The 144,179-nt window shown below is 37.8% G+C and overlaps 4 protein-coding genes across 14 annotated transcripts; 2 read left to right on the top strand and 2 right to left on the bottom strand.

Annotated features, from left to right (window-relative positions):
- The first annotated feature begins 47,432 nt into the window (after window positions 1-47,432).
- aldh1l1 (aldehyde dehydrogenase 1 family, member L1) lies at window positions 47,433-61,330 on the top strand. The gene is made up of 23 exons (XM_083528109.1): window positions 47,433-47,667; window positions 49,685-49,830; window positions 51,029-51,263; window positions 51,396-51,561; window positions 51,924-52,025; window positions 52,495-52,584; window positions 52,792-52,929; window positions 54,333-54,455; window positions 54,842-54,933; window positions 55,061-55,208; window positions 55,332-55,451; window positions 55,868-55,995; window positions 56,149-56,299; window positions 56,822-56,892; window positions 57,012-57,117; window positions 57,234-57,321; window positions 58,195-58,288; window positions 58,435-58,534; window positions 58,658-58,756; window positions 58,917-59,082; window positions 60,313-60,418; window positions 60,519-60,718; window positions 60,830-61,330. Exons 2-23 carry the CDS (start codon window positions 49,704-49,706, stop codon window positions 60,883-60,885), a joined length of 2,706 nt encoding a protein of 901 aa, XP_083384235.1. The 5' UTR covers window positions 47,433-47,667; window positions 49,685-49,703; the 3' UTR covers window positions 60,886-61,330.
- Window positions 61,331-62,923: 1,593 nt separating this feature from the next.
- LOC310736479 (solute carrier family 41 member 1-like) lies at window positions 62,924-75,474 on the top strand. 11 transcript variants are annotated; one of them, XM_083560003.1, is made up of 10 exons: window positions 62,924-63,110; window positions 66,619-66,726; window positions 67,189-67,260; window positions 67,372-67,516; window positions 67,638-67,784; window positions 69,022-69,166; window positions 69,906-69,985; window positions 72,293-72,427; window positions 72,530-72,678; window positions 74,221-75,474. In XM_083560003.1, the coding sequence occupies exons 1-10, from the start codon at window positions 63,006-63,008 to the stop codon at window positions 74,368-74,370; spliced, it is 1,236 nt and encodes a 411-aa protein (XP_083416129.1). In that variant the 5' UTR covers window positions 62,924-63,005; the 3' UTR covers window positions 74,371-75,474. The 11 variants fall into 11 exon arrangements, with proteins under 11 accessions (XP_083416129.1, XP_083416126.1, XP_083416124.1 ...); XM_083560000.1 differs by lacking the exon at window positions 62,924-63,110 and adding an exon at window positions 65,313-66,457 and having other exon boundaries at window positions 69,055-69,166; XM_083559998.1 differs by lacking the exon at window positions 62,924-63,110 and adding an exon at window positions 65,313-66,457 and having other exon boundaries at window positions 72,533-72,678.
- A 515-nt stretch (window positions 75,475-75,989) lies between these two features.
- Window positions 75,990-90,807, bottom strand: LOC310736092 (carbohydrate sulfotransferase 11-like). Its single transcript, XM_083559498.1, has 3 exons — window positions 90,419-90,807; window positions 80,985-81,061; window positions 75,990-77,496 (listed from the first exon to the last, which is right to left on the bottom strand). Exons 1-3 carry the CDS (start codon window positions 90,510-90,512, stop codon window positions 76,654-76,656), a joined length of 1,014 nt encoding a protein of 337 aa, XP_083415624.1. The 5' UTR covers window positions 90,513-90,807; the 3' UTR covers window positions 75,990-76,653.
- Window positions 90,808-106,691: 15,884 nt separating this feature from the next.
- txnrd3 (thioredoxin reductase 3) lies at window positions 106,692-121,286 on the bottom strand. Its single transcript, XM_083528127.1, has 16 exons — window positions 120,865-121,286; window positions 119,236-119,296; window positions 115,273-115,382; window positions 113,779-113,886; window positions 113,574-113,646; window positions 113,372-113,491; window positions 112,719-112,861; window positions 112,408-112,523; window positions 111,094-111,319; window positions 110,793-110,885; window positions 110,636-110,712; window positions 109,204-109,360; window positions 108,772-108,879; window positions 108,585-108,680; window positions 108,230-108,364; window positions 106,692-108,142 (listed from the first exon to the last, which is right to left on the bottom strand). Exons 1-16 carry the CDS (start codon window positions 120,967-120,969, stop codon window positions 108,080-108,082), a joined length of 1,791 nt encoding a protein of 596 aa, XP_083384253.1. The 5' UTR covers window positions 120,970-121,286; the 3' UTR covers window positions 106,692-108,079.
- Between the last annotated feature and the right edge of the window lie 22,893 nt (window positions 121,287-144,179).

Below are 144,179 nucleotides of genomic sequence, written 5' to 3'. Positions count from 1 at the left end.
TTCTTATTATGCACTGAAGAACTAACACATTGCAAAACATTAAATCCTAAAATATCTCCATATGTGAATAAATATGTATTCTGGGCTCAGTAGGTTGCCTGTAAGAGGTTTTTAAACATAAAGAGCAACGAAAGCCATGCAGGGGGTAAGGAGCTATGGCTTTAAAGAAACCTATACATCTCAGCTGTAAAGATAATGTGCAGATATCTGTAGACTAATGACAGACCTTTGGAGCTTTGTGGCAACAAAAACATCATGGAGCATCAGGTTTATAAACAAGTTGCTTTAAATGATTTCCATTAAGCATATATTATTAAAATGTTACTAAATGCTGAGTATTATTTTTTTATGTCCTCCTTCTGTTTTCTTTTGAAATTCTGGAAGATACTAAAATGTACATACATGGTGCAATCTTTGTATCTTTGCCAATGAAAAAAGTTATGCCTTTTTTCAATGAACCACATGCTACTGACCCAGTCCTTATCACTGACAACCAAGTGTCTGTAAATGTTTGTGGTTAAAAGCAGCAGCCAGAACTGTCCATGAACTCCATGTTCTGTCTGTTTGTAAAGGCACTAACATGCACAAGGTGACAAGGAAGCAGCAAAGCAATTACACTAGCAAAAAGCACTTTAAATGTTCCCACTATGATTCCAGAAAAATATGCTGAATGTGAACTTGCTCTGAACTGTTTCGATGTTCAAGTGCTCGTTACTGCAAACCATAGCCCTTAGGACATAACTAAACGATCTCATAATTCATCCTCTTTCAATGACCTTTTCTGGCAGCTTCTTTTAATCTAAAATACTGATTGACACCTTGAGTACTGTTTGTAAATTGATGAGAAGAAAGAATCACACAAGCTTTATGTTCGCTTTGTTAAGACTTTAACAGGAAGTAGAGCAGAATTTTCATTCATTTAAAAAAATGTAAAATGTATTCATTACTTTAACTCTAGCCATTGTCTGTACTGCTGGAAATGCTGGGTAAAGAGACAAACCTTTAAAACTTCATTATTAAATGCTGTAATTTATGACGAATATAATGTTTGAATTTTTGTGCCCTTTGGTTTTTGGAAATAATGCTCATACACTGAGCATATCCTGTATGCGTTTTTTTTCCATATAAACTGAGGTCTTGTTTGGCTTTAAAAAATACCTGTCTGGGAGCATTGCCCGTGTGGCGTCAGAGCGGACATCATCTGTAAAAACAGACTTTGGTCAGAAAGGCAACAGGTTGTTTATTAGCCAGTTACTATTAGCTTCTGTATACTTATCTAAAGATTATATGTGTACACCATGCGAACTAAAACATGTTGCTAATGTTTAACAGTTTTAACAAAAACAAGAGTAGCATAAACATAAAACACGTACATTTTTAGTATTTTGCATTCAGTATTCCAGAGTAAACATGCTAAAAGCAACAAAGGCAAAATAAAAAAAAGACTGCAATTTGGGAATTTTAATATAAACATGCTAAAGCAAATCATGTGTAAAAGTTGGAGAAGTAGGAGGAACAGAAGAGGATGGAAAGGAAAGATTCAAAAGAAAGCTATTTTACCAGCATCAGTGGGAATGAATTTTAAAAATGGCGTATATAGTGATAGTGATGACAGCAACTGTGTCAGGTCTAGAGTTGACAGGCCTGTCTCTCAACTGACAACATTAGAAAATATGAGCAACAGCACCTGCATCCTATTTTTACAGTTACCATAACAGAATTATTAGCTTTTTTCTAAATTTATGTGAGGAGCTAAATCCAATGTCTCATTAGCTCATTTTCTTACAGCCAAAATATAGGCACCAAGTCCTAACTTTTTTATATTTCTGTAGATACAGGTTTTTGTTGCCTTGTATAGTCATAGATTATTGTAGGTACTGATAAAGGAGGTGTACCTTCTGATATCTGTAAGAGTATAGTGAGAAGAAAAGTATCCAGAGGTACTGGAAAGCAAATTGATTCACTCTTTTAAAGTTCATGTGCCATCTTTTATATATCATGTGTTGTTTCTATGCTTCTAAAATAGAGGAAATGATCCACAAGAAAGTATAAATATGATCCTCTAGGCTACCTGCATATGTGGGAACATGTGGTATGTGTTTGTATGTAATCTTACATGCCTGTTACTCTTTCCATCATAACGGTTGATGAGGTTTAAGGGCATTTTTTTGTTCAGATTTTGCATGGCTCAAAACACATATGCTGCATAGTGGTGGAAAATACTTGAGTGGAAAATAAACCACCAACAACTTTGTGGATCAGTTTCACATGAGTGAATGTAACTCTCCATATACCACATGCAACCATATGTCTTGCTTTTAAAGCCATTAATGCATTTATTTAAATATCAACATTTCAGTTAAAATGAATATGTAGATTTAATGAAATCAAATTACAGTTTTTTGGTTGGCCATGCCATTTACAGCAGCAATATTCTTGCCAATTTTGAGACCTCAGAAACTGGAAGATTGTCCAAGCCCCAGCAGTAGTGGCTTACAGAAATTTAGTCTTTTTGCATACATTCCTGCATTTTATGTGCATTTATCTGACATTTTTATTACTTAAAATGCTTTCAAAAGAAGGTTCTATTGGCATTGCATCAAATTAAAATAATTAATCGATTACAATTTTCTCAAGTGACACTGCATCATAAAACAGGGAAAATACAGTAGAATAAATAAATATTGGGGAGGGAGTAAAGGGAATATTTAAGAATTATCAAGAAGCCTGGACACTGGGATCTAAATATGCGACAAAATTATTGTGAAGTGTGAGAACAAATGTTTTTGTTCAACACAGCCCTTATAATATAAAACATACAGGACTGAGAAGAGAATATGGCACCAGGCACACCAAATAACCTTTTCCAGAGCACAATTATCTATTTTCCTGCTTACCTTATTAATGCTTGTTGGCAAATAGGCAGACAGTAGAGAGAGAGAGAAAGAGAAAGAGAGAGAGAGAGAGAGAGAGAGAGAGAGAGAGAGAGAGATAGATAGATAGATAGATAGATAGATAGATAGATAGATAGATAGATAGATAGATAGATAGATAGAGAGATAGAGAGATAGACGGTCTACAAGCTTGTGAACATTATATACACTATAGTGAACCCAGGGTCAAGGCCGCAGTTATTATCATATTTCCAGGAACACTGGATGCAAAGTGAAAATGCTCCCAGGATATTAATCAAGATATTAATTGCAAAATATAATATATATAGTAATTTTATGAATAAATAAATAATAAATAATAGTATTTTTCAATTTTACGATTTCCAAGAAACCTTCCTGTCATTAACAAAACAATTATATATATTAAATTTATTTATATAATATCTTACATTGAATTTAATTTAATAAATTTAATAGTTTCTCTGAAAAACATGATCTGTGCAAAGGTCTGTTAAGGAAAATGGTTACCACTAGAGACATCTTTCATTCCATTTCAAAGAAAGTACAGAGCTTTCTCTGGCACATACACATCTCCTGCCCACTACAAAATAGAAGCAGGCACACATCTGGGACAATTTTTACTGGCCAACAGAGGCAAGGTTTAAAACACAATTTGCTTTTAAATGGCAGGACCACAGGATAATCCAAAAGGTTCTAAACTTATTCAAGTCTTGCAGGGATAAGCAGAGCACAGAACATATATTAAACTCAAGAATTGGCAAAAGTTTGAAAAGTGTTCCTGAAACTCCTGTGCTAATATACAGTGTTGCACCTAAGCTTGTGTTTCAGCATGTATAGTAAAGATTTGTCTTTGCTTTCAAAAATATTATTATTTTTATTTATTATTAATGTTTTCATCACACTCTATTTCATTCACTCTGCAATTCTATAAGACACTGGCCTTCACCCGTTGTCAGGCAGTTGGCTAAAAATCGACGTGGCACTATATTTTACTATAATAAATCAAACTCACTTAAACAAATGTTATTTTACTTTACTAACAATGGAGCAGTCATTGTTTTACATTAATACTATGACGTCCAAACTATGAAAGAAAATTCTATAGTAAACAAAAAAGGGTTAAACAATCCAGAATATGTTTTAGATTGTCGAAAATAGCTAGATTTAGCTTCGATGATAGCTTGGCACAATCATGGAGTTCTCTAATCAGGTTCACAAGGAAATCACCTGGAATGGTTTTCAGTTCACAGGTGTGCCTTTTCAAGAGTTAATTTCTTAAGGTGCTTTAGACCATCAGTTGTCTTGTGTAGAGGAAAGGGGGAGTACAGAGTCAATAGCTATATTAGTGCTACTACAACTACTGTACAAAATCCATGTTATAGCAAAAAAACACTCAGTAAGAAAAGAGAAAGACAGTTCATAATTACTTTAAGAAATAAAAGTCAGTCGATCTGAAAAACCACAAGAACTAAATGTATCCCCAAGGTCAATCTCTATAACAATCAACCGCTATGATGAAACTAGGGATGAAACAATTCCTTGAGTAACTTTAGTAATTAGATAAAAAAAAAAACATCGGGGCAAATTAGCGGGGCTCCCGATAAGGTCTGGAGCACTCTGGATAGGTAAACACAGAATACGCAGCAGAAAAATTCTAAATGGATGAACAGGGAGAAAACAGCTAGGGACGAGAAGATTCATATGAAAGCCACATAAAAAAAATGTTTGCCAATTGCAACTTATTGTTCTCGTAATTTTTTATCATTTTTGGGGTTTTTTTTGCAATTCTAAATTTATTTGTCTCGCAATACTGACTTTATTTTTTTATGACTTTATTTTGCCTATCGGGCAGCGTCACCCTCTCTGTAGTGCCAGTAAGCTTTACACATTGAAAATAAAAAAAAAAAACCTACCATCAATAGAATCGCACGGTATCAAACTAAGCCTCTGATCCCTGGAAAGAACGTCTCTAGGTTACGTATGTAACCCTAGTTCCCTGAGGGAATGAAATGCTGCGTCGAAATGCTTTGGGAATGCGCCTGAGTGTTCACGCTCTAAAATAATGTTTGTAATCAGTCAAAAATTGGATGCTGGCCGTTACTGGCGGGGTGACGTCCAACCAGAAAGTATAAAACGCATATCGAGTGAAGGCAACGGCAGCTTCTGTAAGGGAGAAGGAATCGCTGCATGGACGCCGGAGGTGTGGCATAGAGACGCAGCATCTTGTTCCCTCAGGGAACTAGGGTTACATACGTAACCTATAGATGTTCCCTTTCAGGAGCTGGAACTGCATTGAAACGCTTTGGGAACAAGTGTCCAATCACGCCCGACTGACCAGTCCCTGCCAAGTGTGTGTCTGTCGAACACAGCTAGGAGGAGGACTGAGGGGCCAGGAGTGGCACCGTGGTCTAGGTTATAGAACTGCACGAAGGTCAGCGGGGTGGATTAATGCGCAACGTTACATCTGTCTTGAAGGGGTACTCCAGAGGACCAAGATTTTGAGACAGTCACACTCTGGCTGGAGTGAGCTCTGACCATGAAGGGAGCGGGGAGACCAGAGGACTCATAAGAAGATGTGATAGCATCAACAATCCACCTGCTCAGAGTCTGCTTATTAGCAGGGATGCCTCTCTTGGGAGGGCCGTAGCAGACGAGCAACTGATCGATCTTTCTCCAAGGACTCGTGCGTGCACTGGACGGAGCCGATTCAGAATCTCCTGGTCTGGGTCCTGGAATGGAGGCGGATAGAATGCCTGTAATCTTACGGTGTCCCTGGAGGAAATCCAGCACTAAACCAACTGGGCAGTGGACTGGATCCAGCTGGTGGTGCTTACACCACGAGCAGAATAGACGCGACCCGGCAGCATAAGGAAAAGGAGACAGACTCCATCCCGGCAAACTCTCTGCAGAACTTCTGGAAGCAGAGTGATGGGGAAAAGGTGTACAGATGCAGCCTTGGCCCCGCCTGAGCCATGGCATCCAGCCCCAGCGAGGACAGTGCAACGTCTCTCGAGATGCGAACAGATCCACCTGGGCTCTTCCGAATTTCTTCCAAACCTGCTCCACCACATCGGGCTGGAGCCACCATTCCACTGGTCTCAAACTCTGCCTTGACAGGGTGTCTGCTGCCTCGTTCAACCAGCCACGGTGTGAAGTGCTCTCAAAGAGAGAAATTTCCCCTGGGCCCAAAGGAGGATCTGGTGTGCCAGCCTGCACAGGGGGTGCAAACGCAGACCTCGTTGATGGTTGATGTAGGAGACCACCGCAGTATTGTCCGAATGGACCAACACATGGTGACCTTTGAGGTGTGAGAGAAAATGCTTCAGTGCTAGAAGCAAGGCCAGCGTCTCTAGGCAGTTAATGTGCCAGCATAGATGGGGCCCTTCCCACAGAACTCGAGCAGAGCGACAACTCATGATCGCTCTCAACCCCGTGTGGGACACATCTGTTGTTAGCGTTAAGCGACTCCCGGGGACTCCCAGCACGGGGCCTAGAGATAGGACCTGGGGATCTCTCCATTTAAGGCACATAGGCATTGCCCCATGAGCTTGATGGTGCAGTGGGGGGTTGCCCCTCCGTGAGAACCCACGGGTCCTGAGCCACCACTGAAGGGGCCTTATGTACAGCAAACCAAGTGGAATCACACTGGATGCAGCTGCCATAAGACCTAGCAGTTTCTGGAACTGCTTGACAGTAAGAGACTGCCCTTCTCTGACCTTACTGACGGCCGTAAGGATAGCCACAGTGTGGGCAGCGGAAAGCCGCACGTGCAAAGTAGTTGAATAACGAATCTCGATGCCGGACCGCCAACTGCTCTGATTGAGCTAGGATCAACCAATCCTTGATGTAGTTAAGGATGCGGATACGAATCCACACATTTTGTGAAGGTAAGGGGTAAAATGGCAAAGCCAAATGGAAGAACCCGTATTGGTAAGCTTTGGCCACAAAAGCGAACCTCAGGAACTTCCTGTGAAAAGGTAGGATGGATACATTTGAAGCATGGGTGAGCATCTTGGACCTGAGTCTCATAAGAGAGCAGTTCAGCTGATGTAAATCTAAGATAGGATGCAACCCTCCGTCCTTTTTGGGAATTATGAAGTACCGGCTGTAGAACCCAGACTCTCGTTCTGATGAAGGGGCCACCTCAAAGGCCTCCTTCCTCAGGAGAGTGTCTACTTCCTGTTACATGACCAGAGCCTGCTGGCTTCCCAGGGCGGAAAGAATCCCGTGAAGACGGGGTGGAGGAGACCCGAAATGAATCAAGTAGCCTCGCTTTACAGTGTGCAGAACCCACTGAGATACACCTGGAAGAGCTTTCCAAGCTGCCAGAAAGTGCCTTAGGGGTATTAGTCTCTCAAGATTAACCTGCGGTGTGCCTAGAGCCAGGGCAGTGCCCTAAGACGGCTCTAGGAGTGGCGAGATCTCCTGGACTACAATGATGCTGAGTGGAGACCAAGGAGAGAGCTCGCTGGAGTTAGACGTGCTCTGAAGCACCGAGGGTGGCAGGGTTAATAGACCAAGTCCCTGAGGGGGCTGGGGTAGGGCGGGCACCGGATACTGCGGTGCAATGCACCCCTTTACAGCCGGATCCCCAGAGTGTCCTATGTCAGGACCTTTTTCGCCATAGCCCTCTTATTGAAGATGACAGTCCTCAGATCTGTTTCTGGTCAGAATCTCATCTGGATCTGATCTGATCTGGATCTGACGCTCTGTTTCTGTACCTCCCAATGGAAGATGGTGGGTTGGGGTTGGGGCTGCGCCCGCCAAGCAGCCCTATGTGAGAGGTGTGGTAGGTACTGCTGGAACACCGCCGCCTGTTCCTTACTCCTAAAGGATTGAGTGGGGCGTCCAGCAGCACGGCCGTATCCCTTTTGGAAATTTCCTAGAGAGTGAGCCAGACGTGCCTCTTTGTCAAGACGAGGGCGGCCATGGACCCACCTAGCAGTCTATTTAGTGGCTCTGAGGGCCAGGTGTGCCGTCTGTCAGAGCTAGGGAACTGGCTGCTCGGGGCATCTCCCACATCCAGTTAATGCAACAGTTTAGCCTGAAACGCCTCATAGAACCAGTGAGCGCTCGTCCAGCTTACTGGACGGAGGGACTTTTTGCTCATGAGCCGGGCAAGTTATGTAGCTACGGTTGTGGCTACGGTGCAGGTCACAACCCCGTAAAAGCTTACTGCTTATTATCTTCACAATTATTATTATTATTATTATTATTATTATTATTATTATTAATAATAATTTTTTACTATGAGGAGTGAGAGCACTCTCTCGAGGAGTGCTCTCCGGGAGTGGAACGATTGCATAGAAATGGGAGTAGAATGTGCGCGGCACAATGAGCGCGGCGCAATATGCGCAGATCATGCACAGAAAGTGCAGAGAATCTGCGCCGAAAGCGTGCAGAACTGCAGAATGCATGCAGTTAGATCCGTCTGAAACACAACCAAGCTCCGCCCCCAACTCCATATGCCGCAAAGGGCACCCCCTCCCCTTCTCAGAGGAAGAGAGGCAGAGCTAATGCTCTCGTGGCAGGGGAAAGAAACCGCCGAATGGCGTGCTTCCGAGCTTGTGAGCAAGTGCTGGACCAAGCAGGTGAGGATGGAAAAAGAGACAAGCCCATCTCAAACCCTCTGCAAGGTCCATTTGTGAGCCCTAGAACTGCCACGCTGCTCCGCCTCAGCGAGAGTGGGGGCAGAACCGTGAGGAGCGCAAGCTTTCTCCTCGAAGAGTGCTGCTCGGGAGCGGAGCAATGGCATTGAAATGCAGCCGGCTCTATCTCAAAGCGAATAGCATGCTCCGCTGCCAGGAATATATCATCTTTTTTTTTTTTTCCCTAACAAACAATTGACAGACAATTCAACACATACACACAGAGTGCTTCGTGAACAAACAGAAGCTGCCGCTGCGTTCAGTCGATATGCGTTTTACACTTTCTGGTCGTTACGTGATGGCCAGCGTCCAATTTTTGACTGAAATTTTTGTGTGTGTGTGTGTGTGTGTGTCGGAAACGAGCTTCCATAGGATTCAGGCCCAAGAAAATGAGTTTGGGAAAAAAGTTTTAAAAGTTTGGGATAATTTTTATACTAAAACATAAAGAAAACAACTTACAGTGTGTTTCCACTTTTTTTTTATAGTAATCTGTAAATTAATACTTTTATTTATTATTTTTATTTATATTTGTATTTGCATTTTGATGTAATATGGCAATTAAATGCACTAAATAGGTTTCTTTTTTAAGAGCTATTTTTCTATACATTTTAGCAATACAATGTAAATTTTTCTAAACAGAAAAAAAAAATTTCTTATTTGCTTACGTTCGCTCTTATTTTCTCTTGTATATTTACTATTGCTCTTTAATAAAGAAAAAGCCCTTATCCGATTACTCGATTAATTGTTGGAACAATTAGTAGAATACTCGATTACTTGAATGATCGCTAGCGAAAGCTCTAGATGAAACAGACTCTCATAAGGATAGTCCCAGGAAAGGATGACCAAGTTCTACCTCCAAGAGCTACAAAGGATACATTTATTAGAATTACCAGCTTTAGAAACCGCTGATTTACTTAAATGCATCTTGAAGTGTAAATGGCAAACAGATTTTAGCATCCACTGTTCCATGAATCTGTGCTAAGCAGAAAAAACGCTCTCAAAAGAGCACACCTACAAAATATTTCCTTTTCAACACTATTTCTTTGTGCATTATTTCCAAATTGTTTAAGAAGGTAATTTCCCCTAGCTACAATATTTCCCAAAAGTGAGTACACCGCTCACATTTCAGCCTTGCCTACTATAGAAATGCCTTGCCTTGCCTACTATAGAAATGAAAATTTAATATATTTTAGAGTAGTCAGAGTGTAGCTTGTATAGCGGTATAGATTTACTGTCCTATCTATCTACCACAAAAATAACTGAGAAGAGCATTTGTGAAAACAAAGCGCGACTCATTGCAGGGTCACTTTCAGTACTAACGCTCACAAAAAATGTTTGCAAATACAAACAAATGTCTGACACAGGCTACTGCCCTCTACTGGTAAGGTCAGTTATAAAGCTGATGCAGAATGCACAACATGTGCATCTTCAGCATAGGTGTACTCTTTACAATCCCAACTGTTCACAGAAGACATTAAAGGGCTTTCAGTCAGCTTTGATTGTAGTAGACCTTTTACATCAGTATGGTGTGTCACAGCCCTACATTGTTGTGGTATTCATATGGCAACTTCCTGCTTTCATATGTGCACTGAGAAACACAAAACCACAATACTTCCCACTAAAATAGTAGTCCCATATTATGGATTTAAAGCTCAATTTACAAATCCCTCTAAAATAAGTGGTGTAAGATTTTAACTCACAACCCTCTGATCTGAACTCCAAACTCTTAACTACTGAGCTCACAGATGAATAAAGAATCAATAATGCCACTGACTTCAGAGAAAAGAGAGATTAGTGGTGTAGTGTGGCATTCTGTGGTGCTCATTCATTTCTGGATCAGAGCAATATGAGTAGGTGAGGTGTTGTGGTAAAATGTGAAAAAAATGAAAAAGAAAGTAGACACTGAGTGAAAGATAAAATTGTGGTCTGGAAACCATCCTAGTTTACTCTTTACAACAAGACAGAAGAGAATAATGGCAAATAAAAGACTTTAAATAAAGAGATTATGCCTGACGACACAACAAGTGTTTTCAGGCAGATTAGTGTCAAACCAAGGCTTTCCTTCAAACACAAATACATACATCCTATTACCTCATCCATTTGAATGTTTGCCAGAGAAAACACTCTCGCTCAATTAAGTGATGACTTATAGGTGTAGCCGAAGTGTCCTGTCCCCAGAATACTGATAAGAGTTCCATGTGGATGAATGCCCTTGCATATGCAGAATAAACTATGACCTGGTGGTGTTCCTGTTCCTCTGTCCTTATCTGTATCTGTTTCTAAATATCAGATTAATTTTGGTATACATGACAGCTGTTTCCTGTTACATTATCTACTTACAGGGCTGTTTTAAGGTGTGATTACTTACTTCCTTGTAAGATGTAAAATGACTTTAAACTCTCAAGATGTAGGGTCCAAACTTATATAATTCTGTATTTCATAACTACATACCTCCATCAATAATTTTGCTGTAGTTCCTCACTTATTCATAACATTTATTCATTCAGCACATTCTTTATCCTATTCTGAGTTAGCATGCATCCAGGGTTTTCTCAGGAACAATGGGTGAAAGACATTAATATACCTAAACAGCACACACATAACAGGGCAAAACTCACAGGTACTCTCATATCATTATTAATTACTTGGTTACATTCAGATCAGCAAGTCCATTCACCAGTATGTTCTGTTGAACTTCTGTGCCAATGAGTCACTTCAAGATATTAAATTACAAACTTCCACTTGAGTGCTTTGGACTGCAATTGATATAAGCAGTTTTGACACAATGGATTAGGAATGTAATTGCCATAAACACTGTTACATTAAAATCTCTATATGTGAACAGTTGATATTTTTCACAAAATAGAATTTATGTTTATACTAACATACCTGTCCCTGAATGCCGATGTAATTCTGTAAGTGATCCAGGAGAAAGTCATGATCTATAATGTCGAATGTAGCGCTAAGATCTAGCAAAACTAACAGAGAGATGTAGCCTTGGTCTGAAGGTAAAAACAAACAATTTGTGATTTTATGCATGATTGTGATGCAATTTCTGTGCTATGATGGGCCTGAAAGCTGACTGAAACTCTTTAAAGATATTGTTCGAATGTAAGAAGGAACATAACTGGGCATACACAATCTGTTCTAAAATCTTAGACATAAACAGAAGATTTTAAATGGGTCTGTAATTTGACAGTTCATTTGGGTCCAAATTGTCTTAATGAAGGGCTTAATAACTGCCAACTTGAGGGGTTTAGGGACATGCCCTTAAGATTGAGAGGAGTTATTAATATTCAGAAGAGGCTCACCAGCTGTATGTAACATTTTTTTCAGTAGTTTAGTTGGAATGGGATCTAACAGACATGTTGATTTGGCTTTAGTAATAAAATCATACAGTTCTTCCTGTCCTATACATGTAAACCGATGTGGTTGTGGAGTTTGTGGAGGTTGTGTTTCTAATATTTTTATTTTTTCAGTGAAGAAGTCCTCACTACTAAACTGTGATGGAACACATTTTTCAGATACCTGATTTGTTGTAATTTAGCCACTGTACTGAAAAGGAACCTGAGATTGTTTTTGTTGTTTTCTATGAGCTTGCTCAGGTGCTCAACTCTAGCAACATTTAGCACCGGTCTATAGCTGAGCATACTATTTTTATACGCAATTCTATAACCTCCAATTGAGTTTTTCTTCATTTTCTTTTTAGATTACGGGCTGCTTTTTTGAAGGCATGAGTATGACTATATGACCATAGTGCAGGTGTTTTTTCTCTAACCTTTTTTAATCGGATGGAGCAACTGTGTCTAATGTGCTAGTGGGTTCCCTTTTGAGTTTGTTCCTATCAAGCATTTTTCCACATATAATCTCAGGAAGTTTTTCTCTGCTATTGTTGCCTCCAGATTTGTTCATTAGGGTGTAAATATTGATGTACATGTGTATGTAATTTATTGGCATAGGGATCAAAATGCATATCCTAAATCAAATTATTTTTTTAAAACTGCCTTGTGACAATGTCCATGTGCTATACAAATGCAATGCATATCAATTGAAAGATTCAAGTTTAATAAATCAATAGAAACATTAAAAAAAATTTAACCTAGAAATTCAATGGTAGCAAGAGATGGATCGAGTTTTACTGTGTATATTGTAAAAATTCTTCTGTTCTTAGATGCCTCACAGCAACAGTTAAATATGATTAATGTACACTGCTAGAACAAATAATTGGTGACATCCAGCTTTAAAAAAAAATAGATACAGCAGTTACTTTCACTTACTTTTCAGTAAAAGTGCAGTCAGCATAATTCAGCAATTTTATAAATGGATCTAGGCTTTAAATAATATTGCACACTGGTGTGGTGTCCATTAGTTTAACCTTTTAACTAGTTCTAATTTTAGAAGCTTTGCACATAGGGCGAAAAGACATCAGACAGGCAACCTCCTGGCAATGAGAAACAGAACAATAGACAGAGAAGAACCCTGCAGATTTTACCAGCTTGGTTGTGCGACAGTAGGTATAAGATCATGACAGTAGATGAAGGAGGCATGAAAAGCAAAGCAGGAGACAAAAGTGGGATGGGGTGGATGAGAAGGCTTAAGTGATGAGTGACAGGGATACATTTGTGGTGGCATGATTGAGCTGCTGCTCATCTCACATGGCAGGATGGAAGTGAGGCGTTAGACCTCTCTGTGACTTAACTCGTTCTGGAAATTTTCTGACTTTACCTGAAGATAATGATACTGTGCTAAGCTTTCCTTTTAGCTGATTTTTCAGATGTTTGGTGCATTTTCCCAGAACCCTTTCAAACTGACCAAGTTAATCAAGAATATTACTGGATCTAGTCTGGTTCTAGCTTATTGCTTGGAAAACATTTTTGTTATTTTAAGTCCAAATCAGGTTCAGTAAAACATTTATTAAAATTTTTTCATAGGTTTTACAGGGGCAATGTACTAAGCTACAGTGAAAATCCTTAGTAAATCATTAAAGTCTTCTCAAGTTAAGTTCCTACTTTGGACTTTAGTGTGGGCTGTTTATCCCTGCAGGGTCATCTGGCCAACAAACTGGTCCCTGGTTACGTAGCACATGACCCTTTACAAAAAAAGAATGCTTTGAAGCTTCAATGAGAGAGGACTATACACCGTGCTCTGCCCCCTCCCCTTTTAGGACCTAGGTTCACTTTATATCTAGGCATATCCTGGCTTGAAGTTTTAAAATATATGTTAACACACTGTCTTGTAAACACAATTTCATTAAAGTCTCTCTATCTCTATTGTTGTGTTTATGAAAAAGTTATTCATCTGTTGCCAATTAAGCTTTTGTCCTGGGTCACCCTGCTTTAACCTGACAGACACCTTTACTTTGTAGTGCATTTTATGTTATTTATCCTTTACTTTATATTGAATCTTAAATAGATATTGAATTTATTATTTACATTTGTACTACTTTTGCCAGAAAAGCCGAAATACAATTTTACATGTATTGTATTAGTTTTTCAAAACTAATGTCTAGTGTATCAGCTAACAAGGTTAATGCTCCTGCTCAGAGGTGACATTGCAACAGTGTGCCTCATGCTCACACCACACTCACAGGTCAACGCACTCATGCTGTCTACTAATACTAACGTTTCCAGTGAGATCATGTGTCTCTCATGTTGCAGTTTATTCTTGGTGCTTTAAGACTATTCAAGTGAAAGACCTTGTTCTCAGCTCATAAAATCTTAAACAGATGCACAATATTTTGAGCAAGTCAGAGTGTAAAATACTCCTTGTAGAAGTAAATTCTTATGAGGTCTTTTCTTTCCTTTACTGTCCTTTTCTTTAATTTGTTCACACAGCACTTCCCAGTGTGGCACAGTGTTGTCCGTTTGTGTGCCCACATAAAAACATCATATGATCTGAAGCTGGTCTGGAATTCTGAGGCCTCATGTGGACTGGAAGTTCACTGAGTGAATTATATGGGACATCGTGGCACCAAGGACAACAAGGTTTCCACTTCTATGTAGAGATATTTTGCACGTGTTTTTCTGTATGTATGGGTGTCAGTGTCAGTGTTTACGTAGGCATGCTTTGATATCTTGGTGGGGACCTTAAAAATGAATATTGTACAGTATGTATCTAGTAGGGAAAAATGTTTTCTTATAAACACTGCTACTTTTACTAAAAAAAAATAAAAGAGGTGTGTGTGTGTGTGTGTGTGCGTGCGTGCGTGCGTGCGTGCGTGCGTGCGTGCGTGCGTGCGTATGTCAGCAGGTGACGACCACATTTTCTGTGTTTAATGATCAGGTAACTTGTATTGACTGCTCTGTAAAATCTTTGGAGGAGCCCTAAAGGCAGCCACACTAAAACATGACCATCACAACTTTCAGGAGAGTGTCAGGAGAAAAAAACAGCGCTATTTGTTTGGGGCAAGCCCCCACCACTTCCACTCCCACACATGAAAGGAGTGTGGTAATTATAGTGGTTGCATAATCCCACACTACTTCCTTGTGGAAGGAAAATAAAATGGGGCTCCTTTACTAGAGAAAGTGTAAAGGAATGCTGCTAAAGAAAAACTAACAACACAAACCTGTGCATAAAACTTCTTCACTGTTGGGTTATCAACACTGCAGAAAATAGTTACCATTGTCATTGTTACGCCTCCTGCCAAGTTATAAATAACAATTAAATAGTATGTAGCTTATGCGTGCACATGGATCACACGAGGATCTACTTTGAGGACATGACATTTAAATAGTACACAGCTGATCTGTGATTTTCTGAATAATGCCAGCCAGAGTTAAGTTAAGTTAAGTTAAGTTAAGTTAAGTTAAGTTAAGTTAAGTTAAGTGAAGTGAAGTGAAGTAAAGGCAGTATGGATGCATTTTGACTGCTTCATGCTGACTAAAAGCAAAATAAAATCATTTGGCAAATCGCTTTCTGAAACATTAAACACTGAAACATTGGTAATAAAGTATTGATCAATCTCTTACCACCAAAACCTCTCTTTCTCTCTCTCTCTCTCACTCTCTCAATCTGTTTGCCTAATATATGTCAATATATTTCCAATATGCACATTTTGTTTTTCATTATAAGCTTCTCTGGGAGGCAGCCAAATGTATTCACACACGCAGAATTATTTAAGGGTTTGGACCATGTGGGTTGATTTGTCTGGTTCCCAAGAGGAGAGCTGAGTGTTATAAGCCATTACAATAAAAAAATCTGTGCTGTTAGACCAAGCATGGTGCAAATTATGAAAAGAGTATTTAAATAAGGAGGAATTGGTCATTCACTAGGCCCTGGAGAAAAGAACTGAGCATAAACAATTATTTAAAATGAGTTTGTGTGTAGCTATATGAATGTTACAAAAGGAATTTAAAGATATTCATAGTTTTGTCTACTATGGTAAGCTGGAGAAACACCTTCTAAAATTCACTAGTAAAACAGAACACAGGGAGACATCTGCAGCACCATGTACTTTAACCATATTTAATAGAATGCTAACCAAATAATTTGGTAAGCATGGTAATTTGAAAAACCCTATAAGCTCTTTTTGAAAGTGTAATCTCTATAAGGGCTTTTGTTCCCCATTGCCCGCAAAACAAAATATCACAGAATCGTGAAATTTTTATGTTGATCCATGGGAGAAACCTAAGTGGCCACTGAGACACTGAGAGAATTGTTTTGTCAGAAAGCAATTCAGAGATTTCCCAAGGAACTGCAATGAGAAATCTCATTATTGCAGCACATAAATATGGTTAGTGTGTGTGTTTGTGCATGTGTTGCAAACATGACATATGGATTGTGCTTTTAAACAGCTCTAGAGAGAAAGCAAGAAAAAGGAGAAAATATTTTTGTGTGTGGAATGGGAACCAGCTGTTTTTCTGGAGCTACATACCAGTGTGTGCTTATAAACTTTATGTGGAACCTTTTCTCTTCGGCACAAAACAGAATTATTATGCCACTACTAAATATTGATAAAAGACCATAGGTTTTAAAAAAGATATCTACACAAACTTACATTAAACAATTGTAAAAGGGCTGTATAAAAAGTTAAGTCTGAGAGATTAAGAACAAGATTTAGATTGTTTTATTTGTGTGTGTACAAATATCTAACAGGTTTGACCTTGTGGCTCTGTGACATTTGCCTGTTCTTCATGTGGAAAACTCACTTTATTTAAAACCATTAGAAGAGCCAAAAAGCAAATCAGTGTGTGTAAATGTAAGGAAGTTAAGATGGAAAATGCATATAACTGCACCTCCCCTGATTCTCTGTAGACTGTGGTATGATAGAAACAGAGCCATGTGCATGTGCTGATGCCATGGTCAGCTGATAAAAAGGCCAGTTACAACCCAGTTAGTCATCCCTTTTTCCTCTTTTCCCCATCCTCTAAATTCTACCTCGCTTCTTTCTCTAAAAGACAGAGCAAAATTGCTGACATGTGTACAGTTTGCAAATTGATTCAGGATATTTCACAGCTTAAATAAGCAGATTGTGTTGCTTTGGCTTGAGGCAGCATTTCCCTCTCTGGCTTATGCTCAAATCTTTAAATGATTATAAAGACAGAGAATTGCATTGTCCTGACTCTAGGTTCTCATGAGTGACTCACTCACATACAGTAGTGCAACACATTTCTTGTATGAAGTGCACATTGACATAAGTAATAGCATTCAGTTTACTCAGAATGTGTGTTTTGATGTCCTTTCAGTAGATGTGTGTTCTCTTCCAGTTTGTATGCACTGTGCATGTTTTATTAAGCCAGCATATGATATTTTACTTGAAGAGTAGAGAGAAGAAATAGGATACTACTTTTGCTCGCCAAAAGCAACAAAAGCTTGTAATGCATTTCTTTTGTGCTGTTTTCATGGAAAGCTGACTTTGCATATGTGTGTGTGTGTGTGTGTGTGTGTGTGTGTGTGTGTGTGTGTGTGTGTGTGTGTGTGTGTGTGTGTGTGTGTGCGTGTGTGTGTGTGTGTGTGTGTGTGTGTGTGTGGTCAGAGTGCAACCAGGCTGAACACAACACCACACTGTACACTTTTGTATTGTGTTCATTTCTTCGGGCATTGATCTAAGCTCTGTCTTGGCTGGAAGGAAATGTTTTTATGTAACACAGGACTGAATGGCAAATCTCCGAATGAACAACAAGGGAAATATAATATATTTGTAACACATGCAGCTGTTTCTTATTTGTATGGACATATATTTGTAAAGAGGAATGCAAATTGGTTTCATATTACTTTTATTTGTGCTCTGTTCACAATATCGAGTAAAAATTAAAAAATGTATCCACTTGTCACCCATCTTCAATGCTATCCATTTTTAAAAAAAGCAACCACCAAAGAAGACACTGATACTGTAATGTGCATGGTGTTAGTACATGTGCATTGTTGCTGGTGTTTGAAAGCCATTTACATATTAGCCAGTGGATTAAACATCATAAATGGCACCTTATCGGTGTAAACTTGAATAATGGAGCGATATGGTTTTCAAATGTTTCTCAGCCATTATAAACATTACTCAGCATATTCAAAAGTTATAACAAGGCTACTGCACTGGATTAATTTGTGACACCTATATACCTATTTCCATGCCACTACTATGAATACCCAAATAACATCAGGGGTGGTGCAATAGCCTTCTATTAATTGCCAGGGTACTGGGCATCTGGAAATTCATGTATCGCAACAGGACCACAGCTCATATTTATATGCCTCAACATGGTGAGTGTACCTGAAACATTGGCCACTTAGTGTGTATGATAAATAAAACAAATATTTCAGTTCCTGTATTGACAGTGTGTCAGTCACTGAGCCACAATAAAGTGTCAAGACAAACCTTAAAGTGTCAAAGACAAATCTAAAACTACCTTATCCCAGCTATGCAGCGATGATATTTTAAGCAAGACATACCTTTCAACGCAAGCCTGAAAGCTGCTGAAAGGAATAGCTTGATGTGTTTGGGAGAGCAAAATTTAACTTAATTTCATTCAATTTTACTCCAATGAATTTTTTTCCAGTTATATAGAACAATAGGCAGAGACAGAGCAGCTTTGTGGAAAATCCCAGTCTAGTGACAGCATTAAGGAACCATAAAGAGCCTTAAAAGTGCCAGACTTCAAATAAAAGAGAACCTGTCTTCTTCTGGGTGATACATAGTGGTATGAGCTGGAAACTTTATGATTGAGGTAAATGATTTCATGCTCTCTTTAGGTTCATAATCAAAAATGTGGATTTAAGAAATCACATTATTTGCTTAAAAAAATTATACTCCTAATATAGGTAAGGATTGTAAATAGGGTTAAAAAAAAAAAAAAAACAACTATATACAATATATAACTATAGCTAATAGTAATATATTTTTTTTTTTGTGTGAGCCAGGGAAATAGTTAAAACATTACTAGCTGCTCTCAGCTGTTCAGCATGATCACGTCTGTTAGGTCTCCTGTTCTTGTTTATTTTCCTTCAGCTAATGTGTGGAAAAAGTATAGCTGAGTGTCCAAAACTGCTCTGAGCTCAAAAAGCAAACTACATCATCACCCACCTCCAAAAACCCCTTAAAAAAAGCATTTATAAAATTGTTGCCTGTTTGTCTTTGTACTGTCACTACTTTATTTGAGTTGCACTTTATCACCAGTCTTGTATATGTCTGCTTTTATTTAAATTGGAGACTGCATTTATTTAAATAGCCTCTGTCAACACAGGCTGGTTTTGTGTGTTGGGCACAAACTGAAGCACACATACGAAATTCAAACCTTCAATGCAACACACATTTATTCACAACTTCCTTTCTTTACTCAGATACAGTGAGGAAAATAAGTATTTGAACACCCTGCTATTTTGCAAGTTCTCCCACTTAGAAATCATGGAGGGGTCTGAAATTGTCATCGTAGGTGCATGTCCACTGTGAGAGACATAATCTAAAAAAAAAATCCAGAAATCACAATATATGATTTTTTAACTATTTATTTGTATGATACAGCTGCAAATAAGTATTTGAACACCTGAGAAAGTCAATGTTAATATTTGGTACAGTAGCCTTTGTTTGCAGTTACAGAGGTCAAACTTTTCCTGTAGTTTTTCACCAGGTTTGCACACACTGCAGGGGGGGATTTTGGCCCACTCCTCCACTCAGATCTTCTCTAGATCAGTCAGGTTTCTGGCCTGTCGCTGAGAAACACGGAGTTTGAGCTCCCTCCAAAGATTCTCTACTGGGTTTAGGTCTGGAGACTGGCTAGGCCACGCCAGAACCTTGATATGCTTCTTACAGAGCCACTCCTTGGTTATCCTGGCTGTGTGCTTCGGGTCATTTTCATGTTGGAAGACCCAGCTTCGACCCATCTTCAATGCTCTAACTGAGGGAAGGAGGTTGTTCCCCAAAATCTCGCAATACATGGACCCGGTCATCCTCTCATTAATACAGTGCAGTCGCCCTGTCCCATGTACAGAAAAACACCCCCAAAGCATGATGCTACCACCCCCATGCTTCACAGTAGGGATGGTGTTCTTGGGATGGTACTCATCATTCTTCTTCCTCCAAACACGTTTAGTGGAATTATGACCCAAAAGTTCTATTTTGGTCTCATCTGACCACATGACTTTCTCCCATGACTCCTCTGGATCATCCAAATGGTCATTGGCAAACTTAAGACGTGCCTGGACATGAGCTGGTTTAAGCAGGGGAACCTTCCGTGCCATGCATGATTTCAAACCATGACATCTTAGTGTATTACCAACAGTAACCTTGGAAACGGTGGTCCCAGCTCTTTTCAGGTCATTGACCAGCTCCTCCCGTGTAGTTCTGGGCTGATTTCTCACCTTCCTTAGGATCATTGAGACCCCAAGCGGTGAGATCTTGCATGGAGCCCCAGTCCGAGGGAGATTGACAGTCATGTTTAGCTTCTTCCATTTTCTAATGATTGCTCCAACAGTGGACCTTTTTTCACCAAGCTGCTTGGCAATTTCCCCGTAGCCCTTTCCAGCCTTGTGGAGGTGTACAATTTTGTCTCTAGTGTCTTTGGACAGCTCTTTGGTCTTGGCCATGTTAGTAGTTGGATTCTTACTGATTGTATGGGGTGGACAGGTGTCTTTATGCAGCCAACGACCTCAAACAGGTGCATCTAATTTAGGATAATAAATGTAGTGGAGGTGGACATTTTAAAGGCAGACTAACAGGTCTTTAAGGGTCAGAATTCTAGCTGATAGACAGGTGTTCAAATACTTATTTGCAGCTGTATCATACAAATAAATAGTTTAAAAATCATAAATTGTGATTTCTGGATTTTTTTTTTAGATTATGTCTCTCCCAGTGGACATGCACCTACGATGACAATTTCAGACCCCAAGATGATTTCTAAGTGGGAGAACTTGCAAAATAGCAGGGTGTTCAAATACTTATTTTCCTCACTGTATATATAAAAGATTTACTTCACAGAAAAATAATTTTTAATCAATAAACATTTGTTTTACTGATCCGGCAAGTCTCAAATCAAGCACCAAAATCCGGCATGATGCACAAAATTGACAATTAAATCTTTGTGGAAACATAGCAAAAATGTTCAGTTTAGTGTCCTAAAGATTTAAATAATTTAAAACACCATAATTACTTTAAAACATTTACAAGAATAGTTTGTCTTCAATTTGTTCTTACATAGATTACAATGAGCAATTCTTACAGTTTGTAAGTAATTGTATTCACAATATGTACATGTGTCTGAGAAGATATACTGTATTTACAGTAGTTTCCCAAAGTATTCAAATCCCTTGGAATTAATCAAATTTAACTGAATAACAAATGACAAATACATCTTCCTCTTTTTTTATTGCATATATATATATATATATATATATATATATATATATATATATATATATATATATATATATATATATATATATATATATATATATATATATATTCATAATAGCATGTTTTATGGAAGGTATTGCTGTAATCAGGACACATTTGCCTTACCAATGTCCCTCATCTGTTAAATATTAAAACTGTAAATTTCTACCTCAGGTAAACTCTCACTGAAGAGACTGTTGGTTTGAAGGAAAGTATTCTACGTTAAAACTATTTTACTTGCTTGTAATAGGTTATACATTACATATTAGATGTTGGACATGCCAGTAAGCACTGTTGATCAATAGTAAAGAAAATGCAGCTGCAGTACACCACCCCACCAATTGTGCAAGTTATCCCACTTAAAAAGATGAGAGAGGCCTGTAATTTTCATCATAGGTACACTTCAACTATGAGAGACAAAATGAGAAAAAGAAATCCTGAAAATCACATTGTCTGATTTCTAAAGAATTTATTTGCAAATTATGGTGGAAAATAAGGTCGCTGCATAGCTGGGATAAGGTAGTTTTAGATTTGTCTTTGACACTTTAAGGTTTGTCTTGACACTTTATTGTGGCTCAGTGACTGACACACTGTCAATAACAAGTTCATCCCAATACTTTGTTATATACCCTTTGTTGGCATTGACAGATATCAAAACGTTTTCTGTAAGTCTCCACAAGGTTTTTACACACTGTTGCTGGTAGTTTGGCCCATTCCTCCATGCAGATCTCCTATAGAGCAGTGATGTTTTGGGGCTGTCACTGGGCAACACGGATTTTCAACTCTCTCCAAAAATTTTCTATGGGGTTGAGATCTGGAGACTGTCTAGGCCACTCCAGGACCTTGAAATGCTCTTTCGTTGCCCGGGCGGTGTGTTTGGGAATATTGTCATGCTGAAAGACCCAGCCATGTTTCATCTTTAATGCCCTTGCTGGTGGAAGGAGGTTTTCACTCAAAATCTCACGATGCATGAGAAGGCCCCATTCATTCTTTCCTTTACACGGATCAGTCATCCTGGACCCTTGGCAGAAAAACAGCCCCAAAGCATGATGTTTCCACCCCCATGCTTCACAGTAGGTATGGTGTTCTCTGGATGTAACTATATATATATATATATATATATATATATATATATATATATATATATATATATATATATATATATATATATATATATGTATGCATGCCGTATAGGAAATATATACATATGTCGTTCAGGAAATTATCCATGAGAGCAGTAATCAAAGCAAAAGGTGGCTACTTTTTAAGAACCTACAATATGACATTTTTCAGTTGTTTCACACTTTTTTGTTATGTATATAATTCCATATATAATTCCACATGTGTTAATTCATAGTTTTGATGCCTTCAGTGTGAACCTACAATTTTAATAGTCATGAAAATAAAGAAAACTCTTTGAATGAGAAGGTGTGTCCAAACTTTTGGTCTGTACTGTATATGTCCAGTGCTTGTACTGAACACAGTCGGTTAAGCTTCTCCTGGTCTGGGACCTAAACGGGAAGAGGAAAAAATGCCTGGAGCATAACAGATCATGGGATGACCGAGGGTACCTTGTGAACATACCCTGATTTAGAGTAGAGAAAGGCACTGGCCATACCTGGAGTAAATTCCAGGAAAGATTGGGCCACAGAGAAGGCCTGAAGATCCGCTTATCTCTTGAGAGAGGAGATGGCACAGAGGAATCTTAAAGGCACCTCAGTCAATGGCTCGAAAGGAGGCTCCAAGACAGGGCCTGCAAGGCAATGGCCAAGTCCCATGCAGGTACTCTAGATTGTACCTGAAGCCTCAGACTTCAGGTATCACGGAGGAAAGGTGTCACCAACTGGTCCTTGCCCAGCGACTGCCCAGTGAGGGGGGCATGACAGGCTGGAATGGCAGACACGTAAACCTCCAGGGTGGAAGGGCAAACCCCTTGGCGAACTGTTCTTGGAGAAATTTCAGCACTGGGCCTACCGGGCAGTTGACTGGATCCAAATGGTCTGCCTGGCCACCATGGGGCCACCAGGAGGAGACAGACTTCATCCCGGCAAACTCTCTCCAGAACTCCAGGGAGCAGCATGAGAGGAGGAAAAACATACAGACGGTGGAGATGCCATTTCCCGGGCTTCGGCTTTTGCCCCGAGAGGGCGTCTGCTCCCTCGTTTAAGTGGTCTGGGATATACGCTGCCCTCAAGGAAAGCAGCTTCACTTGGCTTACAGGAGGATCTTACATGCCAGCTTGTACAGAAGGCGAGATTGCAGACCCTCTGGTGGTTGATATAAGAGACCACCGAAGTGTTGTCCGAACGGACCAACACATGGTGACCCTTGAGGTCTGGAAGGAAATGCTAAAGAGCTAGAAGCTGCCATAATTGATGGGCCCTTCCCCATAGACCTTGAGCAGAGCGGGAACTCATGAGACCCGAACTGAATCATATAGCCTTTGTCTACAGTGTGCAGGACCCATCAAAACACGTCTGCTAGATAGTCTCTTAAGGGAATTAGTCTCTCGAGATTGACCTCTGGTATGCCTAGAGCTGGAGCAACGCCCTGATGCAGCTCTAGGGGCCTCCGGAGAGGCAGCGACCCCTCCAAGTCCGCTATGGTACCGGGCGGAACCCGGAAGGGTGTTCACTGGGGCTGGCTGTGCCCTAAAGCAATGAAAGTGGCAGGGTTACCAAACCAGCTCTCTGAGGGTGCCGGGGCAGGGCAGGCACTGTATACCAAGGTGCACAGTGCCCCTTCCTGGTGGGATCCCCAACTGGTCCTGTATAAGGACTTTGGCTCTGCCTTTGCACCTCACAATGCCCGGAGGTGCTGGGTTGTGGTTGGGGCTGTGTCCACTGAGCAACATGGGAGATGCCACTGTGTCACCAAATAGGCCAGTCGGCAGTGGTGCTCCTCCAGGAGCACAGCCCTGTCCCTGTCAGAAAGATCTGACAGGGTCAGCCATAGGTGCCTTGTAGTAGACACAAGGGTGGCCATGGACCGGTCAATGGCCCTAACAGTCTCTTTAGTTGCTCTGACAGCTAAGTCTGTCACACAGTGGAGTTCTCGGATTTCCTGACCACCCAACGTGTCTCTCACATCTAGCTCTCATAGCAGGTCAGCCTGATAGGCCTGCAGCACAGCCATGGTGTGCAGTCAGCCTGCGGCTTGACCTGCTGAGGCAAAAGCCTTGCCCACCAGTGCCAAGATAGTTTGAAGGGTTGTGCATATCCCCCCTGTAATATAGCAGGGGCAGGGAAGAATGCATGGACTAGAGCAATGCTTCGTCTTCTTAGTTGCTTTAATTTATTTTTATTTTTTTTCATTTACCACTTACCATAAAGACAAACACACACAGAGCACTTCCTGAACAAACAGAAGCTAGCGGCGATTTTATTTAATGTGCTTTTTATAGCTTTCTGGTTGTAAACGGTGACGCTGCGCTTTCCATTGGACTGATTACACACGTGATTCAGAGCGTGGACAACACGGAAGCGTTCCCACAACGTTGTTGATGCAGCTCAAGTTCCTGAAGGGGAAATAAATATATTTAATGAAAACTCTAAATATATTGAATGGATTCTAAATATATTGAATGAAAACTATATACAGTATATATTGAATGAAAACTCTGAATATATTGAATGGATTCTGAATATATTGAATGAAAACATATTTGATATAATGACTTTTTTCCTTGCAATTCTGCCTTTACACGCACTCACCAATGTGTTAACCATCTCTTTATTTCTCAAAATTGCAGCAAAGTTTCTTGCTGACTCACTCATTCTGTCTAAAGTATATATTTTTTCTATTTTGCCGTAAGTACAAGATGGCAGCTGCGCCTTGATGACGTCAGGTTTCATTCAATATATTCAGAATCCATTCAATATATTTAAAATTCATTCATTATTGTAACATTTCATCATCAAGTTTGTCCCTGATGAGCAAGCCGGTGGTGACTGTGCAAGGAAAAACTCCCCAAGATGGCATAAGGAAGAAACCTTAGGAGGAACCAGACTCAAGAGGGAACCCATCCTCATCTGGGTTGCACCGAATGGCCATTTATTGCAGATATACGATGTTGTGGGGTACAGTGATGGTGATCATAAGCAAACTGTAGTCCTGAGTCAGTGTAGCAGACTGTTGACATTAACTACAATCCAAATCAATCCTCAAAGCTCCGATTCTTACTCCGGAAATTCATTGAACCACGGCGTTGATGAGAAACTGTCCCCAGCTGCACAGAGTGGCCTCCAATCAAAGACAACACTATCCAGAGGCAGTCCTGGATGAAGTGGGAAGATCAGTGGAGGGAAGAGGGGCAGGAACAGTGGAGAGAGAGAGAGAGAGAGAGAGAGAGAGAGAGAGAGAGAGAGAGAGAGAGAGAGAGAGAGAGAGAAGAGAAGGATATGGATTATTATGTGTCCTTATTGTTGTATGAAAGTTAAGGACACTGTGTAGTTGGGGACTCAGGCTAGACTCACTATGTCAACATAACTAAAAGGGAGAACCAGAAGGTAACACAGACATGAGGGATCTCTGGGATAAGAGACGACCCACCACACCACAGTCAACAAACCTGAGTGAACGTGTGAAAGTGAGGGGACGACAGCATACAAATATTCCAGTTCACCAAACACTTTATATCCATGATCTCTCCGGATCTGCTCTTTTACCTAAGAAAAATCTGATAAAAGACTTGACTAAATAAATATGTTTTCAGCCTCGACCTGAACACTAAGACTGTGTCTGAGTGCCAAACATTGATTGGAAGGCTGTTCCATAACTGTGGGGCTTTATAAGAGAAAGATCTGCCCCCTGCTGTAGTCTACATTATTTGAGGTACCAACAAATAGCCTGTACCTTTTGATCTAAGTAAGCGTGGAGGATCATATTGGTACAGAAGTTCACTCAGATACTGCATTGCAAAACCGTTTAGTGCTTTATGCGTTAGTAGTAGTATTTTATAATCAATGCAAGATTTAATTGGGAGCCAGTGTAGAAACCTGTGGTGATGTGGTCATATTTTCTAGATCTAGTGAGGACTCTTGCTGCTGCATTCTGAACTAACTGAAGCTTATTTCTGCTTAACACCCAGACAGTAAAGCATTACAGTAGTCTAATCTAGATCTAACAAAAGCATGAACTAGTTTTTCTGCATCCTGTAACGACATCATATTTCTAATTTTAGCAATATTTCTAAGGTGAAAGAAGGAGATCCTGGTAATATTATTCATGTGATAAATATAAATAAATACATATACATATATATATATATATATATATATATATATATATATATATATATATATATATATATATATATATATATATATATACACACACACGATTATGTAGCATCTCTGGATGGTGTTTCTGTCTCAGTGTGTTAAAAACCTATGTGTGTGGGTGTGGGTGTGTGTGCACATGTGTATGACATTTTCTAAATGCTTTCTGTAATTAAAGAGAACAGCAGTAGCTCAGTTTCTTTTTTTCTGGAATCTCTTGGCTTCTCTTTGGATTTAACTTTTCCATCCAATTTAGTGTTACTCTGTTTTGACTTATAGCACAAACTGCTGTTTACTCATGGACTAATCTGAAAAATAGGGCATCATTTGATATATCTAGCCATGTGGTCTAACTTATAAAAACAACCAGTCAGTTCTAAAAATGAATTCAACAGAGAGCTTTTAGATTTCTTTGCATTGCAGGCTGTTATTTTACCACACCCAGAAAGGAGGTCTAATAACAGATCATTAGCCAAACTGAGGATTGATGCTGGATTGTTCAATAAGGCAGGATGACAGATAGTGTGTGTTAAATATTTGGATACACCTACTGTAGTCTTTTAGCATTTTTTAGAGACACATGCATGTTCATTTTTATATGCAAATAATGAGACAATTTAACAGTATTAAATTCATCACACTATTAACTTAGGCAATAATAGTAGGCTTTTGATGGAATACATGTAGCTATGCCATGTTCCACTTCACAAGTTTCTGTTTATATTTGGAAAACATAAGAACTAATTGTATATGTACATTTGTGTGTGTTAGATGTACATACTGTAGGTTAAATAGTGAAAGAATCACTAAATCAAGATGGAACATTCCATACTTAGTCCCTTAATTTTCCGTCGGGCTGTGGCTAATTGTAACCAACGTCACCATTTTTACATTAACATTTACATTTACATTTGCGGCATTTAGCAGACGCCCTTATCCAGAGCGACGTACAAAAGTGCTTTGAGTCTCTAGCAAAAAATAAATCTACACTGGTACACAAGATTACCAACTTAATATAAATATAATTCTTGAATTCTACAAGGCAAACTTGGAAAGTGCTAATTTAAGTGTTTCAGGAAGAGGTAGGTCTTCAAGCGTCGCTAGTCAGGGACTCCGCTGTACAGACAACTAGGGGAAGTAAATTCCACCACCTCAATGCCAAAACAGAGAAGAGCCTTGAAGTTCACCGTAACAAGACAATGACCCAAAGTATATGTCCAACACTGTAAGCATTATTTAAAAAGCAAATAATTATCTATTATGTAATGGCCTGTCCAGTCACCAGACCTAAATACTATTGAACTTTAGGTCAAAAAGAAATATCCTAGTAGCAAAGAACACACAATGTTCAAGTTTTACAAGAGGCATGGCAAAGAATTTCAGCTGAATATTTAGAGAAACAAACTCTCTGGATGCCAAGAGTGTGTGAAGCTTTTATTCATGCTTAGGAAGTGTTTTTCTATGAAAATAACATTAAGTAGCATGTGTCTCTTAAAAATGATTCGAAGAAATAAGTGTGTTTTCAAGCCCTTAAGTGGCACTGGAGGGCGAGAGACAGACAGACAGACAGACAGACAGACAGATAGACAGACAGATAGATAGATAGATAGATAGATAGATAGATAGATAGATAGATAGATAGATAGATAGATAGATAGATAGATAGAGAGAGAGAGAGAGAGAGAGAGAGAGAGAGAGAGAGAGAGAGAAGTAAATATGTTCCAATACAGATATCTTAATGCTTATTTAATCACATTTTACTTGTCGTTCTCAGCCCTCCACAGCAGTTACTCTACTTTGCTCCATTCTATTCTGTTCTGGTCTGGGCCTACTTTAAACAAACACCAACAAATATAAGTCTGTGATCCTGCATTAAAATCTGACTTTAGTTACTTATAAGGCAAATACACAACTCACAAACCCACAGCACAGATAGTTTCTTGTGCCAGCAGTGGGCCATTCCACATCCATCAGGTATCTGATTGTGTGTTAGTTTTGCTGACTGATGAATGGATTCTTTAAAGGCCACTCAATGCATGCTGTTTATGTGTTTGGCTTCCCATGGAACACAGGATTCTGCATTTTTGATTGGGAAGGAAGCTGCCATGTCTGGAATCAAAAGGATGTGTGTAGTACAACACATTTACAAGCCCAATTAAGGCCTTCTTGAAAGTATTTAACAGCTGTTCTTCGAGTTAATGAACAGGGTTGTACACTTTTCAATAAAAACACATGAAACATATACTGTGTGTGTTAATTATATGATGTGCTTTGTAGTCAAGAACAATATGAACCATAGTAGGTATGATTTACATGTGTGTTCTTTGAAGGGCACCTTTGAATTGTGTATAAAACTATTTTGATTGTTTCATGTTCAATTCAAAACAGGACAATGTAGAGTAAATGTCCAGGACTAAAAATGGTCCAACAATGGTCTTATTTAAAGGCAGAATATATAAAATATATATTAAGCTGCAGGACGTATAACGTTGGAATTCTCTTTACTCAATACATGCAATTATCAAAAACTTGTGGAAGAATATTTCTTAATGTGGGTTCTTCACCACATGGATTAATATCACAGCTGTAAGTGTCAACACACTGCTGTCAGAGAACCACCAGCCACGCCTCCCTCCTGCAATCAGCACACTCTCTCAGCCTCTCCTGTCTGCTTCATGTAGTAAGGCAAATAAAGCGTATTGACTTTACGACCGGTTTCCGACTCTTGCTGTGTGTGTGTGACAACCGCAAAGCTATTTTGTTCAAGATTCAAAATTAAATAATAAAATGCAGTCACACAAGCACACCCAATTAGTCAATATAACTGCATATTTAAGTTAGGATATAGAAGAACAATAGGAGAACAATTTTGCACAAAGAACAAATCAGCTGACAGCCAGGTCATTCCCTAGCACTTACCTTTACATTAAAAACTAAGCTAAATCTCCGTCAGTCCTGAATCATTTTCAGTCTTATTTGATATCAGACTGACTTCGGTTTGTTTACTCCATCATAACTGTGTCATCCTATTACACTCTGTCTCTTGACTGGCTGGTTGCTCAGCCTGTCACTGTGTATTCAGACTTCTTTCTGTCCTAAGGTAATGGAGACTTTTAAAATAAATGAGCAGCAATATGATTTATAAATGCAAAATTCCTATCAGTTTTTACATGTTACACATGACACAGATAAGACCAAAATATACTATTACAGGATTATTGATTATTAGGTCATTATATTATACTGCTTTATTAAACTTTCTACTATTATCTTATATTGAAGTTTTTGTTCCCTGACTTAACTGGGGGGGAAAAAAAACCGTTTCTTCATGCAACACAATGTAACACAAATGCATATAAATACTATACTAACATATATAATATAATATAATATAATATAATATAATATAATATAATATAATATAATATAATATAATATAATATATTATATTATATTATATTATATTATATATTTTTTTCTGCAATCTGGTGATGGAAAATGTGTTTTATATATTGCATGTATTGTATAATACATGCATTTTTAAATCAGCTAATTTTTTATTTAATCCTTTTAGAATTCTTTTACCAGTTGAATCATATGAGTATGGTCTCACTGGCTGCAGATATTGCAGGCTTTCACACATGCCAAACTCGATATCAGTATGATCTCATGGAGTAAACATGTAGATATGCACACGATAGCCAGCAGCAGCAGCTTTTAACTCATCTACTATGTCTTTACACATTCAGGAATGGTTACATTAGTTTATTCTGGGTCAGCCTTTTTTTTTCTTTTTCTTTTTTCTTTGGTCAATATTTGTCAAGGGGAACAATACATTAAGGCTACTATCTAAGAAACGATCAATGTTAAACAGTTAAAATCAGTTGTCATACCATTTGCGCTTTCTGTTTTTTTTTTTTTTTTTCCATGTTTAGGGTACATGGTTCTGTCTAAAATTACACACAGTTGTAAAAATTCATCAAAAGACTTTAGTATTTTGTCCACACAAATGGAACAAGACTTTTAAGTAAAAAAGAAGAAACATTTTGACAGTTGACACCTTGCACCACTTGTAAAGAACCCTTTTTTTTTTTTTTATAAATGCACAGATTAAAACAAGATGTTATATTGTGCTTTGTAGCCAAAAGTTGGCTTAGCATAAGCATTAGTATTAATTCTAAGCCTAGTTTTCAGCTGTCATTACAATTCAACGCAGCAGGAGCGTAGTACGGTTGAGATCAGAGCCACTGTGAAGGCCATTCAAGTTTTTTCACACCAAGGTTTGCAAACCATGTCTTAATGGAGCAAGCTTTGTGTTTGGGGAAGAACTGCATCTGGGTGTGACGGTCAGGTTTCCACATATGTTTATTAGCCATATTGTGTATGTAAACTGCAGTGTATTTAAAAAAACAAAAAAAAAAAAAACAGTAAAAGGTAGCAAAATATAACAGATATAAATACTGTGCAATTATTGAAATGTAGTTATTATATTCAAGTTGATGAACAAGAAAAATGAGAGAGACAGAGAGAAGGTTGGATGATGTGGAGATGGTGAAGCAGGAAGTGGATAGAATTAGTAAGGAGGAAGTGAGAGCAGCAATTAAGAAGATAAAGAGTGGAAAGTCAGTAGGACCAGATGAAGCATGGAGATGTTTAGGAGTGATGGCAGTGGAATTTTTAACCAGATTGTTTAACAGGATTTTGGAAGGTGAGCGGATGCCTGAGGAATGGAGAAGGAGTTTGCTGGTAATGTTTTTTTAAAAATAAAGGAGATGTGCACACCTGCAGTAACTACAGGGGAATAAAGTTGATCAGTCACACCAGAGCACTAAGGACGCATTATTTGCTTTAAGAATGTTAAATGTTAAAGAAGTATAGAGAAGGTCAAAAGGAGTTGCATTGTGTGTTTGTGGATCTAGAGTAAGCATACTATAGGGTGCTGAGAGAGGAGTTGTGGTATTGTATGAGGAAGTGAGGTCAGGGGTCAGGAGTAGCAGAGAAGTATGTGAGTGTGGTGCAGGACGTGAATGAGGACAGTGTAACAGCAGTGAAGTGTGCAGTAGGAATGACAGACTGGTTCAAGGTGGAAGTTGGATTGCATCAAGGATCGGCTCTGAGCCCTTTCCTGTTTGCAGTGGCAAAGGTGGCAAAAGTACACACATCCTTCACTTAAATAGAAGTACAGATACTCATGTTTTAAAATACTCGGGTAAATGTTGAAGTACTGACAATACTTTTTTCTCAAGTTAAAGTAAAGAGGTTTGGGCTCTGACATGTATTTAAATAAAAAGTATCAATTACTACCTGTTTTAGTGTCACCCTAATAACTGTCATGACATTAATATTAGGGCTATCAATCGATTAAAATATTTAATCGCTATTAAAGTGAAACCAAACTCAACATAGATCATGAAGACAAAATATTCTTGTAAATGTTTTCAAGTAATTATGGTATTTTAAATTACGTAAATTATCAGGACACCAAACGGAACCTTTGCTATGTTACCACACGGATGGTTAATAAGGTGATATAGAAGAAACTGTACCTCTTATAACTTTCATTCGGATTACATAATCAGAGAATATTTCTATTTCTATTTCTATGTGTTTATAGACTTTTCGAGCTTTCTATTCGTATATTTATTATGTGTGTGAGGAAAGTATTCACTGAGATTCAGGTTGTTTTATTTGTGTGTCTGTGAAGAGAGAAGACAGAGAAGGCAAAGGGCGCACCATGTCTGTTTGCTTTATTTCATTAAAGCACAGCATATTGTTATTATGAGTACGAAAAAAGTAGACCCTTTACAGATTCAAATGATGTATTGCTTTTGTCTGTATGATCCAAAAAGTTATTTACAGAGTTATAAAGGAAAAAATGCCACAAAACTCATAGTTTGTCGACCTCAGAGGGTGGTGATGCATAATGATGTGCGCAATGACGGTGAAGCGTAATGATGTGCACATCATTGCGGATTTTGGTGTTGATTTGAGACTTGCCGCATCAGTAAAACAAATGTTTTTTGAATAAACATTTTTTCAGTGTTTATTTATATATTTTTTATATTTGAGTAAAGAAAGGACGTCGTGAATAAAGGTGTGTTAAGATGAAGGTACTTCTACATTTTTTTCTTTATATTTTTTATAAAAACAGTCAAACAGAAATGCATGCTGCATTAATCGCGCGTTAATAAAACCAGTGCCTTTAAAATAAAGGTTGACAGCCTTAATTAATATATTAATACAAAACGCATTAAAACTTTTGTTGCCTAATAAATGTATCCAGGCTGAACATCCACCATATACATTGAACACAAGCAAAGAAAAGATGATGTTGATCAGGAATGTCTCTGTTCTCACTCATGCTTACATCACTGACTCCCTCTGTCTCATCTACGTTAACCCCATACTTCTTGTTGGCTTCTGTCTTGCTCATTGTTTGAAAGCCAGGAAATGATACACCAGTAGTAGGTTGAAAAAGTTGTGCAAATAGATTGGTTGATGGCCTGAAAATGGCATGCATTGAAAAGAAAAAATATTGACATTTCACCAAATAGATTAAACCTAAGGTACCGAGGCTGTTTCGAAAATGTAAGAAGTAGAAAGTACAGATATTTGTGTAAAGATGTAATGAGTAAAAGTAAAAGGTTGTTCCGAAAAATAAATAGTGAAGAAAAGTACTGATTCAAGAAAAATCTACTTAAGTACAGTAACAAAGTATTTGTAGTCGTTTACTTCAATCCTGTGTAGTGGTGACAGGCAGGTTGACGAATAAGGTAAGACAGGAGTCTCCGTGGACTATGATGTTTGCGGATGATATTGTTATTTATGGTGGGAGTAGTGAGCAGGTTGAGAAGAGTCTGGAGAGGTGGAGATGGGGGAATGAAAGTCAATAGGATTAAGACAGTACATGTGTGTAAATGAGAGGAAGGGCAATGGAGTGTTGCAGTTGCAGGGAGAAGAGGTGGTGAAGGTGGAGGAGTTCAGGTACCTGGGGTCAACAGTGCAAAGAAATGGAGAGTGTGTTAGAGAAGTAAAGAAAAGAGTGCAGGCAGGGTGGAGTGGGTGGAAAAGAGTGGTATCTGCACGAGTGAAAGGGAAAGTTTATAGGACTGTGGGGAGACCTGTGATGTTGTATGGTTTAGAGACAGTCAAGTCAAGTCAAGTTTATTTATATAGCGCTTTTCACAACAGACATTGTCTCAAAGCAGCTTTACAGAAATCAACAGTCAAGGTGAACGGTGTGCATTTAACCCTAATGAGCAAGCCGTGGCAAGGAAAAACTCAGTGGCATTGAAAGACAGTGGCATTGACTAAAAGACAGGAGGTGGAGCTGGAGGTAGCAGAGCTATAGATTTAGGTTTTCGTAGGTTTTCGTTGGGAGTGACGAGGATGGACAGGATTAGAAACTATTTTATTAGAGGGACAGCGCATGTAGGACGTTTTAGTAACAAGGTGAGGGAGGCGAGATTGAGATGGTTTGGACATGTGCAGAGGAGGGACATGGGGTATATCGGTAGGAGAATGCTGAGGATGGAGCCACCAGGAAGAAGGAAAAGAGGAAGACCAAGGAGGAGGTTTATGGATGTGGTGAGGGAAGACATGCAGGTAGTTTGTTTAAAAGAGGCAGATGTAGAGGACAGATGGGTATAAGACAGATGATCTGCTGTGGCAAACCCCTAATGGGAGCAGCCGAATGAAGAAGAAGATGAAGAAGAATAAGAAGTTATTATTATATACATGTGCATTGTGCAAAAAAAGCATTTTAATTATATTTTATAGATATTGAATAAAAAAAAAAAAAAGTATTTGAACACCTGTCCATCAGCTAGAATTCTGACCCTCAACAACCTGTTAGTCTGCCTTTAAAATGTCCACCTCCACTACATTTGTTATACTAAATTAGATGCACCTGTTTAAGGTCGTTAGCTGCATAAAGACACCTGTCCACCCCATACAATCAGTAATAATCCAACTACTAACATGGCCAAGAACAAAGAGCTGTCCAAAGACACTAGAGACAAAATTGTACACCTCCACAAGGCTGGAAAGGGCTACGGGGAAATTGCCAAGCAGCTTGGTGAAAAAAGGTCCACTGTTGGAGCAATCATTAGAAAATCTCCCTTGGACTGGGGCTCCATGCAAGATCTCACCTCGTGGGGTCTCAATGATCCTGAGGAAGGTAAGAAATCAGCCCAGAACTACACGGGAGGAGCTGGTCAATGACCTAAAAAAAAACGGGACCACCGTTTCCAAGGTTACTGTTGGTAATACACTAAGATGCCATGGTTTGAAATCATGCATGGCACGGAAGGTTCCCCTGCTTAAACCAGCACATGTCCAGGCACATCTTAAGTTTGCCAATGACCATTTGGATGATCCAGAGGAGTCATGGGAGAAAGTCATGTGGTCAGATGAGACCAAAATAGAACTTTTGGGTCATAATTTCACTAAACGTGTTTGGAGGAAGAAGAATGATGAGTACCATCCCAAGAACACCATCCCAACTGTGAAGCATGGGGGTGGTAGCATCATGCTTTGGGGGTGTTTTTCTGCACATGGGACAGGGCGACTGCACTGTATTAAGAAGAGGATGACCGGGGCCATGTATTGCGAGATTTTGGGGAACAACCTCCTTCCCTCAGTTAGAGCATTGAAGATGGGTCGAGGCTGGGTCTTCCAACATGACAATGACCCGAAGCACACAGCCAGGATAACCAAGGAGTGGCTCTGTAAGAAGCATATCAAGGTTCTGGCATGGCCTAGCCAGTCTCCCAATAAAGAATCTTTGGAGGGAGCTCAAACTCTGTGTTTCTCAGCGACAGGCCAGAAACCTGACTGATCTAGAGAAGATCTGTGTGGAGGAGTGGGCCAAAATCCCTCCTGCAGTGTGTGCAAACCTGGTGAAAAACTACAGGAAACATTTGACCTCTGTAATTGCAAAAAAAGGCTCCTGTACCAAATATTAACATTGACTTTCTCAGGTGTTCAAATACTTATTTGCAGCTGTATCATACAAATAAATAGTTTTAAAAAATCATACATTGTGATTTCTGGATTTTTTTTTTAGATTATGTCTCTCACAGTGGACATGCACCTACGATGACAATTTCAGACCCCTTCATGATTTCTAAGTGGGAGAACTTGCAAAATAGCAGGGTGTTCAAATACTTATTTTCCTCACTGTGTGTATATATATATATATATATATATATATATATATATATATATTAAAAATAACATATTTTAAATGTTATTCATTGTCAGTGTAGTAGCATAAACACTAAAGTGTGCAGTAAAGTTTAGTGAGCTTTGTGCAAGAAGAGAACAAGACAAGACAAAGACATAGACTAGGACTTTCTACACATATTGACAACAGAGCCTTTATATTTACTGAGAAATTATTACCCCATGAAAATGTTAAAGCAGCACTGGCCACTGTGGTCTTGTCACAGATCATACATTAACACTAAAACCACTTGTGCTGAAGCCAAGAATCAGAAAAAGGCTGTGTTTATATGGTTTTGCTCAGTTGCAAAACCAGTGCCATGTATGTGCCTGTCTGTACAAACCTGAGTGAGACTAAATAAACAGAAACAAGTTAGCTCTTTACAAACCATTTCAGTGAATTCTTTGAATACTCCTTTCTTTTTTAGAGTTGCCTGGCCTAATAGGGGAGTAAAAGGACTACGGTATGAAAAAAAAATGACAGTGTAAGAAATGATAGTGTATTTTTTTAATTGATTTGTTTAAGCTTATCTAACTACCATCTAGCTGTTTTGAACCGAAATATGGGTTACATGCAAAGCAGACTCTTGCCATCACACTTTTCTTACTCTCTTCCTGTTTTTTTTTCACACACACACACACACACACACACACACACACACACACACACACACACACACAGACAGACAGATTCCAGATTGCTTCCTTTTGGGGTCGGATGTAAATCTTGCCTGTGGGTCTTAAACAGTCCAACAGGACTAAATTGAACACAAATGTTAAGCTCCGCTTCTAGATTCATAAAATGCTTCCCAAGAAAATGAGCTATTGAGAGAGAATGTAAATAAAAGAGATAGAGAGAGAGATATTGTGTCACAGAATGGGTGTGATGTGGTTAGTGTCAGTGATTGCTTCTATTTTGGTACTTATATTTTGGTATCTGTATGTGTTATGCATAATAATGTACGTCGATTTGCTATAGTGTATGTGTGCCGGTTTGTGCGTGTGTGTGCGTGTGTGTGTGTGTGTGTAAAATATAAAACATATAAAACAAATCAAAAGCAAAGTTCATCTTGTCCATTTCTGAGCTTCTTGGAAAGCTGATTCTTGAAAAAAGATGTTTTGACATTACATTAATATTATATTCATTGTATTCTAGATGTAACACTGTGCTTTATTTAGATTTACCTCAGTTGTATTCTTGAGGTAGTTTATTAGATTAATAACCAAAAAACCCTAGTGTTTGAAAAGGAATAGGAATTTAAATCTTTGCTTGCATTAAGGCTGAACAATATCAGATTTTTTTACTATGGTGGATCTCTACAGGCAGTAATGCATACTTAAATTACCATCTTGGACCATGCTACTGCTTGTGGCATCAGATTTCTCATGTCACAACCTCACATGTGTGACACAGGTGTCTTCATTTCTAATGAAAACTGCAACTGAACAAAAACAGGATAAACTGGCTAAACTACCACTAAATGCATGCACCTGTTAGAAAGGTAAGCCTATAATGTCTGATAGAACTTTTCTCTTTTCATTAAGAAATATCAGAAAAAGAAAGACAGACAGACACACAAAAAGAGTCTGCATTAACTCTTCACCTAACATCTCTCCAAACATTTCTTTCTTCTTTTCTCCCCATTCTTCAGAAACACAGAAGAAAATTATACCCTTAAACTACACCATATGGACAAATGAAACACATCAGCAAATACAATTTAAATGCTTATAAAACATAAACACAAAATATAAATAAAAAAAAAATAGAAAAAAAAGATAATTTCAAACATAGTGTATACATGCAAACGTAAGGCATTTCCAAATGCTTCTTTTAAATGTATTGTATTATATCACAGTTGAATTGTACAGTGTGTGTGTGTGTGTGTGTGTGTGTGTGTGTGTGTGTGTGTGTGTGTGTGTGTGTGTGTGTGTGTGTGTGTGTGTCTGTGTGTGTGTGAGCGTGAGAGAGAGAGAGAGAGAGAGAGAGAGAGAGAGATATGCATGTGTCTCTGGAGCAAATGAGACTCATATGTTAAGGATTTAGGAACCGTGTTACGCTTGTTGCTAAGCAAAAAAATTCAGCTAGTGAATCGACACCAGCAGAACATGAGCCAGGATATTGCTCTTCGTTCAAAATATGAGAGGGAGCGATTAAGATATCTAGAGAGAGAGAGAGAGAGAGAGAGAGAGACAGACAGACAGACAGACAGACAGACAGACAGACAGACAGACAGAAACAAAAAAGAGACAGATAGATTCAGTGTTCTCTGGAATGTATATGTATGTGCTTGGCGAGCTTGCTGTTTTGACCACACTCCAGACCTGCTATAAAAAGCTGCATCCCTCATTCCATCATGTCAATTACATCCCTCATCTCGTCTCTACACTAGAGAGAAAGGATCCACGCACATCAAATTAAGGAACTGAGATTTATTATCATGCTTTTTTTTTTACCTGAATAGTTTTGTTTAAATATAGTTTAAATAAAGTTTACAGTCATTTACAATTCGCACAATGTGGTTACGTTTATATTTAAAAACCTTGATTGGAATACTACTCTGTGTGTGTGTGTGTGTGTGTGTGTGTGTGTGTGTGTGTGTGTGTGTGTGTGTGTGTGTGTGTGTGTGTGTTTTCACAGCTGAAATATGTCCTCAAATGCACACTAAGGTTATTAGAAAAGCCAAAATGGTTACATCAGCTGATCTGGCTTTTTAAAGAGTAACCATCCTGGGTTTTGTTCCTTACACTCTGACCCACATACAGTCTTTTCCCTGCGGCACAACCAGTATTTGGCAACCTGAGTGACTCAGCAATGTGTGCAGTTTTGAGCGATTGCCTGCCATCTTCAATATAACCACTTTTATTGAATTCGTTTTGCTTTATCACATTGATTCAAAGCAAACAAACAAAATTACAAAAGTTTTTATTCATCGTTTGGAAAGCTGGCAGTATACCGTACACATGGAAGTTGTGTTTTTGCACAATCCAAGATTTGAACCACTGTAAAAGATTGTGTTACACCATGTCTGATGTTCCGCTCATGTTAGTGATGGGTGTGGAATGGATCCCTGATACAAAAGCTGCAGCTGTTGTCATGATTGAAGATAATTAATACAATTTCCTTCACTTTGAGGAGAAGTGGAACTAATTAAAAAGACTAGATGTTGTTATATTATCTGTGATATATATATTTATAGCTTGTGAAAATGTGGGCTGGTGGCAGTGAGGGCAGAGAAGTTTGCTTATGAATCATGGGGAACACATCCTCATTCAGCATGAACACACCAATTTTGCAGCCACTGTGGCCTTTGCAGCTACAAGTGATTGCAAAGATATAAGATATATAAAGCATTATTTTTAAAATGTTTATGCGATGAAATGCTTTATTATCCAGATTTATTTGCTAAAACAGAAGAATCAGGGACAACACCAAAAGCTCTTACACAAGTTTTCATAACCCAGATATTGCAATAAATTGTGAATGTAAATGAATGCAAATATCAATGAGAATATAGGGAACAGCTGTGTCTTGGTTGCACGTGTGTTTGAAAGTTGGAATGCAACACACCAGGATGATATGTGACATGACAGAACAGCTTCATTACAGGCGAAAGGGGATAAGAGAACCTATAAATATAGCACTGACATCTGTGTGTGATCAGATTAATGTTCACACAGGGCATTCAAAGCAGAGCTGAGTCTTACACCTTTTGCAGAGATATATAAAAATGTATTGTATCTTGTCAAATTGTCAAACAACAATTAATACTGTAAATATAATACACCTGTAGAATGTTATTTATTTATTTATTTGTAGTTGTAAAGACATAACACATTAACATGTTTACACTTCTAAAGTGATAATTTGTGTATATGGCACCGGGTATGCTGCTAAATCCAAAACCACACACTGTACAATGCCGATTTAGTGTCCATATACAGTGAAGAAAATAAGTATTTGAACACCCTGCTATTTTGCAAATTCTCCCACTTAGAAATCATGGAGGGGTCTGAAATTGTCATCGTAGGTGCATGTCCACTGTGAGAGACATAATCTAAAAAAAAAATCCAGAAATCACAATATATGATTTTTTAACTATTTATTTGTATGATACAGCTGCAAATAAGTATTTGAACACCTGAGAAAGTCAATGTTAATATTTGGTACAGGAGCCTTTGTTTGCAATTACAGAGGTCAAACGTTTCCTGAAGTTTTTCTCCAGGTTTGCACACACTGCAGGAGGGATTTTGGCCCACTCCTCCACACAGATCTTCTCTAGATCAGTTAGGTTTCTGGCCTGTCGCTGAGAAACACGGAGTTTGAGCTCCCTCCAAAGATTCTCTATTGGGTTTAGGTCTGGAGACTGGCTAGGCCATGCCAGAACCTTGATATGCTTCTTACAGAGCCACTCCTTGGTTATCCTGGCTGTGTGCTTCGGGTCATTGTCATGTTGGAAGACCCAGCCTCGACCCATCTTCAATGCTCTAACTGAGGGAAGGAGGTTGTTCCCCAAAATCTCTCAATACATGGCCCTGGTCATCCTCTCCTTAATACAGTGCAGTCGTCCTGTCCCATGTGCAGAAAAACACCCCCTAAAGCATGATACTACCACCCCCATGCTTCACAGTAGGGATGGTGTTCTTGGGATGGTACTCATCATTCTTCTTCCTCCAAACACGTTTAGTGGAATTATGACCCAAAGTTCTATTTTGGTCTCATCTGACCACATGACTTTCTCCCATGACTCCTCTGGATCATCCAAATGGTCATTGGCAAACTTAAGACATGCCTGGACATGTGCTGGTTTAAGCAGGGGAACCTTCCGTGCCATGCATGATTTCAAACCATGACGTCTTAGTGTATTACCAACAGTACCCTTGGAAACGGTGGTCCCAGCTCTTTTCAGGTCATTGATCAGCTCCTCCCGTGTAGTCCTGGGCTGATTTCTCACCTTCCTTAGGATCATTGAGACCCCACGAGGTGAGATCTTGCATGGAGCCCCAGTCCGAGGGAGATTGACAGTCCTGTTTAGCTTCTTCCATTTTCTAATGATTGCTCCAACAGTGGACCTTTTTTCACCAAGCTGCTTGGTAATTTCCCCGTAGCCCTTTCCAGCCTTGTGGAGGTGTACAATTTTGTCTCTAGTGTCTTTGGACAGCTCTTTGGTCTTGGCCATGTTAGTAGTTGGATTCTTACTGATTGTATGGGGTGGACAGGTGTCTTTATGCAGCTAACGACCTCAAACAGGTGCATGTAATTTAGGATAATAAATGTAGTGGAGGTGGACATTTTAAAGGCAGACTAACAGGTCTTTGAGGGTCAGAACTCTAGCTGATAGACAGGTGTTCAAATACTTATTTGCAGCTGTATCATACAAATAAATAGTTTAAAAATCATATATTGTGATTTCTGGATTTTTTTTTTTAGATTATGTCTCTCACAGTGGACATGCACCTACGATGACAATTTCAGACCCCTCCATGATTTCTAAGTGGGAGAACTTGCAAAATAGCAGGGTGTTCAAATACTTATTTTCCTCACTGTACTTTGCTGCCTCTATTTTAACTTTGCTATTTAGCACACTAATATGCAGTTTTTGAACATAGTCAGACAAAATACTAAACATGAAAGAATTTAAGGTAAATAAAACTTTTATAGCCTGTCTGTGGGCAGAGGTGGACAGACATTGAACAGAAGACTCTAAATACATGTAGTGTGCTTGGCCCCCTCAGGGTATAATTAACACTTATTAAGGGTGGGGTCTCAAGATGTCCTTGCAGCTTCCCAGGATTATGCTTTATATTTTTTGTATTTATTTAAACAAACATCTATGTGTAGACTGAATTTTACTGTGTTCAGCTCATCTTAGTCTTGGCAATAAACTCTTAAACTGGACAGAAAACTGGCCTATTCAGTTTGTTGTGAAACAAAGTTTTAATGTCATAACGGGTTTCAAACACTACCTTTAGACAGACAGAATGAGGAAAGTACAAAAAAGAGTGATTAACCATTGAAATCAGTATGTTGCACTGGTAATATGTAAAAAAATATAGTGTCTTAAAGAAGACAATGCAGTACATTTTCTAAATTCTTCAGCCTCAGGCTAATCAATTATTTCACACCAAATAGTAGAGTTTTTTTTAATAAAAGTATTAATTAGACACTGCACACTTAGAGCTGAAGTGTGTATTAATTTGTGGTAGGCCATAAATAAGGTCATAAGACACAACACAAGATTTATTACATTAGTAAAACACAATTACTAATGCAACTAACTATTTCTAGACCCGAAATCTAACCATAATGATTAGAAAAAATAAACAATTTTCCTCAGATAAATTTTGCCCTGGAAAAAATGTGGTCCCCACCAGGATACAAAAACATGCCCACACAAATAAGCATACACATAGAAGAACACTCAGGGCAGAATGAGGCAGAATAAACTGGTTCCAAACTGCCCGTTGTGGCTAAACTTGTGGTGGAGTAACGATGGGTTTTATTTCAGTCTGTAGACCGAGGCATTCAGAAAAGTACAGACATTATAGTGAACACACTCAGAGGTGTGGACAGTGTATGTGTGTGTGAACACACTCAGAGGTGTGGACAGTGTATGTGTGTGTGTGTGTGTGTGTGTGTGTGTGTGTGTGTGTGTGTGTGTGTGTGTGTGTGTTTGAGAGAGAGAGAGAGAGAGAGAGAGAGAGAGAGAGAGAGAGAGAGAGATAGAGAGAGAGAGAGAGAGAGAGAGAGAGAGAGAGAGAGAGAGAGAGAGAGAGAGAGACTGTCCTGCTTTGGTCTTACAAAAAACTTTGTAAGATTGTGACCATCGAGCATGAGGTCTGCTGTATAATACTGAAAATATTAATATACTTTCTTTTGTTTGAATTTATAGACTTCACTGATATTCTCTCTCATCAGTCTTTTCCTTTTCCCTGTATTGATGTCAATCCTCTTACATAAGCCAGTTTTTTGGTTTTGCTTCCAGGCACTGATCTCAGATCATTCCTAATGACTGTGGGTATTATTTTTATACCAGTAAAGACATCAGGCTGCAGCGCTGCCCCTGCCAACAGTGGGCCCTGTATCGGGTGATGCCTGACCAGCACCAACCAGTCATTGGAAGGCACGGAGAGGAATCAAGTGTCAGAATGGAAACGTGCACTAAAGTTTTATTTCCCCTGTGCTCTATTTTGGGATTTTCAAACAGGACTTTTTTTGTTTATTAATGTTTTTAGGAATTTATGGAGAAAGTGACTTAGCAATTTTATTATATTCATTTGTGTATAAGAGGGAGGTGTGTGTGTGTGTGTGTGTGTGTGTGTGTGTGTGTGTGTGTGTGTGTGTGTGTGTGTGTGTGTGTGTGTGTGTGTGTGTGTGTGTGTGTTAAAGTAAAACCTTTTTTAGCCAAGTGAAACCTGTGTGTTTCCTGGCATCACAGCAGAATCTCAGTCCTTCATAGTTGAGTTCTGGTTCAGATGGCAGAGGGTTGGAGCACAATTGGTTGCTGATCGGATGTATCAGATTGGAGCTATCAATCTGTGGTTAGTTTAAACCAGATGTAGAAAGGCTAATAGTTATGAATGAGAGTCTAGTGTTTATGTACCTATTTAGAATTTAAATTGCTTTTTTTTTTTTTTTTTTTAATTAGCAAATAACGTGTAATGTTCTGCATGTGCATGAAATCCTGCAATACTGACTCACTTCTTACTGTATGTCAATGTACATTTAATAAATGTATTTTTCTTTCTTCACCTTTTGCAACATGTTATGTAAAACATTAACTATAAATGTGAATTAGGTATTACACTGGCTTCACTGTTCTCACATTTGGAGTATCGTGGAAGGAGTGTTACTGAATTAGTGTTTGTATACCACCGGCATGTGGTCAGAAAGAGTAATGCATATTTTTCCCCATGCAGCTTACTCACTGGTAAAAACTAATAGAAAAACATCATTATGGATGTTCTCTCTTGCCCTGTTCAAGGCTGTAATTATGCATTATACAACCCATTACACTTATTTAATTTATTTCTTAACCATTTTCTCAACCAGTAATACCTCTGGGGGATGAAGCTTTTTATATTTTGCTTCTTAGTTAGCATTACTAAATTCCATGAAACCTAATAAAAATTAAGGGTTATAGCAAGACTGTCTCATAAATTTAGGAAACCAGTGTATAGACACTGATCTTTTTTTATTTATTATTTATTGAAATAAGAAGTTACATATTTCAAGGTTTGCAAAACTGCTGAATTCTGATATGTATTTAGTGAGATAATAAAGATGCTGTGTGTCTCCAAACAATTTGCCCAATTAATGAGGCCAGCTTTTGCAATATGATGTGCCTCATGGTTAATCTTTTTCTAGTCAATGGGTGGTGTAGATGTAGAGCAAAGTCCTTTAGAATTGTTTGATCTGTAATGTCAAGGTCAATTAAATTTTTCCCCACAAGGAACATGATTTCTGCAATATAAGTTACTAAATACTATGCATTAAAAATGGTTGTGTTGCAATGAAGTGTCTTTATTCCTATATTTTAAAGACTTTTTATTTATGTTGTTTATTTCACTTATTTTGACATACAGAGATGTAATTTATATATCTATGCTTTGAGTAGGAGACAATCAAAAAGTGGGAGCAGGATATAAGAATCATTTCTCTCTTTTTTTTTTTTTTTTTTTTTTTTTACTTAAATGTGGGTATACCTTGCAACAAGACAGCAATAATAATAAAAATACAAAATATAGCAGAATTTTACTGATATGTCCAAAGAAATGGCCAACCTATCTGGAAGCATGAGAAGGTCAGATAAAACAGGCATTGTAAAGGTTACAATTAGTCAGATATTTTTCATTTTTATTTTCTTCAATTTGTCACAGGTTTAAAATAGTGCTATCTAGATATGGCATGGGAAATCTTGTTTTGTTCTTTATTATGTTGTTTTTATAGTGCCAATGACAGTGCATCATGAAAGGCAAAAAAACAAGATGAATTAAAAATTCAAAACATTTATTACACTTATTATATTTCTCCTTATATTGGTAGAAACAGAGCAGAGCATGACCTTTGGGCAATTAGCACTGTCTTTCTCCCAAAACATTAACTGCATTATCTCTGATCCTATTTTTTTTATGATGGCAGTAATGCCAGTACTATCATGCAGGTCACCCTGGTGCACTGACACAGAGAGCTGTGTTGAGCAACTCAGTTTAATTTTCTTCTAATATTAGCCAATATCATAATTTGTTCTGCATTTTCTCTTCTGTTATCAGCAGAGCAAAGCAAATCTTGCAGTGTCTTTACATGTCTGGCTTGAGCAATTCGGCAAGTTACGGCAGGTCACTCAAACAATGACCCAGGAGTCACTTAAAAACAGAAAAACAACATATTGAAAATGCTATTTTTTTATAAAAATTAAACCAAGTAAAGAATGGAGGGTACTGTTAAAGAAAATAAATTAATGATGGTTTGGGATGATGTAATTACCACTCAAAGATTATCAAAACTTTCTTCCTCTGAAAGTATAGCAAGTTCACAATTATATCAACATATTTTTTCTTAATTAAATATGGCATATGACTTTTTATAGTTACATTAATATTGTGAAACGTCCAGGAAACAATTCAGTTCTTTCTATTGTTTACTTTAAACACTACACTATTACACCATTTTTTTTTAGCTTGTCTTGTTACTGAATATCTGCTCCTATAGAATTACTAACATACTAGAATAAGAACATTAACACACCTGTGAATTGAATTACAGCTGGAACTTTAACAGAGTAAATCACATACAATTCAACTGCGTGGTGTACACGCCAACATAGTTTTATCATTGCTGACATACCATCTAACAAAAGCACAACAGTAAAACTCTAAAGGTGTCTAGAATTATGCAAGAGCACAACAATAGAAAAAAGTAGATATATTCAGCTCCTAGTTACAGTGTTCCCTGGAATTCACGGGGGTTGTGTTCTAAGACCCCTCGCAAATTCAGAAAATTTTGGATACACCCCCCCGCAGCCCAAATGGTACCTTAGTGAATTCATCCAGACATTGTGTCACTTTATAAATGTATTAGTGAACAGTATTTGACCAAATACATAGTTTAAAATGTCATTCCTATTGTTCCTGAACATTCGGACCTGCTGCGGATTCCCGCGAATTTTAAGATAATTTGCAACTTGCTGTTAGTTGGGTTCCAACCTGTGAATTTTCCGAACCACAAATTATCAGGGGTTGACTATAAATTCCACAAGGACTAGCTTATTTGTTGTAATTAGATTGCATAGGTTGAAGTATTTCCTTCTGAAATAGGAACTGCTTGACTGATTTTTATAACTGACAGTGTCTTGACTGTCATACACCATTTCCCTGGCAAATCTAAACAGACCTGACAGAAGCTTACCAGACTAGATAAATAAAAAAAGAAAAAGAGATTAACGAAAGCCTTTAACTTACCCATACAGATCAAAGTGCATAGAGTATAATGGTGTTTATTTGTCTGAAGAATCCCGCATCGAGGGTAGGCATACAGTCGAAATAATACAGACAAACCATGTTTTTCAGCTAATGAGCTACGTCTGCAGCCACTTTAGAGCAAGGTTAATTTCCCATTCTAGAGAGCATTTAGGTAGACTGAGGTTTTGTATATGAATAATAAAATCATGTATAACATTGTGTTTTGTTGAAAGTGATTAATTATATAAAATGAAAACAAAAATATCTCATTGAAATCATATTAGTTTTCATAAAACTATAGGACAGCTACAAAAAGCTCTGAAACACCAATGCTGGTTTCGGGGCCGATTTGAGTTTTCAAAGTCTGCTAGACAAAAATTTAAAAAGTACAATAGTAACACAGAACTATTTTTTCTTCAGGGAGAATAGCTATTAACTGGTCCAACAACCCTTCCAAAGGACCGTGCTTGGTCTGACCAGCTATAAACTACCAAGACACAGGTCGAGCAGGTCAGGCTAGTAGACCGGCTTTTCTAGTTTGTAAGTTTTTTTTCCTTCCATCTTACATATTATTTGACTACATTTAAATTTATTTCAAACAAAAAATACAATATAGCAGTAGCAATGGTCTACAGGCTGGGTCCAACTAAGACAGATTATTCAGTAGCGATGTCTATTTGATTAATTACCAAATTAGACTAAAATAAGATAATCTAGTAGAAATTGCCATTGACATGGATGCCTGCTGCATTGACAAGCCTAGTCTTCCATACTAATTTGTATGCCTCAAATATGCTTAAAATAGGAGCATGTTTGGATCAAGTCTATTCAAATCTTATATTTGACTACATGTAGCTGGTCTTTTTTTGTGTGCACAAACAAGGATTTCCAACTGATGAACTAGTGGCAAAAATCATACAGAAAATGGGCCTGCATGTACATTTTTGTGCTACAGAAAGTGTAGTTGAGAAATTTGACCTTGCTTTGACCTCGACCCTGTTTGGATCAAGTAAACACAAAAACATAATCGATGTTTGGAACACCAAGCGGTAAAAACCTGAAAACACAAACCAGACGACGTCTAAACCCACATACTGCTCGTGGAGGCGTAGTGTATTAGAAATCCTGATCAGTAAAGTCAGTGCGGGTTTGTAAGACGTGTCTCTTCGCTCTTCTTCTGATTGGCCGCTGAGAGATTTACACTAATCTGATTGGTTGTTTCGGCTGTCTGACTAGATGCAGAAATAAATTTCAGCCACTCCCATTGGGTCGCTTGTCTCTGTCTTGACACGCGAGGAGGGTCTTCAAGACTTGCAAAGGTATTCACTTTTTTCTTAATTTAAACGCTATGTTTTGCATATAACCCTGTTAGATTAATTGAATACATGCAACCCAGAGCATTGTGGGTAACATCCGTTAAGGGTTTGCAGGACTCAATGCAAAGCGACTTTAAAGTATACCGGGATTTTGACAGGTTTTCAAAAGCGAAACATTCAGCTAACGATAATAAGCAAACACAACGAATGTTGAGACTTTTCTTCAAACTGAAGTTAAAGTGCGAGATTGAGCTCCGTGCACATGCAGGGCAGGGCAATGGCAGACTTACACTCCGAAAATAACTCAAGAACTCATTTGGCATTGATGGGGTGCTAATGGAAGCTATCCAGCTTTCACATTAGAAAGTTTCAGTGAAACAAAGCAGAGAGCTATAAAGAAGTACATTTATTCAACAGTCCCTTTATACATTGTTTTGCAATAAATTAAATGTGTGTGTGTGTGTGTGTGTGTGTGTGTGTGTGTGTGTGTGTGTGTGTGTGTGTTCTTGAACTAAGAAATGTATTATATAATTGACAACGACTACAGATTATAAGTATGCTTAGATATCTGTCAGCAACAACCCACTTCTCCCATTTATTTATTTTTTTGTTGCTTATCCTAAAAGACAGTGTTTGCAGGAAAGAAAAGGCCTTTGTCATTGTTTATTAACAAGTCGGGATACATACAAAGCAACATGAATTAAATGAGTTTAAATCCAGTATTTGATCAATAAAAGAGAAAATCTGGTTATGATATGAGGACAGGTAAAGATGTTCAGTTTACAGTTTTCGAAATACTACACTTCCAGTGTTGCACATTTCACCACGTTTGAGGCACAATTATGTGCTTTCCCCCTGTCCATGTCTCCCATTCCTCATATTTTACTGACAGACATTTCTTGTTGAACTTGTGTCTATATCATGGCCTGTCTTGGTCTTTTTATTCTTTATAAACTCATCTGCTATAGGTCATAATGCTATAAAAAAAAAATCTTCCATTCAGCCCATTTCCCCAAATTTGTTAAAGACGCTAGCAGTTACACATGTACTTTATTTTTCTTGTGTTCTTCAACAGAGGAGAGAAATAGAGTTTGTCACTTGTTTCTAAAACATACAATGCATTTATTAAAATAATAATTTTAATAAATTTTTTAATTTTTTTTTATCTCTCTGTTTAAATCTTTTAATTGGTTGTGGATTTTTAGGTGCTTTTTAGATTAGATTTGATTTTAAGCCCTGCTATCTGATGTCACCCTGTAGAAAATTTTTTAAATTTTGTATCTTGTTTATGACAGTGAGAGATCTAAACCTAAATTTGCCTCCAGATATCTGTAAAGCTGCTCTGTTTTTAGCCACATGGACTAAAATGTTTATATTTGGGTTATCAGCAATAATACAATTTGTGTATTAAAAATTAGGAATATTTGTATATTAAAAAGTAAAAACAAGTCCATATTTGAATGCTTAAGATCACATGTTCTACTTTTAGTTTCTTAATGATAGCCATATTGAGGAAATCTTTTAACTAAATGACCCCTGTGTTAACTGATGTAGGACGGGAAGCACCGAATGAAAGCATATCTTTAAATAGATGTTGTTTTTTTTAAAGCGAAAAAATTATTCATTGTAAATTTTCATTGTGAAAAGACAACTTGTTTATATATTTAAATATGGTTTATAGTTATTACACTTCGATTAAAAAACAAAAGGTTACTAAGGTTCATGTGCAATTTGTTTTATTATTTTATTACTACAGCATTGTGGGCAATGCCGACAGAACAAGTATATACTGTATACATAGCTCCAGCTCCCCTTTGAACAATTCTGCAGAAATACTGTATAAAGTAATGTTGCTCAAACCAAAAATCTCCAGTCTGGACTCAAACAGCACCTCTGTGTCAGCTGTGTGTGTGTGACAGTAAAGTGCAAAAAAGACTGTGCTTCATAGCGCACAGATCCATGTCAGTGGTTGGGGTGCATACATATCCTGTTAAGTCTTGATTCTGCATCTTTTACTTAGGGTTTAGTTTGAGTTCAAGATGAAGATTGCTGTGATTGGCCAGAGCCTTTTTGGACAAGAAGTGTACAAAGAACTGAGGAAGGAGGGTCACACTGTTGTTGGAGTGTTTACAATACCTGACAAAGATGGCAAGGCTGACCCTCTAGGTGAGATCTTTTCTTTTCTTTCTTTTCTTTTCTATTGGTCTGTGCAGGACTTTAAGAACTTTGCATTTACATCTCCTGCCCTAAACACAGTTGAGCTAATCAGGCAGTTAATAAGTAAGCTTTAAGTAGCTAAATCGGGTGTGCTGGAAGTAGAAATGATTTTTTTAAAAGCAGGAAAAAGCAGGCTACAGAAGCAGAATTTTATATATATATATATATATATATATATATATATATATATATATATTATATATATATATATATATATATATATATATATATATATATATATATATATATAATATATATATATATATAATATATATATATATTACACACACACACACACACACACACACACACAGTACAGACCAAAAGTTTGGACACACCTTCTCATTCAAAGAGTTTTTTTTATTTTCATGACTATGAAAATTGTAGATTCACACTGAAGGCATCAAAACTATGAATTAACACATGTGGAATTATATACATAACAAAAAAGTGTGAAACAACTGAAAATGTCATATTGTAGGTTCTTCAAAGTAGCCACCTTTTGCTTAGATTACTGCTTTGCACACTCTTGGCATTCTCTTGATGCCCACTTTTATATAAACCAAAAACCTTCCCTGAAATACAGATAGATAGAACCCCCACATCCCCCACTTGTGAAATAAGAAAATGCTGTGTACTGGGATCAAATATGTTTTTCCTAGCATTCCAGTCGCATGAAAAATATGGCACGTCTTATCTGGAACTGACTTTTTTGTCTTCACCACATCATTTTGAAGAAATATATGTTCTTTTGATATCAGTGTACCTTTTGTATAATGACAATCAACTAACATTTGATAATGTTTCTCTCTGAGAGAAGGTTTGCAGATGTCTTCTAACATAGAGGCTGCTCATTGTAATGCATGCAGCGAAATGCTAGTTTAGTCGATTATCAGTGTAAATAGAAAAAAATCAATCAATGTGACTTCTCAGTGAAATGAGCGTTTCCTCTCAGCTGTACCACCACCATTCTAACAATCAGATTTGAGTATTTTTTCAATTGTAGTCTTGTTACTGATGTTTTTAGAAAGTTGCTGATTTTAGAAAAAGCTAATTTTTCTAGAAATCTGTCAGTGAACCTTTTAATTGAAAAAAAATTTTCAACCTCTTATATGAACTAAAATGGCCTGAATGTGGACTACCTCAGGTGCTGAAGCAGAGAAAGATGGCGTGGCAGTGTTTAAGTTTCCACGCTGGCGGGTGAAAGGCAAAGCCATTGAAGAGGTGGTGGCACAGTATAAGGCTGTGGGAGCTGAACTCAACGTGTTGCCCTTCTGCTCTCAATTTATTCCAATGGAGGTGATTGACCACCCAAAGCATGGCTCTATCATCTACCACCCCTCCCTGCTGCCCCGCCACAGAGGTGCTTCTGCAATTAACTGGTCAGTCTGTGTGCGTGTGTGAGATTAGTTAAAATGCTCAGTGCAGTAAATGTTATGCTCTCTGTTTATTGCACATATACAGTATAAACCGTTTTTGACAATATCCAAAAGCCATTGTTGTGTCATTTTTAGGACTCTCATCCATGGCGACAAAAAGGGTGGCTTTACAGTGTTTTGGGCCGATGATGGACTGGATACTGGGCCAATCCTTTTACAGAAAGAGTGTGATGTAGAACCTGATGACACTGTGAATACCATCTATAAGCGCTTCCTGTTTCCTGAGGGAGTTAAAGGGACGGTGAGAATCTGTGCTGGAATTTACTGCAACCATATTTTAAATTATAAATAAAGTATGTGTGGATGAGAAAATTGTCTTAATGATACTTAAAAAATGTCCTTTTATAAGACACAGTATCACAGAATATAATAGTGAACAGTTAACAACACTGACTACTTAATGTATAAGCTAATATCAATAGTTTACTGTGCTCAGCCTTACCTCTGACTCTTGATATGTCGTAATAGAATGTGCCATTAAGTTCTGTCTATAGATAATACTCTGATTATAAATTTTTCCTCTTGCAGGTCTTTTTGTATATGCTAATAAGACCTTATTGTGATTTTGAGATTGTCATGTGTTTGTGTGTTTGTGTGTTTAAGGTGGAAGCAGTAACGTTAATTGCTGAAGGTAAAGCTCCTAAAATTAAACAGCCAGAAGAAGGAGCTACATATGAGTGCATTCAGAAAAAGGACAATGCAAAGGTGAGCAATCATAATTATGCTTGCGGTCAATTATGGTATATAGCACATGTTTATTATGTACAAATCAATACTTGCGCTAATTTAACAGAGTCCTTATGTTGAACGTGTACAGTGGTACACCGGAACTCGCAGGGGTTACGTTCTAAGACGCCCAGCGAGTTTCGAAAGTCCGCTAATTTTGGACGCAGCCCCTCTGGTACCTTAGTGAATTCATCTAGACATAATTGTCACTTTAAAACAATAAAGTGTTTTAAACATTTTTATGAAATGTTAGTGAATACATAGTTTTAAATGTTATTCCTAACGTTCCTGAACATTTGGTCCGGCTGCGGATTTCCACGAATTTTAAGATAATCCGCAACTTGCTGTTAGTTAGATTCCAAATGAGAACCCGCAAATTTTCTGAGCCGCAAGTTTCGAACAGTGAAATATGGTTGACTGTACTGTGTGTTGGTACATGTTCATCTAGATTGATTGGAATCAGCCTGCAGAAGCGATCCATAACTGGATCAGAGGAAATGATAAAGTTCCTGGAGCCTGGGCAGAGGTTGATGGAAAGGTTTGTCAGATCACACAAACATTTTATGCTTTTATTGAGCAACACTTAGAACATCAAAAGCTCCTTTGAGCATGGCTTTGTGAATCCTATTATATAAACACATGACTTGTACACTAGCCAAAAATCAAATATTTGCATTCTGCTAAAAAGAAAATGCTGAGTAATGCTTTGCTAGCAGGACTGTCCTTGCTCTCTTCCCTCTCTCAGAATGTGACGTTCTATGGTTCAACATTAGTGGATAATGGTTCCATGGCTGCAGGACAACCTTTGGAAATCCCCGGAGCGAGTCAGCCGGGTCTGGTCTGCAAGAATGGCTTGATTCTGTTTGGCAACGATGGCAAGGCGGTGAGAGCACACAGTCTAATGCTAGTAAAATTTAAAGTAGAATAGTCTACTCTGAATAAATACAAATTGGACCTCTTTACATTTTAACATATTAATCTTTAAATGACTTTTTAAACATGGTAATGTGTGCACATGGAACTGTTTCAAAAATAAAAAATGAGTATGTTTCAATTACCGTATTTTTCTCACTATAAGCCGCTACTTTTTTCCTACGCTTTGAACCCCGCGGCTTAAACAACGAAGCAACTAATTTATGAATTTTTCCTGGGTTTGTCCTGGTTTCACAAACTTCAAGCCAAAAAACTGAGCAACATAACATTAGACCAATGAAATTTCCGAACGGAAACAAAAAAAAACGCACTTCACCGGTGTTCTGAGCTGCATGGCTTCGGGAGAAAAGCTTTCACCGGGTGATTTATTTTTTATTTTTTTAAACGCTCGACGATGCCAAAAGATAAACTTCCGAGAGAAATTGTTGTGAAAGGAAGAAGGAAGACAGTGAACAATGACTTTCTTGGTTGGCTACTGTTTAGATACAAGCCGTTGTAGCGCGTTGAGTCTGGGTGAAGGGAGAGCTCACCAACTCCAGTTGCAACAGAAATCATGTAAGCACAGACACGTTTCCAAAACTCGTGCTTTTTTATTATTCTTGGCAACAGCGTTAAGGGTTAGTCAAAGAAACTTAGAAATCAGCATCAGAAAATAATAAGGACATAATCCTCAGTCTCACATGCACACACATGCAGTAATACTGGAAAAATGCAGTGGAATGCTATTCCCAAAATACCACTATGCTCCTAAAGGAAGCACAACATATTTCACCCGTTACACCGTGTGTAACGTGTCTTTCGTTTAAGCCTGTGTAAAGTTCATTAGTGTAGACTTATAGACAGGTGTGGCTTATTTATGTTAAAAATAAATATTTGTATAATTCAGTGGGTGCGTCTTATATATGGGTGTGCTTTATAGTCCGGAAATTACGGTACATAAATATCCCAGGCTTTAAATGGAACCCAACTTAGAAAAGGACAGCATGTTCATTTTCTTGAACACAGTTATCCTAGCACATCAGTGATTTAATTAAAGCTCCTCTCAGCTCATCTTGGCCATATTAGATGTACTAACTGAAGCACTACATGAGCTGTGATTTTGTTCCTGCTTTGGGATTAAAAGGCTCTTTGTTTTTAGCTTACAAAATCGCCAGGAAGGGAGAAAATAACAAAGAAATGAATAGTGGATGTAGGTTTAGAACAGGAGACAAGTGGAAAGTAGGAATAAATAAAGTAGGAACTGAATAAGAGTGTGAGAGGCAGTATACATGATGTAGATAAGCATATAGGTTACCTAGTTTTGTGCACAGTACACAGTATGTATATAGATGTGTGTATTTGTGCATTTTATAGCTGTTGGTGAAGAACCTGCAATTTGATGGGAAGATGATTGCTGCTGCTCAGTATTTTAAGGCTGCATCTAGCACTGCAGTGGAGCTCACAGAGGAGGAGAAGAGCTTTGCTGAGCAGATGAGGGTGAGACACTGGTTATTATTCAGATGTTTATTCTGCACTCACTGAATTAGAGGCCTCAAGTTTCATTCTGAACTAAATGACCGAGATCTCATTCTGATAAGCCAATTAAACAGATTTTTCTACAGTATGTAATAACATTAGCTTCATTTTAATGACTCAGTTTATGGAATAAAAAGCGCATAAAATAAAAAGTGAACTGTGTTATCTGTCCCTTTAATCAAAATACTGTAGAAATATAATAGAAGCATGATATCCTGCCAGATAGATAAAATATATCATTAATCAACATGGGCTTGCAACACAGAAGTGATGTAAGAGTGCCTTGCAGAGTGTCGTGTGTGTGTGTGTGTGTGTGTGTGTGTGTGTGTGTGTGTGTGTTCATCCAGGTGGTTTGGAAGAGCATTTTAACTAATGTTGAGGCGATTCATGACTCCACAGACTTCTTTAAATCTGGTGCTGCCTCTATGGATGTTGTCAGGTGAAGCAATTTTGGGGTTTGTTGAGGGGCAGAACATAATCTCTCACACAAATAATCGTTGATGTCTAGTTTCTCAATCTGTATTAATGCTTTTCCTATCGGTATTTCTCTGTTTTTCCTCCTGCAGATTGGTGGAGGAGGTGAAGTTAAGGGCGAATCAGCTACAGCTACAGAACGAGGATGTCTACATGGCCACAACCTTTCAGGAGTTCATTCAGATGTGTGTGAGAAAGTTGAGAGGAGAGGATGCTGAAGAAGAACTAACTGTAGACTATGTAAGGGTTTAACATTCCTCTAGAGTTAAAATGTTTCACATTGATTCTTGCCATTTCATGCAAAATGCCCATGAAAGCCGCACTTAAAAAAAAAAAAATAATTACTGCATCATTATGTTACAGGTGGAGATGAATATCAACAACATGACTATTCAAATGCCTCACCAGCTTTTTATAAATGGAGAGTTTGTAAATGCTGAAGGAGGAAAAACCTACAAGACCATTAACCCAACAACTGCACAGGTAGAATATGAAGATGTTCTATGGTTCTAAGAGTTGGTATTAAAGATGGGGGGGGGGGGTTTACATAGTCGTCACACAAAGGCTTTGAATAAGACCTCTTCAAAAGTGCTCTATTGTCATTAATTTGGTCATTATAGATAATGCTCAACATTCATGTCTTTTTTTTTTTTTTTATTTCTTTTTTTTTTTAATAAGCGACCTTTCAGCCACCATTGAGGTATTTAAATTGATATGATTTGGCTATAAATTAAGCTTCTTACTCTCCTGTGCACCCATTTAACACATCATTTACTTTGTCATTCTTTGAATCATCCACCGCCTCGTTTTTCCACACATTGTTCAGCGTATATTTAATAACCATGCTCTCTTTACCGTTCTCTTTTTCTCTGTCTCCCTCCTGCTTTTATTCTCTGTAGCCGATCTGCGATGTATCTTTAGCTCAGATCCCAGATGTAGAGAAAGCTGTGGCAGCCGCTAAAGAGGCATTTGAGAATGGCGAGTGGGGTAAAATGAACCCCAGAGACAGGGGCAGACTCCTCTACAAGTAAAAGAATACACAATTAAAATTAGAGTTCCTCACTTGATATAAAATTTTATTCCATGTGATATGGATGCTGATCTGAGCAATTATTTTACCAGAGGAACATTTGTTTAACGTAATTTGTGTTACAGAATATGCCTATGTGTTTTACTTCAGATTGGCAGATCTGATGGAACAGCATCAGGAGGAGTTGGCCACAATTGAGTCTATAGACTCAGGAGCTGTTTACACACTGGCACTTAAAACCCATGTTGGAATGTCCATTCAGACATTCAGATACTTTGCCGGCTGGTGTGACAAGATCCAGGTGCGTGTGTGTGTTTTCCATTTAAATATTTATTTGGTCTAAAATACTGCAGGCCATGTTTTGGCTATGTTTAAGAAATATGTATGGGTTGATTCCTACAAAATATGACATTCATAGTAATTTGTCTGCAATGAAGTATCAGTGTATAATGTCTAATCTTTAGAAATGGTATTTTCTTTAAGCTGGCTATAATGAAAATACCAGGTTTATATTAATGAGCTTTTCTCAAGTGGCAATGCTAATAGTTAAAGTGAATAGCTATTTATAGACATTATTTATGGCTATGCTGACATGATAAAGAACTCCACTTTAACACCACCACATTGTTTATTGCTTTTATATAACAGAACTACCTTTTGTAGTATATACATAATTTGATCATGTATGCTGTTGGCATTAGGCTGGTCTCTCTTCCAGCAGGTGGATGTATTTTTTGTTTACTTTCTTTGTTTTTCTTGTGCAAAGTTATCAGCTTGGAATAACATGTTACTTTGTGTTACCGTTTTGTATAACTTCCTATAGGGTTGCACTATTCCAATAAATCAAGCTCGGCCCAATCGCAACCTCACCTTTACTAAGAAAGAGCCAATCGGGTATAGCCTCAAACTCACATTTCTACATACATGCTAATATTTGCACTGGATTTAAAACCTTGTGAAAACATTTAGTAAGCTCTTTAGCAATGAGATCGCTACATTGTGTGTGTGTTTAGAGTATGTGGCATTGTAATTCCATGGAACTATCCTCTTATGATGCTGGCCTGGAAAACTGCAGCTTGTCTGGCAGCTGGAAACACTGTGGTACTGAAACCAGCGCAGGTAAGAATCTGTGACGATGACCTGTTAAAGCAAACCGATTTAAAGTATTTATTTTTTTCACAACAATATGTTAAAATCGTGTCTTGTTTATCTTATATGCGTGTGTTGAACTCTAGGTGACCCCACTGACTGCTGTGAAGTTTGCAGAACTGTCCGCAAGGGCTGGCTTCCCTAAAGGAGTTATCAACATCCTGCCTGGATCAGGTACACTTACAGCAGTCCTAGTTAGGAGTAAAGAAAACATTAATTTAAAGAGCTCATGCAAGGAAACACAGCAAAGTGTTTCAAATAAATCTACACCACAGAAATAATTTAAAATGAACTATATCTTCTAATATCTTTGTCACTGGTTTTATGACCTTTTAGATTTCAAAAAGACATACCTCATATAATACTAAACCAACCTCAATGCTGCTTCTGCCCTCAGGAATTTACAGCCTTAGGCAAAGACATCTGACTGAGCAAAAGGTCTTTATGAGGATCTTTATATCATGATAAACTTTTATAAAAATGACTGGTATCCTGATTTAATTCACAGTTCATAATTATATTATATAATTAGACTTTGAACACCATCTGGTGATGAGATATGAATATATAATGGTGGACAAACATTCATTGCAGTCAAGTAACCTACTATGCACATTTGTGCCCCCACCTCTCCCCACCCACAAACTCACTGCACGTTACAGTCTTTTTTTTTTTTTTTTTTTTTTGTCAACACACATAGATTTTGCATGCAACTGCAAGCTTTGTTTGTTTTTGCTACAGTACCACTGAGCAGTTCTCATGCTGTATAGTAATATTCATAATACTTAAGAAGGGTCTATTGTAACCCTAAATTTTGAGATCCACAATTTTTAATTCAGTCAAAGAAATACATGATTGAAGATCAGAATTTCTTAAGATCATATACAAGAATTGAAAAGATTGTTGAGAGATTCTAATTGAATATTTGTTGGTTTGGGATTATGTGTCCCTGTGATGCTGTGTATACTGTATGTTTTAATGCCTTTCCAAAATTGCTAATCATAAAGATTATGATTATATCAGTCAACATGAACATGCATGTTTCAGGCTCTCTGGTTGGTCAGCGTTTGTCAGACCACCATGACGTGCGCAAACTGGGCTTTACTGGTTCCACTGAGATCGGCAAACAGATCATGAAGAGGTCAGTGAACTCTGACTCTCGGCTACAAACATGTCACATGCTGAGCTTATGATTTGGTAGTTGTTTAGTGTGCGTGTGTGTGTGTGTGTGTGTGTGTGTGTGTGTGTGTGTGTGTGTGTGTGTGTGTGTGTGTGTGTGTCTTATAGCTGTGCGATCAGTAATGTGAAGAAGGTCTCTCTGGAGCTGGGGGGTAAATCCCCTCTGATTATTTTCAGTGACTGTGACCTGGACAAAGCAGTCAGAATGGTCAGAATGCCTTGATGCTTACTTGATTTTATAAAATATTTCAGAATTATGAACATTTTTATTAATTGTTATGTGGTGAAGTTAAAAAAGAGATTAACCGCTAATGTCTCTTGGCCTGTACAGGGGATGAGTTCAGTGTTCTTTAACAAGGGGGAGAACTGCATCGCTGCAGGTAGACTGTTTATAGAAGAATCCCTGCATGATACATTTGTCCAAAGAGTGGTAAGACATAATGAACTGTTTTCCCCTTATATACAACACATAATAAACAGTGCATATAGTACTATCTAGTGCTGAATTATTGATAACCTTGGTAAAAATGCTTAAAGGTAATCCTATTCTAAGCTTCAATTGAACAAGGCAGAGTATTGTATGTTTGTAGGTTGAAGAGGTGAAGAAGATAAAGATTGGTGACCCTCTGGACCGATCCACTGATCATGGCCCCCAGAACCACAAAGCTCATTTAGACAAACTTGTGGAATACTGTGGGAGGGGAGTCAAAGAGGGAGCCACACTTGTGTGTGGTGGGAAACAAGTCAACCGGCCAGGTGAGGATTGTGTTTGACTTTGTGTGGCTTTGACTCATACAAATCACAGCTAAGTAGGTTAGTAGTACATTAAAGTTTTCTATTCATTCCAAATGTAGCGGACATATCTGCATTGGGGGATTTTGGATATGTAAATTACATTTTGATGTTTAAACATCTTTGTTTAAATGTTTAACTTGAAATTTGTGTACTGCACTAATAATATGGTGCGCTGTAAACATAACAGACACAGAATAAAAGACATTGTGGAACACCGGTTGGTAAGGTTGTGGAAAAAATCTTGAGAAAGAGGCAGAACATGAACTGAGCTCTTATTCATATACATTGCTTGTAGCACGCTTCAAAAAACATTTAACAAAGCTTAACAGCTCAGCAGAAACAAAAAAAGTATCTTTCACTGTTTGTGTGCATTGTGTGATCCACCATCTCAGCCACTATATCAGTGGTTATGGCCGTTTCTGAAAGCAATATAATACACTGTTTGTAATAAGACATAGATGAGAATCATTAAACAATAACTACCGGTTCGCCTTCTGTATCTCTGTCTACAGCTGACTTAAAAACCATGTCCCCACTGCCACAAGCAAATTTTTATTTGGCTTCTTTCCTTTGGGTGATTTACTGTAATAGACATTAATGATCTAATATCCCACAGGCAAGCCACAGTCATGTCCAATTGGGGAGGTGGTAGCTCAATGGTTCAGGTTTACTGATCAGAAGGTCAGGGTCATTGAGCAAGGCCCTTAACCTTCTGTACTCCAGGGGCACTGTAACATACTTGAACCCTGCGCTCTGACCCCAGATTCTTATATTGCTGGTGTATTTAAATAAATTATTTCTCTGTGGGATAAATAAGGTATTCTAAAAAAGATTTTTAATCCAGCATTAAATCCTAAATCATGTACCTACTAATTTATGACTGCTCTTAAACTTCACTTTGATCTGAAAAGCATATACACAGTGGGGCCATGTGTTTCATTAGTCATTTCAGTATAGCTGGCAAGCCGAAATTAGTCTTAAGGAGACAGTCATACGTTTCTACCGCATTGTCAACCAAGGAAAATCTGCCTATAGCCATTGTAAAATCCATGCCTTTTCTGGTCACACTTTCTGGTCATTTTATGGCCACCCCTCAGGTTTATTCAGGTCACAAATAAGTCAGATCATGCTGTTTTCAAAATTGATGTTGAAAACTACTTGGTGTTTGAATCTTTTGATTATTTCCCTCAGGTTTTTTCTTTGAGCCCACTGTGTTTACTGATGTACAGGATCACATGTATATTGCCATTGAGGAGTCTTTCGGCCCAGTCATGATCATCTCAAAATTTAAGGATGGGTAAGTATTAAACACAAGCTACCACAATGTAACATGATCTGTAATAAAGTATGTTCTCTCTCTCTCTCTCTCTCTCTCGTTCTCATTCTCTCTTTCTCAGTGATGTAGATGGGGTGCTCCAGAGGGCCAACAATACAGAATATGGCTTGGCATCAGGAGTGTTTACAAGGGACATCAGTAAGGCTCTGTATGTAAGCGAGAAGCTTCAAGCTGGAACCGTGTTTGTCAATACCTACAACAAGACAGATGTGGCCGCTCCATTTGGTGGCTTTAAGCAGTCTGGATTTGGCAAAGATTTGGGTAAGTTTAAAAGTCGTGTTTTGTTTTTTTGTTTGTTTTTTGTGTGTGTGCTTGTCAGCATGTTTGTATTTGCCCTTCTAACATCTTTCTTCCATGTTTTTTCCCCAACAGGTCAAGAGGCTCTCAATGAATATTTGAAGACAAAAGCTGTGACAATTGAGTACTAATTTGTCTAGATTTGTAAGCATCATTAAATTGTAAAAGTGAATTTAAATATTTCTGACAACAAAAAAAGGAACTTGACTGTTTTTTTACTGAGCATCCAGTTTTGGTGAAAAAGCTTAAAAGAATATTATACCTATGTTTTAACTCAGACTTTATATAGTTTTCACAATATACAGTTCTAGTTAAATATATTTAACAATATACATTTGATTTATATTTTTCCTTTATTTTTATCTCATGTTAATATTGATTCAGACATGATTTAATTTTTTCAAACCATATTCCAATATGAATTGTTCACACTGGATAAAAAGATGGATATTCACATTTATATTGCAAGAATTAAGAATGTTCAATAGATTTTATAATGTATAATTGCCATTGTCATTTGTAAATGCACTGATGTATGTCAGCCATAGGATTCAAATAAAATCTAATATTTTCTCACTCAATCGCATGTATGGTGATTTTATGATAAGATACTATTGTAATTGTTGTTGTTATTATTAGTACAAAGTGACATTTTTACTGTCTTCTACTTACCGTATTTTCCGGACTATAAGCCGCTATTTTTTTCCATTTATGGATTTTTCCTGAGTTTTTTCAGGTTTCACAAACTTCAAGCCAAGAAACTGAGCACCAAAACATTAGACCAATGAAATTGCGAACGGGTTCAGGTGAACCAATTAAAACTCTTTATATTAAATCAGATGCGCTCCCACTGAATCGTCCCGAACCACATCATAAATATGGATGAGGTTCCTCTGACGTTTGACCTGCCGCTCACTCGGACTGTCTACAGGAAATTCAAATCATTTGTCACGCTAAAAACAACCGGGCATGAAAAAACACACTTCACCTGTGTTCTGAGCTGGGAGAAAAGCTTCACCGATAGTGATTTTTTTAAATGCACGACGATGCCAAAAGATAAACTCTCGAGAGAAATAGTTTGAAAGGTAGGCTACTTGGTAGGCTACTGTTTAGATACAAGTCATTGTAGCGCGTTGAGTCTGGGTCATGGGAGAACTCGCTAACTCCAGCTGCAACAGAAATCATATAAGCACAGACAGGTTTCCAAAACTCGTGCTTTTTTTAGTTTTCTTGGGAACAGCGTTACGGGTTAGTCAAAGAAACATGTAGTCCCTGTCTTACGTTAAAGCCTGCATAAAGTTCAATGGCTTATATACAGGTGCGGCTTATTTATGTTCAAAATAAAAATCTTTGTCAAATTCAGTGAGTGCGGCTTATATTTGGGTGCGCTTAATAGTCCGGAAATTACAGTAATCAGCTGTTTCCTTGGATCATATTTTGTCACACTCATGAGCCTAACAAATGAATAAATGTAAATGTACTACAATAGGAAAAAACTGCAATGTGTGCATTTTTACACTTCATAAAAACAAGCAAAATTGGATACAACTTTTTGAATACAATTAGAATTTGGATTAAAAAAATACTTAAGAATAAAAATTGAAAGAAAGAAAACTTCATAAGTTGCTTTTAGGTAATGATTGTTATGCTTCTCTAATGTAGGGCAATATTTTAAAAAGAAACTTGTTTTTTTGATAATGATGACTAACTTAATATTAATATCTGGTAGACCCTCTTATTTAGAGAAATGTGCAGGTCACAGGAAGTCCAAGATTTTTATTGGTCTTCAAAATAATATTATTTTGGAAAATTGGCAATAATTTTTCCCACTGCATTTAATAGAATGACAATAGTTTGTTTAAACTTTATTAAACTTTATTAAAAGATAAATGTTAGAGGAAAAAAGAGGATGCATAGTTAGTTTAGATTTAGTGTGTGTAGCTGTAAATTAATATTACTGGTGTTATCTTTTTATTATTATTATTATTTTTCTTAATGTCCATAAGCTCTGATATATACATCGTGCCAAAAGGACTGTTGGCCAATGAGTTTGGAAAAGGACGGGTCACTGCAAAGCTCTTCCCAGGGGATCACAAGGCTGCTGTCCAGTTCACATGGGCAAAGGGTGTTTTAGTGCCCAAACTGGATTATTGGATTCTGGCATTACTAAATTTAAGATACAGTTGGTTGAGGCTTTGAAGCATTTAAAATAAGTGGATGTGAAAAATGTGTTGATGTCAAGGTGGGCCAAATGCCGGCAGAGTCCTCTTTAATCATTTTTCAGCAGGTGCTGATCCCTTTCTGGCTTGCTGGACTAGGAACAGTAACTGCTGGAATGGTGCTGGATGAAATACAGGTTAGTGCTTATATTGTATATATATATGCTTATTTATATGTGCTCAAGTTCCATCTATCTGTCTGTCTGTCTATCTGTCTTTCTTTCTTTCTTTCTTTCTTACTTACTTACTTACTTACAAATGCTTAGTTTAACTATGTAAAAACAACACACAAGCATGTAAATGTTGTTCTACAGCACTAGGTGTCACGGTCACCCTGACATGTGGCCCAGTCTACTGTGACCCTATTGTCAGATTTGTGTGTGTGTGTGTGTGTGTGTGTGTGTGTGTGTGTGTGTGTGTGTGTGTGTGTGTGTGTGTGTGTGTGTGTGGATCAACAGCCAAATAACATACAATTGACTTCTATTACAGCTTGTTCATTTGTTTAGCATGCAAAATACCGAGAACCGTCTAACACTGATATGTTAGACAAGCATCTAATAGACCATTTTCATTCACAGTTACAATGTACATCACGATTAACATGTAATAGTCCACTCTGTAGCATTTTTAGTATACAACTTGAAAGACACAATTATATAGTTGGTCTGACCAGTTAACAAAACCCAGGCAAGGCGGATCAGGATAAATACAACAGCATTTCTGGTACCACCACCAACTGCTCTTTTTTCTAAAATAACTTTAAGCCAATTAAGATATCTTGGACACCCAGTTTTAACCAGCTTGGTCCAATCTCTGCATTAAGACTTTTCAGTGTATAAGATAAGAACCTGGGTGTAAACATTGTACAAATAAGCAGCAGATGTCGATTTAAATGAACGTGCAATCATTGTCAACAGTGGAAACATTGTACCCAGAACTAAATTGAACAGGGAGAGTAAAGAATGAATATGAATAGAATTAAAATAGCAGTCCTTATATATGAATAGTGGACTATGGTTCAATAAGTTTATCTTAAGACAAAATAATGTTCCAGCACAGTGATGAGCTGTTAGTTCAAATAACGTCCTGCACCATTTCTTTTTACAGCAGAGCTGATGTGTATTCTGCTAAAGGAACTATTCTGCTTAACTAGTTGGGTATAGAGGGGATGCTGTCTTAAATGACTGTGAGGTTATTGAGTGTAAGCCGTTTCATCACCATCTAAAAAAGTCCAGAGAACAGATCATGACCAAGCCCACTTGGACAGTTCGTTGGGGTTTTTCTTTATCTTAAGCTCTAATGCCACTGTTTAAAGATCTTTATTATCTTGCTGCGAACAATAAAGAACCTGCATTACCTCTTGATGTCTACTTATCCCTTTCCTGTAGACATAAACACAAGACCTAGCTCTCAAAATTACATAACACTTAAAGGTTATACTTTAAAATAAATTATGCTAGCTCCAGGCTTCAGAATTAATCAGTCAGATATTCTAAAGAGGGTTTTTAAAGAATGTGATAACACAGATTTGGTCTAAACAAATCAAGTATTTGCTGCTATATAAATGTAAAGTGGCACTTGCCTGAATGTATTGATGAGTATATGATTGAAATATGTGCGATACTGTATAAAAGACAATTAAATAGCTACTTACAGTACTGTGTGCATGCTGGAGTGTAGTTGGGGAAAGAATGGGCTACTTAGGTACATCACTGTTGTAATCCTGTTTGCAATATAATCTTATAATATAAGATTAAAACATGTCAACTCCTATTGCATTCAGTTTGCCTTTCTCAGATACACAGTTTCTCTACAGTAAAAATAAACTTGTCACAGCAGCATCATGTCTGCAGAGGAGGAGAGAAGCCTGTCAGTTATTGGCCCATATACCTCATAACTCAGTCACATATCTGCTGACTCACTGGCTGTCCTCTGGTTGTCCTCTGAATTTATGAGGCAGAGGACAAGCATTTTTATTATTTAACAAAGGAAAGTCTATGTGGCCAGTGGAAGTAAGGTCTAGAGAGTGCAGGATATGCAATATGAAGTGATGCAAATGTATGTCTGTATGTGTAGTTTTACACCTGTCTGCAGTGGAAAGAGGAGCTGAGGGAAGAACACAAAGACATTAAAATGATTAGAAAGGGGACAAGGGGCTGCTCTTAATAGAGTAAGCAGAAATAAATGAGAAAAAGAAGGAGCCATATCAGGCTGCAATTAGCTTTTCTCTCCCCCACTCACTTCAGAGAGAGAGAGAGAGAGAGAGAGAGAGAGAGAGAGAGAGAGAGAGAGAGAGAGAGAGAGAGAGAGAGAGAGAGAGAGAGAGAGAGAGAGAGAGAGAGAGAGTGTCTCTGGAGGACAAACCACCCAGCATTCTCGAACCTGCGTCACTTTAGGACTCACGACTATCCCACAAAACAGGCTGCACTGATCACAGGATGCTCACTCTGCAGAGGCAAAGACCTTAAATGAACACACTGCTTGAGAAGAAGCCTGACTTAAAAAATCTGCAGGATTGTGAGCTGCCTGCACCTGGTGTCTGTCTGAGAAATGATGAGGGGAGACCTGCTGCTGCAGAATGTGACCGCTGAGCAACGGAGAACACACTCATCAGAGAAGAAGCTGGCTGCCTTCTGGGTCTCTCTCTCTCAGCGCACCAGAATGCTCTTTAGAATCAGACAGCGCAGCGGCTTCTACAGGAGTCCGTCTGTAGCAGTGCTGCTTAGGAGTGAAGTGTAAGATTGTGTGTGTGTGTGTGTGTGTGTGTGTGTGTGTGTGTGTGTGTGTGTGTGTGTGTGTGTGTGTGTGTGTGTGTGTGTGTGTGTGTGTGTGTGTGTGTGTGTGTGCATGCATGTATGAGAAAGACAGAGCGACAGAGAGAGTGAGAGAGAGACATTTTTAAGTTTAGAAATGCATATTTATTTGCATAGATATGATCCCTCTCTATCAGGACCAAATTTGCCCTTCAAATATGATGACATTGACACAGGAAGTGATGGGAAATGGCTAAGCAGAAGAAAGAAAAAAAAGAGTAAAGGGGGAATCAACAAGTGTGTATCATCTCATCTTCAGCTTGTGGATAACTTTTTTTTTTTGGAAATCCACCAAATTCTTGTTGAACATGGAAAATATACCACCAGCGAAAGACGTTTCTGTCTCTATATATGACTGCACAGTGCTCCACATTTCATGCTTCTAGAATTATTTTTCATAAAGATCAGAGTGAACTAAAGGACCCAGTGCTATGCACCATGTACTCTGTGTCAGCTTCTAGATGAGATGCGTTTCTGAATTTTTTATGGTAATTGTGCATTTGGAACTGGAGCTGATACTTGTAGGAAATAAGCTGAGAGATTTCACTTGTAAGCTGACATGTTCAGCCAGTGGCTGCCTTCCAGAGAGTTCCAAACAAATTGCTTCTCATGTGCTGCCGTACCTTCTGGCAAGCTTCAGTCGCGTGGCTGCTGGAATGATCATAAATACAGTACGTCTGTGAGTGTGTGTGTGTGTGTGTGTGTGTGTGTGTGTGTGTGTGTGTGTGTGTGTGTGTGTGTGTGTGTGTGTTCAACTATTGGTTGAATCATTTAATTCTTCTTTTTATTCATTACAGTTTTTGCACTGATTCTTGTTCTTTGTTTATTTCAGCACTGGGAAATGTTTAAAGAAATCTCTGAAGTGTTTATATTGGTTCCTGCGCTAGTGGGCTTAAAGGGAAATCTGGAGATGACTTTAGCATCCAGACTATCCACAGCAGTGAGCAAAAACACAGCACATGAAAAATATTACTGTTTTAATAATAACAATAATAATAACAATTATTAATATTATTTAGATTGAGATTATCTAAAATGTAGCTTAATGTATTTTGTATTTCCCATCATTATGCTGCTATAAATGACATACAATTATTGAAAAAGCAATTTCTAGACATTTGGACTAATTTCCAGCTAGAAATAGTTTTCTTGGGCAGATGATTTTTCTAATTTTAAAAATACAGTATATGTCTCAAAAGATTAAAAATTATTTGGCAATAGAATAAGGAAATGTTAAATTTGTAAACAAATTAATATTACAATATTTTGTTTACAATAATCTCATAATACATCAAATAAATAATTATTTATTTATTTATTTATTTATTTATTTATTTATTTATTTATATTGAACGGTATAAAAAGCTATGTAAATTAACTAGGAAGTCTTCTCCTTATCCAGTCCAATACCGGCCAGCTAGACAATCCCACGCAACGGACATTGATGGTATACAGCAATCTAGCTTTAGTCCAGGTCTTTCTCTCTAAACACTTATACAAATACATATTTGTACTCATACTCATGATTGAATCTGTGATTGACATAGCCTTTCTCTCTCTCTCTGTTCTGCTGTATCTCTGGCAGGTGCAAGCCATAGTGGTGGGTTTTCTGGCTGCGGTAGCTGCCATAGGTTTCGGGGGCTTTATTAGGGGCAACGTAGACCTTCATCAGGCTGCTGTACTGTCTACTAGCAGTGTGACCACAGCCTTCATTTCTGCTCTCACTTTGGGTACCAATATTTAGGTGTTATTAGAAAGTCAGCTTAGCAGTGGTTTTTAGTGAATGTAAAAACCTTGCATAGAACATACAATTCTATAAAGTTCTTCATAAAGATTCATGTGTGTATACAGGTTTTCTGACGGTAGGGGTGATTACTGGATCCCGAATGTTCGGTATTAACCCTGATAATGTAGCAACCCCCATAGTTGCTAGCCTTGGAGACCTCATTACCCTCTCACTACTAGCAGGAATTGGCAGCTTCTTCTTCCACTTTAGAGGTATCTGCTTATTCACCTGTTGTCCTCCAGGACCATCACCTTGGTTGGGCAGTTGGATCAAAGAGAATAAGGAATTATACATGTTTTTTGCTACAATGCATCATAGTATCTTTGAGTCATCCATAGACCAAAATAATCTGTGTCCTGATATCTAAGAATATTATTGACCTACCTAGCAGACAATCAGACAGCTGGTGTAGAGAACTGTATTACTTTGTTAACAAAAGTCTGTAGCAATGAAAATAAAAACTAGATCCTTTAACGAAAAAATTATAACCCCTTAATCAGTTTACAGTTTCTTTTAGCAGCACAGCTATGTTTAATGACTGCAAGGGTTCTCTATACTATTGTTGTGGTGTTGTTTTGCTGAAAAAATTTAATACAGGCTCCTAAATTTGATTAAAAGTTTTGTGCTTGCCACTTGGTGCGATATCTCTGTTTACATATAAAACCAATAATGTCTATTTTGCTGCATGTAAAAAAATAGAAGTCATTGTCTGGTGTAGGTTTGTAAAATGATTAAATTGCCACTATGCCAGTCCTGAATGGGAATATGGGTAATGTTTATTGAGATGCAGTGTCAGAAGTGATATCATTTAATGGTAAAGAATTTTAAATACATTAACACATTACAAGTGTCCAGAATTACATTCTTTATTTGCTAAATGTTTACATTTATTGCATTTGGCTGACACCCTTATCCAGAGAGACTTACATTTATATACAGCTGAACAATTGATGGTTAATAAGCTTGCTCAGGGACCCAGCATTTATAGTTTGGTGGTACTGGGATATAACCTTCTGATACAAAGTCCAACATTTAAAAAAATGTGCTATCACTAACATATTTCGTTATTTTTCAATAATTAATGAATAATTGATAATAGTGATTAATGGAATCATATAATATCATTTTAAGGTATTAAGATGTCTAATCTCAGTGTTTTACTAAGTGCAGTGTTTCTTCTAATTTACCACTAGAGGGCAGCAAAGATGACAATATTATTGGGTGTTAGCCTGTCCGACCAATTGTATTACAACACACTGGTTAATAGTGAACTTTTACAGGGTTTTACAAACTTTCACAACTGTGTTTACATTACAGGAAGTAGGACATGCTTACACAGCACCCCACAGATTGTGTTGTAACTGTGTTACAATTATAAACCATGCTGGTTGAGCTGTTTGGTAACTGTATTTATAACATCAATTTAATGTTTCTGTGCCCTTGTTGCAGAGATGTGGTTTTTACTTCTATTGATATGTGCAGTGTTCCTCTTGCTTATCCCTCTCTGGGTGATCATTGCTCGCCACAGTCCTTCAATCAGAGAGGTGCTCAAGTCAGGCTGGCAGCCTGTTATCATTGCTATGCTAATCAGCAGGTAACCATTTCTGAATAATAATTCACAAAAGGGCATCCTTCTTAAGCTAGAAAAACAAATATATTTGTTAATCGTTCATAGGTGATTTTAGGAGAAATACGGCATTCATTCGGTGCCACCCAGATAAGGATGGGTTCCCTTTTGAGTCTGGTTCCTATCAAGCTTTCTTTCACTTACAATCTCAGGAAGTTTTTTCTTGCCTCTCTCACTACTGGCTTGATCATTAGGGATAAACTTATAGGTAATAAACTTTTAGTTACTAACATATAAATTAATATTTTATTACCTATTTATCTCTGCAAAGCAGCTTTGGGACCATTGTTTAATGTGCTATACAAATAAAAGTGTATTAGGTTTTTACCAGAACTCCTGGGCTTGGGTAAATTTACATATAAAGAGACCGACTAACATGAACATGTGTTTCTACATGGATCATGGACTACACATTATTTAATGAAATAAATGTAACAAGTCTTGTATAAATTAAAGCAAAGAAGGCAACACTATCATAAAGGATGCAATTAGGTGTGAAAGACCAAAGTGTGCTAGAGGGTGAAAAGTGTAAAGTGTGAGAGACTTCTAGTTTAATCACTTAATACACTTAACTTGATAAAAAGAAGCCTAATGAGGCTCAAAATTATACATAAGTCACTGTCACATTGCCAAAACTGTGCAGATCTGATAAGAATCAGAACTCAGTCTGTCGGTGTAAATGTCTCCCTGTCTGGTGTGTTCACAGTGCAGGAGGATTGATTCTGGAAAAAACTGTCAGTGATCCTCGTTTTAAAGGCATGGCTGTATTCACACCCATCATTAATGGTAGGTGAATTGTTTCCCATAAGCACTGTGGGAAATGTTTGTAATAAGTGAAAAGTTTCCAAGCAAAGCCTGGTCCTCGAAAAAAAAATGATTAAGGTTGATGAAGATGATTATTATTAACATTTATGATAATTATTACACTAGATAGAGCTTAACATTTTGATTACTGTAATTCTTAGATACCAAAATAAAGTGGAAATGATGATCTGATTGTACAATACAGTTTACAGTGTGTTGAAGTATAAGGTTATTATGGTAGGTTGTTTTTTTAAGTTTGTTATTGTATCACATTGGACTACCAAATGATAGTTCAGTAATTTGATCTTGGTCATTTATGTTCTTTTCACTCTCTCTTAGTAGTCTTAATAGTCTTCACAAGCCTAAAGAATCAATAACTCTAGTACTTCTCTGCTCCTCTCTCTTAACACTAAACACTGCAACCTCAAGTCAAGAGAGTCAAGAAGCTTTTAATTGCTTTTAAAGCTTTTTTTTTTTAATAACCTCTGGGCCTTACCCTGAATTAATTGTTAATTTTTAGTTGTTCATTTTCAACCTCCTTCTATTTGTAAGCATATACTACCATTTTTCAACACACCCCCCACCCCAACACTCTTATTTACCGACATCAAAGAACCACACTTCTTTGCATATTTTATTATTCCCACTAACTGATGGAATAACTGATGGAATTTTCTAACTAACCATGTGTAATTTTTTTGCTTGGAACCCCTACCCTTTATTGTTATTATAATGTTGTTAGTTTAAAACAACTATATAACTTTAAAAAAAAAAGAGATTTAAATAATGCTATAATAATATCTTATATAATATGATATATATTATCCTTCCAACCTGCTTTTTTGCAGCAAAAGCAAAAGCAAAAATTCATTTCATGAATAAAAATAAACATTTATGTACTAGCTATACAGTATATCATTTGTATCAAGCTTATTTCTTAATATACTAAATACGAATTTCAAAAATGTAATAATTGTGGTATAAATTAAGCTTGGTCGTACTACTAAATACTTGAACTCCACATATTTATCAGAATAATATTAATTTAAATAAGTACAAATATAAAGAATTAAGCTATTTAGAAAAACAATTATCTAAAAGATATATTAGTGGAATTTAACGCTTGCTTGCCCAATTTATTTTCACCATGTAATCTTTCTTTACATCACTTCCTCTTTTTCACTCATCAAACTCATTGCTTTGCCTCTGTCATTTTTCTGACCCTCACTTTCCATTTCTTATCTATTTACTTCTTTTATTTTTCATTCTTAATCGCATACACTGAATTTTCCTTTTTGGTTCCTCCTATATGGAAATAATTCAGTGTTAATATTTTTTGCGCCAGTTGAAGCCTGTACAATATGCCATTGCTGAAAACTATAATATGAAAGAAGTAAACAATCATGTAAAAATATTACCTTGGTTTTTCTTTTTTACTTTATAATGATTCACTTTGTTTGAGCTTAATTTCCTAGGGTTAGGGTTAGGTTTAGGGTTAGGGTAATAAACACTGGATATTAACCTTGCAATCCCAATGTGCCTACTCTGTGTAATTCTAACCTACTTAAAACCTGCGTATTTTGTATTTTTTTCTGCTTGAACACACAAATACCAACTGAAGGCTTGTTGTATAGTACTGTATTTAGGGCATGTGTATTGGTTCAGGAAATTTTGGGACAAAAATTTTAGACTCCTGGCTATAATTTGTATGTGGTCTTTGAATTTCCCAATTCACATTTTGTTCCCATTTGCTTTTGCTGGCTCTCATAATAATCTCTATTCTTTTGAGAAAAAATGAATTTATTAGATTTTGAAATGTGATTGAGAAGATCTGTACTCTTTTACCCATAGGGGTGTTTACACAGTCAGGTGCTATACAGTATATAATGAGGAGGCCTGGGGTACAGTCCGCATTCCAACTTTTCCCAGAGGTGTTTAACAAAGTTGCATCATGGCATTGGGCATTAATGGCTCAAGTGTTGGGCCAATGGCTAAGGCTCTGGGTTATTGTTAAGAATGTCAGGGGTTCAAGCCATAGCCCTGCCAAGCTGCCACTATTGGGCTCCTGAGCAATGCTTTTAACCCTCTCTGCTCAAGTGGTGCTATATCATGGATGAACCTGTGCTCTGACTCCAAGTTCCTAACAACCTATGATGCACAAAATAGGAACTTCCTCTGCTCTGATTTTAGGGCAAATAACAGAACAGCTAGTTTTCTTTACCAAATTATTTAACATCAAACAGTTGTAAAATAGAATAATTTCAGGATTTATTGTTTTCTCTGTCTTAGGTGTAGGTGGGAACCTGGTTGGGATTCAGGCTAGCCGCATCTCCACCTACTTGCACTGCATTAGTGTTCCTGGAGTCACATTTCAACACAATAAAACACGCTGCCCTCATCCCAGAAGGACTTTCTGCTCCTCAGGTTAGAGGCCAGTCAAAAACACAGGGTTTATTATCAAGCTACCAATCACAGAAACTTGATGTTTTAAAGATACCCATTGTTTGACGCTTCATCTTTGTTTAGCAGTAAACTCCAGATCTGCTAGAGTTCTGTTGCTGCTGGTGGTTCCAGGTCACCTGCTCTTCCTTTACACTGTTCAGCTGCTCCAGGGTGGACACACTGCCATGACACCTGCTTTCATCTGCTGCTACCTGTGTGCTGCATTACTGCAGGTCTGGCGTACACAAACCTTTATACACACAATCAATTAATTGATTCCCAATTTTTGAAATACATTGCAATGGTTACTGAGAAAGTTGTTTTTCTTTGTTTAAAAAAACACTTCATTGAAATTTGTCTTTTCCATGATTTTGTTCCATGATTTTGCTTTTTTTTTTTTTTTCAAATTCAAAGAATAATTAATGTTCTAGCCAATTTAGGATTTCAGAACATCATCATATCAAAACAGCTGTTTATACATACTTTAGGTTGTATCAAAATATTAAAATATTATTTTCCTATGATTTCCTTATAAATTGTATTTTGTGCAACAGTGCAACCCTGTTAGATACACAAAAAAACAGTGACTAAATAGTTTTTTCCACTTGTTATCATGTGTCTCATGATAACAAGTGGAAAAAACTATTTAGTGCTGTCTGCAGGCTTAAATTCCTAGTTAATAAAGAAAACCTGTCTGTGCACTCAGGTTGGGAGGGATGTTATTCTCTCTCTTCCTTGTTAATCATAGTGGCACTAGCTAAAGTTTGTTATGCTGCTCTGTGTCTCAGCATGAGTAAGAGTTTAAAAAAGATGAAGAGGTTGGCTTCATATGCTCATAAGAAGCATGTGTCTTTCCCTAATCTCCTGAGTTGTTTCGATGTGATATGTTCGGGCTTGAAATTGGCAAGATTATTTACATTTTCAGCATTTATAATTGCAAGTCATTTTGGATATCATTTATATCATTAAGCACCTTGCTCAAGGGCACAACAGTGTCATGGTGATGGGATTTGAACTCACAACCTTTAAATTAGAAGTCCAACATCTTAACACTTCCCAACAAGGGTTAGTTCTCTCGTCATGGAACAATTGTAAATGCAAATGGCAGGATAACAAGTTTACCATTTATATTTATGGCGGTTAGCGGATGCCCTTATCCAGAGGGACTTAGAATTATTCCATTATACATTGAGCAAAGATCAAACTGTGGAGACAATGGGGAAATTTTTTTTATCCAAATTGACAACAGGGCATAGCTTAGCTAAGAACTGTGGCCGCATCTTCAAGCTGTAATAACATTCAACTGTGTCAGGACAGTTGATCCTTTTGGATGAACATCAAACCCAGTTAGGAACGTGGCTTTCAGTCAGATTTTCAAACTTTGACGGGGGGGTTAAAAATAACAATGAGGGAAGTGTAATAATTATTTGTATATATACACTTCTGCGCTAAACATTTTACCCCAAATGCTTTTAAAAGTTTAACAACAAATAACTGATCAGGAAAGTAGAATTTGTTACATGATTTGTTTAATTGTAGCCAATATCCTGATTCATAATTTGTGTTTAAGTCTATTAGTTTTGCATTTTGCCATTTTTACACTTTGCTCTTTTTTTGCAATGTAGTATGTGCTATTCAGGGTGTAATATACCAGAAGTAAAGAGAAAAGTTGTTATTATTACTAAGGCTCACATCCAACTTCAAATTTGAGCCATGTGCAAACTAGGGACTTGTAGCAACACAGCTCTCCTCTGTCTCATTCCCTCTCACTCTAGGTAATAATACTGCTGTACGTGGCAGATGTGTTGGTGTGGCTGGTCTGGAGACATGGTCTGGACCCTGATAATTACTCCATCCCCTACCTGACTGCACTGGGGGATTTGCTGGGCACAAGCCTCCTTGCTCTTACTTTCAGAATAACCTGAGATCAGATCGATTCCCTGATATGATTCTATGATGATATGCAAATGCAAGTTAAAGAGAAACAAAAAAAAAAAAGAAAAGATACAAGTTTTTAATATTATATCATTGGTTCAATTTTTCCTTCTCATAGACCATTCTTTGATTTTTTTTAATGTAGAATTTCATTTCAGTACTATTATTTTGTTTCATAGTTAATTAGTGGAAATTTCTAGGTGCCTAAATACACAAATTACTCCTACATGAGTAAAAAAAAAAGGCACATGGCATTTATACAATCCAGTGTTAAAGGTTTGTATCTTCTTTACAAAATAAAGGCAGAATACCAGTGCTAAATTTATTAGGGAAACTATACAGGAATAGAATTCTATTTGTATTTTATTCCCCTAAAATAAATATTAATTATTATACTCATATTAATTAATTAAAGGGGTCTAGGGAATTAATTCATTTTATAATTAAGAAACTCTGGCTGCCAAATAATTAAGAACTAATTTTAGCTGGTCGTCTATGTTTTACATGAACATGTTCAAATGTATTATTTTATATCCAATTAGAAGAAGATGTCAATGTCCTGCATTGTATCACTGTCATATGCTGTATTTCATGGTGGTCATTTACGGCAAACGAATCACAAATGTGACAACGTTGTTTCACTATGTAATAAAGACAATAAAAGCATCTTATGGTGTTATTAACATGTCTTACATGTAAACTAATAGTACCGGGCTATGGTGTGAGCAAAATAGATGCTTTATTATGTGTCATTACAGTTCTTATATAGAACATAAGCACTACATTATTGTGAGGGTGAAGCCAAATTTAATTTCTGTTAAGACAATGCAACATTTTACATTATGCAAAATGTTTGTAATGAATGTGGCCTTTAGTATTTACCATGTGATTTGAAAAGCTGTTGTATTTCTGTGCACTATGATGTAGTTATTTATTGTACAAATGAATTTGCCCTTTATGGACTATGCAAATGAAGTGATATTGTTGCATATTTTATACTTGATTGTGTTTGTCTAATATGCTGCAGTGTCTTCCACAGTTTAAAAGGCAGAGCCTTACAGTGTAGCCATCCAATAAAAGCAGTATTAACTCTCTTAAGTGTGCTGAAATGGTATTCAAACTAATCATGAGCTCAGCTGGCTTTGTATTATTCTACGAATCATAGCCAACAGCTGCACTGATATATATTGCACTGCTTAACTTCAGTTTTTAAATCCAGCCTGGAATCTGCCTCAGGTTTTTTTGTTTTTTTAAAACTCCTAAAAATGATCCTGATCCTACTGTCATTTAGAACAATTGAACCGTTATTTTGCTGTCTGTAACAACATACTGGTGCTAGTGAAGCCAGTTTGGAATACGCAGGGTGCAAGGTTACAACACATCCTGTATAGGACATCACACACCCTCACACCTAGGAGGGATTTAGAATAGCCAATTCACTTGCTGGTGTGGTTTTGGAAGGAGGGAGAAAAATAGAGCACACACAAGAAGAAAACATGCTCACCAAGGATAAACCCCAGATCCTGTAGCAATACTGCTCTGTACAAACACATCAATCATATATATATATATATACAAAAACATATTAACACAAAAAAGCACACAAAAGTTTCCATCCCAAGAGTGGGCAAACAGAGGCCAGATTTTCTGCTTTATTTGAGTTTATAAATAACATCTCATGCTTTTTATCTCTGTGAATATAGCATGTTTCTATACTTTCTTTCTTACCCTTGCAGATTCTGATGCCTTAAAATCTTCACCCTCAAGGCACAAGCAGAAAGCACTATGATTTGTCCATAATTGCTAAAATTGGTAACTTCTTGTAGAAAAACACTTATCACAACAATCTTTGATGGTATGTTTCTTAACTCTTCTCCACAAAAACATACCCCAGGGAAGGCAAAGTCAGTGTTCACTTGGCATTCTGAAAGAAAAGCGCATGGCCTTCTCTGAGAAATCATCCTGGTCAATGCCCAACATGAATCTGCAACCCAAATATTTGTACTTTAATGTGTTCTCTCAATCCAACCTTAAAAAGTTAAATAAAAATGCAAAAAAATGCTGAAAAGACAAGCGAATATAACATTTTTGATGGAGTGAACAAAAAGCTTTCACTCAAGTTCATAACTTGATCACTCAAGTTGAGATTCGTACAAATTGATAATTGCAGTTCCACTGCATTCAGTATTCACAGATTAACTTGTGCGAACAAAAATAGAACTCTTTTTTTTTTTTTTTAAATGTCTGTAAATATTAGTACAAGGCACCAGGCCTTATGTAAACTTTAGGTAGGCAGGCATGGAATAATTAAAAAGCAGAAAGTCCATCTTGTACAGGTTGTACAGATTTTTCTGATAGGCCAAGCTGATATCCTTAAAGTAGCTGGCAACCATGTCTGCCGTGGTGCGTGTGCTTTTGGCTGAACTGGGAAACGTGACCTCGTCGTCCACACCGGCCAGTTTGAGCACATAGCTGGAGTCCTGCTGCAGCGTTTCATACTTCCCTATAATGTTGTAGTGTATGAGGCAGGGGTGACAGAGAGAGTGAACCCGCTCCCAGTGCTCGTTGAAAGGCTCTTCACGCTGTGTGCCTGGGTCCACCAGGTAGCGAACAAACTCAGAAAACGAGACATCATCTCCACGCTCCAGTGCCTCTGGACTTGCCTCAGCACGGTGACGCTGGATGATCTTGGTGCCGTAGCGCTTATGGAAGGCTGTGTTGTAGCTACGTGTGAACTTGTTGCGGTACGCTGACACAAGCCGCTCAAAGGGTTCACGCACAAACACAAACTTTAGGTAGGTGCGTAGACGTTGGTTGATTTCAGAGGTAGAGTACTCAGACAGAGTGCGTAGGGTGCCTGGGACGTGCGCCTCATTGGCGGGAATCTGAAGCGGGTCTCTTTGTGCATCACCTGTCAGGACCATCAAGACGCGCTTCCAATTCGTGCAAGCGACTTTGGGCACGTAGCAGTAAAGCAGACCGTGGTGATCGTCCACGATCAAATGCTTAAGGTCCTCTGGAATCAGGACACGACGTTTGTTAGTGTAAGAGTGGCACACATCCTCCAGGAGGTCACGCCGACTTTGATGCATCAGCTGAAGTGGAGACAATTCTGTCTGCAAGAGAGAGAGAGAAATAGAGACGGATAATATTCTCAAAAGCTTGTCTATAAAGCTTTTCAGCTATCCATGACATTTTGAAATCCATACCCTCTTGTCACCACAGTTAATCTTATAGCAAATCATACATTATATGGCCAAACTACTGTATCTATGGGACCTGACCATCACATTCATATGTGATTCTTCCTCAATCTGTTAACATGAAGCAAACAATTATTAGAATGTCTTTTAAAGCCGTAGCATTATCATTTCTCTTCACTGGAACTTAGAGACCCGAAGCTGTTCCAGCATATCAATGTCCCTGTGCACAAAGTATGCTCTATGAAGACATGGATTGCTAAGGTTGGAATGGATTAGTTTGAGTGTCCTGCACAGAGAACTGACCTCAACCCTATTGAACACCTCTGGGATGAACTGGAAAGCTGACTACATGCCGGTAATCCTGTTTCCCAGAAGAGTGAAAAGTTATTATACCAGCAATGGTTGACTGTATCTGGAATTCAGAGAGGAAGATCTTGTGTGGCCTGCTATAGAGCTCTGAAATCTACCCTATCAAACAGCTTTGGGATGAATTAAAACGCTGACTGCACACCAGGCCACCTCACCATTCATCAGTACCTGATGTACCTGATTGGCCCTGTGGCTGAATGAGCATAAATCTCCACAAGCACACTCCGAATTTTAGTGGAACATCTTCCCAGAAGAGTGCAGGTTACTATAAAAGCAAATGGTGACTAAATGTAGAATGGGATGTTCAAAAAGCACATGTCAATCTTAAGGTCAAGTACTGACAAACATTTGTAAAGTAACAATAATTCTATTCAGTGATAGGAAATAATCAAATAATGTACAGGCTGTCCCCAAAGTCTTTATACAAAATGTAAATTTACAGCTTATTATCAAAATGTCTTTAAAAAATGTTTCACACATTTTCTTTTCACAAAACAATACTGAAGAACATACTGAAATCATTCTTATGGATGGATCGGGTAGTTGTTGCAAGGTTGAGATAGACTTTAACAGGAAACATTGCAAGCATGTACAACATTTTTGCCAAACTATGAGCCAATGTTGTCAGACACAACTGTAAATAATCTTGCATTTAAATGTAATTGTTCTTATATATGGCATTTCTTAAAGATTTGTTGGGGTTTCAGCTGTAATATTCACACCCCTCTAACATATACTGTGTTTTTGTATTTTTATATTCTCTCTCATACATCTCTTCTATCTTTGCTAATTTACTTGCCAAATCTTTCATATTCAGTTTAATCATTTCTCATAGTATGACACACTGGTCAGAGTAGTTTTTCTACTTTGAGTGTTTGTTCTGTTTTGTTTTGCTTTGAGTGTTTGTATAAGATACGTTTAGCTCTAATTGTGTAGCAGCTCAGACAGCAGAGAAAACCCTCTCTCACTCTCAATAGTGTGTCGCAGTACTGAGTGCCAATGTCTTCAAATTAAAGTCATGGGTTGAGTAATTTTCCATTTACCCACTGAGTCAGATGTGTTTTTCCTCAGTACCAGATGCACACTGGGAGCACGTATTTACCTGTCTGTCCTAAGCAAAGGCAGGAGAGCTATCCTGAGGCTGTTATTTACTGTGCAGCTGTCTGTGTTGCAGTAAACTGAATTGTGGTGACAGTCTTAAATGCCGGGAAATTCCTAGGTTAGGAGTAAACCCAGCCTTTACCCAGTTATTGTGTCACTACAGGTCTTTGTGTAGGAGACCAGTCTACAAATTATGCCAAATAGCAGCTACATAGTGAAAATCAGTCATGCCTATCATTATATCTGAGATATGCGTGTTTGTTTGAAGTGGATGTTCGTGGATTTAAGTCAGTCTCTTTCATTCTGGCTATTTGAAGCCTACTAAAGCCTTACACACATATGCTGTTTCAGTGACCCTAGAACACATTTATGCATCAATCTTTTTAGACTCTTAACAGTGTGTGCTGTGATGTGAAAGAACCGTTCATTCCCTATGCGAAGGTGGCAAAAAAAAATGTGGCCACGTGGAAAAAGCATTTCCTTCACGCGTCGTCTGGCCTAAACATACAGATGAGCTCGCTGTTAAAGGGACGTTTATTAGACATTAGTGAGAAACCTGAGAACGCAGCACAACTCCCACCCAAATGAAGGGGGCCCAGATAAAGAGAGCAGAGAGGTACTGTAGGAGCCAAGCCAGCTTTTGGAATTACATTAAAAGCCCGGAAAAATCAATGACATGGTAAAGGATAGTAAATGTTACTCATATTAAAAAGAACTTGTAATGAGAAAGAGGGTTTCTTTTTTCAGGTTTGGAGCAATGTATATTTAAGATGGCCAGCATGAAAAACGCTGCAATTAAAGCTTATTATTATTGTTGATTTAAACACCCCCATCTAAAAGCAATAATCTTGTACTGATATTTTAAAGCTTTTTTTGTGAAAACAAACAAAAAAGCTCATTCATTTATTATGTCTGGGTTAAATCAGTTTTCTGGGCCAACTGTTCTGAAATGACCATTGTGAATAATCAAATGTGATTTACTTAATTTAACTGTAACACAAGCAATATACAACTCATTATTTTTAAGAGGGTTGTTGAATCATTTACCAAGGGTTAGCTAATCAACATTCTACCTAAACAGCATAGTAAAAGTAAAATGTTTTTTTTTTTCTATTCTTACTGCTTATCTTCAGCACATAGCAAAAGCTTTGGCACTTTTATCAATATTCATGAATTCCAGATGCTAACTTTGAGATAAACAACTAAAAAATATAACTATGGTGCATAAAGTATAGATTTATTTTATACTCATTGGCCTCAATAGCCTATTATTCTACCAACATTATAAGTAACTTCTCATAGTAACATGATTATTTTTAACATTATAACAATTTATAGAACTGGATCTTGGGACAGAAACATGACAGAAAAGGACAAACAGTCCAACTAGTCAGCTTTGTGATGACAGGTGTGGATCTTGTAATTGGCACAATGGCACAAGCTGGCCAGTTTGCCTTTTCAGCTAATTCTAAAGTAGCTTGTCGACGACATCATGTAGATTGGCATGTGCAAAGCACTAAAAGACAGCCATGTCAGAAAACAAAAAAAACCTTCATTCAGAATAAAGAAATAAATAAATAGAGAAAAAGAATAAAGAATAAATACAAGCAAAGTCAAAAGTTTTTTTTCTGTCTGGGATGTATTGTTTGAATACTTAATAAATTATTAAAAAGATGAATAAAGCTGACATTAATAGACACAATTGTCATTGGAAAGTTCATAATTATGATTCATCCCTGAGTTGGACATTACTATTTCCTGTCCCGATGCGTGTCTTTAGCATTAGTAAGGTGAATCCATTTTTCTCAGACTTAATTTAGATAGCAGTAGATTTAACAGCTTTGTTGTGTGTCTCTTGGATTTAATAAAACTGCGTGTGGCAGATGATAAAGTGTCACGTCAGACAGCAGTGTTCTGTGATTGATACTCACAGGGTCAGTAGTATAAAGGGCTTGGAGTGGGCTTCTTACAGACTTCCTGGGTCCTCGGGTCTGCCCACTGTCCTGTGCTGATGCCAAAAGAGACACAAAAACAAGACTGTATAAACAGTATAAGCACTTTTGTTAAAGGAGTCCAGAAAACAGAAAGTAATGGTAGGAATGGAAAGAATGCTACACAAAAATAAACCCACCCTCATTTAAAAGCGTTCATCCAAATAGTAGCTTACAAAAATATTATTAACTTAGTTAAAAGCAATTCTGTTTCTCTTTTAGCACTAGAGACAACAACCAAAACTGCCTGAATGTGTGCTCCATGAGTAAGAGTTTACTATGCCACAGACTGACCATATTTCCTCTGCCACTCCCACATCCACACAAAGGCCAGAGGCTTTAGTTCCAAAAGGTTATATACGTTACAACTATCGACATAAATATCAGAGAGAACTGTGTAATGGAAAGAGTGATACTCTATGCTCATTACACATGCAGCTGCAGCCTTATTCACACTTAAGGCCTTGAATCACCATTATGCAAAGAAAGATAAACCCCTTTCAGAATCTGCCCTTTTGACAGATACACTACAAGGACAAATGTTTGTGGATAGCTGACTGGATGTGTATGTGCTTTTTGAGCGACCCATTCTACATTTAGTCTCCATTTGGTGTAATATTATCCTTTTAACCATCATTAGGGTTAAGGTCGGCCCTCTATTGCAGGCCACTCAAGATTTTTCACTCTAACCCATGGTAATCAAATCTATTGCATAGATTGACATCCTAGTGAGTTATGTGCCTTAAACTTTGTGGTTATATTTTTCAGAAGATGGCTGCAAAACATATCTGTATTGGCCATATGGCATTTAAATTAACAAAAAAAGTGATTTTGGGTTCAATATATTTGCTTTCTCTGTGTTTGTTTGTGAACATCTGTAACAGCCTAAAAACACTTGTACCTTGCATTTACAATGACACAACTTTCCTACAGACCAAAATCAAACAATGAGTTTATGGAAAGCAGATGATTTTGACATTTCCTTTGCTCAACTAATATTCTGGAGCAAAGCAACAAGCATCAACCAATTCATGTATCTGTGTTAGTTGATTTAAATGAACTACTACAATACACATGCAGAATTGTAAAGTGATATTTTATTTAGTTCTGGCTGTGTGAGAGGTCATGTTTACATGACGTCACATGCTGAGCTCTGAATAGCAATTCCTGAAGGCATTTTTTGTTGTTGTTTTTCCTAGTTGGAGGCTGGAAATGATGAGTTATGTGCTTTAGTTAAACACAGTTTTAAACCATAAACTATTGAACGAGCATTCTTTTAGGGAAACTACAACACACTAGTCAGTTACCCATGATAAGGGCATCTGCAAAATGTATAAATGTATACTATAATTACAAACAGTTCAAATGCTATAGTCATAGTTACTTTTATTTATAATATATACAATTCATTTATAGAGTATATATACAAATATTTGTTTTTCAAACAGCAAAAAAAATGTTTATCCTAAAATAATTATTGTCCCAAAATATTTGAATATTTTTAGCTTCCTATTCTGTCATACATTTAATACAAGTGTGTAATAATACTGATTCTGTTTTGAGATTGTATTGTATTGTATTGAAAAATATGCTCAGTGATTGTAGCTGTTTACAGACTCTTGTGAATCTTGTCTGATCGGCTAAAAACAAAAAATGAGGTGTTATAAAATTGACCTACACATACTTGACTTACAGGCATCAATCATTGTTCGGAACATGTCAAACTAAACAGCTAAGATCAAACCTAATAATGTATCTGACCTTAGCTGTAGAAAATTTAACTGTGAACATTTACAAGGTAACCATTGAAAGCTGTGTGTTTTTTTTTAGAAATATATAGTTGTTTAAGTCTTGTGGAATAAATCTATTAAAATTGAATAGGAAACTGAGGATAGATAAGAGAAGAAAACAAGGTCTGAATTCAAACAGACATCCAGGTGCAGACCTAAGATCCGTGTATTCATAGTCTCATAATTATACAGACCTGGTGTAACTGCAAAGGAAAATCATGACCCCAGAACAATATGTATTCTGGTACAGTTGGATTGACCTCTTACTCTCTAGAATTTGCTGTCAAGCAATAACTTTTCAAAAATGAAACTCTGCCTACATTCTTTTCACATTAGCCTGTGTTTGTGTCCGTGCAAGGTACTGTATGCTTACAGGGAGTATTCAATGGTGAACAGAGTAGATTGAATTCTGATAAGCAAGGCAAATTTCCTTTGCATGCTTGGCTTTGCCTCCACCCTGTATCCACCATACTCATACTCAACACACATACTACCACTCATTATATTCATGAACTCAGTTGGAGGTCTCAGAAGCGAAAATGCTTATCATTGTCTTAGAAAAACTGCACATCTCATGTCACATCTATAACAAAGTTGAACAAAACTATACAATCCACACTAAACAAGAATTGAGTAGAATTGACATGAGCTTTTGTGCCATCAATTTTGCAATAAACATCATTTAGACTTTCATTAAACCTGCTTCATCTCAGGCTAAAGACTATTGTAGGAGTGCTCTAGTGCTGAAATCTTTAGTCCTCATCCATCAATACATTCTACTCTCACAAAAAAGCTTCCAATGCTGTTGTCAATCTTGTCATCTCTTGGATCACAAATCAGTCGATCCAAGTCTCAATTGTAACTCAGCACAACTGTGTTGCATAACTGCATCGTATTCTGGAACTTACGAACAACTACTACTCTAACGACATGAACAATATAAAAACTACTTGTTTACTTTTTCTTTTATAAAAGACCACTGTTACTGCACAAATGTCCACACATTTACTACAGATTTCTCTTGTGACATTCATTAAAATTAAAGACTGCTGTAGTAGAAAGGTTTACATTTGTTGGATAAAGAGACAAAATCTAGGGTATTGTGGCTGCTATAAAATAAAACTGTACAGTTCTTTACAACACATAAATCAGATTTTAAGAGAAATCCTATTAAGGCTTTTGAAATTTTCAGTTTTATCCATAACAACCTCAAACTCATCATGTTGCAGTATTTATATGCATTTAATGACGTTTATTTAATAAGTTAAACCTAGGAAAACTTCACATATACCACATATCAATGTGTGTGGGAGCACATATGGTTATAGCAGTAATTACTAAATATATTTTGATATTTAAAAACCACAAGCCAATTTATCATCTTCCTTGAAAATGAATGTCTATTAATGATGATCATTAATGATTTCAGGCTTCCACTGCAATAATTCTAAATTATTGTAACTTTTTTCCATTTTTCTAAATCTGTTTTATTATTAATTGCTATAAAAATCAGTATACTGTGCACATAAGTACCAAATCATTCAACATAATGAATGAGTTTGTGGAAACTGGGTGAGTGTGAGAAAATGTGATGTGGCCAAGTAAATGTCAGTAAGGAAAGTGGCTTAGGAGTAAAGTTCTCTCTCTCTCTCTCTCTCTCTCTCTCTCTCTCTCTCTCTCTCTCTCCCTCTCTCAGTCTTTGTGTGTGTGTGTGTGTGTGTGTGTGTGTGTGTGTGTGTGTGTGTGTGTGTGTGTGTGTGTCCGTGTGTGTGTGTGTGCGTGTGTGTCCGTGTGTGTGTGTGTGTGTGCGTGTGTGTGTGTGAGTGTGTGAGTGTGCGTGTATGTCCACGATCCAGTGAGACTTGGCAAAGTAGTGCTGCACTTGTCTGTGAACACTGAACCCACTCACCCTGTCCACACCAATGATGACCTGAAACACACTCGAAAAAAAAAAGACTCTCAAGTTACCATTTAAAAATGACCCTCACTGCCCTAAATCAACACATCATACCTTATATGTCACAGCACATGAAAATGCACTCACCGACAATATATTGCAGCAATGTATGTGGTCAGCAGCAACACTGATGTAGGCTGAGACTCTAATAACGCTCAAAGGTTTAACTCAAGTAATGCTCAAAGAAGCCCAATCTGTGCCAAGAAATCATTCCCAACTGCATTACACCACCACCAGCAGCCTCAACTGTTGACACAAGGCAGGCTTTGAGGATTCAAGCCAAATTCTGACCCTACAATCAGCATGATTGTATCAAAAATCTAAATGAATCCTTTTTTTTTTTTTTGTATCTAAGTGGCAAGAGTAAGCCTGTGCCCAATGTAGTCATGCATTTTGCAATCTGAGATGTGTTTCTGCTCAACATTGTTGTAGAGTGCTTATTTTGAATGAATGTATCTTTCATTACAGATTGAACCTGTCTTGCTATTCTCCTCTGACCTTTCTAATCTACAAGGCATTTCCACCCACAGAACTGCCACCCACACTAGATGTTTTTAGGTTTTTTTTCACACTGTTCTGTGTAAACTCTTGAGGCTGTTGTGTGTGAAATTCCCAGAAGAACAGTGGTTTATAAAATCCTCCACCAGCCTATCTGGTACCATCAACCTGGTACTAAGTCAAAGCCATGCAGATTACAATTCTTTCCCATACTGATTGTTTGATGTGTACATGAATTGCGGTTCTTGACCTCCTGTATATCCGCATGATTCTATGTGTAGTGCTGCTTTCATGATGCATTATTGTGCAAGTGTACAGATGTTACTAATAGAGATGCTGGTGAGTGTACGTCATATAAAAACGATCAGCTTTTAGCACAGTCTGAAATTGTCTGAAAAAGCAGCCTCCACCCAGAAGTACAGAGTGTCTGCACATTTGGAAAGTGTTATATTATCCTGTAAGACAAACAATCAAATAGCACTACACTGAACAAAGCATGCTTATAAGAGACATAAAAGCTCATTATAAAAAAAAAATCTGAATTTTTCAGTTAAAGATTCAATCAGAGATTTTATCTAGTGAAGATTACTCCAAGTTACATTAGTGGTCAAACTTTACCAGAGCACATGGTTATATCTAATGAATTAAGAAAGAATGAGACAGAGAAAGGGTGAGAATGTTTGCACTGCTGAGTAAAATATTAAAAATAAACCTTAATGGAATTCAAAGTAGTGCACTGGGCCAGTCGCCCAGGGGGCGTGACATACCTGAATAACACCACTGTATAACATTTCTGTGCTCGTGGCAATATTAAACAGAAGCATGTCAGGTAAGACTGAAGTGAAAATGAGAAACAAAATGCAAAAAAAAAAAACCAAAAAAAGGATGCAAAAGCACAGCATACAAAACAGCCACGTGTGAAAAAAGTGCAAGACAGAGTAGCAACAGAAAGAAAAAAAGTGATGAATTCAATATAGATAATATAGTAATGTCTTGCCTTATAAGTGAAATAAACACCATGTGGCTGATTATCAGTACTTGGGTAAGGCTTGGGTTATGTACCTACTTAGCAAGAGATGCTATTATAGCATGGCTCTAAGCCACTTAAGAACAACAACAACAAAATTATAATTGGTTTTTTTGAACCATTACGTGAAATGAGGAAAAAAAAAGCAAATATGTGAACTGCAGAACATAGTTGGTTTGTTAAAACCACCTACCGATAAACATATAACTTATAACTTTCTGTGCCATGCTTTTCACCTGAAACAGTTTCTTGGGTTCGGATCATTTGGCTCTTTGGTGCCAAGTCATCCGTGCCACTGTGAACCTTTGCTGTGTGCATTGTGCCACCTTGTTCTGAATCCTTCAACGAGTAGATTTTAGACATAGGTGTCAGCACTATATATAAATTCCCTGATCAAGCAGCTCTGCGGCAGAGAAACAAACACAGAGGACAAACTAGAATTTCTAGAAGCTGAATAGCAGCAGTGTGTACGAGCACACGAGCATTATATCCTTTGAGAATTTCACTTTAGCTAAAATAACATTCCTCTATGTACATGCTGCATGTTTTAGTTGTTGTTAGAAATCTTTTGCTATTTTCACTGAGGCCCAGATTATTCACAGAGAGAGAATTCTAGATTCAGATTCGCTGTGGCTTCCCCCACCAACATCCTGCCTTCTCTCTCTCTCTCTCTCTCTCTCTCTCTCTCTCTCTCTCTCTCTCTCTCTCTCTCTCTCTCTCTCTCTCTCTTCACTTTAGGGAGTTTGAGGAGCATAATGTGGGTCCCTGTGCTGACTATGAAGGGCGTTCTGTATGCAGACCTTCATGAAATGAAGGCCCTCAGCAGACGTGTACTGCTAGAGGAGGGCTGAGGGCAACTCTATACCCAGTAAGGGGTACCAAGGAATTTTGGAATTTTCTCTGAATGTTAGGCTATTTTTGATGGCCATCTGCAACAAAGAACAAATAAAAGTAGGCCGTTATTTTTTATTTTTCCCTGTCTGATTTTTTAAATAACTTATTTTACTGCCTTTTAAATAATTATAATTTTTTTTTATAATTGTTTATGTATAATAAGTATGAACTGCAACCTGCAAAATCAGAAATAATGCTAAAATAAAGAAAAGTTTTATCAATATAAAACAGAAAGGAACAGTTCAAATGAAAGATTAAAAACAAATGCGTCAGCGATAGTGCATTCTTCCAAACGTAAGGTCTTTAGCACACCAGAAGCATTAGACAGCATAGATTAATAATAACATTCCCCACCACACACTGCTTAAGTTCAGAGAAAGGGGGAGGATGAAAAGGCCAGTCATACTGGAACAAAGTTCAGCTGAGAAGTACTCAAAAGTGCCTAAATCTATACGTCATTTCAATGCGTACATTTAAATTTTAACTTCAGACTTTAGTTCATTTATAATTTAATAGGCAATTTTTTTAGTTATTTTCTATGTTCCAATATACCTAATTACAAAAAAAAAATTCTTATCTTTATAAACTTATAATTTGCTTATTTTGATCTTACAACAGGAAAAATCCCTGATAAATTTGACTATTATCGAGATGCCTTTATTTCCAATTGCTAATATGGAATATTTTTCTGGAGTTTAGTTTTATATATTCCCCAAATCTCTCTTTCTCTACTACAGTTCAAGTTTCCACACTCACCAGATGCCTGTTCAACTCCAACCTGACAGTTTTCTCGTGCTTTATGTCATTTAGTTGAAAGCGTCAGCTTGTGATGGTCTGAGTGCAATTTCTCATAATATAAACCAGGTTGAGTATGAGATGAGTATTAGCTCAAAATAGGGAAGACATAATGGTTAATTGGCATAGTAACTGGCACCAATTTTGGTCAGTCACTCCCCAACTAAAGAAACAATGGGTTTGAATACTAACAACACTATAAACAGCAATAGAAACAGTGGAGAATTCTCAACTCTGCTCTAATGATGATCTGGTGTCGTAGCAGCAGAAGTTTAAAACAGATGATTTTGTGTATCTTTAAGGTAGCACATGTTAGTTTTTGCCCTCCTTGGCTGATAGATGAGATATGACAAAAGAGACATTTTTTTGGTTTTGCTTAATTATATGAATGTTTTTTAGTTGTTGCAAAAATTTACCTTCATCCATATTTGTTAAACATGAGGCTCTACACTCAAATTGTAAATATTATATATATCACAATCATTTCGGCTTTAAGGCACACAATAATAAAGCAATCATTACTCAGTTTCACTTGTTCACACTTGCTTTAATATTTAGCTACATATAGAGCATGATCTTTACATAAAATTCATGATCAGGTCAATTAGTGCATATATGCTGTTAATATGATATATACAGTAATTTGCGACTGTCATGATTTCTGGGCCATTTAGTTGATTTGAGTCCACGTGTCCCCTTTAAAGTCATTACTACAAACCAGAAGATATTCTTTCTGATTGCCTTTATCTTATAGCATAAAGTACATTTCTATCTAGGAGGTCATTACTCCTCCATAAGACATGAGGCCTCACTGAATGGTTTAATGAGCATAAAAATTCTGTATAAAATACAGAAGTGCTAATCAATAGATTGGCCAAAATATTTAAGCCATTTCAGAGCTGGCAGATTAGTTGGTGCTGGTTGCTTACATGTGATGTAAATAATTTGGTCTCATACAGGGTCTATATAAGGGGGTATTAGGTCTAAGATCATGCTGGAACAAATTTTGGTCTCTTAGTTCAATATAAGCTCCTACATCCAAAGATATCCTATACTATATATATATATATATATATATATATATATATATATATATATATATATATATATATATAAATATATATATATATATATATATATATATATATATATATATATATATATATATATATATATATATATAAACATAGGAGGTCTTTATATGTATTGTAAAGGAATAGGGTGTCTATATAAACACCAGCATGCAGGTGTTGGTATTGAAGTCTTAATGAAAGTACATGAACAATTCGTTTCAAAACAGAAGGGTGGAGTGGCAACAGGAAACTCACAAACATCTTTGGATTTTTGAAAAGAGGCAACACATGTTCAAGTGGCTGGCATCAGAACCATCAATTCAATAAAAGCCAAGTTGCATCAAGATCAGACTCACTGGTGGCAAAATCACATCAATATTACAAATCATTCATTACTGCTCATGTAAATGGTGAAATGCAGAAACCACTGCAAACAACTTGGACTTGTTTAATAAAAAACAGGCAGCTGGATCATAATTTTGACCCCACGGATACAACCATCTTGCTGACAAATCTAAACATTTTTAGCCCTGACTAAAAGCTCTTATTGTGAGAAAAAAATGACTGCAGAAGGGTGAGCTTAGAGGGAGGGAAAAACAGAAGAGGTAAGAGAGAAGTGCTGTAAGAGTTTCTTGAAAATTTGAAATATAACTAAACATATATTAATAGATGCATCATTTAGCTCAATTTTACAGAGCTTATCACCACCTACACAAACATGTGCACACACACACACAAACTAGCAAAACTAGACTCATTAATCTCCAACCACAGACGTTTCCACATAGGAAATGTTCCATTGATGTGTTGGCAGTGTCTAGTTTTAATTCAGTCTGTTTTATTCCACTGATCATGCATGAACTCGACCCTGTACAACATATAACTCTGAATAATCTCAAAGATGCACGAATATGCCAATAAATAGACGAAGCAACTTTAAAGAAATTTTAGCCAAACAACAAAAAATTCCAATAAATCAACCAGAGAATATCAAGCAGGTCTTTACCCTATACTATATGAACATATACAATAATATCATATAGAATATTTTATATTGTTCTTCATCCTTAGAATTATCACAAACATACAGAATTTTTATGGCTACTCGAATCGAATTATAGCCTAATATAAAATATAGCATCTTTACTAATAAACTCATTTCACTATAAGATAAACATGACGTGATTCTGGATATAACGACTGTTTTATTTGCTGGGCAAAAGTTATTCTATTAGAAAACATAAAAAGACTAGAAAGCGGACAGCAAGGAATCGATACAGTTCAAATGAAGAGCCGGATCAGAGCCGAGCAGATCAACTCAGCACGGGAAAAGCACTCACCTGGTTTCAAGTGATTTTGAAAGTAAAATATGAGCATAACGAAGGAGCCCAGGCACATAGCAAGCGCCATGCGGTTGATTTTGGGTTTTCTCATGTTGCGGTGTCTGGGGCTCTGTACTTCATAGAGAAAGACTGCGGGAAGACTGCGCTTCTCTCAGTGCGCCGCTGAGCTCCGCGAGTCGCACAGCAGAAGCACACGACTCTCCTGGAAAGCCAGCAGGCGCGTTTCACTCCGCCACTTCTTCATCACGTTGTGTGTTCATTTGTATGCGTGTGTGTGTGTGTGTGTGTGTCCCGAACCGGACTGGAGCTGAAACTTTCCGAATGTAAAGTGCTGTATGTGAGAGAGCCGCTTCTCACTAAGCAGCTGCCAGATAATCAGCTGTACCGTCACAGGAAAGGGAAAAGTAGGAGTTGGCCAAGAAGCCTGACATGGCAGCCGCGGGCTTCCGACTATTTATTGCTCACGCTTTACATCAGCATATGAAAGTCAGCGAGAAAACATGGCAGGCTGGATCTCAGTAGTCAGATGCAAAGCACACAAAAGAGACACGATATATTTCCATTACATGTAACTACATAGTAATTGTTTTTGGTTGAAATGTTGGGTTTCAATGTACCCATACAATACACATTTTATAGCGAAAAGTCCTGCCTCGAAATCCTGACCAGCTTTGCCTACCACTCGAGTACACCCCGATGCTGCTGTGGAAGCCATTTTTGTTCCATTCATTTTATATTTACAAAAAAACCCGGCATTTTAAACATATTGTGTCCATCAAAACAACAATTCAGATACATTTCTTTATTAAGATTCATGAAAAATACATACAACTCATTAAATTTTGGTCCACTACTAAATTTCACCTACTAATCTACCAGTCATTACAAACTTTATTCCATTTAACAGTATTTTCCTATAATTTTTTTCCATTCTAGGTTAGAAAAGCTAAATTTTATTTGTCTCATATTGCTCACTCAACCCTTTTATGTGACTTATTAAACCCTTAAAACATACTTAGAATAAGTCATAAGAACAAGATACATTTTTGTGACTAGTCCTGGAAAAAAAAGGTAATTATATCAATATACTGAAAATAGATTATATGTGTATCCCCAGCCTATTCCATCATAGTTTGCCATTACATTTTAATAACTAAAATCTATATTTTAGATTTTAGTTATAGACTGAGTCCATAACAGGTTTTCTGGGCATTTTTGTGCATTTTAACTGTGCATTACAGTTATTTGAAATTTAGGAAAATTGTGTTGTTTTTGTGCCAATTCTACAGGAAAGAAAATGCAAAAGTATCAAGGATTCTTCTTCTTCTTTTTTCGGCTGCTCCCATTAGGGGTCGCCACAGCGGATCATCCGTCTCCATACCACCCTGTCCTCTACATCTGCCTCTTTCACACCAACTACCTGCATGTCTTCCCCCACCACATCCATGAACCTCCTCCTTGGCCTTCCTCTTTTCCTCCTTCCTGGTGGCTCCATCCTCAGCATTCTTCTACCAATATAATTCATGTCCCTCCTTTGCACATGTCCAAACCATCTCAATCTCGCATCCCTCACCTTGTCACCAAAACATCCTACATGCGCTATCCCTCTAATAATCCCATTTCTAATCTTGTCCATCCTCGTCACTCCCAATGAAAACCTTAACATCTTCAGCTCTGCTACCTCCAGCTCCATCTCCTGTCTTTTACTCAATGCCACTGTCTCTAATCCATACATCATCGCAGGTCTCACCACAGTCCTATAAACTTTCCCTTTCATTCTTGCAGATACCCTACTATCACAAATCACTCCTGTCACTCTTCTCCACCCACTCCACCCTGCCTGCACTCTTTTCTTTACTTCTCTAACACACTCTCCATTACTTTGCACTGTTGACCCCAGGTACCTGAACTCCTCCACCTTTTCCACCTCTTCTCCCTGCAACCGCATCACTCCACTGCCCTCCCTCTCATTCACACACATGTACTCTGTCTTACTCCTACTGACTCTCATTCCCCTTCTCTCCAACGCATATCTCCACCTCTCCAGGCTCTTCTCAACCTGCTCCCTACTCTCACTACAAATCACAATATCATCCGTAAACATCATAGTCCAGGGAGACTCCTGTCTGACCTCGTCCGTCAACCTGTCCATCACCACTGCAAACAGGAAAGGGCTCAGGGCCGATCCTTGATGCAGTCCAACCTTCACCCTGAACCAGTCTGTCGTACCTACTGCACACTTCACTGCCGTCACACTGTCCTCATACATGTCCTGCACCACCCTCACATACTTCTCTGACACACCTGACTTCCTCATACAATACCACAACTCCTCTCTTGGCACCCTGTCGTACGCCTTCTCTAAATCCACAAATACACAATGCAATTCCTTCTGTCCTTCTCTATACTTCTCCATCAACATTCTCAAAGCAAATAAGGCATCTGTGGTGCTCTTCCTCGGCATGAAACCATACTGTTGCTCACAGATGGTCACCTCTTCTCTCAGCCTGGCTTTCACTACTCTTTCCCATAACTTCATGGTGTGACTGATCAACTTAATTCCCCTGTAGTTACTGCAAGACTGCACATCTCCTTTATGCTTAAAGATCGGTAACAGCACACTTCTTCTCCATTCCTCAGGCATCTTCTCACCTTCCAAAACCTGTTAAACAACCTGGTCAAAAACTCCACTGCCATCTCTCCTAAACATCTCCACGCTTCTACCGGTATGTCATCTGGTCCAACCGACTTTCCACTCTTCATCCTCTTAATCGAAGCTCTCACTTCCTCCTTACTAATCCTATCTACATCCTGCTTCACCAACTCCACATTATCCAACCTTCTCTCTCTCTGATTTTCCTTATTCATCAGCTGCTCAAAATACTCCCTCCACCTTCTCAACACACTCTTCTTACTAGTCAACACATTTCCCTCTCCAACCTTTACTCCTCTAACTTGCAGTACATCCTTCCCAGCTCGGTCCCTCTGTCTGGCCAATCGGTATAAATACTTTTCTCCTTCCTTAGTGTCCAACCTCCCATACAGCTCCTCATATGCCTTTTCCTTGGCTTTCGCCACATCCCTCTTTACCTGCTGCCGAATCTCCTTGTACTCCTGCCTACTTTTCTCATCACTCTGTCTATCCCACTTCTGTTTTGCCAACCCCTTTCTCCTTATGCTCTCCTGCACTTCCTCATTCCACCACCACGTCTCCTTGTTTTGCTTTCTATTTCCAGATGTCACACCAAGTACTTTTCTAGCTGCCTCCCTCATCACTCCTGCAGTAGTTGACCAATCATCCAACACCTCTTCAACACCACCGAGCCCCTGTCTGACCTCTTCCCTGAACCTCACACTACACTCTTCCTCCTTCAGTTTCCACCATCTTATTCTTCTTTCAGTCCTTACTCTCCTCCTTTTCTTCTTCGCCTCCAAAACCATCCTACAGACCACCATCCGATGCTGTCTAGCTACACTGTCCCCTGCCAACACCTTACAGTCTCCAATCTCCTTCAGGTTGCATCTCCTGCATAGCACATAGTCCACTTGTGTGCACCTTCCTCCTCTCTTATACATCACCCTATGCTTCTTCTTAAAATAAGTGTTCACCACTGCCATTTCCATCCTTTTAGCATAATCTACCACCATTTGCCCTTCCACATTCCTCTCCTTAAAACCATACCTACCCATCACCTCCTCATCACCTCTGTTCCCTTCACCTACATGCCCATTAAAATCTGCCCCAATCACCAATCGTTCTTTCCTAGGTACACCATCTACCACTTCATCTAATTCACTCCAGAATTTTTCCTTCTCCTCCATCTCACAGCCAACTTGTGGAGCATAGGCACTGATGACATTTATCATCATCCCTTCAACTTCCACCTTCACGATCATCACCCTATCAGAAACTCTCTTCACCTCCACTACACTCTTACTGTACTCTTCCTTCAGAATCACCCCTACACCATTTCTCTTTCCATCCACACCATGATAAAACAGTTTAAACTCACCTCCAATGTTCCTGGCCTTACTCCCTTTCCACTTGGTCTCCTGAACACACAGCATATCTAGCTTTCTCCTCTCCATCATATCAGCTACCTCTCTCCCTTTACCCGTCATAGTACCAACATTTAAAGTACCAACCCGAACCTCCACTCTCCTACACTGCTCCTTTCCCTGTCGTATCTGTAGACGTCTTCCTCCTCTCCTTCTCCTCCTTCGGCCAACAGTAGCAGTAGCTAACGATTCCTGTGGCGGTCGTTGTTAACCGGGGCCTCGACTGATCCGGTATGAAATTCTCATTTGTGATCCGCATATTTGATTTGGCACATGTTTTACGCTGGATGCCCTTCCTAATGCAACCCTCCCCATTTACCCGGGCTTGGGACCGGCACTAAGAGTGCACTGGCTTGTGCATCCATAATGGCTGGGTTAAAAGTATCAAGGATTCATAAAAAAATTAAAAAATTAAAATAAATGATTACATGAAGTGCAGCTGCTGTCACTTAGGGTGTACTCACTACTGTTGACAGTTATTTAGACATTAATGGCTGTATGTTGAGTTATTTTCAGAGGACAGTAAATCTATACTGCTATACAAGCTGCCCATTGACTATTCTGAAATATATCCAAGTTTCATTTTTGTCCCTTGAGAAGATGTGAAATAAAATGATTGCTGAAATGTGAGGGTGTACTTACTTTTGTGAGATTCTGTGTTTAAGCTTGTGCAGTTTGCCACAGATGTGCCTTTGTGAGCTCTGACTAGTGTGTGCTCTAACCATCCAATCAAAGGATGTGTAAATGCTTATGTTATTGTACACCTACACACAAACATACACTACAGAAGGCAGCACAACTGATAGAAACACTATGAAATGAAGAGAATAGACTATTGGGAATAATTTAATACATTTTCATGTTTAAAAATATATAAATGTAAGTCAATGATTCTGTGTTTTGGCCAGGGAAGAAGGCCTTGCTGGCCCCGACGGCCTGCCACTGGTTAATTATGTGCTTAAAAATATGTAATCTGTTTAAAATGCATATTGCTATAAGGCTATATAGTTTAAATATAAATTGAAAAGTAATTTTATTTGGACATTGTTTATTGCAAGTTTGTGCTACAATGAAAAATCTGTCTGGACATAATTCTTTAGATAATTGTTGAAATTGAAATTTTTAGTTGAAGGATGCACCTGCCTCTTAAGGATTATAATGATGATGATGGTGGTGGTGATAGGGGAGGAGTAGGAGTTACAGTAAAAAAAATGATATAATGATGTTTACTTGTTAAATGTGTTTTACAGACTTCTACATGAATAAATGTTCAAAACCAGTTTTTAATCTGGAAGATATTCTATTCAAATGTTGTTGCCATCTATTTCAACTTCATGTTTCCAGTAGAACAGAACAAAGGTCGATGTAATTCCAATTTATAATCAATGCTAAAATTTACACATCTTTAACTGATTATAATCCTCTTAAAAAACCTAACTGTGATTAATTAAAACTGAATATTTTTATTGTTGTTATCTTTATAATTTGGGTGTATATAAATAAAATAAAATGTAGTAAAGCAGGTGTAGTTTTTCAGGTACTCTGCTTGTCACAGAAGGACCAGAAATCAGCTATATAAAAAGTATATCCTATTGTTTTTCATCCTCTTTTACATGGCTCTCTTCTGGTAATGATATGGCTGTGTTGTTGAGTTTGATTTGTTTGGTGTTTTAATAATTTGACTCTTAGTCGAGGTATGGCCGTGTTTTAGAGTAACTCTTAATATTTACACATGGGCCAGATTTGTGCCATCATTCATTTCGATATGTGGGCCAGAGGACTTTTTATTTCCAGTTTCTGGCTGCTGTTACAAGACATTTCCATCTCTTTCAGTATTATTATTATTATTATTATTATTATTATTATTATTATTATTATTATTATTATTATTATTATCATTATTATTATTATTATTAATCAAGATTTCCACAAAGTTTTTAGATGCCTTAGTATGGTAACTAATTTACAAAAAAAAATATATATATATATATATATATATATATATATATATATATATATATATATATATATATATATATATATATATATATATATATATATGAAGGTTAAACTAGAACTGCCATATCATATTCGTATTTTGTGTACCCTGTGTTCTCATTTGGTTTGTGTCTCTGTGTGTGTGTGTGTGTGTGTGTGTGTGTGTGTGTGTGTGTGTGTGTGTGTGTGTGTGTGTGTGTGTGTGTGTGTGTGTGTGTGTTAGCTCCTAACATTTGCCCGCTTTAGGCTCCAGGAGGTTACATCACTAAGCTCAGCTGCCTCCTCCCTTTCTCTGGATCTTTTCAAACACAGTTTTCCTCCTCTCCTCCTTTCCTTAAATGCAGTCAATTTCAAGCTTATTTAGTGCAGTTGATTTTCTTTCTTTTTTTATTTTCTTTTGTAATTCTTTTTTTTCCATAACAGTTAATGACAATGTTTTCCTTTCTGCTTCTGAAGTTAAAACAATAAGGATATGCAGCTATATAGTCACAAATACTTGGCCTTCAGAGAATTTTGGAAGTTTTTAGTGCTCTGCTGCCATCTAGTGAATAACAAGATTATTTCACCAAAACTCCAGTAGATTTCAAGCTTATTTTTGTCTAGTTACTTTTCTTTCTTTCTTTCTTTCTTTCTTTCTTTCTTTCTTTCTTTCTTTCTTTCTTTCTTTCTTTCTTTCTTTCTTTCTTTCTTTCTTTCTTTCTTTCTTTTGTTTTTTAATAACAGTTAATGACAAAATTGACTTTTCTGCTTTACAATAGAACATGCAGCTGCATAGTCATAAGTTCTGGGCCTTTAGATAGTTTTAGAATAGGATTTAATAGAAATGATTCGTTTTGGTATAAGACTATATGATAACAAAATGTGGAAGAAGTAAAGCCCTGTGAATACTTATTCAGATGCACTGTAGGCACAGAGATATTTAGAGACTCTGGACTGTTCAATTTATTGTGGGTCAGTCATCAGGTGGTATGTGTGTATAGTGCATGTACTAGATTTAATAGTTTTACTTCTGCCTATTGAATCTATGCCATCAAATTGATACTATATGAATATCTATATATCTATATCTATATCTATATCTATATATATATATATATATATATATATATATATATATATATATATATATATATATATATATTATATACTATAAAATATATTTAAAAGTACTAACAACAACAACAACAACAGCAACAACAACAAAAAGCTTAGTGAAGAAGTAGTTAATTGCAACACTGAAACCAGCATTATTGCATCATTAACGAATGAGTAATGAAAGAACTGTTGCTTTCAGCAAGTGAAAAAATTTGGATAGCGAGGTTGTCAATGGAGTTGTGAAATTTAAAATTTTCAAAGTCCTCTCAGCGGGGGTTCGGGGGAAGGGGGGGGGGGGAGCTAGAAAAGCTAGAAACATGAAAATACTTTTACAGGTAGTCGTCGACTTACGACCACGATTGGGTTGTAACACGATTTGGTCATAAGTAGAGTAGGCTATATGTACAGTACTTTGAAATTATGCCGGAAGCTGGTACGCACTGTCGTACGCCGTGGCTAGCGATTGTGGTCGTAATGTCGAATGGTCGTAAGTCGACGACTACCTGTATACATTCGTTTTGCACACAAAAGTAAATTCATTATAATGCTTAAAATATTTGATGTAAAATTCTACACGTCTGAGTTCACAACATTTTTCAACTCTCCATTGACTGTTTGAAGCCATCAGCACTGAGTGGAACAAAAGTGACTCTTCTTTATGCAAAAAGCTGTCTACAGATTTACCCAGGCAAATTTGAAGGGAAAAGCAAAAACATACTATGCTACTTTATCTATTTGTTTCTTCTTCTTCTTCTTTCGGCTGCTCCCATTAGGGGTCGCCACAGCGGATCATCCGTCTCCATACCACCCTGTCCTCTATATCTGCCTCTTTTACACCAACTACCTGCATGTCTTCCCTCACCACATCCATGAACCTCCTCCTTGGCCTTCCTCTTTTCCTCCTACCTGGTGGCTCCATCTTCAGCATTTTTCTACCAATATAATTCATGTCCCGTCTCTGCACATGTCCAAACCATCTCAATCTCGCCTCCCTCACCTTGTCACCAAAACATCCTACATGTGCTGTCCCTCTAATAAACTCATTTCTAATCTTGTCCATCCTCGTCACTCCCAACGAAAACCTCAACATCTTCAGCTCCGCTACCTCCAGCTCCACCTCCTGTTTTTTACTCAATGCCACTGTCTCTAATCCATACAACATCGCAGGTCTCACCACAGTCCTATAAACTTTCCCTTTCATTCTTGCAGATACTCTTCTATCACAAATCACTCCTGTCACTCTTCTCCACCCACTCCACCCTGCCTGCACTCTTTTCTTTACTTCCCTAACACACTCTCCATTACTTTGCACTGTTGACCCCAGGTACCTGAACTCCTCCACCTTCTCCACCTCTTCTCCCTGCAACCGCATCACTCCACTGCCCTCCCTCTCATTCACACACATGTACTCTGTCTTACTCCTACTGACTTTCATTCCCTTTCTCTCCAGCGCATATCTCCACCTCTCCAGGCTCTTCTCAACCTGCTCTCTACTCTCACCACAAATCACAATATCATCTGCAAACATCATAGTCCAGGGAGACTCCTGTCTGACCTCGTCCGTCAACCTGTCCATCACCACTGCAAACAGGAAAGGGCTCAGGGCCGATCCTTGATGCAGTCCAACCTTCACCCTGAACCAGTCTGTCGTACCTACTGCACACTTTACTGCCGTCACACTGTCCTCATACATGTCCTGCACCACCCTCACATACTTCTCTGACACACCTGACTTCCTCATACAATACCACAACTCCTCTCTCGGCACCCTGTCGTACGCTTTCTCTAAATCCACAAATACACAATGCAGCTCCTTCTGTCCTTCTCTATACTTCTCCATCAACATCCTCAAAGCAAATAAGGCATCTGTGGTGCTCTTCCTCGGCATGAAACCATACTGTTGCTCACAGATGGTTACCTCTTCTCTCAGCCTGGCTTTCACTACTCTTTCCCATAACTTCATGGTGTGACTGATCAACTTAATTCCCCTGTAGTTACTGCAGGTCTGCACATCTCCCTTATGCTTAAAGATCGGTACCAGCACACTCCTTCTCCATTCCACAGGCATCCTCTCCCCTTCCAGAATCCTGTTAAACAATCTGGTTAAAAACTCCACTGCCATCTCTCCTAAACATCTCCACGCTTCTACCGGTATGTCATCTGGTCCAACCGACTTTCCATTCTTCATCCTCTTAATCGCTGCTCTCACTTCCTCCTTACTAATCCTATCTACATCCTGCTTCACCAACTCCACATCCTCCAACCTTCTCTCTCTCTGATTTTCCTCATTCATCAGCTGCTCAAAATACTCCCTCCATCTTCTCAACACACTCTCCTCACTAGTCAACACATTTCCCTCTCCATCCTTTATTGCTCTAACTTGCAGTACATCCTTCCCAGCTCGGTCCCTCTGCTTGGCCAATCGGTATAAATCCTTTTCTCCTTCCTTAGTGTCCAACCTCTTATACAGTTCCTCATATGCCTTTTCCTTGGCTTTCGCCACATCCCTTTTAACCTGCTGCCGCATCTCCTTGTACCCCTTTATCTATTTGTTTATTTCATGCAAATCTCCTGCCCAATCATTAAGTGATTAATTGTTAAGATTATTAAATCTGATTAATTTGCTATTTGGGGCTTAAATAATATTTTTTTGTGCTCAGGAGTCTACGCTATAAGCACTATAGGGCTGTATAGCTACTTGGTCATAACTAGAATATTGGTATTGATAGCTTGCAGAGAGGAACATGACAGAACGTGTGAAATGTGTGCATAATATATCCCATTTTTTGGTAGGTTTTATTTAGGTTCTTCAATATTCTCACAAAAACAAAAAAATTGGCAAATTTATATAAGCACAATGTCTTGTGCCCAGTAACAGACACTGACCCGTAGATGCCACTTTCTGAAAAAAATTATAATAATAAAGATATTATATTATATATATATATATATATATATATATATATATATATATATATATATATATATATATATATATATATATATATATATATATATATATATCAAAGAGAAGAGACCTATGGGTATGACTAGGAATGTGATTTTGTCGAACCCATGAGAAATCTATATGAGTAATTACCAATAAATCACAGAATACACAACATAATCAGAAATACAACATGGTATCATATTCTATATTTAGTTACATATGATGCCCCAGAAAAATGGGACATTCTCTAAAAACAGGAATTATTTCTAATAAAGAGAGTTTTCCTTTTTATCAGCCACAGTGCAAAGAAAAACTATTTCCAGGATCTGATGAGATATGAGTCACAGACATGCATTACACACAACCAGACTTCCCTATTGAACTTCCCTACTGAATTACAATACTGTTCTGTTTGTTTATTTATTTATATCTGTTTATAAGAACACAAAACTGTTATAAAAATGTTTTATTGACTCATAGTTTATGATCCTCTAAAGTTTAATAAAAATGACAGATGGCGGTCAATTATTTATTATAATTAATAAAACTGTGTGACCTTCACAGTTACTTGTGTTTTGAAGACCCTGCTAGTCTACATCAGTAGGTGGAGACAGACAATCAGACATGCTGAACTGACGAATGAAAAATAATGCAAATTGGTGCGGCATCTCCAACCCAGCAGAAAAATGTCCTATAGCAATTAAATATGGGTAAATAATTAATAATAACCTTTTCATTCCTTTTCCATTCCTTCATTACATTTTCAGTTTTTTAACATTCAAACTGCAATGTCATCACACAAATTCCCCAAACTGCAAACTTAAAAGGAACTTCACACTTTCAGTTGACTCTGGGTTGTATAATAACTAGATGACTATGATGCCTAAGGCTAGTCTTTATCATCATAAGATATCTGTCTGGTCTATTAATGTTGACACTCCTCAGCAGCAGTAAAGCAAGCCCTGAGTTACGTATATGATTTTTATAAATCATTTTGATTTCTATAAAACTGGGAAACTGCACTTCTCACAATGACACAGCATACAGTGTTCTGAGTGTGTGAGTCAGAAGACAATACACACAAATAGGAATGACAAGAAAAAAAGAGTATTATTTACCAAGCCAGAGTAATATTTCCGCCACCCCAAAGCACACAAACACCCACACACAGACAAAAACTGAGGGCAGGGCAAATTTATTGAAGAGAGATTGATAAGGCATACAGTACATAATAGGAAATATGTGACTAGAGCTAGCCACAAAGACTATCAGCTTTCAGCTGCTCTTTTTTTTTGACAGAATTCCCAATGATTAGCTAAAATCACGTTGTAAGACTGTTGTGCCACAGAGCAGGAAGTTTCAAATTCAAGTCACTATATATTGTATTTATACTGTGCTATGTTTTACATTACTTAATCTGTGAATACAATAAATGTACACATGCCCACACAAGCATTGCTAGGCTACAGTTACAGCACACAATCTACAGCCAAATAGTCAGAACCTTTTGCTGTTACCTTTTGTTTTGGAGTGTAATGTTGGGCACTGATCTGCAAAATAAAAAGCCTATACAGTGGTGTGAAAAAGTGTTTGCCCCGTCCAGATTTTTTTTATTTTTTTTGCATGTTTCTCACACTTTAATGTTTCAGATCATCAAACTAATTTAAATATTAGTAAAAGTATTGGCGGGTGGTCAGGGCCAGCAAAGCCTACATTTACAACCTAAATTCTAGTATTTGTTCCATGAAACTCTATTAATTTATTCCCAACAGTTTATTCTCTTCATTTTGTAGCGTTTCTCTTAGCTGCACTGCTTCCAGTACGTGTATGTAGATGTTAGATTTTTTGTCCAATTAGATTTCAGTCTCTATGTGCTGCCATGTCAATCTAATCTGCCCAGGGCCTGCAAAATCTGTACTGCTGGCTCTTTTTTGTTTTACCATCATCTCCTTAATAAATAGCTCTATTACTTTACCCAATCAGATTTCATATTTGCCTTCGCGTTACAGAATAGCGTCAGTATTTTTCCATCCTCTGATTGGTTGGTCAGAGGGAAACCGTTACAGCCAAGTTCGACCGGCACTACACGTGTGTAGCTCTGCACACAATAATACATCTGAGATAGACGTCTACGGATGAAGAAAAATTTATTTGGTCTCGGACATATATAAAAATACATTTTAAAGAAAAGCTAGACATTGTGAGAAGGTCGGCCAAACCCGAAGCTAGCTAGCTTGTCTCAGCCTGGGAAAGGGTTTGTTCGCCACTTCCAGACCAGTGAATACGAGCGGTACCACTGGATTACAGCCTCTGAGGAGCGGTGCAAATTATGAGTCTGCATCTCTGGAGAGTGGGTTGGATTGTGTTTACATTTAAAATGTTTTTGTCTTGTTATTAGACAAATATTGATTCTGAACTGCTCCAGATGATGTAGGTGCACAGTTGTGGTGGTAGTGTAGAGGTTTGGAGTTGGTCGTAACTGGGTTCCTTGCTTTTTAGTAAAATGGGTTTCACCCTCCATATGTGAAATGCCTCTCTCGCTCTCTCTGTAATGCTACGAGTTGTTATATTGCGTTTTTGTATAGTATTGATGGTTTCTATAATCGCGACGTGATAGTGGTGGTATTAATAGGTGGAGTAAGTCCTCACTGAAGGCCCAGGTACAAAATGTACGGCCCACCACTGAGTAAAAGATAACACAAGTAAACACAACATGCAGTTTTTAAATGAAGGTTTTTTTTATTATTGAGGGAAAACAAAATCCAAAACTACATGGCTCTGTGTGAAAAGGTGTTTGCCCCTAAACCTAATAACTGGTTGGGTCACCCTTAGCAGAAACAACTGCAATCAAGCGTTTGCGATAACGTGCAGTGAGTCTGTTGTTCCAGCAATGTGGAGAAATTTTGGTCAATCATCTATGCAGAATTGTTGTAATTCAGCCACATTGGAGGGTTTTCAAGCATGAACTGCCACAGCATCTCAATAGGATTCAGGTCAGGACTTTGACTAGGCCATTCCAAAGTCTTTATTTTGTTTTTCTTCAGCCATTCAGAGGTGAACTTGCTGGTGTGTTTTGGATCATTGTCCTGCTGCAGAACCCAAGTTTGCTTCAGCTTGAGGTCACGAACAGATGGCCGGATATTCTCCTTCAGGATTTTTTTGGTAAACAGCAGAATTCATTGTTAAATTTATCACAGCAAGTCTTTCAGGTCCTGAAGCAGCAAAACAGCCCCAGACCATCACACTACCACCACCATATTTTACTGTTGGTATGATGTTCTTTTTCTGAAATGCAATGTTACTTTTACGCCAGACGTAATGAGACACGCACCTTCCAAAAAGTTTTGTCTCGTCAGTCCACAGAGTATTTTCCAAAAAGTTTTGTGTATCGTCAAGATGTTTTCTGGCAAAACTGAGACGAGCCTTTATGTTCTTTTTGCTCAGCAGCGGTTTTCGTCTTGGAACTCTGCCATGCAGACCATTTTTGCCCAGTCTCTTTCTTATGGTGGAGTCATGAACACTGACTTTAACTAAAAAGTGAGGCCTGTAGTCCTTTGGATGTTGTGTGGTCTTTTGTGACCTCTTGGAGGAGTCATCGCTGTGCTCTTGGGGTCCACTGTTACATGTTTTTGCCATTTGTGAATAATGGCTCTCACTGTGGTTCGCTGAAGTCCCAAAGCTTTAGAAATGGCTATATAACTTTTCCAGACTGATAGATCTCAATTATTTTCTTTCTCGTTTGTTTCTGAATTTCTTTCGATCTCGGCATGATGTCCAGCTTTTGAGGATCTTTTGATCTACTTCACTTTGTTAGGCAGGTCCTATTTAAGAGATTTCTTGATTGTGAACAGGTGTGGCAGTAATCAGGCCTGGGTGTGGCAAGAGAAAATAAAATCAGGTGTAATAAACCACAGTTTTAACAAACACTTTTTCACACAGGGCCATGTAGTTTTGGATTTTGTTTTCCCTCAATAATGAAAACCATCTTTTAAAAACTGCATGTTGTGTTCACTTGTGTTATTTATTTTTACTGATATTTAAAGTAGTTTAATTATCTGAAACAAACATGTGACAAACATGCAAAAAAAATAAGAAATCAGTAGTCAGGCTTTTACACAAAATAAAAATTTGCCTAAATTTCATGTGCAGCTCATCTGTTTCCATATGCTTCACTGGCACATTCGTATGTCATTAGCATTGTTGGACAGTCGCAAGTGTACTGAAATGTGAACAATGTGGATGTGGAAGAGAGACTAAAAATTAAATACTACAGGTGTCTCAAAATTCCGTGATACAGGAAATTAAGCCATTTATTGATTCAAAATACATTTGAACATTTTTCATACTTGGTGTATAATTAATTGTACAGACTAAGAATCAATGAAAAAAAAAACGTATTTAAATCACACGTTCATTATGAACGTGTGAGGGGACACCCGTGTTGCATGTTGGAAACTATTAAAACATCCTGCAGATAAAAAAAAAAAAAAACCCACACATGAACAGATCTTATTTTTAAGATTACATTTTCTTTGTTAAAAAAAAAAAAATTATATATATATATATATATATATATATATATATATATATTTATTTATTTATTTATGGAATATAAAGTATTCTAGAAGTATTATAAAATAGAACACACTGAAAAAACATGCATATCTTCCACTAACTGTCCATGCAACATTATTATATTATTTCTTCAAAAGACCTTGTGATATAATACATCACAACTTTAGTAGCTCCACGGTCAACTTTTTACTTGATAGATATTAAATTTACCATTTTATAAAACACCCACTTTCAAAAAATGGCAGGAATAAAACAGGGCAGTAATGCATCCTGGCAAAGTCAAGGTTCCTCCATATTTCCTGTCCATGTGGGAATATTTAATGACCACACAGATGAAAAAAAACAACAACACAAACACCAACAAAAGCTTCACACCAGTCAACCCACGTCTGATCTTCAAGCCTGTAAGTATCACCACAATTAACCCATTGAATAAGAGTAGATTAAAAGGAGGCAGTATATTATTAGACTGCCTGGTCTTCTCTGATGTTTATCAATGAACACAAAAGCTACTTCACAGGGACAGGTGTGGGCTGCTTTGTTACTGTCCTGTGTTTTGGATCTGTTAGTATAATTGGAGGAATACTGATATTCATTCATGGTCACAAAAGCCTGGATTTATGGCCAATATGGTTCTGTTAAAAAATGTAATAAAAATCTTCTTGGGTCAGGAGTATTCAAATCAAATGTATGAAGTTAGAGGTATGTAGAATTCCTTGTTTTACAAATATGCAGGTAAAAAACCCAGCTTGATTAAATTGTAAATTATTAGTTCAAGGCAATAAATAAGACATGGTATGTAATAAGAAGTGATATGATTTTCTTTTTTGGTCACACGAAGATGTCACTATACTAAATTGTCCAATCGAAAAATTAACAAAAGCTGAAATGGGTTATTCAAAATAAATAAAATCCCCATATTCATATAAATTGCTGCAGTAATTTCTCATGCACTCATTGTAACCCACTGAAATACAGTTCTGGGCAAACATCTAAACCATTGTCTATTAGTTGATTCCCGCTCTGTTATGCTATTTAACCAATTATGCTATTTAACTGAGAGGATAGTGGAACTTTTGCCTAGTTATTCTAATTAACATAAATTATGACTGTCTGAAGAACACAATCATATTTCTCCACTTATGTTTTGGAGTTCCATGTAAAGTAAAAAAACCAGGGGAGAAATTGTGGATACTGGGTAATAAATACATCTGGTCACAAAATGGCATGACTCGATCTGAAAAGTTATGGTGGAAATAAAAAAAAAACAACAACAAAAAAACACTACTGGAGAGAACTGTGATCAGCTTAAGGGGGGAATAATTCAAACAAACATAAAAAAAAAATCTAAAGGAATAACAGAATTCCAATCAACTTGATTTCCAAAAATGTAGGAATTCAACTCTTATGAGGAACTTGAAACCATCAGGAGCAGGAACATTTCATAATTCTATCAATTCACCAGCTTCCTCATTGTGTTGAAACCTAAATTTCTTAAGCCCATTTGCCTTCTGTTTTTGAGTTCTCAACTTTGTTACTGTACCTTATAAACAGTCAAAGCAATCAAAAAAATAAAGGTTCAGTGTACATAGCTTTATTAAAGATCTTTTAATTACTTTGAAAACAATGATACTATGGAAACACGAGTTTGTACATTTATCAGGCATTGTTGCTAAGTAACAACACATCAGCAGGATTTTACATGTAATAAAGTCCACAGCAACCAGCATGTCTATATATTCAGAAACAGTGAGAAACTAAAAGACAAAAAGGTATGATGTTAACTATTAAATAGTAAGATGTATAAGTGCTTCCAAGTCAAAACAAGGGATGAGAATTACATCTATACAAGTATTTCCATTTAATTATATTTAATGAAAACCAGATAATTTACCAAACTATTTGCCAGTTCACTTTTGAGCTGTATCAAGACCATAACTTTGACTGAAATAAAAATAAAAAGAACAAATCAACTTATTAAATAATACATTAGAGGGAATGTTGGTTAAAAACAAAAGAATGGAAAAATAGAAGACAAACAATGTAGCCCACAAACCACTACCTTGAAAAGAATCTGGCCTGTGTTCCCAAAATGCTTTAATGTTTAACAATAATGGATGTAATTGTCTTAGGCCATGATAGATTAAAATCATTATAATTATTCTATCTGGCTTTTACATTTATTCATCACATGTACCGAGACCCAGTTCTAACAGTCATGATTGTGCAGCACTGCAATATTTTTGGGAAATCAATAACCCCAAGCTTAACTTGTGAGCCTGGAGCTGAGGTTGCTGGACTAGAGTGTATGCGTTTGTACAAGAAAGTGTATTTACCTCTTAAGTCTAGGCACAGAACATTATCAGTCTTAGCCCACCTCAGAATTTAGGTTAAGGGCTAAAACATCACAAAGCACTTTGAAGTGTGAGCGCAAAACAGCATGCGTTCCTTTCCCAGCGCAATTCTGACTTCGGCTTGGAGGATTTAAAGCAGCAGAGTAACCCCGCTGTTTAACAGGCTGTCCTACAAAATGAGCTTCTCCAGCTTCTCTCTTCTGCAGCAGGTTCAGCTCAGTCCTGAGGGACCACAGTCTGAGAACTTTTTAAAATGCAACCACTGAAAACCACTCACTCCTACTGAGAAACCATAGGAGCTCCAAGTTGTATCTAGTGGTTACATTTAAAGAACATTTACAAACCTAGATCCCCAAGACCATAGCTAACCCAAGTTTGTTTTTTTATAAAATTTAAACTCTACAAATCATTTTAGACTAACTTGAGCATTTATCCAATTCCATCTTTTATTGCTTTGTGGTTGATCACCTCTTTGGACACTTGGTTTAGGCAGGAGTGGAGCTCAAAAGCTAAAAATCTAGTGGAAAAGCTTATTTGAATGCAAAGTTGAAAATCGGAGAAACTGCTTAAAGGATGGACCAGTTCATATGGTTTTAGGACAGCCTATTAAACAAGCAGGGTTTAACCTCAGCAACCTGCTTGTTTGATGTCACCCCCTGACCTCTTGGTTACTGCCATGGTGGTGAAAATCTGGGAAAAAAAGACGGTCATTAAAACAATTTGATCTTAAAGGCCATATCACTAGGAGACAAAAAAAAGTCAGACACAGGCCCATACCTCAGCACAGGTAGGGTGTATCCCAATGGTGCTGTCTAGCTGCTCCTTAGTGACCCCACATTTCATGGCTACACCAAAGCCCTGCGTCACCTCTCCAGCGTTAGGGCCCAAGTAGTGAAAACCAATGACGCGGTTCTAGAAACATGCACACGTACAAAACACAAAATCAGCACATTAGCAACTGCTCGATCTCAAATCGATAAACCGCAGAGATGGTGAGAAAAGATAGTCAACATGACTCTTTTTGAACTTCTGCATCTTACTTTAGGGCAAATGAAAATGGCCTGCTTGCTTCCTAGTGAAAATGACTCCACTAAAGAAAAATGTCTAGGTTAAAAAGAAAAGCCTTACTCACATCATCCAACTTGTTGCAGATGATCTTGGCATAGCACCTGTTGTTGTCCCTGTTAGGTATGGTGTACTCCAAGGGCCAAAACAGACTGTGAAAAATCTACCCAGCACAAAACATACTTTTAACATTTTATTTACAATACATAATGAACAGATTCCTTAAAACCTCAAGAGGAAAAACACACACAGACCTCTAGGTTTTCCTCTCCATAACACTCTATAGCCTTTTCCTCAGATAGGCCACAACTGCCATACTCCAGAGGTGTGAACACAGTGGTAGGAACATTCACATAGTCACACTGCAAATAAATACACACATTAGCAATAGTTTAACAGTCGTCCTGAGAGATCATTTGATATTTACAAAGTTTCATAAATAATCATAATGTAAACAATTTTACAATGTGCTGAATGTCTATTTAAATGAGTATAATCATGATGGATAACCTTAACTAAAATAAATTATAGAACTATTTAGCATCTGTATATGCTTATTACATCAAATAAAAAAAATTCAAAAACTGAATATATACACACTATCATTTTAAATAAATTTGCAATAAGGCATGCACAACATTAAATACAAGAGTCAATGGAAATAAGAGCCAATTGTATGTTAATACCTTGGCAGTGGAACCTCCAAACAGCCTACGAGCCAACAGTTTTCCAGCCTGAATAGCCACAGGAGTCAGCTCCCACTTGCCCTCCAGAATGTCCCCGATAGCATAAATGTGTGGAATATTGGTCTGCTCTTCGTCATTTACTGGGATCTTCCCAGTACTGAAAACAACACAATCCATCCATTAGTTCCAAACGTAAAAAACAGCATAAAACAGTGACTAAGCTGTAATTACTGAGTTACCACAAGGACATTTGTACAATGCAAATAGAATAGAATAGCCTTTATTTGTCACATATACATTACAGCAAAGTGAAATTTGTTCTTCACATATCCCAGCTTGTTTAGAAGCTGTGGTCAAAGCGCAGGGTCTTCCATGATACAGCGCCCCTGGAGCACAGTGTGTTAAGAGCCATGCTCAAAGGCCTAAGAGTGGCAGCTTGGCGATACATGGGGCTTAAACCCCGACCATCTGATAAAGTAACCCAGCACTTTAACCACTGAGCTACCACTCCCCCATTTTATACAAATATATATATCACACACACACACACACACACACACACACACACACACACACACACACACACACACACACACACACACACACACACACACACACACACACACACACACACACACACTCTAGACAATAGTCTGCCACTGTATTTTTCCCGTATTACTGCGTGTGTGCAAGACCCAGGATTATGTGTTTATTATTTTCTGATGCTGATTTCTAAATTTCTTTTACTAACCCATAACGCTGTTGCCAAGAAAATAAATAAATAATAAATAAATAAGCCGCTTCGTTGTTCAAGCCGCGGGGTTCAAAACGTGGGAAAAAAGTAGCGGCTTATGCCTACACATACACACACAAGATTAGATATAGAATAGAACACCAAAATTGTAATTGCTAGAGGAACAGGTGTGGGATTATGACTCCCTCATGCACATGCGTGTGCTTAAAATCATGTCAGTCATATGGCCTCATGTGCTACTCGGATCTGAATGCTACGGAACCAGTGGATTCCTTGTTGACAAAGGTTCTATATGTGTATGAGTCAAACATCCCCTCCTTTTAAATTGAATCCCATAACTTGTGCAACAATGTGTGTGGATGAGTAATGCGTCAGGAAAGGCATTTCCTGTTTTACCATGCCCAGTTTAAACAACCCTATTAAGTGAGAAGTTCAGTTAAGATGTTTGAAAGGCTTTATTCGCTCGTGTACACACACACACACCTCCCACCCCTGTAATATTGCTGAATCACACTGACTGTGCTGCCACAGTCAAGTGCCCCACTTTCTATATCTTCACTCAACCAACAAAAGACAAAAAAGGTCCTTGAATGAAAGACGAGACTGCAAGTCAGAGTATTTAAAAAAAAAAAAAAAAAAAAAAAAAAAAAAAATCAGATAACAGAGGGAGGGACATACTTTGGATTGACCATCACCCCAACTTTGTCTAGCCCTATATTTCCTGTACAAGCATCACGACCCACAGCTATCAGTACCTAAAACAGAAAAAAATAAATAATTACACGTTTTCATAAACTGCAAAAATAAATAAATAAACAGCAGGATTTAAACTTACAGTGTTGTACTCTCCTTCAATGATCTCATCAGTCTCTGTAGACTTGGCAGTCACTTTCAATCTGCCTGGAGTACCAGCCTCAAGCTGCTCTACCTAACACACACACACACACACACACACACACACACACACACACGCACAATTTATTTAAAAGAGAAAGCGTGCATAAATCTGTACTCTCATTCATAATCAGCTGATAATGAGTATGACAAAATATTTGCATTGGCTCATTACATAACCATGACCTTTACAATGAAATTTTTGCACCCCCCTCATTTTTTCCCTTCACACACAAACATACCTTAACAGGAACAAACTGCCTGAGGAATTTGACCCCGTGTGTCTCCATATGGTCCCCTGCACGACTGGCCATGTCCTGGTCAAAGCCTCTTAGCAGAATGGAGCGCACCATTATCGTGACATCAAGCCCCAGACCTGCCAGAAATCCTCCACATTCCAGTGCCACGTATGATGCTCCAATCACTAGTGTCTTACCAGGACAGTAGGACAAATAGAACAGATCATCACTGCAAGAGAGGATAGGGCACAAGCATGCAAGTGAGTGAGCAAACAGGTGCCTTCAGAATGTACACTACATATAAACCTGCAGGACTATTATTCATTAATTATAAATCATTAAATAATTAATGATTCTCAGCAAGCGTCCTGTTTCAAATAATGAGATCAGCTGAACTGAAGCTTATCCAATATTAGAGTTTATAAATTGACCAGCATGTCATGAAGATTTCGATGCAATCTTAATACAGACACAGTATAGAGCTCCGACCTCCACGCCACTGAACAGTGCACCCAAGAATACTAGATACTCATTACTGTCCAACTTTTAAATCTTTTGTGCCTGAAGGGAGATAAATCCCCACAAATTTACAAAAACTCCTGGACATAATAAGAATTGGGGATAAAAATAAGAAAAAAATAAATTTAAATAAAATAAATGAAAGCTCAAGACCCAGTATTGCCATGCTGCCACTCTTGGGCCCTTCATCAAGGCCCTTAACCCTCTGTGCTCCAAGGGGAACTATATTATGGCTGACCCTGAACTCTGACCCCCGCTCCTGAACAAGCTGGGATATGAAAAGAAAAAAAAAAAAGAAAAATCTACTGTGCTGTAATGTATATAATGTGTGACAAAAAGGTTATTTATCTATTTTATTCAATTACTAAAAATCAATCAGGAAATTACTGTGCAAAATTTTATGGCGGAGATTTGTCTAATGCCTACCACATAGGTTTCAGTCCTGGTTTGTACTAAATAGCCTGCCTAGCTTGCTTTCTAGCCTTCTATTCTATATATATACTTAACAGCTGTAGGGAGTGGCAGTGGTTAGTAAACTACTGATTCATTACTAATGTGAATGCAGAGTGAAGATTATATACTATATGAGCATAAATAAATTTTATGTGTATAAGCTAAACTCTTTCTCTGCCCACCTGCAGGGACTAAAGCTCCCATATCCATTCCCCCAAGGCAGTACAGTTTAACTAAGCGCTATGTTGAGATGTTTTGTGTTTAGCTAGACTCTCATGAGACAACAGCTTATCGCTACGTGCGAGATTCATCTTGTGTATTTCTGCTCTTTAATAACACACTCACCTGGTGATGCAGTATTCTTTGTCTCCAGGGATGCCAAGGTAGCGTGGACGCTCTCCTGTTGCCAGAATAAACTTTGCTGCAGTGTAGAACATTTCTTTGCCTCGCTTGTTTGTGGCCTAGAGGGAAAGAGCAGAACAAGATAAATCTTTCTAGTAAGTGAAATCTGAACAAATACATTATCAATGCATCAATACCTCAGCAAAATCTACAATATAAGCCTACTGGCCAGTTTAATAAGTGAAGAAGCAGGACAGACTTTTTTTTATAAAATTTTACGCACATTCACTGAATTTAACCAACTAGCAACACACCTTTATTTTGTGTGGTTCCACAAACTCTCCATAAGCATTCACATAGTTGACATTCTTATCACGTAAAGACACTCTGTAGCCCCAGTTCAAAGAGCCGATGTAGTTGTTCACGGCACTCTTCATCGTTTCCCAGTTATGACTTACTGTGTAAAACAGAGCCAGATTGATTATGTGCTAAATAAATTCATAAAACGTAGTTTTATTGTGCTTGAGACAAACTGTATGCTTATGTATGAGGCCAAAGAATACAAACCCAATTACGTCATAAACCACATATCACATTACATTTCCTATTACAGAGAACATTTCATCATAACTGAAATCTGGAAACTACAGTTCAACATTTGGATTGCAAACAGCACAACAGTACTTTAGTATTCTGTTAAAACTGGTAAAGATATAGTAAGATAATGAATAAATGACTATAAACAGTTTTATGAGTTTAATAAATTCGATTTATGTTTTTATACCATGGTCCGAGCTTTTCGTTCATAAGCCTCCCCTTCCCACATTTTTTCTGTACATAATTCTAATTCAGTGACCAGTTCTGAACTAGAAAAAAAAAAAATAATCTATACATACTTGCTCACCCTCTGGAAAAAGAAATACCTAAGCCATACACACAGGACAATAGTACTGACTGCGGCACTCACCTGCTTCACTAAACTCCCAGCCAAATTTGCGAGCATCCTCCAGAGAACTTCGCAATAGGGCAGTCTGATGCATCAGCTTCTTAGGAATACAGCCCACGTTTACACACGTGCCACCAAGACCTAGACACGTTTGTGGGCACCGTTATGCTTAGGTACTAAACTATGTTCAGCATTTTGTCTATCAACATCCAACAGTACTTACCCCAAGATGTGCCCAAAGGTGTAGGGACAACATAATCTAGAACCATTGCCTTCTTCCCCAAGGCAGCTGCTTCCTATAGAACATGAGAGGTAGATAATACATGCTATTAAGGCAAAAATAAAAAAATGTGGACTTTAATATAAAATTTAATATTAGAGTATATTAGTAGGGTATATGTGTAACACAATGCAGAGTAAGCAGTCACCTTTGAGCAGGCCAGACCTCCAGATCCACCTCCTATCACAATAAGGTCATAGTCGTATGTTGTGCTCTCCACTCCCAGCAGCTGATGTAGGAGGCCATCTTTATATGCCTGTTACCATGATACCGTGAAATAATTATCATAGGAACAAAAAACAGTGATAAGAGGTAATCATAATAAGGGTACTCATGCATCATTCATTTCAATTACAAAAGGTCTTTTGTTCCCCATTACTTTAAAGCATCGTTTTGAAAGGGCACATATCTGCACTGCTGGCTGATTAAGCTGTTGGCCCTAAAACCAAGATAAAAGCAACGGAGGGAATGCCTTTAAAAAAAAAAAAAAAAAAAAAGGTATTTTCTTTTTAGATTTGCAGATATTAACATGCCGGATGCACGATATAATTGGTTGCTACTGTCTACTGCTTGTCCAAGTCCAACTAAATGTACTGAGGCTATTCGACAATCTAATTATTATTTTTTTTTATCTGGAGTCCTTTGAAAACTCGGTTACTCAACCTACAACCTAGATTTTGAGAATAAAAAAAGGGTTGTTACCGAACTCGCTTTTCAGAGACAAACACAGGAGCACAACTTAATTAATTGATGCACATTTACAATTTATGAGCAAGAAAGTTTGGCTTTCTGCTGGGAAGAAGTCAATTATTTATTTTGCAAGTCGTGTGGAACTGACACTACTTTTGAAGCTTTCCAAAGAGGCTGATCATTAGATCAGCTTTCCCTGCATCATCTAACTATGGTGTCTTCAATTGGCAAAAAGCATTCTGTATGTGGACCCAGCAAAGCATTTCAGCAGATTAAACCTTATGGAGGAAAATTATGGAGCAGGATCAAATAATGGATGAAAATATTTTCACAGCTCAGGGCCTCCTATTTTTGATTTAATACAAATTTAAATTTTTCCCAAAAGATATTTTAAAACAATGAATGTTCCTTCTCTGGTTTAATAAGTAAAGCATTGATATAGGTTGGTAATGTTAACAACAAAATCATTCCATGGTACTAGTAATAATTTTAAAAAGTGCCAATAAGAAGCACCACTGTAGACTTGCTGCAGGTATGTATATAATTATAGCATGATTTAATCACTATTTGCTCATTTAAAACTATTGTCATCATTCTGTCATGTTAGTTGCTTTTCTGGACCTCTGCAAGCAAAAACTATAACCAAAACACTAAACAGTACACCACCAGTATAACCAAACACTAAACAACAATTCTGGGTGCAAATGAAATTAAATTGTAATCCATATATATATATATATATATATATATATATATATATATATATATATATATATATATATATATATATATATATATATATATATGAATATATATATATGAATATATATATATATATATATTAAACAGAAAATGTAGATTTTTTTCTCTTGTGCAGTACATCGTATAGAACCTGCAAAAACAACAACCACACCAGCACTCCAGGATAAGTGGTGATATATGAGGTGTTTACCTGCATGGTCTTATCGCAGCCTCCTATGTGTGTCTTGTTGACAAAAACATTGGGGACAGTTTTCTGTCCAGTCATCTCAATCAGCACATCCTGGTAGTTAGAACCATTTTCTGAAAAACATGCCAGACATGCAGTGTGATACAGCCGCTCGTGTTTCATTTGGAACACTTCTCTTAAAGCATGCCAACTCTAGTGTTCCAGTGGCCTCCTGTTCCATTGTCCCTCGTTTGTTTGATGTATCTGACCATGAGTGGTTTTATTTGCAAAATAGAGGAAGAATTAGGTGGAAAAATAAGCAGATGCAAGAAGAATTAGAACATATAAACAGACACCGAGTCATAAGGGTGGAAGGTGTAATAAATGATTAGGGAGTTTAAAGGCTCAAGGAGAAACAGGAACAGATAAGAAGCACTACCAGGCAGAGCAGTGGGGAATGACTCAGCAAGTTTTGCAAGTTGCCTGTAGTATCTGTGCTCAGCTCTGACACTCTACTATATACGGTTAATCATTGCAACACTGACACTGGAAATAAAGATCCTTCCAGTTTTCAAAAACTGTTTTGAAGTTAAGTGATATTGAGCACCAATTAAACTAAACATTTTGAATATCTGCATTTCATATTTTTCACACTTCCAACGAAACTTAAATGTGGGCATGTGCTGTTTCATAAGAAAAAAAAAAACATTCCTGTGTTGCAGGGTGAGGGTTTCCAAAGAACATAACAACAAAAAAGCTGCCAACCTGCTCTCAAGGCAACAGCAGAGGGGGGGGGGGGGGGGGGGGGGAGAACCAAAATATTCAAGAAATCAATTAGAAAAAGCAGCCAAACAAACTTGACACAATAATTACAGCCATTACCAAAATTGAAGGAAAGTGCAGCCTAAATCACATTAAACCAAAGCTAAACAATGTTAGAGTAAACAGCACCAGCCCATTTCCTGTGATGGCTTCATACACTGAAATAAGACCACAATATTTAGCAATCTTATTTATTGCACAGCAGGGCCTAGAGAAGGTCATACATCAAAAAGCTAAGCGAATAAGAAAAACGACCAGGAAACTAAGAGGCCAAAGGTAAATCTGAAGGTGGTGAAGATATCCACATATCATATGGAAAACTGTTCAGAAGACAACTAGACCCCAGAGAATGTACTAAGCTGGGCTTTGTGGAAGACTGAAGCAAAGAAAGCCTTTATTGAAACCCACACAAATCACATGGCTAATACTCTCTGGTTGAGAGCAAGTTGTATGGAGCCAAATGCAATACAATCCTATAACTACCCCTCTCCCAAATAAATGCTTCTAAAGACCTAAATCTGGCTAAGGACCTTTAGCAAATCTTTAACACTGATGTTCTTCCATGTCAGCCAGTCCAACAGAGATTGCAAAATTGTAAGAAAAAAACAAAAAACAAAATTTATAAAGAGAAATTCATGATCATATTTGTCCTCTACAATTATTTGACAAAAAAAAAAAAAAAAGAATAATCCATCTCCTACATTATGCTCTGTATGCTGTTACAACAAATGCAGTATTCCCAATAACTAGATGCTGAACACTAAAATACATGCTTTTCAACAGTATTACACATTCATGACAACAATACAAAACCAGTTTCTCCTACTTAAATGCTGAGGCTGAGAGAACATGCTGCTGCAGAATACTACATATAAGACGATGAGATTTTGGCAGATAAACTCGTAATATTAGGCAATAAGTGTACACGAAAGGTGTTGTCAAATAATATGTAATACCGTCTAGACGTGATTCCTTCTAGACATTTCACAGACGCAGTAGGGTAAATATTCACGAGTATTAGGACAAAACCACAACTTCATGGAAGCAAGATTCAAAATGATCTGTCAGACTATAGAACATTTCAAGGAAGTAAATAAGAAAACACGTTGTGATTCTGTCTGGTCCTAAAGCATTTCCGGTGGCACGGCGTTTTCAAAACAAAAATGACTAATTTAGTTTTAAGTTTAGCTAAAACAGAACAGTTACATTATTTATAAAAGTTAAAAAAAAAAAAGGATTATGTGGAATTAGAAGACCCCTTAAATCAGACATTAAGTCGACAACTTTTCACTCAGAACATTAAACTCTTACGTGAAGTACCGTATGCAGACGTATACTATCTGGTTGAGACCGAGTGCGTCTACATGAGAAAAGCAGTAAGGACTTATTGTAGTCTGGATGCCAACAATTATTTTCTTAGTGGAGAAATTTGGTCATACAATGTTAACGACATTTAGCTTGTGTTCGGTGAAGGTTGGAGCGTAACATGCTGTCAAAAACGTTCTCCGCTTGATTAGTTGCTATTGTAACTGGGGAGTGCACTTGCATGGTCAGGTAAGTGTATGTCTATAATAATAATAATAAAAAAAATCACTGCTAAATGAATTTTATATTAAATTGTAGGGATTAAATGTAACATTATAATTGATGAACTACAACTTGAAATAATATCTGGAGATAACAGTGATTTGGAACACTGTGAAGGAGCTGGCTGAGAGAGAGAGAGAGAGAGAGAGATAGAGAAAGATGCACCCTTTAATCTGCTGTGGCTTATGTACGAGTTTTACCTCCCAAAGTTCAATAAACCATGTGTGATCTCCCAAGCTCCTTGTTAGTGTTCTAACTGCAATGGTGAAAAACCGAACGGCAGAAAGCCAAAAACCCACAAACACGTGCGGGGTAAAAACAGTGAAGCTAGCGTATAAAACCACATGTTACTAAATTAATTGTCGTGTTTCATCAAACCTTATTGCATACTTAACCATTTAATGTGATCCTTGTTGTAGTGGAACAGTGTGTGAGAGACTCACCAAACAACGTGGTCCTAGTTACAAATGTTTTGTATGTTTAATCACAGGAATAAATAAACTGTCACAATACCACTGTGTGTAAACCATCATCCCGCTTATGCTTCAAATGTGCACATTAGACAACCAGACTTGTACAAGAACCAAAGAAATCACTTCCTCAAATGAAAGAATGGCCATTGAAATTGTCTACAGAACCAAATGCAATGTCATATCTGTTAATGATTGATTCATTGAATAAGCTGCACCTCAGCACAACCATAGTCATAAAGTAAGCAAGGAACGTGTATAGTAGGTCGTCTTTGCAATGGACTTTTTAATGATCTAATTTGTAAGCATTTCTACATATCTACACCCATTGAGGAAAGGAAAAAAAAAAATTCACACCCACCAATTAATAAATGAGATCATGCTTTAGCATAGTGTGTGTGTGTGTGTGTGTGTGTGTGTGTGTGTGTGTGTGCTGCAGCAGGTGCCTGGATTCGGACACATATGTTACAGGTACAGCAAGGTGGAGGCATGCTATCAAGTGTGGCAAGTTATTAGTTTTTTGATGTAATTTGGAGCTGTTGAATGTACAGCATCTGAGAATAGTCTTTAAGCCAGGGGTCACCAACCTTTTTGAAACTGAGAGCCACTTTTTGAGTACCAATTAATGTGAAGGGCTACCAGTTTAATATACACAGTTTTCAGTTTGATCTGAAATAACAAATTTGCTCAATTTACCTTTTATTATATGTTATTATTAATAATTAATAATATTCATCTATGTGAAAACACTGATCATGTTAATGATTTCTCATAATAATCATCAACAATGATTCAACAAAGTAGGAAACAGCTATTTTCGGAAAAGGCCCGCGGGCTACTCATGTAGTCCTTGCGGGCTACGTGGTGACCCCTGCTTTAAGCTCTGCCCTGTCCTGCTTAAAACACATGATGTGTGGTTTGTATTAATAAAAGTACTTTGAACGCCTTTTCTCAGCGACAGCGTAATACGTAGGTCGTCCTTTCAACTTGTTTTTATTATCTTGCGTCTGTCACATGCAATTTGTTTGCAAAAGTGTGTGTGTGCTAATAACTATTACAAAATAATTCCATGTGCTATGCAATTCTGAGGAAGTCAAATCACACTTACCAATCAGATCCAGCTCTAGGACTTCACATGTCACATTCAATTCAGCAAAGAGCTCCTTCACCTGAAATAAACCAAAAGGAGACAGTTAACCACCATCAGTCAAAGGTTAAAACAGGTCATCTAAATAGACAAGTGCTAAAGAAGTTGGATTTGCTGTTGTAGCCTATAAGAACTGGATATACCATGATAATGTGGAAGCGTGTAAAAATAAGCAAATAAAAACAAACATGAAATGCAAGGCTTTTTTTCCCCTGACACAAATTTAGAGAGAATAAACAGAAGTCTTTACTTTGCAAAGATATGACAATCTCGAACAATTAAGATTTCTAACATGGCTAGATTCTTTTTTGATAGGCCTTACATCGTGCTTTCAAATCTGTCATCTCACTAGCACATCATTTTTTTCCAAATGAAGCCAAACCAAACATGTTCAGACAGGCAAAAGACAGACAGACACTGGGCTGAATCCTGTCCCTTCCTTGTTTCCGGTCTGCCTGATTCACCCCCCCTCTCTCTGGATAGAGTTCTCTTCGATTCGAGACCACTTGGTGCTGCTGAGGATGTTTCCAAAGGAACAGTCTAAAGGTCCAAAAGGTTACTGTGAACAGTTGATAACTCCACCAATGATCGAACTCTAATGAATGGACATTTAGTGTCACCCAGACGAGGATGAGTTCCCTTTTATATCGTCTGCCACTCAAGATTATTTCTTCATACAATCTCAGATAGTTTCTAGCCATTGTCTCCAGTATCCAGCTAATTAGGGATAGGGAATTGATTTACAAATTAAAATGTATATTCTTAATCTATTTACTTCTGTAAGGCTGCTTTAGGACAATGTCCTAAAGTGCTATACAAATAAAACCGTCACATAAAAACCACAAGCACTCGATCGGATTTTGCATACAGCATTATAGCACCTTTTACTGTATTACAGACAGAATGCCAAACACCACAGCCATGTAGGATTCACTTTAATTCTACACCACCACTTGAAAGGGCGAGACAGGGTTTAGAAGTACAGACAAGTCAGTTAGTGTTGCCTCCAGGTGCAGCCCAGGACTGAACTTCATATTCACATAACTTACATTAAACTCTTGTTTAATATAGGGCCTACTGAGAAAATTTATTTCAGGGAGAGAGGGTCGTGTCTGTCTGTCTGTCTGCCCGACATACGTCTGCCCGTATGTATACATACATACATACATACATACTCTATTGTACATATAGACACACACATTTAATCTGCATGCACCATGCTACTATATGTACTTCTGGAATATTCTCATCTGTATGAACTGTGCAATGACAAAGTTTTATCTTTCTATCAATACTTCACAGAGCTCCTACATTCTCCTAAGCAACTAAACTATTCTTAGCACTTTACTAAATAATTAATGTATTAAGAACACGCATGACACGAGTAAGTCCGCTGTCCTGTTACCTGGTTAGTCAACTAACACGTCTTGTAGGTGAACTTAACTTTAAGTCTCCCTCTGTACACACCGCTTCCTCGGACTTATACGGCGCCATTTCTTGCAAGCTAATAATAGACAGTTAGCCTGGCCAAGCTAGCGGCAGGAGCGCTGATCAGGACCAGGATCAGACACCGAGCTAACGTGCACTTACCTTTTTACAGTAGGGACAGTAGCTTTTGCTGAAAATAACAACGCCTTTGGTGTCGATGAGCTCCTTTATCCGAGCTTTAATCTGACCCTGCTGTACCGGCGGCATGTTCAGACCGGGACAAAGCAGTGCGCGTACTGCGGATTGAGACTAACTGGGACGGAGGCTAGCGAAGTTCTTGCCGAACTCTTCCGACTTCTACTGCGTCCTGACGCTGTGCTGGAACAGGTTCAAATCAACAGAAGACAACTAAGGGGAAAATCGGACCGGACCAGGGGATCTCAAGCATAACTCTTCACCAGTCATCTCTCTCTGGCCGGACTCGCCCTACGCTCGCCGGTATTTATATGAAGCCTGACGAACGCGCGAGCCCTGCCAAAACTTCACTGCCGAATCAAGCGCGGGAGATGACGTCACCATGACTCTGCCTGATCGTATTTGCAACCGTCCATGACTCGCTCAATTTCTTAACATATATAAGAAAATCATGTCTCGAATTTCATACAGAAGTTTTTTTATTTAGATTATTGAAAAGAAGCCAAATTATATTAAATGTAAATAAAAGTAGATTTGTTTTTTTTTTCCTTAAAAAAAAAGGCCCAACAGGCAATACCTGAAGACAACTAAATATTTTTGTGGCGCAACGCCCCCTCCTTGTGGTAGAAAATGGTTTCGCAAAAGTGGCAATGAGAGAGCTTTATATATATATATATATATATATATATATATATATATATATATATATATATATATATATATATATATATATATATATATATATATATATATATATATATATATCCGCACAGAGACCTTTTTTGGAAACATAAAGTTTACTGTGAAAGTAAATCACAGCAGGAAAATACTTTAAATGTATCTATCTACCTATCACACTTTGTTATTTATTTGTTTGTTTGTTTGTTTGTTAATGAAGTATATTCAGTCTTGATTTTCTTTCACATTTAACTCTGTGTATAGGTTGTTAATGGCAATTCCAAAAAAAAGTGACAATGTGTAAGCTAAAATAAATAAATGCAAAAATACAGAATTTGTTGGTTTTATTCACCATAAAACATAGAAAACTTTGAAAACACAAAGTGAAATGTACCATTTTATGGCTGCAACATGTCTCAAAAACTGTGTGAAAAAGCCATGTTTATTACTGTGTAACATCGCTTCTTCTTTCAACAACAGTCTGTAAATGTCTGGGAACTGAGGAGATCAGGTGTTGAAAGTTGGAAAAGGAATGTTGTACCATTTGTGTCTGATACTGGCTGCTCAAAAGTCCTCTGTCTTTTTTATTATGTTTTCTGGTTTATGATGCACTAAAGGTTTTCAATTGGTGAAAGCACCTGGACTCATCTACTGTGAAGCCATCCTGTTGTAATAGTTGCTGTATGTGGTTTAGCATTGTCTTGCTGAAATATCTAAGGCCTTCAATGAGAGAAAAGAAATCATAATGGAAGCATATTTTGCTCTGAAACCTGTATATATGTTTGAGCATTGATGGTGCCTTTCCAGATGTATAAGCAGCCCATTTAATACACACTAATGCACCTTCTATCTGAGATGTAGGCTTTTGAGCTGAGTGCTGAAAACAAGCCAGATGTTCCCTCTCCTCTTTAGTCCAGAAACAAATACGACATCTATGGTTCTCAAAAAGAATACCAAATTTTGCTTTGTCTGACCACAGAAAAGTTTTCTCCTTAGCCTCAGTATATTTTAAATGGGATTTGGCCCAGCAAAGATGGCAGCGTTTTTGGATCATGCTCACATATGGGTTTTTCTTTGCATGATAGTGCTGCATTTGTGGATGACACATCAAACTGTGCTCATAGGCAATGATTTCTGAAGGTGTTTCTCAGCCCATGTAGTTATTTCCATTACAGAATCATGCCTGATTTGTGCCACCTGTTGGCCCAAAGATCACAGGCATAAAATATTGATTTTTACCCTTGTCTATTGCACATTTAAATTTCTACAGATTCTTTCAATCTTTTGACAATATTAGGTACTCTAGATGATGAGATATTTTTTCGATGAGATATTATAATGTTTTTGCAATTTTACACTGACAGACATTATTGTGTTTTTTTTTTTTTCACAATTTTTCAACACAGTTTTCACAGATCGGTCAACCTATTTACAAACAAGTCATTGTTTGTAGTCAGATAACATGGGCCAAAAACAAAAAAACTAATTTGTTTATGTTTTGGAAAACAGAACAAACAACATACATTTGTTAGAAAATATTGCTGACAGATGCAAATAATTATATAACACAGCAACAGTGGGAGCAGGTGGGAGCATGAAGCCCATCTTTACTTGAGAGACTTTGCTTCTCTTTTTTTATACCCAGTCATTTTACTTTTTTATTTTTAATGAACTTAGTTGCAAAATGGTCCTCCGGGTGTTGTTTTTTGTAATACTTACATGTTTGAAATATGTTGCAGCCATTAAATTCGAACTTACCTTATTTTTATTTTATTTAAATTTTACTCTGATTAAAGATTTGACATGTTTATTGGGAAGAATATGGGTTTTTATCATTATATTCTGCTTTTATTTACATTTGACAGAGCTTCCTAGCTTTTTTGGGAATTGGTAGTTAGTTAAAGCAGTCATTTTGTTCTCAATTAAAGCAAGCCTTTTTTGGTTACAAATAGAGTTGAATATTAATTAGTGTAGGTATTTTGGAACAGCATTCCCTTGACTACAATAAGAAATAAAGGATCAGTGAGTGGGTGGGAAATGCACTAATTAAACGGCATTAAGAAGCAGTCATTGAGGGGTGTTTGTTTGTAAACTCCCCACTGCTGACTTGGAGCTCTGCTGGGCGGAACTGCAGATGCTTACGTGCATTCTGACTGTAATAAAGACACTAAGAGCTTTCATCAGATGGCACAGTCTAATCCCTGTATGTCTCTACACAGTAATAGGTGAACAGATGTAACAGTTTATACAATTTCCAAAATTTTGAGCTACAATTTGACATTACAAATTATGGTCAAAACAATCCTATGGTAATGAAAATTAGTCTGTTTCCAAACTAAAAAACCCCCATCATAATCCTTTCTTACCTGCTTCATGGGGAATTCTGACAGATCCTTCTATATGAGATGTGCTTTACCAATCCCACTTGCTTCCACAGACACTTTTGGCTAATCCCACCTGCTGTTGCTGTTGCTGTATTATATGATTATGTGCACCTGCCAGCACTATTTTCTGACAAATGTATGTAGTTTGTTCTGTTTTCCAAAACAAAAACAAATGAGTAATTCTTTGTCCCATGTTATCTTTTTATCTGACTGCAGACATTAAAGGAAAAACATCCTGCTCCAATGACTTGTTTGTCTAATCTTACCTACCACTGACTGATATATTGTAATATTCATGTTTTGTTACAAGTACATCAGTAATTTGATAACAGGAAAACAGATGAGTGACTCAGTTGAATTTCTTTCCATAAAGAATGCCAAAAAAAAACACCTTCAAAAAAAAGCCAAGATATCTGATTACAGCATAGATGAATAACCCATTTCTTGAAATCCAATTTCAACCTTAACTTGAGTTCAGAGTATGTTGTTCACATGAACATTTGAATAATCAAATAATTTAGATTTTGATAATGATACCATTATTGATGTACATTTTCACACTTTATTGTTTCCTTCTTTTCCAGTAGTCTGACTGTAGCCAGGCGCTTTACTATATATTAAACCATCAACTCTGTGAAATGAGTTTCATTACTATAACTGATATTACTACCACAGTTATCTAATTGCCAATGTTGCAAAGCATCATTTGCTTATGACTTAAATTAAGCCATCAAGAACCTATTCTGGGATTTCTCTTATTCACACTGCAGTAAAGCATATGGATAGCTGAAATGTGGTGTATGAATGTGCTCATATAATGCTTTGTAAAGCACAATGAACTTGATAACTTTTATTATATTTTATTATATTTATTCCACTAAAGTTGTACTTTTTTTAGTGCAGTTTACAGCAGAACTTGAGTGAGTTACTGGAGTTTAGTCCAGTTTATTTTACAGAACTGAGCATTAATTACAGATATAGTCTTGAAATGCATTGACATGTTTTGAGATGCTAATCAGTAAATTTCACACATAATACACGTGAATATATGTAAATGTAGCTTTAAAGCACACCTCTATCTAGTCAGGATTTTTTATTTATTTAATGTTTTTGTTATCAGGATTATTTTGTGTATAATATTTCCCATCAGCCATTGCAACTATAAGTGTCACTATTAAAGTCTGTGTTTCCCATTGTCTTGCTTTTGTCATTCATAGTTGCTGTTTTTCTTGTCAAGAGTTCAGGTTATGGACCTTGATTCATTGTCAGGTTATTTTGTGTTTAAATTCTTTGCTTATCCTCACATTACATGACACTTGTTTGCTTGGTTAATAAGAATATATCAATATTGGGTCAATATCAATTTTGGCAGGCCCAAGTTCTTTAAAATGCCAGGAGTCCTTTTCAGTGTAATCTAATTTCCTAGGGTCCACTCATGATCACAACACAGATATCATTTTGAAAAGAACAAGGCAAATACCGTAATTTCTTTAATATTTTTGTGTCTATGTTGCATGCTGAAATAAATGATGTTCCAGACGTGCATGATTTGATGGGTTCGTTTATTATATCTTAATTTTTCTCTCTGCTTACAAATGGAAGCGCTAATTCCAAGCTTTTTCACACACCAAAAACTCCCCGCTTTTTTTCTCATTAACTCTTTGTTTTCAGTCCTCGCTTGTACCTTTTATTCCCTACTAGAGCCCCCTACATTTAGATTGCTAGCACCACATGCCTTCTTGAGCATTCATCACAGCAGTTTGAGCAGTTTCATGCATTTACACAAACATTTCTCCAAACCAGACTTTATGCATTAAACCCATCATAAATCCAAAACACAACCATCAAAATGAACTACATAATGTAAAACAAAAAAACATCTCAAGTCAAGTCAAGTCAAGTTTATTTGTATAGCGCTTTTCACAACAGACATTGTCTCAAAGCAGCTTTACAGAAAACAACAGTGAAGGTGAATGGTGTGCGTTTGTCCCTGATGAGCAAGCCGTGGCGACAGTGGCAAGGAAAAACTCCCTTAGATGATATGAGGAAGAAACCTTGAGAGGAACCAGACTCAAAGGGGAACCCATCCTCATATGGGTGACATCAAAAGTTTGGTCATAAATCTTTCAACAATACAGAACAATTTGTGATCATCATAGATCCAGCATCAGCTTCTCCATGCCAGGGCCTTTAAACACTCGGCATCTACTTCTCCATGATCATCCATAGGTCCATAATCTTCACGAGGTGGGACGTGACTGGAGCTGGCCAAACCTCAGGATGCCTCGGGATGGGGAGAGAAAGAGAAGCAGTGGAGAGGAATTAGCGTAGCTGCTGTTCATGATATTAACAGCACAAGTTGATAATGTGCATGTGATCAGATGTTCTGGAGACATCTGGGGGGGTTATTATTTTTCTTCATAAACAGAAACATCACATTGCATAAGCCCCACACTCTCCCCTCCAAAATAAATGTCGACTCGACATACCCTAGTTCCCAGTAACAATGTGTTAACATTAGAGCAAGATAGCACACAAGGGAGTCAGTTACTATACTCATTGCTAATTTGTCTTGCAACTGCCTTAGTATGACATCTATCTCCAAATTTAATGTCATCCGCTGGCGTAGACACCACTGGCCACATGATGTCTTAAGGATTACCTCGTCATAAGACGGGTCACGCATCAAGTACTGAGGGTTTTTCACCTGCAACATGCTCTATGCTCTATATACAGACTCACATATAGCTTTTTGCATGTTTCATCAAATTTTAGCAGTCTATGTGTCAATGTCTGTTCACTGGTACTTTATGTGCATTAACTAAAATATAAGTCTATAACCCTTTCTCCATGAACTGTTTCTTACTGAAGAACAATTAACTGTACTAATAATACTTCACACAACAACTATAAAATTAAATAACTCTCTGTGTAATAGAAGGTTTGCCTAATGTATCATATGTAAATATCATGGGTGGATGTCTTTTTCTGAAAGGATAATTTCTCTGTGACAGATGAGTTACAGTTGGGCTATCGTCGTCTACCTCGTCCGATGATGTCTCTTCTCCCGCTTCTGCCATCTCATTTTCATCCCCCATTACATCTGCAACTTTTCCTGAGTTTCTTTTTCCTTCATCATATTCCTCCCTTATGGGCAGTGCCTGCTCATTATCCAGCTCCTGGCCTAGCTCTTCACCCATACCTCTTAACTGGAGCTCATTCTCCTCTGGACCCAGCTGGCTTGTGGTCTCTGCGAGCTGCTTCGTCGACAGTGTCCTTAAGCATCTCCAGTCATTCTCATCTCCTGAATCCTCTTCAGCCACCATATTTACTTGACGTGTATGTTTTTTTCTCTTTGGTTGCAATTTGTTTTCCTTCTAGTCGCTATTGTCTATGGGTAGGAAATCACAGGGCAGCAACAAGTTTCTATGCAGGACTCTCGCTACTCCTGAGCCACGCTCTGGCTTCACTACATACACTGGGCCATCTTCATACTTTCTTTCTGTCACAACATAAACTTGATCCTCCCAATAAGAACGGAGCTTTCCCGGCCCACCCCTTTCTCCACAATTTCTCACCAGTACTCTGTTTCCGGGCTGGAGATCTGCTCCATATATTTTCTTATCATAGCCGTGCCTCGGTCTACTCTGTTCTTTCTGGACCGTTCTTGATGCCAATTCATACGCTTCCTCCATGCGTTTTTTCCACTTGGCGACATAATCATCGTGTGAAGTTCCACATTCTCCTGGCTTCCGGCCAAACATTAAATCAATTGGCAGCCTTGGGTTTCTCCCATACAGAAGGTAGTATGGAGCATACCCAGTTACTTCACTTCGTGTGCAGTTATATGCATGGACTACCTTGTTTAAGGAGCTCTTCCAATCAGACTTCGCTTGACTCGGCAGGGATCTGAGCATTGACAGCAATGTTCGATTGAACCTTTCCACCTGTCCATTTCCAGCAGGGTGGTATGGGGTTGTGTGGGAGTGTTGGATACCACAAAATTCCTTCATCTGGGCGAACAACTTGTTCTCAAATTCCTTCCCCTGATCATGGTGAAGTTTGGTGGGAAATCCGTGCCTGAGAACAAAATCACCAAAGATCTTTTCTGCTGCAGTTTTTGCTGACTTATTTCTACAGGCATATGCTTGGGCATAGCGTGTGAAGTGATCCATTAACACCAGGATGTATTCGTAGCCACCCTTACAGCCCTCTAAATGCAGAAAATCTACTGACACCAGTTCAAAAGGGTAAGTAGTTACTATATTTACCAATGGTGCTATCGTCATCTTGTTTGGACGTTTCCGTTTCAAACAGCTACACACTTTGGTAACGTAATGTTCCACATAACCCTGCATGCGAGGCCAATAAAATCTTTCTCGGATGAGACTCAGTGTGCGCTCCACCCCTTGGTGTCCCGTTTTCTCATGAAGCTCCTCAAGCACAAACTGGAGGTATTTGCTAGGCAGCACTATCTGAGTTCGCCCTGCTGATTGCCTACATAGTATTCCTTCCTCGTCCAGGTATAACCTGCTTCTCTGTCTGTACAGTACAGTCACCTCATTGCCACGGTCTCGTCTCATCAACTTTGGCCAGTGGTCTGCCATCACATACTCTCGTACCCTTTTTAACACTGGATCTTTTTCTTGGGCCTCTTTCAGTTCCTCGGTTGTCACTTTAGCCATCTGTTTTTCCCCTTGTTCCTGCTCTACTAAAGAACAAACTTTCGCTAGGGCTATAGGGCACATCCAGGGTCCCTCTTCCTCTGACTTCACAAGAAGACCATCTGTGACAGCAGCTACAACTCTTGGACTGGCCTCTTGTGAACAGGCCTGCATATAACTCTACATATCCAGCGGCATCCTTGACAACACATCAGCATCTCTGTGTATGCGACCTGGTCTATATTTGATGGTAAAATTGTAGTCAGCCAACTCTGCTATCCATCGGTGAGTGGTGGCATTGAGCTTGGCCGTGGACAAAACATATGTCAATGGGTTATTGTCTGTATAGACCACAAAGGAGGTGGCGTAATATAGGTATTCACGGAATCGCTCACAAATGGCCCATTTTAGTGCCAGGAATTCCAGTTTCCCAGAGTGTAAATGATAATTCTTTTCTGGAGCTGTTAGTGTCCGTGACCCATAGACAATGACTACCAGTTTCCCTTGCTGCCTTTGATACAGTACAGCACCAAGTCCATCTTGTGACGCATCACAATGCGATACAAATGGCTGTTCAAACTCAGGGTAACCTAAGATTGGAGGGTTCAGCAAGAACTCAAGAAGTTGACTGAGGACATTTTGGTGGTGTTCTGTCCATGATATCGGCTGACTGGCATGAAGTTGAGCTGTTCTTCTCCCCTTTCCTCCTTCCTTCTTACTACCATGACTTTTACGGCTTGCTCTATTTTCTGGAAGCTTTTTCACTGACAAAAGTTCATACAGAGGTTTGGCAATCTGAGAGAATCCAGGAATATATGTGCGGTAGTAGGACAGAAACCACAGCAGTTGTCTTAGGTCACCCACAGTTTTAGGTTTACGGTCCCTTAGTGCTTGCACAGGTGCAATCTCTTTGGAGTCCATCGTGTAGCCCCCTTTCGACACTATTTTTCCCAAGAACTTAACCTCAGACTTAAAAAGCTCGCACTTTTTAGCTGTAAGCTTTACCCCATGACTCTGGTAACAGCGTAGTACTTCTCTGACATCATTGAGATGCTCCTCGAATGTCTTACTGTGTACAAGGTTATCATCTAAGTATGGAAGACAGGTGTTGTCTCTGAGTCCCAGCAAACATTCCTCCATACTGCGCTGAAACTCAGCAGGAGCCGAGGACAAGCCAAATGGGATCCGGACCCATTCATAAAGGCCCCAAGGTATTATGAAAGCTGTAAAGGGTCGGCTGCCCTCTTCCACAAACCCCTGATGATACGCCTTCCCCTGATCCAGGACTGAGAACCATGTACTCCCACTTAAACTGTTCAGCATGTCTTGCACCCTAGGAATGGGATGACGGTCTGGGATGGATTTGCGATTGAGCTCCCGGTAGTCTATACAGAGGCGAAGACTGCCATCCTTCTTGCGCACGCAGACTACTGGGGATGCATAAGGAGAGCGAGACTTCTGAATCCATTTTTTATTTAAGAGGTCTTCCAGATATGTTTTTACCTCATTGTGCAGTGGTTTTGGCACAGATACATATGTACGTTTTACTGGAGACGTGTCACTCAGCCTGATTTTCAGTTGGAGTGATGGGATGCACCCCACATCATCCTCATCCTTTGCAAATGCTTCACATTCTTCTTTCAGCATTTGCTGAACTTTCCTTTGTTGTTCAGGTGTCAGGTGATCTATCGACACTGGTGGGTCCCACAGCTCTTTATTAACATCTTGGCCTGTGTTGACAACATGGTGTACACCTGTCCCCTCTCTACTTTCTGTGACTACTTGCGCCACCCCATCAACACTACTGACATTACAGTCTGATGTTACAACGACGGGTTGGGTGTCTGCTGGATATATAGCTCTGACTTGCTGTACTCGTCCCAGGACCGTACGGGGAGCGAGAGTAATATCCCTTTTGCTGTTGTTGGTAACTGGGATCTGTACTTTTGTTAAGTTCCCCTTCTGAAGACTAACTAGCATCCTGGCTACATTTAGCCCCTCAGGCCACTGTGGAATATCTTCTGGTTCAAACAGGACTTCCTGTTTTGCAGCAAGCTGACTAGTCCTAACATTACAACTTACTGTTGTTGTCTGTCCTGCTGCCACTATTATGTTTATCCTTCCCACCTTTACTATTCCCTCTCTTTCCGCTTGGTCCCTGTTCTGCATCATTTGGATCAGTGCAACAGATTTTCTGCCGTTGAATGATAAAGCTTCCTTTACCACTTCTGAGACAACATCAGGATGCTGCTTCATTCCCTTTAAAACCAGATGCTGTATCACATTGTAGCCAATGATTGGAGGCTGCCCCACGCCTTGCTCCTTTGAAACAAGCACTGGCACCGGCAGTTCTACCTGAGCCCCTCTTTTTGGCCCTAGTTGGAGTTTCAGCTCCACCCATCCAGAGAAGGGAATGTCGGTTTGGTTTGATGCTTGACCAATGAGTGTTTCACCTTCACTCAATAGTTCACTCAGGCTCCGTGTCTGTAGATGGGGAAGGCAAGTATTTTTAAACTCGTCATTGATGATGGTCACCTGCGATCCAGTGTCCCAGAGCGCCTTCACCGGCACACCTTCAAAGAAACAGTCAACCATACATCTTGGACCAATGAGTTTATCCAGTTTAGATTGACGCTGCAAATGAATGTGACTGATGTAGGTGGTAGCTCTGGCATGCTCAGCCTTTCCTTTTTGTTTAAGTTCTGCTTCCAGTTGTTCAATTCTTTGCCGCAGGAGCTCTTGGGTTTTCTCTTGTGGATCAATGTAGTTCAGAATGGAGGTGGAGCTTTCTGGTTTCATTGAATGGACAGATATCTTTACATCGCTTCTCCCCTCAGCTGGATTCTTTATTGTTTTACAACCGCGGGCAGCATGGCCCACAGCTCCACATCTAAAGCAGTGCTCACATCCGGTAGCGGCCTCTTCCCTTGGTTATGCGCTCAGGAGGGCGATTTTGAATCTTCCTGAGTTCTGCAACTTCCTCTCTCAGGAGTTTAACCATCTCATATAGCTCTGATTCTTTCTGCCCCCCCCATTGCTGGTGCCTCTTTGCCTTTTCGACTGAAGATGTCACTTGGCTGCTTATTAACCAGATCTTTGGTGGTCATATCAGCCTGCTTGCCAGAAGGGGACTGCATTTCTGAACACAGCTGGTGTACCTTTTTGTACCACTTTGCTTCCTGTGTTCTTCTTTTGTTTATTTAGTCTCTCCGTCTCATCACCAGCTGCTTCATTTGTTTTGTTTATTAGCATTTCATCCGAGTTCTCTGAATCATCCAGATACGGCCTCAGCTGAAATTTTATATGATCACTGCTCAAACCTGTCCCCACTGAGCGTAAGAACTTTTTCTGAATATGCTCTGTACTAAAATATTCACCACCTTCTTCACACGTGCGCAGCAACCTCTCTTTTAACTCAATAGCTCTAAATAGGAAGGCTTGTAAAGACTCGTTTGCATTTTGTGTAATGTTCAACAATTTGTAGTACAAGTCAGTAGAACTGTCCTCCTTGAAATGTCCCTTTAATATTACTTTCAGCTGTGAGAGAGTGAGATCTCTTTTTATTTCAAGCATATTTTGTAAGCTTAGTCCTGGGCTAATGGCTTTTATTACAGCTTCAGTAATTTCTGCCTCATCATGGCCCTTTCTCAATCCTTTATCCACCTGATGCATTAAATTAGTGAATGACAGCTTGTCCTTTTGTCCGACCTCTCCAATCTGTCCGCTGATTTTGAAATCTCTCCTCACAGTGACTTCAGGGGCAAGACCAATAAATGATTGCTGTTCAATGGGTCTACTCCGTCCTGCTCCAGCATCTTTTACTTTAATTTTTCCCATCACTGTATTTCCAGGATGCAAATCCACCTCATTCAGTAAATCGTTTGCTGTCGGAGAGATATCTGTCACGGTTTTATCGTTGGCGCCATTTTCCACTTTCTCCCTCTCTAGCTGCGCCTCCATAAAAGTTAGCATTGAACACATGTAGCGCTTTGCTACATCTTCTTCCTCGCTATCCATGATAGCATCGACAGACTCTGTGACTATATTAATAAGTGCGCGTTTAGTAATGACATGCCCGGTAGGGATTTTGTTACACTCACATACCTACTTCACTTGGTCTAGCCGCAACAACCACAACCTTTCTGTCATGCGTTCGGCTAGCGTTTCTAGATCCATCGCGAGCCGGTATGCTAGCTTACTCGACCGTGAATCTCCGCTCTTCAATTCACTTGCTCCGTTCCCACTCGGGTGATCCCTTAAACTCGCACTTCTTAGAAATCCCAGCGGTGCCTCCAAGTTTGTTGCATGCTGAAATAAATGATGTTCCAGACGTGCATGATTTGATGGGTTCGTTTATTATATCTTAATTTTTCTCTCTGCTTACAAATGGAAGCACTAATTCCAAGCTTTTTCACACACCAAAAACTCCCCGCTTTTTTTCTCATTAACTAAATTAACTAATTAAATTTGTTTTCAGTCCTCGCTTGTACCTTTTTTCCCCTACTAGAGCCCCCTACAGTTAGATTGCTAGCACCACATGCCTTCTTGAGCATTCATCACAGCAGTTTGAGCAGTTTCATGCATTTACACAAACATTTCTCCAAACCAGACTTTATGCATTAAACCCATCATAAATCCAAAACACAACCATCAAAATGAACTACATAATGTAAAACAAAAAAACATCTGGGGGGGTTTATTATTTTCCTTCAAAAACAGAAACATCACATTACATAAGCCCCACATCTACACTGAAACTAATGAACTTTACACAGGCTTTATCGAAAGACGGTGTCTGTTACACGGTGTAACGGGTGAAATATGTTGTGGCTCCTTTAAGAGCAGAGCGGCATTTTGGGAATAGCACGTCACTGCATTCTCCCCCGGTATTACTGTGTGTCTGTGAGACTGAGGATTATGTCCTTATTATTTTCTGATGCTCATTTCTACGTTTCTTTGACTAACCCATAACGCTGTTGCCAAAAAAAAAAAGAAAAAAAGCCCGAGTTTTGGAAACGTGTCTGTGCTTATATGATTTCTGTTGCAACTGGAGTTGGTGAGCTCTCCCTTCACCCAGACTCAACACGCTACAACGGCTTGTATCTAAACAGTAGCTGACCAAGTAAATCATTGTTCACTCCTTTCTTTTACAACTACAGTGGTACCTACGAGTGCATTAATGTACGAGTTTTCCGAGGTATGAGCGGTCACTCGGTCGATTTTTTTGCTTTGTTACGCGAGTAACAATTTTAAAGTTTAGGGATACGTAGTGTACAGGAGTGATAGTAAAAAACTAGTTTTCTCTCCGCTTCCGTGCGTTTTTTTCAGGAAATTTCATTGGTCTAATGTTATGTCGCTCAGTTTTTTGGCTTGAAGTTTGTGAAACCGGGACAAACCCAGAAAAAAAATCAAATTAGCCGCTTCGTTGTTGAAGCCGGGGTTCAAAACGTGGGGAAAAAAGTAGCGGCTTATAGTCCGAAAAATACGGTATGTGCCGCCATATTGATTTATTTGACCCATTATCACTGTTTATTCAAAAACCAGATAGACAGTAGATTTAACTCCATTTTTAAGTTCTTAGCAAAATACAGTGGAACCCCGTTGTACGAGCATAATTCGTTCTTGAAAATTGCTCGTGTGTCCATTTGCTCGTATGTTCAAAATAATTTTCCCCAATAGGAATGAATGTAAAAGTGATTTAATTCGTTCCGAGATCTCATCCGATCCTTATTTCTGCACTTAAAAAGTATTTGTAGCCTATTTTTTTAAACAAATACACAGCAAATTACCGTAATATAAACATAATTAAACACCTACTCATGTGATAGTGGTTGATTGCGAGTGTGAGACGCGCACCACGCTCGTAACCTCCTCGGTTTCCATGGAAATTCTATTTACTTTTGGTTTCATAGCACCATCACTGATTTTATTGGGAGGCATTTTTCAAGATTTCTAGTGAAATAAAAATATAAAACTAAAAAAAAGTTACTGTGGGAGAGCGTATGAATACGGGAATAAGGAACGCCACAACAGGTCAGGTGCAAAGGCTTCACATCCACTTTTATTTGTTTTTTAAACAAATGTACAAATTTACAATTTTTTTTAAACAAATTTAAACAAATGTCGGTCTGCTTAGTGCCCCACACACACTGTCTCCTCCTTAAATGCACCCTCCGATCACTGGAAATAGGAGAACAATCATTAGGTCACATTAACTTCTGGTGAGGCAATCCCCTGCCTATCTGCTCCCGGACCCGCCCTCCATTCACAAACCGCCACTCGGCCACGCCCCCGCTGCCACAGTTACGTTTTTGCTGCACTGAACGACAAGAACGACCGAGTGATACGTCATCAACTAAGCGACTGATGCGACCCTCCGCCGAAAACGGGGAACCGGCAGCGTGGGTTTGCTTAGAAATTTGCTCGTGAAACAGGGTCAAATTTTGCGAGCGAGGTTGCTCGTATCTCCGTTTGCTCGTAGTATAGGTTGCTCGTACAACGGGGTTCCACTGTAGTGTTACAACAAAATAATAACCATAACAGCACTGAGACTAGTTAATGGTAATCTTCAGCATCATATCATATTTTAAATGACATGTTTGCATATACATAAAAAAGCATAGCTTTAGGATCACTGGATATTAGCAGCACAGTGGCACAGAATTGTGCCATCCGAATGGATTCATTAGAACCCACAGCTATCGAGCGGATGTTCCTGTTTACTGCTAAATCCAATGTTTGTTTGCAGTTAATCATATTTGCACAGAAGAGAACCTATAAAGGGACCCAAGAAATTGCATGTCTGTCTTTTATCCACACCACTGTAGCTAATGGTAAGTCAAGTCAAGTCAAGTCAAGTTTATTTGTATAGCGCTTTTCACAACAGACATTGTCTCAAAGCAGCTTTACAGAAAACAACAGTGAAGGTGAATGGTGTGCGTTTGTCCCTGATGAGCAGCCGTGGCGACAGTGGCAAGGAAAAACTCCCTTAGATGATATGAGGAAGAAACCTTGAGAGGAACCAGACTCAAAGGGGAACCCATCCTCATATGGGTGACATCAAAAGTTTGGTCATAAATCTTTCAACAATACAGAACAATTTGTGATCATCATAGATCCAGCATCAGCTTCTCCATGCCAGGGCCTTTAAACACTCGGCATCTACTTCTCCATGATCATCCATAGGTCCATAATCTTCACGAGGTGGGACGTGACTGGAGCTGGCCAAACCTCAGGAAGCCTCGGGATGGGGAGAGAAAGAGAAGCAGTGGAGAGGAATTAGCGTAGCTGCTGTTCATGATATTAACAGCACAAGTTGATAATGTGCATGTGATCAGATGTTCTGGAGCACAAGGTTGTGATGTGATGTGCGTGATGTGTGTTATGTGTAGGCTTTGCTAAAAAGATATGTTTTAAAAAAGGTAACTAACTAGCTAAGCGTTTATCACCTGTATTGACTTTTTTTTTGTTGAAAACTGTTGCTACTATTAGGTACTCTGTTTGTTTGTTATGACTTGATTGCAGGGTGAAATGTCAACTATAATATTATTATACAAGTGTGTTAAATGTGTGTCTGCCAGACAGACTGGTCTAACTCACTCCCTGGAACCTCTGTGAGCATAAATAAACTTATAATAGCCAGCATCATGGTCTGTGTTGTCAGAAATGTCTGGCTTTCAGACAACCTCCTGAATTTATATATAATATACAGGCCAGCTCCAAAAAAGCAAGATGCATAACTGTTAAGAAGCTAAACCACTGTCATAGGTAATGTGTCTCCTACTGTCTTCTGGGCTGTATAATGATTCTGACTGATAGCAGATACTGATATGACAAGTAATGTAAAATTTGTATGACAGCTATTCAACAACAAATGATAGGTAGTAAAATCAGACTTGTGAATAAACTTGGAATAATATTTTACAAGCTCTAACTTCTTTAACTATCTGCTAATTGTAATTAATATTAGGGACAACATGGTGTGAATAAATACAGCAAAATACTCAGCCAACCAGCCGTTTAATAATTAATTTCTACATTCATCTTCAGTACATACATTCTACATTCATCTACATACATATCTTTATATATCCTTTATACCTTATATTTTATTTTATATTATATAGTTTTTATACTTTATTTATCTGCTTTTTTTCTTTCTCCCCACCCTATTCCCCTCTTGCCGGACCGTCGTATAAAGCATTTCATTGCATGTCGTACCCTGTATGTATGTGTATGTGATGAATAAAATTTTATTTTGATTTTGATTTTAAATGCTTCTTTTAATCAAACTTGCAGTGTAAAATAATAATAATAATAATGATGATAATAATGATGATAATAATGATAATAATAATAAAAGGTATTAATGTGCTTTGCTATCAGGTAGCATATATATATATATATACACACACAGTATAGCAAACATTTTAATTATAAATTGTAGAAACATAAATAAATCAAAAGGAAAAAATGCATCAAAATACCATCAACAAAAGAAGTTGTTTTAGTTGTAGTTCAAACATTTTTTGTTTTTAAAGACTTCACTAGACTAACTAATAAAAGTTTCAAAGGCATTACTTTTCCTGTATTTCGCAGAAGGCTTTTCTGGAAGAACTTAAGATGTCTTAAGATTTAAATTGACAGGATATTTAAACATTTATTGGTGGACTTTTGAACATGTCAATCTAAATTTTTCTATGACTTTTTCAATTGACGATGACGACAGTATATCTGCGTAAAACACATTTGTTAGATCAGTCTTGGGACGACCCACACTGGAAAAATTGCCTGGCCAATTGTGAGGATTCTTTTTTAAAATTGGGATTGTGTAACACATTACACGAATATTCACATTTAATAAAACAGACACAATGACAAAAAATGGACATTCAAAAGTAATTATGTCAAAATGTCAATGACCGCAAAATGGACAAATTTTTTTTTACCCAAATCTCGTAAATTACAGGCTCAAATATACAATAAATTTCTTGTCATTTCACTTTTCTTTTGACTTTCCACATGGCAGGTTTATATTTAAAATAAACAGAATTGCAGAATAATAATAATGGCCTACAAATAATTTTCAAGTCATAGAATGGTATCAGATATGTAAAATTGAATGTAGTGCAGACAAGTACATTGATTTCTTTTTGGAAGAAAAAACATTTAACGTAATAAGGCCCATTGTGGCTGGTTTGGCGTCTTTTTGGCTGAACGGCCACTCTATGAGGCCTGTAATTAAGAAAAAAGAGCCAGAGCCTTGATCGGCTATATAAATCAAGTAGTGTGTGAGAAATAAATAATGGAAAACACTACACAAGGCTCAGCACTTTTACAAATTAAGCAGTTCTCTACAGTAACAATGCATTAACAAAAAATCTGAAAGAGAGTTCTGCTTCAACAAACTAGTCATTTCAGCCTGGTTGATTTGTTTTCATATAAATAGCTACAGTTTAGATGTACATAGTGTTCTTACTTTATTCCGTCCATACATAGGAAAAAACGAAAACACCTAATCTTCTTTGATAACTGAGGATCAATGTTTATTCTCATAATAAACTATAATCATAGGCTAACATGAACACAGAAGTGGCTGCAAAATGTTAGGCAGTTTAAAAATATATTGTAGGGTAGTGTGATGGGTAACGTCACCATTGATGTCACCTGGGTTCACATGTCTTTTTGGAGTAAAACATTTTCACCAGAAAAGTGTGTGCCATGCTATGGACTAATGTTTCTTCATTGGTGTATTCTGGTGTTTTTCCATGTGTTTCCAGGATAGATTTCTGATCCACTACAACCTTGACCAGAATTAAGTTCCTGAATGAAAGAAATGTTTGTACAATGATCTAGTAAGCTAGATAATTAGGCATATTATTATCTTGTCAGAAAAAAAAAATGTGTTGACTTATTTTATGCTTTACCTGATAATTAGATAATTACAGTGTCATTAACTATTAGCTACAAGAGCACAATATATGTATTTCAAATGTGTAATTATTGCTAATAAAAACACATTTTAACACAGTACTGTTAAGATAATTAAGTTATATTAATTACAAATGAATCCAAACATTCTTGCTGTAGGTGTTGTGACAGTGAATCTGAAGAAGGGAAGGCTATTTAAAATTTGAAACTTGCAGAAATGTTTGGTCCAACTTCATACAGAACATTTTTAGAACACCAATGTCTAATCTTTATTATGTTGTATATGTATTTCTTGTCTTAAGTAAATGGCTCTGGCTCAAACTTTTTACATAGTTAAACATAGGTTTACAGTTATCTCTCTCTTTCCCTGTGCATATGCATAGCCTTCTTTTCTCTTTTTTTTTTCATCTGCGACAACTAAAAAAAATAATACATGTAAAAATTCAATGTACCCTGCAGCTAACGCAGAGAACATCAGCTACTGTTACCACAATCAGCTAAAATTAATGCAAAATTATTTGCGTTAATGTTGCATTTGCATTAATGTTGCATTAATATTATCTAAATTATTTGCCTAGCAACCTTACAAGTAGTTTGTCTTTTTACAAACCACCAATTTCCTTTTTAAACATGTTTTTTCACATTTATATTGTAGATACAGTACTAGCATGGAAGGAAAAATAATATTTTTAAAACTAAAAGTTTGCATTGTCCTGTAACCATACGATTAACCTGAAATTATGACTAAATATTGATTATTTTAACAAGGATGTTACTTAATATCGGGTCTTACTGCTCCACTAGTTGTTTTGCTTGAATTATAGGGACATCTGACCTTTTTTTTCTAGCCTGCTTACACACACGTACTGTATGATATTATTATTTGGTCATAAACGAACAATTGACATGCTTGTCTGTAAAGGAGACTTGATAAATTGATACGTTTTAATTGATAACGTAATTGATAAAAAAAAGGACAAGATATATAGCATGATGTATTGTAATTACAATTTCTATCAGCAGCTCTTGTATTTAGTTCTTTTCATTCTGTTTTATCTATATTGACAGATCAATGCTTGATTCATCTTGCCTGCCACATACTGAACTCATGACCGAAATCTAGATGAATTGTAGTTTCTCCATGGGTTATCTCTTATAGCATGTAACGTCAATTTATATGATTAAAATCTGCTTTTGCCGATATGGTCGACATACAAGAATTCCAAAGCAAGACATTTTTCTCTCAGAGTCTCTCTAATGATCTCAGGAAGGAATGCTTGGGCCATTGGTAAACCATCGACTTTTCGTTCCATTTCCCTCCATCCCTCCCTCCTCATCTCTGCATTGAGCTCCTGGCCTACGAAGGATCCTCCGCTGGGTCGATATCTTGTTACTGCGGCAAAATCAATTACCCCAATAATGCCCAGGGAAATGGAGGCCATGATGACAGAATGCTCCTCCTTCTTCTCCGTACTGGTGACAGATATTAAACATGAAGCTATGTCTCCACTTCTGCTTTCTTTCGAACTATGAACAAATTTGCTCTTCATGGTCGGTAATTGAGCGCAGTAAATTTTAAGGCTTTCACTCTTGTGGATACAGGGTAAAGGATTTAAACGTCTCATCCATAAGCTCTATGTTCTTCATTGTTCTTTTTTTTCTGTAGAGAGCTATTCCTCTGAGGGCTAAATACCTAAGACTGCAAAAGGAGAATGAAAAAAAGGTAGCAAAAGGCTGTGTAATGGCCAGGAAGGTAATCCTTCCTGAATATATTATGTAGAATATTATATCTGTGTTGGAGATAGCACTATTATATAATGGCTATTTTATGCATGCTGTTACTATTATAGATGTATAGAAATTGACTGGGTCGTATTTCATCACCATCTTTAGAAACACATGCACACAGAAACGATTATTGCAATTGCTAATAATATTTCTAAACCTAATCTTAGTCTTAAAACACAAAAGCTAATTATTTGCTTTATTTAACTTTTTCAACCACTGAAAACATTGTATTTTAGTAGCTGTATTTTATTGGGTGACTGTCAGGGCATTTGACAATCTTCTAACCTATACAAATGTATACACAGGCAACATGGCATAGGCAGCATCATTATAAACAGTCTGGCTCTGACAGGATGTCCAGGCCTGCATATGAGACTAGTGCTTATGAGAATGAGGCCTATTACAATACCCATCTTACATAGAAAAAAAAGTGACAGTTTAATTAAGTTAGATGGCCATTTGGAAAATATTATGGAAGTTAGAAAAGCAATAAAACTAGCTGAAGATTGCCTCCAATTCCTCAATTCATACTCCTGAACTACTTGACTCCATACTTAGCCTGAAGCAAACCTAAAAATAATTACTCAGCAGTTTCAGGTGATTTCATCACTCAGACACATTATATTATCAAATCATCAAGATGCATCAAACACTTAGCACATTAGTGATCGCAGATTTGGGAACCAGACTGAACAAAATAAACAGATTTTTAAGTCTATCCAAGATTTTTATCCATCCATTTATCCATCAATCCATCCATTCATCCATCCATCCATCCGTCCATCCATCCATCCATCCATATATCCATCCATCCATCCATCCATCCATCCATCCATCCATCCATCCATCCATCCATCCATCCATCCATCCATCCATCCGTCTATCTGTCCATCCATCCATCGATCATTTATCTGTCAATACATCTAATGATCCATCCATCCATCAACACATGCATCTATTCATCTATCAATCCATCAATCAACCCATGCATGAATCCACGCATTTATCCCTCTATCCAAATATTAAAATTCCACAACTTTCTTTTCAATGCTTCTCTGGTGACCTACAGTGAACAGTGTCGAAACACACTTGTTCCCCTATTGTTTAAAGCACTTAACTGCAGATTGGTATTACAGGCTTTCATCATATATTTCTAGAGCTTCTAAAGTGCAGTGTGATTTTGTGTCTGTGCCTTTTTTGAGCCCATTTTGTCTGTTTGGTTGTTGTGTTTGGTCTATTCAAGCAGAATAAAGAGGAGTAATGAGGAGAGAGAAAGGTATAATCTTCCCGATGAGGCACCACACTCATGCTGCTTCTGTATGTGAGAGACAGCAAGCACTGCAGACTACTAAACACACACAGCTGTAGCACCATGCTGCTCTGTCTCTCTGCCTTTCATTCTCTTTCATAAATACAAAGATGAAACACACACACACACACACAGACATACACACACAAAAAAGTAAGTCGACATTACTTATAAAATTTAATTGCTAAATACAATTTTCATTTTCCCATTACATTTTCTTTATAAATTGTTCAGAGAAAAAAATCCAGAGAAAAAATTTCTGTGGATGTTAAGATAAGGACCAAAAATGGCTATGTTCAGCATATTTTATCACAGACACAGAAACGAGCAAAGTGGAGGCCATATTTTGTGGCACTTATCTCATGTGAAGGGTCTCTAGAAAAGCATTAAATCAATTTCAGTGAAAAGTCTTCACAGTGAGCATTTAAATAGAAAAATAATCAAAAGTCAGGAAATGCAATTGGAACTTAGAGCGAATACAAAAGCATTTGAATGTCAGTCCAAAGCCTTCTTCAGGGCAGCTTGAAAACATGTTTTAGAAAGCTGGGAAACGGACAGACCTGCAATAAATGAAGCTGACAGCCCATGGTTCATACCATATTCACAGCTGAGGAGAGTCAAAATGGATGGCCCTCTTACACACATGAATTCCTGCACACTGTATGCTAATTAGCAGGGCACACAGTATTAGATAAGTCAAGCATTAAGTCTGTTTGCCCCACTGTCCTTAATGGAATATCACACACACACACACAATGCTTAGTCAACTGTAATCACTTAGGTGTAGCCTACTGCATCAATGTTTCTCACTTGGTCACCCAGACCTTAACAAAAACAAATATACATGCACACAAACAACAGTTGGCCTTGATAATTAGGGTTGTTTGGTTGAACACAGTGATATTTAATGGGGTTGTGTGTTTCGTACTGGATCATTTCACTCTGCATGTTTTTGAAGACCAAGAAGCAGCTGGGTGTGGATAACCTTCACCCTTCCCTCATAGGTCCCTTCATCTCACTGGATGGCATTACATCATGGAAAATAATTACACACAGTCTGTGAGAGCTAAAAGGGTCAAAACACGAAACTATTTAATCCTCCATTAGACCTCAGAATCTTTTCAATTCTGCCCTAAAATGACAACCTTAAGCAATTTGATCAGATTTTAGCGAGGGAGTTCATTTCTTGTGCAATGTGGGTATTACTGTGGCCATTTATATGGCGTATCAAAAAGAGAGAAAAAAAAAAGAAAAAATGCTAAATATTAGTGCCACCAGCCATGTCAGGCTCACAGTACATGCTCCATGCCCTGCTACACCACAGTTCATCCACCATAATACCCGACATAATGTTTGCCATGTACTCAGAGCCATCGGTGAATTGTGTATGCACGGAGAGTATGTGCTAAAAATCATGAGCACTTCGAATTTGCCCGAATCACTCTCGGATCAGAGGAGCTGTCGGAGAGGCCAGTCAATTACTGCTAAAGTGGAAAGGTGCTATTGGCGCTCCACAAGCACACAGCACAAAGAGGAAGTATGAGGGAATGTTTATATGTAGGTCAGTGGGGGTGTTAATGAGAGAGAAAGAGAGAAAGAGGGGGGAAAAGAGAGGCGAGAATAAAAAAATGGCTTTCCTGTAGACCTGATGCATTAGATATGACAGGATCTCACAGAGTAAGAACATTTATAGTGGCAGGTTGCCTGCCATGCGAATGACAGCCAAACCCTCCCTGATACACACACATGTGCACACACACACACTCACAGAGTGAGAGCCTAGTGACTCGGAGCTGACAGCTCCTCAATGTATTATTTATGGGCTGCTTAAATCTGCCCAAATCATCCATCCTTGACCCTTACGCATAGACCATCAAATGTCAATCAATTACTATAGCTAATCAATGCCACATTAGACTTGTCCATGTTAAATGTGCTTCATTGCAAATGGGAGATAAAATAATTTATCCTCTTTAATATATATATATATATATATATAATATATATATATATATATATATATATATATATATATATATATATATATATATATATATATATATATATATATATATATATAAACCCATCAAATATAAGTGGGGTTTTTGTGGAATGTAATATTAACCCTTTCTATTAGTACACTGGTGAATGGAATACATGAAATTATATGGTCGGAAATTTTCCAGACGTATAAACTGTTTAATAATTATTTTGCTGTACAACTGTTGTAATATTAGACAGGACACTGTTGGGTCTCTGTGTTGAGAATCGTACCTTTGTGTTTAGCTGCTGGTGAGCATTGTGATGGTGAAAGGGGGAGCTTATTAGTGCTTTTTGATAGTAAAACACTATATATAATGCCCAAGATAAAATTATCATATTATTCAAAGATATTGTGGGGTGTTGACTGGTTCACAAATAGATCACACTCTGAGTTCAAACACCACCAAAACAGACATCCAACATAAAAATCTACAATAAAAGGGAAGTATCTGAGGCCAATACCATAGTCATGTACTTCATATACAG

This window comes from Silurus aristotelis (assembly GCF_946808225.1).
Source record: "Silurus aristotelis genome assembly, chromosome: 2".
Classification (NCBI taxonomy): domain Eukaryota; kingdom Metazoa; phylum Chordata; class Actinopteri; order Siluriformes; family Siluridae; genus Silurus; species Silurus aristotelis.
This window is presented reverse-complemented; position numbering and strand designations above follow the sequence as displayed.

Coding starts and splice junctions, on each gene's coding strand:
- LOC310736092 (XM_083559498.1), bottom strand. CDS start 90,512: ATGAGAAAACCCAAAATCAACCGCATGGCGCTTGCTATGTGCCTGGGC. Junction 81,062..90,418: donor TCAAAATCACTTGAAACCAG/GTGAGTGCTTTT, acceptor TTTTGGCATCAG/CACAGGACAGTGGGCAGACC. Junction 77,497..80,984: donor CCCTTTATACTACTGACCCT/GTGAGTATCAAT, acceptor TCTCTCTTGCAG/ACAGAATTGTCTCCACTTCA.
- LOC310736479 (XM_083559995.1), top strand. CDS start 66,248: ATGAGATGCGTTTCTGAATTTTTTATGGTAATTGTGCATTTGGAACTG. Junction 66,458..66,618: donor CTGGAATGATCATAAATACA/GTACGTCTGTGA, acceptor TGTTTATTTCAG/CACTGGGAAATGTTTAAAGA. Junction 69,986..72,292: donor ATTCACACCCATCATTAATG/GTAGGTGAATTG, acceptor TCTCTGTCTTAG/GTGTAGGTGGGAACCTGGTT.
- txnrd3 (XM_083528127.1), bottom strand. CDS start 120,969: ATGCCGCCGGTACAGCAGGGTCAGATTAAAGCTCGGATAAAGGAGCTC. Junction 112,524..112,718: donor TGGAACCACACAAAATAAAG/GTGTGTTGCTAG, acceptor CTTTCCCTCTAG/GCCACAAACAAGCGAGGCAA. Junction 110,886..111,093: donor GGCAGTTTGTTCCTGTTAAG/GTATGTTTGTGT, acceptor TGTGTGTGTTAG/GTAGAGCAGCTTGAGGCTGG.
- aldh1l1 (XM_083528109.1), top strand. CDS start 49,704: ATGAAGATTGCTGTGATTGGCCAGAGCCTTTTTGGACAAGAAGTGTAC. Junction 54,934..55,060: donor GCCTCTATGGATGTTGTCAG/GTGAAGCAATTT, acceptor TTCCTCCTGCAG/ATTGGTGGAGGAGGTGAAGT. Junction 55,209..55,331: donor AAGAACTAACTGTAGACTAT/GTAAGGGTTTAA, acceptor ATTATGTTACAG/GTGGAGATGAATATCAACAA.